Here is a 137,525-nt window from a genome sequence, read left to right as displayed (position 1 = left end):
GCTATTTCTAGTGTGTGTGTTATAGGATTAGGATTGCGGTCAGCAGAGTTCCCACTTCTCAGAGCTTGTCCTGTTTCTTAGTTTAACCATCAGGTCATTCCAGGTGCACCTAACCACCAGGTCCATAACAGGCAAGTGCCTGTGAGCATGTGCGGTAGGAAGCTCTGCTGCTGTGACCTGGAAACAACCTATACCTCATAGTGTCAAGCTATCTCCAAGTCTAATGCACTCCCCATAGTCCTCCATACACTATAATACACTGCTTATAGGCCACTATACAGTATGAAGGACTCCACATAGTCCTCCATACAGTATAATGCACTCCCCATTGGAATCCATATAGTATAAAGCACTCCCCATAGGAGGCCTCTATGTAGTAGAATGCATTCCCCATAGGCCTCCATATAGTATAATGCTCTCCTCATAGGCCTCTATATAGTAAAAAGTACTCCATATAGGCCTCTATACAGTGTAATGCACTCCCCATAGGCCTCTATATAATATAAAGCACACCATATATATGCCTCCATATAGTATAATGCACTCCCCATAGGCCTATATAGTATAAAGCACTCTATATAGGCCTCTCTATAGTGCAATGCACTCCCCATAGGCTTCTATATAGTATAAAACACTCCATATAGGCCTCTATATAGTGTAATGGACTCCCCATAGGCCTCTATATAGTATAAAGCACTCCATATAGTGTAATGCACTCCTCTTTGAAGAGGCCATTTGCATGGAATATTGGACTATCCACTGGGACTACATCTTCCCATAAATGAAGGAAACGTTTGGCGCTTCCTGCTGAACAATCTCATATGCACCTGTTCTGTTGACATTCTATGAAGGTTTCAATTTGCTCCAAGTTTATTCAATGTGAAGTGAATTTCACAGACAATTTCAAGGAAATCTAATGAACTCAAATTTAAATCAGCCATCAAGTGCAGAGAAAGATGTGGGCTCAGCTTCAGAGCCCACATCCAAAGCAGGGACACGGCTGATGAAGTAAATATACGTCATCAGTCGTGAAGGGGTTAATCACTACCATCTAGGGATTTTTTTCTACAGTTGTAGTTACATTTTGCATACTGTCAACTCCCTTTTTTGTTGCACTTGGTACCAGCACTACTCCCATTTGACCAAGGTGTTTTTACATTAACAGGAGTCTGCAAGAGTGTTAGATCACTATACGAGTTTCAGATGTACAGTCGATGAAAGGGATTTTATGTTTTTGTCTTTTTTAGTTGTAGCACACTGAAAATAAAATCTTCCAGCTGATGGAGCGCCAGCTGCCTCTGCTGATACTAGAGTGGATCACATGCTACTAGGATGCATTACGTTTTTTGAGTTGATTTCTGCTTGCACTGGAATGAAGAGCTTATGATAACGTGTGCAAACTGTAAAGCGCTGCGGAATATGTTAGCGCTATATAAAAATAAAGAGTATTATTATTATGGCTGCCAGCATTGGGTGCTGCATTAGTCAAACTCTGGCTCCACCTAGTGGTATAATGGAAGGAATGTGAACACTTTCGTCAGGTCAAAGCTGCACAAATATCATATTAAAATAAGCGCAAATTATTTAGCTGAAAATCAGTGTTTTTTATGTGCAGAAGCCGCAGTTTCGATACTTCACCTAAAATATCTAAAAAACATTGGACATTTGACCGGCCCCATAAACTATACTAGATACAAATTATCTTCATGAAAAACACAAATGGAACAAGAAAAACAAGAGTCTGAATGAGTCCTAATTAGTGATGAGCGAATATACTCGTTACTCAAGATTTCTCGAGCATGCTCGGGGGTCCTCCGCTTATTTTCTAGTGCTCAGAGATTTAGTTTTTCTTGCCGCAGCTGAATGATTTACATCTGTTAGCCAGCATAAGTACATGTGGGGGTTGCCTGGTTGCTAGGGAATCCCCACATGTACTTATGCTGGCTAACAGATGTAAATCATTCAGCTGTGGCAAGAAAAACTAAAACTCCGAGCACTAAAAAATACTCGGAGGACCCCCGAGCATGCTCGGGAAATCTCGAGTAATGAGTATATTCGCTCATCAATATGAATGGAAAGTGGAATGGAAACCACTTTAAAGCCAAACGGCAGTTGGGTAGAAAACCACACTTTTGTTAATCACTTGATTTTGTAGAGAAATAGCATTTTCATCAACATAATCTTCCAGCTGGTGTGATCTCAAGAGATTGACCTTTCCTCAGTTCTCTAGGTATAGTTCTGTGTACAGGGCAGCATGGCCTGCGAACATGGCTGGGGAGAAAGCAGTGCTGCGTGCATGAAGCTTTATGCTATGAGGTAAATCATCAAATGGTTTAAGTCAGGAAGCTGGTGTATAAGGCCGGCATCACACTCAGCGTATGAAAATATGGTCCGTTTTTTACGGCCGTAATACGCAGAAATGTTCCCAAAATAGTGATCCGTATGTCATCCGTAGGCAGGGTGTGGCAGCATATTTTGTGCATGGCATCCTCCGTATGTAATCCGTATGGCATCCGTACTGCGATATTTTCTCGCAGGCTTGCAAAACCGACATCTAATGGATTTATGTGCTCAAATGTTCGTTAAAACATATATACAGTTATATATATGTCATTGAGACACATATATACACTCACCGGCCACTTTATTAGGTACACCATGCTAGTAATGGGTTGGACCCCCTTTTGCCTTCAGAACTGCCTCAATTCTTCGTGGCATAGATTCAACAAGGTGCTGGAAGCATTCCTCAGAGATTTTGGTCCATATTGACATGATGGCATCACACAGTTGCCGCAGATTTGTCGGCTGCACATCCCAAAGATGCTCCATACAAGGCAGGATGGATCCATGCTTTCATGTTGTTTACGCCAAATTCTGACCCTACCATCCGAATGTCGCAGCAGAAATCGAGACTCATCAGACCAAGCAACGTTTTTCCAATCTTCTACTGTCCAATTTCGATGAGCTTGTACAAATTGTAGCCTCAGTTTCCTGTTCTTAGCTGAAAGGAGTGGTACCCGGTGTGGTCTTCTGCTGCTGTAGCCCATCTGCCTCAAAGTTCGACGCACTGTGCGTTCAGAGATGCTCTTAGGCCTACCTTGGTTGTAACGGGTGGCGATTTGAGTCACTGTTGCCTTTCTATCAGCTCGAACCAGTCTGCCCATTCTCCTCTGACCTCTGGCATCAACAAGGCATTTCCGCCCACAGAACTGCCGCTCACTGGATTTTTTTTCTTTTTCGGACCATTCTCTGTAAACCCTAGAGATGGTTGTGCGTGAAAATCCCAGTAGATCAGCAGTTTCTGAAATACTCAGACCAGCCCTTCTGGCACCAACAACCATGCCACGTTCAAAGGCACTCAAATCACCTTTCTTCCCCATACTGATGCTCGGTTTGAACTGCAGGAGATTGTCTTAACCATGTCTACATGCCTAAATGCACTGAGTTGCCGCCATGTGATTGGCTGATTAGAAATTAAGTGTTAACAAGAAGTTGGACAGGTGTACCTAATAAAGTGGCCGGTGAGTGTATATATATATATATATATATATATATATATATATATATATATATATATATATATATATATACACTGTATTTATATTTAATTCAGCGCGAGATATGTGAAAAGCCGGTAATTCAATTGCCAGCTTTTCATTTCTCCTTCACAAACACGACATGATATGAGACATGGTTTACATACAGTAAACCATCTCATATCCCTTTTTTTTTTGCATATTCCACACTACTAATATTAGTAGTGTGTATGTGCAAAATTTGGGTGCTGTATCTTGTAAAATAAAGGGTTAAATCGCGGAAAAAATTGGCGTGGGCTCCCGTGCAATTTTCTCCGCCAGAGTGGTAAAGCCAGTGACTGAGGGCAGATATTAATAGCCAGGAGAGGGTCCATGGTGAATGCCCTGTACCATACATAATGCTATGTATTTAGATATGTTGTATGCCTTTTACTGAGTACTTTCATTTTTTCTTATAGTTTTACACTATCCCATTAATAACAGTTGTAAAGGACCCCCTCGATAGGAAAGAGTTTAGCTGTCTGTCAACTCGCCTTAAGCACAAAGTTGAGGGTGCCAGAGCAACAAGACTAAATCTTTTAAGCCGGTAAGGACGTCATCATTATTGGCAGAACAGGGCACAGTGTAAAGAGGGATGTGCTGCAGATAACATGATATATGGAAACAGAACAATTGTATTAACGATCATCAGAAAACGAGAGCTGATCAACTCACATATAGTCAATCGATTCTTGGTTAAGGTTCATTGTTGGCTGAAACCAGAACGTCTAAATGCCCCATTATTCCCGAAAGGAAAGACAAAATCTCAATGAATCAGACCTTACAAGTCAAGAGCTATGGAAATACACAGAGTTTAAACAAACCACATTCACAAACAATGTAAAAAAAGTGGAGTGAAGCAGATTCTAAACAAAAGATCGAAATCAGATGTCAGAATGCAGGTGCAACGCGGATGTCATGCATGTGCATCCATTTGAAACAGCATTACAATTGGCGATTTTGTTCTTCAATTTGGACATGCTCCTTTTTTTCTTGCAGTCCATCGGTTCAGGGGGAAAAAAATGAACATGTGAAAAGGCACAAAGAATACAATGCATGTTAGAACATGTGCATGAAAATCATGTAGAATGTAAGGCCACATGGGCATCGCTCTCTCCCGTCTGTACCAGTCTGTCATTGTTAGGCTGCGTGTCCACGTTCAGGATGGCCGGCGGTATCGCCGGAGCGGCGAAGCCGCTCGGCGCTAAGCCCCGCCCCCTTTTTGGACGCGATGATGCCGGATGTGTTAACTGTACACATCCGGGATCATCGCCCCCCTCCCATAGGGCCCTGTGTTATTCCTTGCGGGGACGCTGCGTCCCCGCAAGGTGTACGGACATGCTGCGATCTGAAAAGACGCGCAGCATGTCCGGAGTCGCAGGCCCGCCGCGTGCGGGTTTCCACGCATAGTGGACACGGGATTTCAAAAAATCCCCTCCACTATGCTGGAACATCTGGACGCTGCGTGTTTGACGCTGCAGCGTCAAACACGCAGCGTTTACTGACCGTGGACACATACCCTTAGTTTGCCAACCATATATATTATATTTCTATCTTATATGAAAACCCTTCTCGTGTACAGCACCATGGAATCAATGGTGCACTAAAAGGGTCTCAGGCAGATACTGAAATAATTTCTAGGGAGGGATAAGGTAGAATAATAAACCACCGTAAAGCTTTCAAACAATTCCACATGGTTTTGTTTGGAGGACAGGTTATAGTTAGTGGGAGTAACTGGGACAAAAATTTGGAGAATGATCCATTACACCCCAAACCAGATTTGACACCCAGTCGCTAGTTTTTCTTTGGAGAGATGGCCTTGGCGACACATGCCTGTGTGCCAGGTTCTCTGGCTCCATGCACTAAATGTCATCACGTCACAACAGCATACATAGGTTTAGAAAAACCTGTCTGGGCAGAGTGAGTGGGAGGTAAAGGTCATGGGGGCATAGAGTAGTAGGTGTTGAGTACTCATAGGAAAAGTTACGTGAAATATGGATATACCAAAACATGGAACTACGATGTGAAGGTGACAATTTCAAATGTGATGTAGTCACTTGAGCTGCTTCAAAATCATGGCTTAGTGAAAAGAAATGTGGAGCAACCTTATAAGAAGGCTCCTTAAAATGATTATTTTTCAGTAGAAACAGTGAGGAAAATAAGTATTTGATACACTGCCGATTTTGCAAGTTTTCCCACCTACAAAGAATGGAGAGGTCTGTAATTTTTATTGTAGGTACACTTGAGAGACAATCTAAAAAAAAAAAACTAAACAGAAAATCACATTGATTTTTACATAATTGACATTTTCTTGTATGAAATTAGTATTTGATCACCCACCAACCAGCAAGAATTCGGTCTCTCACAGACCTCAGTTTTTGTTTAAGAAGCCCTCCTACTCTGCACTCATGGAAGAACGTCATAAGGTCAGAGGAGTCCAAAAATAGAACTTTTTGGTATAAACTCCATTCGCTGTGTTTGGAGGAAGAAGGATGAGTACACCTCCAAGAACACAGTGTCAACCGTTAAGCATGGTGGGGGAAACATCACAATTTGGGGGCACTTTTCTGCAGAGGGGACAGGTCGACTGCACCATATTCAAGGGATAATGGAAGGGGTCATGAATTGCGAGATTTTGGTAAAAAAAATCTCCTTCCTCCCTTCAGTAAGAGTATTGAAGATAGGCCGTGACTGGGTCTTCCAGCATGACAAAGAACCAAAAGAAGGTCCTGGAGTGTCCTAGTCAGTCTCCAGACCTGAACCCAATAGAAAAGCTTTGGAGGGAGCTGAAACTCAATGTTGCCCAGTGACACCGTGAAACTTCAAAGATCTGTATGGAGAAGTGGGCCAAAATCCCTACTGCAGTGTGTGCAAACTGGGTCAATAACTACAGGAAATGTCTGATCTCTGTAATTGCAGACAAAGGTTTCTGTTTTTATATTGTATCAAATACTAATTTCATGCAATAAAATGCTAATTAATGATGTAAAAATCATACAATGTGATTTTCTGGATTTAAAAAAAAAATTTTTTTTTAAGATTTTAGCTGTCACAGTTGAAGTGGGCCTCCAAGAAAAATTACACACCTCTCCATTCTTTATAGGTGGGAAAGCATTCAAATTTGGCAGCGTACCAAATACTTATTTTCCCCACTGTAACTAGACTTCATCCTGCAGATAATTAATCCAGATGTCAATTTCTTCTTAGCCTTATTAGAAGCAGACTAAAAATTCTTATGAACCTGTGTTTAGATGTCCTATCAGCTTTACTCAGACTTTGCACATGGACAAAGGGTGGGTTTTCCAGAAGATTTGCAGGTATAGTATGCGGTGTCAAAAGTAAGTTTGGATTTCACATAATTGCAAACATGTTGCTCCAGAACATAGTTGATACGGTTTGGCCATTACCTTGAGGATGATGGAGTGCTGAGAAGTAAAGAGAAATCTTCAGAACTTAATAAAACTCTCCAGAATTTATGGACGAACTGCACTCCATTGGGTAATTTGTGAAGGGCAGATCCTGTAGAACAGAAATAAGCAACCTTTGGCCTTTACCAATATACAATATGTAATATATATTAGAGTCTCCTCTTGCAGCTTTCCTCCAATGCTACACAGCTCTCCCATCCACAAAATGGCCCCTGAAGAAGTGGGATGTGTCTTACAGTAAGGTACATCTGGAAAATACTGTTTGTGCCACACATTATAGGTATAGCAGTGTGAGATTCTTCATCAAGATCACTTGATCATATTGTGTTCTTCGTATCTTTGACTTAAAATACTAAAACTGCGTGCAAGACTCACAAAAGGCAGAACTGTGGGCAGCCTGCTGTATCATGTCACTGCATGATCTTCACACTGTAATGAGATACTCTGATGCTTAGTACAGGCTACATCTAACCTTTGAAACAATCTTTATTTCTTGCAAATACTGTTTTAGTAAAATGTTACGGAACACCATTTACAAACTTTATTTTTCAATGTAGATCTATTAGGGAGAAAAAAAAAATTGTTGGAAAGTTTGAAACCATGTATTGATGTTTTAATTATAGCAATGGGACCATCCCGGTTTCCTTATTAATAAATTAATGATGGCACATCTAACTAGAGTAATCCATCATTTGGCAGCAATTACTAAAAAAAAAAAGGTCATTGAAATGGAGTAGTGCAAACTGTAAACCATAATGGATGGTGCAGAACACGCAAATTACTGCACAAAGGAGCAGAGGATGATTAAAAAGGTGGTTGGGGAAGATACCGTAAGTCTGCGTGAAGGAAATAAAGGTATTACAAGGGTGAGGTGATTTAGGTGTCACAAGAGGAACAATTTAATCAAAAACACTAAAGGCTGTACACAACTTTCGTAACTTTTTTCTTTTTTATATACAATATATGGACAACATTATTGGTATAGCTATATACCCTTTGCAGAAAAAAAAACAAAAAAAACCCAAAACACACTTCTGGGAAGGTTTTCCACAATAACGTTTGCCTATTGATCCAGAACAACATTTGTGAGGTCAAACACAGATGTTGGATGTGAAGTCTTGGGTCACAGTCTAGTTTTTTCCTAAAGTTGAAACATACAATTATCCAAAAGGTCTTGGTTTGCTAAAGCATTAAGATTTCCTTTCACTGAAACTAAGGTGCCTAGGCCAACAAAGTGTGATTCAGCTCACGCACGTTTATGTAGCCCACGAATCTTCAGCCTAGATGAATAACTACTCCTGCTCACTGATAGAAATAGGGATAGGATATCCAGTTGTTTGTGGATAATTTTTTTTTTGTAAAATTTAATCAAAACACAACTTTTTCAGGACTACAGAAAAATAATAAATGTGAGCTGTTCCTAGGTTTCGAACTGGCAGGGATAGCCCTACCTTTGTCTAGGCCAACCCCTGAAAAAACCAACCCACAGTATTATCCTTTTTTCATCAAATTTTAGATGGCACAATGCAGTCGGGTAGGCAATGTTCTACAGAATAAGCCAAACCCAAACTCATCCATCAGATTGCCAGACAGAGAAGCATGATTCATCACTCCACTACTCTAAGAGTCCAGTGGTGCCATCACCTCAGACCACTCCTCAAGCATGGCAATGTGACTGGCGATGTAAATGTGCCATGATGCTCCTGGCAAAGCAAGCCAGAGGAGATGTGGAGCTCTGTAGTTATTGAGTCTGAGTGTTGATCACTTATGCACACCCCAAAAAGCGAATACTGTCTAACTTTAAGTTGCTTGTCAAATAATGGTCAATTTGTGGTTCCTAAAATGCTGTCACTCTTCAGTAATACCACTCACAGTTGTTAGTGTACAAAGTGTTTTTTCTTTTTAGAAAACAAGATATCGCCGATTGTTTTTTTTATGATACAGTTGTAGCCAAAAGTATTGACACCCCTGCAATTCTGTCAGATAATACTTAGTTCCTTCCTGAAAATGATTGGAAACACAAATTCTTTGGTATTATCTTCATTTAATTTGTCTTAAATGAAGAAACACAAAAAGAATTGTCCTAAAGCCAGATTGGATATAATTCCACACCAAACATAAAAAAGGGGGTGGACAAAAGTATTGGCACTGTTCGAAAAATCATGTGATGCTTCTCTAATTTGTGTAATTAACAGCACCTGTAACTTACCTGTGGCACCTAACAGGTGTTGGCAATAACTAAATCACACTTGCAGCCAGCTGACATGGATTAAAGTTGAATCAACCTCTGTCCTGTGTCCTTGTGTGTCCCACATTGAGCATGGAGAAAAGAAAGAAGACCAAAGAACTGTCTGAGGACTTGAGAAACCAAATTGTGAGGAAGCATGAGCAATCTCAAGGCTACAAGTCCATCTCCAAAGACCTGAATGTTCCTGTGTCTACCGTGCGCAGTGTCATCAAGAAGTTTAACCCCTTCATGACCTTGGGATTTTCCGTTTTTCCGTGTTCATTTTTCGCTCCCCTCCTTCCCAGAGCCATAACTTTTTTATTTTTCTGTCAATTTGGCCATGTGAGGGCTTATTTTTTGCGGGACGAGTTGCATTTTTGAACGACATCATTGGTTTTACCATGTCGTGTACTAGAAAATGGGAAAAAAATTCCAAGTGCAGTGAAATTGCAAAAAAAGTGCAGTCCCACAATTGTTTTTTGGTTGGCTTTTTTGCTAGGTTCACTAAATGCTAAAACTGACCTGCCATTATGATTCTCCAGGTCAGTACGAGTTCATAGACACCTAACATGACTAGGTTATTTTTTATCTAAGTGGTGAAAAAAAATTCCAAACTTTGCTAGAAAAAATAAAATAAAATTGCGCCATTTTCCGAAATTCGTAGCGTCTCCATTTTTCATGATCTGGGGTCAGTTGATGGCTTATTTTTTGCGTGCAGAGCTGGCATTTTTAATGATTTCAATTCGGTGCAGATACGTTCTTTTGATCGCCCGTTATTGCATTTTAATGCAATGTCGCGGCGACCAAAAAAACGTATTTCTGGGGTTTCGAATTTTTTTCTCGTTATGCCGTTTAGCGATCAGGTTAATGCTTTTTTTTTTTATTGATAGATCGGGCGATTCTGAACGCGGCGATACCAAATATGTGTAGGTTTGATTTTTTTTTTACTTTTGCCATGCTTCAATAGCCTCCATGGGAGGCTAGAAGCTGGCATAACTCGATCGCCTCTGCTACATAGCAGCGATCTGCTGTTCGCTGCTATGTAGTAGAAAATCAGGTGTGCTGTGAGCGCCGACCACAGGGTGCTCACAGCTGCCGGGGATCAGTAACCATAGAGGTCTCAAGGACCTCTATGGTTACTATTCTGAAGCATCGCTAACCCCCGATCATGTGACGGGGGTCGGCGATGCGATCATATCCGGCCGCCCGGCCGGATGCGGTAGTTAAATGCCGCTGTCTGCGTTTGACAGCGGCATTTAACTAGTTAATAGGCGCGGACAGATCGCGATTCTGCCCGCGCCTATTGCGGGCACATGTCAGCTGTTCAAAACAGCTGACATGTCCCGGCTTTGATGCGGGCTCACCGCGGAGCCCTGCATCAAAGCAGGGGAGCTGACCTCGGACGTACTATCCCGTCCGAGGTCAGTAAGGGGTTAAAGCCCATGGCACGGTGGCTAACCTCCCTAGATGTGGACGGAAAAGAAAAATTGACAAGAGATTTCAACGCAAGATTGTGCGGATGTTGGATAAAGAACCTCGACTAACATCCAAACAAGTTCAAGCTGCCCTGCAGTCCGAGGGTACAACAGTGTCAACCCGTACTATCCGTCGGCATCTGAATGAAAAGGGACTGTATGGTAGGAGACCCAGGAAGACCCCACTTCTTACCCCGAGACATAAAAAAGCCAGGCTGGAGTTTGCCAAAACTTACCTGAAAAGCCTAAAACGTTTTGGAAGAATGTTCTCTGGTCAGATGAGACAAAAGTAGAGCTTTTGGGGCAAAGTCTTCAACATAGAGTTTACAGGAGAAAAAAAAAGAGGCATTCAAAGAAATGAACACGGTCCCTACAGTCAAACATAGCGGAGGTTCCCTGATGTTTTGGGGTTGTTTTGCTGCCTCTGGCACTGGACTGCTTGACCGTGTGCATGGCATTATGAAGTCTGAAGACTACCAACAAATGTTGCAGCATAATGTTGGGCCCAGCGTGAGAAAGCTGGGTCTCCCTCAGAGGTCATGGGTCTTCCAGCAGGACAATGACCCAAAACACACTTCAAAAAGCACTAGAAAATGGTTTGAGAGAAAGCACTGGAGACTTCTAAAGTGGCCAGCAATGAGTCCAGACCTGAATCCCATAGAACACCTGTGGAGAGATCTAAAAATGGCAGTTTGGAGAAGGCACCCTTCAAATATCAGGGACCTGGAGCAGTTTGCCAGAGAAGAATGGTCTAAAATTCCAGCAGAGCATTGTAAGAAACTCATTGATGGTTAGCGGAAGCGGTTGGTCGCAGTTATTTTGGCTAAAGGTTGTGCAACCAAGTATGAGGTTGAGGGTGCCAATACTTTTGTCTGGCCCATTTTTGGAGTTTTGTGTGAAATGATCAATGTTTTGCTTTTTGCTTCATTCTCTTTTGTGTTTTTTTCATTTAAGATAAATTAGATGAAGATAATAATACCAAATAATTTGTGATTGCAATCATTTTCAGGAAGAAACTGAGTATTATCTGACAGAATTGCAGGGGTGTCAATACTTTTGGCCACAACTGTAAATTGTGGAATCTTCCTCTGCAGCTTGCATATAACAGCTGACTGATCTCTCCACCCACGAACATGCACCTGTACAGAACTATGCGCATGTTCAAGGTCCAATTAAAGTTAGAACCAATGGACGTACCCAGATAAATCACAGCTTTCCCCTCTGATCCATGGCAGTGAATCTGCACATGAACCAGTCTGTATCACAGCTCCATCCTGGCACATTAACATAAGCACAGCGACTTCTGAGGACCATGCGTAGATTCCTGTTATGCCTCATTCGGACCTCCATGTTGCACATACATGTTCTAGGAGTATTTTTCACGTATCCATTGTAGTCTATGGGGCTATTCTGTCTTTTCATGCACCGTGTGTCCGTGCAAAACACACGGCAAAATGTCAGTTTGCTCCCAGCAGCACAGATGACAAGGGCCAATAAAAATCTATGGGTCCATGAAAACCACGTACAACACATGGAGGCATCAATGTAAGGCTACTTTCACACTAGCGTTTTTTGCAATATGTCGCAATGCGTCGTTTTGGCGAAAAAACGCATCCTGCAAAAGAGCTTGCAGGATGCGTTTTTTCACCATCGACTAACATTAGCGACGCATTTGCGACGCATTGCCACACGTCGCAACCGTCGTGTGACGGTTGCGCCGTGTTGTGGCGGACCGTCGGCTGCAAAAAACGTTCCATGTAACGTTTGCCGCCGACGGACTGCCATTTCCGACCGCGCATGCGCGGCCGGAACTCCGCCCCCACCTCCCCGCACCTCACAATGGGGCAGCGGATGCGTGGAAAAACAGCATCCGCTGCCCCCGTTGTGCGGCGCATTCACTGCTAGCGTCGGTACGTCGCTAGTGTGAAAGAAGCCTAAAGTACAGTAGAAGCGTTGTAATGGATTATTTTAGCCATACGTGAAAAATACTAATGGTAGAAACAGACACACAAATGACACTGAAAATGGACACAAGGATGACACACTGATGGTAAATACAGGCATACAGATGACCCACTGATGCAGAACACTGACACCGGTAACATTTTTTCATGTATGTGTTTAAATACAGACATGTGAATGAGGCCTTAGGCTGCTTTGCTTACTTTATAAGGCCTCATTCTGACATCACCATTTTATGGCATATTTGGACCGTGAGTCCGTGTTTACACACTGATGACTATCTGGCCAATCTGTTTTTCACATTTTTCAGCACATGGATGACGTCTGTGTGCTGTCCATGTTTTTCCACGAGCCCTAGGCTGGTTTCACATTACGTTTATAGCAGCCCGTTTAACACATACGGTAACAGACTGCTGTAAACGTAGGTGCCGGTATGGCAGCACGCTAGCGCAGATAGAGCATCTGCTAGCTCTATCTGCGCGAGTAGTGACGGACCCGGAAACGCTGCAGCCCGCGTCTCAGGGTCCGTCACTCAATGACGGCACATCCCTAGCACACGCCCATTGTGGGCGGGCGCTAGTGATGCGTCAGACATTGGAGTCAATGGCGGCGTTAGACTACGTTACACCGCTGTGTAACGTAGTCCGTCTAACGGACGCCGTGTGAACCCAGCCTTAGACTTGTATTAGTACTTTTCATCTGTGCAGTTGAGATATGTCTGAACATGCTACAGAGACAGTAGAAGTTCAATCTGATGAAAGCACTGGAAGTGACAGGATGGCAAGTGCAGTACAATGCTGCTCTACAGTGAGTATGAGGGAACTGGAGCTTCGTTCTGTGATTAAATGGCTTACAAAAAGAAGAAAAGAGGCTTGAAGAAATCCATAAAAGGACAATTGCTGTATATGGTGATGATGCACCTTCCTACTATCAAGAAAAGTTTTGTGCCAAGCAGTTTACAGGCAACCTGTCGAAGAATCTTCAGGGGAAATGCACCATATAGTGGAGGTCCTGATTTTGAAGGATAGTCGGGTCAAAGTCAGTGCTATTGCTCATGAATTAGGCATTTCAGATGGCACGTTTCCAGTACCATTCATGATGTTTGGATGAGGTCACAAGTGAGTTCCCAGTGGGTGCCTCGAATGAGTTCCGATACTTGAGCAAAAAACATGTCGCCAGCAATTTAGTAAAGATAATTTAGACATGCTTAGAGAAAAATCCTTCTATTCTCAAATTATCAGGGTGCAAAACATGGGTCCACCACCAAGATCCTGCGACCTAACAAAGGTCTATGCAGCGTAAGCACAAGGGGTCACAAACTCCAAAGAAGTTTTGGTCCAGCAGTCAGCTGGAAAGATCATGGCAAACGTTTTATGGGATACAAACAGGAGTTTTATTATGAAAATTCATTCCACACAAGACCACAATTATTGGAGATACCTATGCTTCAACCATGAAGGCATTACATGAGGCAACCAAAGAGAAACACTGTGGGAGTCCTTGGTCGGTGTATTGCTGCTTCACGACAATTCATCAGCTTACAATGTCTGTTATGAGGGAATGCAGCTTCATGGAGCTTAACCATTCACTTTACAGTCCAGACTTGGCTCCCCGTGATTAATTCCTATTTCACAACCTGAAGAAATCTGTGAAGGCAACGAATTCCTGATGACAGGGTATTCAAGAGGCAGTAATCAGGTTGCAGCAGCAAGAAGTCTCCTTCTATTCTGAGGGCATCCGATCAATGGAGGTGAAATGGAATATGTGTGCTGAAGTCAAGGGGAATTAGATTGAAAAGTAGAACGGTCTACATTGAAAAGTAGAAATATCTGAATTCCAGGGAGTACTCCAATTCATTAGTGCCATGCACAATACATGCGTTTGATGGCAATCCCCATATGTGCTGCGGTTGTCCAAGGCCATGTTCACACATTCAGTATGTGGTCAGTATGTTACATCATTATTTGCAAGACAAAACCAGGAGTGGGTGATAAATACAGAAGTGGTGATGTGTTTCTATTGTTCCTCTCCTGGTTTTGGCTTACAAATACTGAGGTAAAGTACTGACCAAATACTGAACGTGCGAACGTGGTTCAATAGGTGCAGTGACTCGAATATATTATTATTTGAGCACGCCCAAGATGCCTGGATAACACGTTATCTGAGCATGTTCGCTCATCACTAATTACAACCTTTGCTGCCCATGGAGGGGTCGTCTCTCCACATATGATGTCGCGACAGTACCGGCAATGCAGATGAGACCCCTTCAGGCCCCCGTATGCTATGCACACATCCTTGGCAGTTTACGGTCGGTACCCCAGGATCTAACCATTTCAATGCCACGGAGATTGACAGTGATATCTATGGGGTAATGCCACAGCAGTATAGCCGCTTACACTGGAGACAGATGCCGGCTCACCTCCAGGGCTCGCTCCACATATCGGCACTCAACATATATGCATGTTACATGTACGGAAATGGCTAAACAAAGATTATACTTTTTTTTTTTTAATTTAAACTAAGCTTAGTCATGTTAAAGCATACATTTCAGAAGTTGCGATGCGTAAGGGACTACTACCGATCGCCAAAACAAGGAGGCATGTAAAAGGGATGAATTGGGAAGGATCGCAATATTCACATCACATATGTGCATGACCAGAGAAAAAAAAGCGGCACTCACCATCCCATTAGATTGATCCTTTATTACTTCACATAAAAGATTTAAAAAAAAAAAAATGGCTGCAGGGGGAAGCGGGTAGCGTAGTGGACTAGTCGTTTCGTGCTATCCGAACACTTTTATGAGTCCAGTTTTATCACTAGAAGACTAGTAACCCTGCTGTCATGTAGTACAACCACACCTAAAACACAGATTGGCAGCATTGTGTACACTGTGCATAGACAGAAAGTAGCCAATCAGGGGTGTGGGTGGGGTTACACAGAGCTCAGCATTCAAAGAACTGGTAGATTTACAGCAGGTAAAACGGATTTTTAGCAAAACTGCAGCAAGTAGCCCAGTAAATACATTGCTGGAATCAGGGTCTCTGCCCCAACATTATACTGCTCTCAGACAAGGGGAATCTGTCACTTAGTGTTTTTAATCTGAAGACTTAGTTCAACTTAATCTGAGGGCAACATCCACAAGGAGTTTGGTTGAAACCCATGCAAACATAGGGAGAGCATACAGTTTCCGCCCCTTCTGTAAACCAATATTTACTGACAACCTAAGACATTGTGTGATGTCGGGTATTTAAACTGCAACCTGGGGGGATGACCATCTAATACCACACTGTGTGTTAGTGCTTCATAATAGGAAATAATTGCAAACGGTCTTTAACTGGAGAAAGAAAACACGCACATGGAAACAAAGCACTGAACACTCAGGGTTTCCAAATATTAAAATTGTTTAGTAAAACAACTTGATCATACAAAATTATAATTTTACAACAATTTCCAAAAAGATATTGCTTCCAAGAGAACAGTGAAAATCTGGAGATCACACAGAGCAGGAAAATTAAAATTTGCAGAACACACTAGAGCAAAGACGGAATTACAAAAATGTAACACAGCTTACCCCATAATCCCCCTTCAGTTACTCCAGACACACAGCCCATATAACAGCCCATCAGATGTGAACGCTGCAGATGGAGAACAGACTTTCATTTTTGCAAACCTCAGGATATTTCGCTACCGTTATGAGATGTTTGTAACAATGGGCTTTTGCCAACACCTAATTACGGCATTTTTATGAAAAATAAAAGGTTACCGTGGTCTTCTGAAAATTATTAGTCCATTTACTATGCACAGTATCTCCATTCATATGATTAGAATTTGAATAAAGGACTGCGCTAGCGCCACCAATGTCTTGGCTGGCACAGGCAAATAAGGAAGTCAAAGTATATTTAGACTTTTCCACCCTTAATGTTGGGGGAAAAAAATAAAAAATATTGTCTTTGAAAGATGCATCCGGTAAATCTATTTTCTTACCATAATTACCATGTAAGTTGCAGTATAAGGCCATGATTGGATGGATGTATCTGTGTAGCCCATACACACACACAAAAAAAAAAAAAGAAACCCCGTCATGTGACAGGGGCACCCTCATGAAAAAAGTTACCACCTAGCTACAGGATAGCTGATGACATTGATTGTTGAGTGTCTGACCGCTGGGACCAATCGGCAGAACGGGGCGCTTTTCCCGGTTAGAATGGAGAAGCACTGGTGCATTGCTAACTGCAGCTCCATTCACACCCTATGGGGCTGCTAAGCTCGGATTTCACCAGCAGGCCCATAGAGAATGGTAATAAAAGTGCTTAGTCAGGGATTAAAGTGCCCCACTAAACCGATCAGTGTTGATCCCAGCAGCTGGATGCCCACCGGTCAATAAGTTATCACTAGTGATGAGTGAACGTGCTCAAATAAGGTGTTATCTGAGCATGCTCGGGTGCTAACCAAGTGACTTCGGCATTCTTGAATAATATGTCCGAGTCCCCGAGGCTGCATGTCTCGCAGCTGTTCGACAGCCGCACACATGAAGTCGCGGGGACATCGAACGTCACTCGCAAGGGCAGATAACACCATATCTGAGCACATTCGCTCATCACCAGTTATCACCCATCCTCGTATAGAAAGGTGATAAGTTGCTTTCACTGGACAACCCCTTTAAGGTCTGTATATTGTTGCATTTAAGGCAATGTGATGAAGATACAGGCACTGAACACATAGCTAAAGCCGATAAACAAGGAAAACCCATTTGGTATTGAAAAAGACATACAGTGATTGTTTGGAAAATTAAAATTTGCTCCAACGCATTTACACACTTAAAACACACGATGGGGTGAGATTTCATGGCAAAGTCAAGTGATGCTGAGCACAAGAAAATAATATACCGTATATAGTCCTTTGTCACAGGTCAGAACAAGATGCAATCTACCTGGCAAATTGTAAAAAACGCTGCTAAATACGCACAGTGGCCAAGCAGCTCTGTCCGACACCTTTACTAAGCGACAGTACTCTGAAGCACTCCGCAGAGCTGCATATTCCCAGTACCACTGCCCACAGGGAAAAAAAAAATAAAATAATGAACATCACCTCTTAATAGGAGGCGCAAAGTACATATTACTTCTTAATGTTAAGGCCAAAAGACTCCTCCTCGTCTCCAAAAACAGTCGCCTAACACTTTTGCCATTGAAAAATACTTATATTTATATATATATAAAATATACTGTGAATATTCTCTAAAAACAGAAAAGGAGGAAAAAAAAAAAAAAATTAAAACAAAAATAAAACTTCCAGACTAAAAATGGAGTAGCAAGGCGGAAAACCGTGAGGTTTCCCATGCCGGGCGTCAATCCAGTAGACTTGCAGCCCTCTCCCCTATTATTACAGTGGCACTTATAAACCACATTTACAGCTAACACTGAGCTGGTGTAAGTGGCACCAACAGTTCTAGAGCAGAGTGAGGCAAGGCGTTCGCTCAATGAGTGGCAACATGAGGGGTGATCTTCTTCCGCCTCTTCTGGAGAAGTGGGTTGGAGGCATCTTCAATTTTCTTTATCTTAATCTGTTCATAATCGACCCTCATTGTGGCCAAGGCACTAGTCATCTCTTCCTGTAATGAAAATTGGTGGAACGTCATACCAGAACGAGACTAGAGAGCATATGTGAATGTGATACACAAAGGGATTTTTTTTCTTTTTTCTACTTAATTGCCAAAATAAAATTTTACATCAAAGGATCAGATTTTCAACCAGACATTGCTCATGGGACAATCTCTATGTAAAGTACCTTTAAATTTACAGATCTTGAAATAAATAATTGGATGTTAAAAAAAAAAGTTCCTGTGCCGAGATAATCTTAGTACATAGCAGGTGCATATTTATATCTTATTTGTGAGGTCTGACCATGTAGGAACTGCTCCATTTCATGGTAGGCACATACCATAGTTCCTCCTAAAGGTTGGGGGAAGCACAAGATAGCCTACTGACCACACAGCAGAGGCTCACAGATGCTTTCTTCAGGGAGGTACACATTTCCTGTGAAGTTTAATCAAAGGAGTGAGTTTCCGCTGCTTCATCAGTCCTGTGAGATCATCATAAAGCAAGTCAGTGGCATAGTAGCTACATCACCTATTTAATTTAGGAGGAGCTCAGAGGACTGAAGACATGGCATAAACACTCACTGTTGTGATAAAAACAGACAACAATATGTGTTACCTCACAGAAACAACTGTGAGCCTCTGCTGTGTGGTCAGGATACTCACATATGCTTCCTTCCCTGGCCAGAAGATATGGAATGGCACGACCATAAAGTTCAGGAGCTCTGCACGGTCGGACACAGCAGAGGCACATTTATAAGATTGGACCATAAAGTTCAGGAGCTCTGCACGGTCGGACACAGCAGAGGCACATTTATAAGATTCTCTCAGCACAGAAACATTTTATTTAGTTTTTTTTTCCTTTAACACATCCAACTGAGGAACTTCTTATTCTATCAACATCTATTAATTAAAATGTACAATTTTTCATTAGAAACGCCCCTTTCAAGAGGAAAATATACCCCATCCCTTCAGCCTTAAAACATATGTTCTCACCTTCACATCTTCCCACAAATCCTTTTCTTCCTTTAAGACACGGCTAGTGTGGAGAGGAGTTGGTGGTATCTGCATGGATTGCTGGGGGAAAAAAAAGGTAAATAAAACTAGACATTCAGGAAAGCAAAATAAATCAGAAAAACACAACCAAAAATCTAAGCTGCCAAGTACCACCGTATACTGATTATACCCATTCAGGGTGCTGTAAAAATGCACAAGATGACTGAAAGGAGCCCAAAACGGTTAGCAACATCCTGGGGAACAGAGGCCCCTTAAGGAGAACTTGTCACCACAAAAAACGCTATTAACCTGCACATATGGGGTTAACCTGCAGGTTAATAGTGTTACTAACCTGCCCGATGCCGACACTCAACCGAATGGCTGTAACTGCGCTCCCTGACTGAAAGCTTGTCCATAATGAAGAGCTGGTGTGTCAGTCAGGACTGGGGGTGCAGTTACAGCTGCCGCTCTGTATACTCAGAGCAATGACTGAAGCAGAGGTGCCCCCACCTCCATGACCAAAACCAGAACGCTGCTGGAGGGGGAGAATAAAAGTTAATTTTCTCCCTGCAGTGTTTTGCAGAGTGCAGGTGCCGGGCAGGTTAGTAACACAATTAACCTGCAGATTAACAGCGTTTTTTTTTTTTTTCGCGACAGGTTTCCTTTAAAAGGGAGCCCATCAGTATGTATATGCAGGCCAATCTATGGACTGCATTGTAGAGAATTAGAAGCTGAGCAGAATTATACATAGGTTGTCAGAAAAGATTCGGTATGACTTACAGTGGCTTCCAAAAGTATTTCCCCCTTTGATATTTTTAGTGTTTTGCTACCTACAAACCTTTTCTTTAGAGTTTGCATCAGTTCATGTAAAGAACATGCCTACAACTGTGAACATTTGATTTTCTTTTTATGGTGAAGCGAAAAACAAAATGCGACAAAATAGCTGAAATTTGCAGTGTGCAAAACTATCACCCCCCTAAAGTCAGTACTTTGTAGAGCCTCCTTTGACAGCAATTACAGCAGCAAGTAGCTTTGGATATGTCTTTATGAGCTTTCCAAATCTGGTCACGTGGGGCCCCACATGTTCCCGACGCTTACAGATTGGGGAGGCGCCGGGTGCCACGTGTGGTGATGGATGGTGCGGCGTACAGGTGAGCGTTTCATCGTTTTTTCATCTGGCGGTCTATAAATACACACACCTTTTGCATTGGCATCCATGTGCCCCCTGAGGAAGGAGTTCTTTTTACTCCGAAACGCGCGTCGGGGTGGGCTGCCAGCTCTGCACTCCTGCATGCAGTAGGTATGTATTATTGGGTTCTTTTTCCCTCTGCCATTAATACTAACTGATACTATTTGTATCATTGCACCATAGATATCGGCAATATTCTGGCCTATGGGTTATGCCATGTAGGAGTGTTGTAGCGTATCATCCCTTGTTTGTTACTCATGATGACCACTGAGGGTACTTATGTATTTATTGGATTTTAATAATGCTATTTAATAAAATGTATACACTTTGGGACTTTTTGACTGCTATTTTTGTGCGTTTGTTGTTTATACTAATTGCAGTTTGCCTTTACTGGTCTTTAACCCCTTAGTGACACAGCCAATTTGGTACTTAATGACCGAGCCAATTTTTACAATTTTAACGGATCCTGCTGATTCTGAGACTGTTTTTTCGTGACATATTGTACTTCATGTTAGTGGTAACATTTCTTCGATATTACTTGCGAATATTTATGAAAAAAATGGAATATCTGGCAAAAAAAATTTAAAATGTTGCAATTTTCAAACTTTGAATTTTTATGCTCTTATATCAGAGAGATATCTCACACAAAATAGTTAATAAACAACATTTCCCACATGTCTACTTTACATCAGCACAATTTTGGAAACAATTTTTTTTTTTTGTGTTCGGAAGTTATATGGGTTAAAAATTGACCAGCGATTTCTCATTTTTACAACTAAATTTACAAAACCATTTTTTTTTTAGGGACCATCTCACATTTAAAGTCACTTTGACAGGTGTACATGACAGAAAATACCCAAACTTGACACCATTCTAAAAACTGCACCCCTCAAAGTGCTCAAAACCACATTCAAGAAGTTTATTAACCCTTTACGTGCTTCACAGGAACTGAAACAATGTGGAAGGAAAAAATGAACATTTTACTTTTTTTTGCAAACATTTTACTTCAGTACCAATTATTTTTATTTTCACAAGTGAAAAAGAGAAAATGAACCACAAAATTTGTTGTGCAATTTCTCCTGAATGCGCAGATACCCCATATGTGGGGGTAAACCACTGTTTGGGCGCACGGCAGAGCTTGGAAGAGAAGGAGCACCGTTTGACTTTTTCAATGCAGAATTGGCTGGAATTGAGATTGGACGCCATGTCGCGTTTGGAGAGCCCCTGATGTGCCTAAACAGTGGAAACGCTCCACAAGTGACACCATTTTGGAAACTAGACCCCTTAAGGAACTTATCTAGATGTGTGGTGAGCACTTTGAACCCCCAGGTGCTTCACAGAAGTTTATAACGTAGAGTTGTGAAAATAAAAAAAAATTGCATTTTTTTCTACAAAAATGATGTTTTCGCCCCCAAATTTTTATTTTCACAAGGGTAACAGGAAAAATTAGACAACAAACGTTGTTGTGCAATTTGTCCTGAGTACGCCGGTACCCCACATGTGGGGGTAAACCACTGTTTGGGCGCACGGCAGGGCTTGGAAGAGAAGGAGCTCCGTTTGACTTTTTCAATGTAGAATTGGCTGGAATTGAGATTGGACGCCATGTCGCGTTTGGAGAGCCCCTGATGTGCCTAAACAGTAAAAAAAAAAACACAAGTGACCCCATTTTGGAAACTAGACCCATTAAGGAACTTATCTAGATGTTTGGTGAGCACTTTGAACCCCCAAGTGCTTCACAGAAATTTATAACGTAGAGCCGTGAAAATACAAAATCCTTTTTTTTCCCTCAAAAATGATTTTTTAGCTCACAATTTTTTATTTTCTCAAGGGTAACATGAGAAATTTGACCCCAAAATTTGTTGTCCAGTTTGTTCTGAGTACGCTGATACCCCATATATGAGGGGGTCTACTGTTTGGGCACACATCGGGGCTCGGAAGGGAAGAAGTGAGGTTTTAAAATGCAGACTTTGATGGAATGGTCTGCGGGCGTAATGTTGCATTTGCAGAGCTCCTGATGTACCTAAACAGTAGAAAACCCCCACAAGTGACCCCATTTTGGAAACTAGACCCCCAAAGAGCTTATCTAGATGTGTGGTGAGCACTATGAACCCCCAACTGCTTCACAGAAGTTTATAATGTAGAGCCATGAAAATAAAAAAAATCATATTTTTCCACAAAAATGATCTTTTCACCCCCAAATTTTTATTTTCACAAGGGTAACAGAAGAAATTGGACCCCAAAGTTTATTGTGCAATTTAAACTGAATATGCTGGTACCCCATGTGTGTGTGTGGGGGGGGGGGGGGGGGGAGACCACTGTTTGGGCGCATAGCAGATCTCAGAAGGGAAGGAGCGCAGTTTTGGAATGCAGACTTTGATAGAATAGTCTGCGGGCGTTATGTTGCGTTTGCAGAGCCCCTGATGTACCTAAACAGTAGAAACCCCCCACAAGCGACCCCATTTTGGAAACTAGACCCCCCAAGGAACTTATCTAGATGTGTGGTGAGAACTTTGAACCCCCCAAGTGCTTCACAGAAGTTTGTAATGCAGAGTCGTGAAAATAAAAAATATTTTTTTCCACAAAAATGATTTTTTTTAGCCCCCAATTTTTTATTTTCCCAAGGGTAACAGGAGAAATTGGACCCCAAAAGTTGTTGTCCAATTTGTCCTGAGTACGCTGATACCCCATGTGTGTGTGTGTGTGTGTGTGGGGGGGGGCACTGTTTGGGCACACATCGGGCTCGGAAGGGAAGGAGCGCCGTTTGAAATGCAGACTTAGATTGATTGGTCTGCAGGCATCACATTGCATTTGCAGAGCCCCTGATGTACCTAAACAGTAGAAACCCCCACAAGTGACCCCATATTGGAAACTAGACCCCCCAAGGAACTTATCTAGATGTTTTGAGAACTTTGAACCCAAGTGTTTCACTACAGTTTATAATGCAGAGCCGTGAAAATAAAAAATCATTTTCTTTCCACAAAAATGATTTTTTAGCCCCCAATTTTTTTAATTTTAGCAAGGGTAACAGAAGAAACTGGACCCCAAAAGTTGTTGTCCAACTAGTACTGAGTATGCTGATGCCCCATATGTGGGGGTAAACCACTGTTTGGGAGCACGGCAGAGCTCAGAAGGGAGGGAGCATAATTTGACTTTTTGAGCACAAAATTGGCTGTCTCTTTTGGAGACCCCCTGATGTACCTAAACAGTTGAAACCCCCCAATTCTAACGCCAACCCTAACCCCAACACACCCCTAACCCTAATCCCAACCCGATCCATAATCCTAATCACAACCCTAAACCCAACACACACCTAATCCTAATGTCAACCCTAACCTCAATACTCCCCTAACCCTAATCCCAACCCTAACCTTAACCCTAATCCCAAACCTAACCCTAATCCCAAACGTAACCTTAATGCCAACCCTAATCCAAACCCTAATCCCCACTCTAACCCTAACTTTAGCCCCAACCCTAACTTTAGCCCCAACCCTAACCAACTTTAGCCACAACCCTAACCCTAATCCTAGCTCTAACCCTAACCCTAGCTGTAACCCTAACCATAGCTAACCCTAACCCTAACTTTAGCCCCAACCCTAACCCTAACTTTAGCCCCAACCCTAATCCTAGCTCTAACCCTAACCCTAACCATAGCTCTAACCCTAGCCCTAATTGGAAAATAGAAATACAAACTTTTTTTTATTTAATTACTTTTTCCTAACTAAGGGGGTGATAAAGGGGAAGGGGGTATTTACTATTTTTTTTTATTTTGATCACTGTGAAAAGATCTCACAGTGACCAAAATAAAACAAGAGGAAGAATCTTCCTCTGCCGGCCAGCAGATCACGGCGGCCGCACTGCGCATGCGCTCACCATTTTCTTACCGGAGCAAGAAGCCGGCGGCCAGGAGAGGAAGCAGGAGGACCCAGGGACACGAGTAAGTATAACAGGGTCCCCGATCCCCCTATTTCTCTGTCCTCTGATGTGCGATCACATCAGAGGACAGAGAATGACATCGCTTTTTTTTTTGCGGCCGCCGGTAAATGGTTAATTACCGGCAATCGCAAAACAGGGGTCGGTAAAAACCGACCCCGATCATGTTCTTTGGGGTCTCAGCTACCCCCAGCAGCCGAGACCCCAAAGATCTTCCGGGTGCCGGCCGACGGGCGCACTGCGTATGTGCCCGCCATTTTTTTCCCGGAACAAGATGGCGGCGCCCATCGGGAGCCACGAGGAGCACCGGGGGAGACAGGTGAGTATTGGGGGGCGATCGGGGACCCCATTTCTCTGTCCTCTGATGTGCGATCACATCGGAGGACAGAGAAATTAAATGGCAAATTGCGGGGTTTTTTGTTGCGACCGCCGGTAAACTGTTTATTACCAGAGATAGCAACTCGGGGGTCGGAAAACCCCCCCGAATCATGTTCTCTGCGGTCTCGGCTACCCCCGGCAACCGAGACCCTGGAGAAAATTTGACTCTGGGGGGCGCTATTCACTTTTTCCTATGGTTTTAGTACCCTTAACTGCCGCCGTTAAAAGGCGTATCGGCGGTCGTTAAGGGGTTAAGTTACATGTAGACATTAATATATAATTAATATCTTTTCAATTAGCTTTATTTTGGGATGTGCTACGTGTAATATGCTTGCTACAATCCATTGGTAAAGTCATTACTTTGTAGAGCCTCCTTTGACAGCAATTACAGCTGCAAGTAGCTTTGGATATACCTCTATGAGCTTTCCACATCTTCCCACTGAGATTTTTGCCCATTTCCCAAGGCAAAACTGCTCCAGCTCCTTCAAGTTAGATGGTTTCCTCTGGTGAACAGCAATCTTCAAGTGTGACTACAGATTCTGAATTGGATTAAGGTCTGGGCTTTGACATTTTCACGTTTCCACTTAAACCACATGAGTGTTGCTTAAGATTGCACACAGGTGGACGTCCTTTCATTAAGCATATGACTTATGAAGGGAATTGCTTCCACCAGACATTTTTAGTGGCTTCATGGTAAAAGGAATGAATACATATGCGTTATTTGATAGCAAAAATGGTAATTTATGCCTATATTTTTCAAACTTCACTTTACCAAATTAGACTATTTAGTGCTGATTAGTGATGAGCGAATATACTCGTTACTCGAGATTTCTCGAGCATGCTCGGGGGTCCTCCGAGTATTTTTTAGTGCTCGGAGATTTCATTTTTCTTGCCGCAGCTGAATGATTTACATCTGTTAGCCAGCATAAGTACATGTAGGGGTTGCCTGGTTGCTAGGGAATCCCCACATGTACTTATGCTGGCTAACAGATGTAAATCATTCAGCTGCGGCAAGAAAAATGAAATCTCCGAGCACTAAAAAATACTCGGAGGACCCCCGAGCGTGCTCAAAAAATCTCGAGTAACAAGTATATTCGCTCATCACTAGTGCTGATGCATCACACAAATCAGATTCCAAAAATATATAAACACGGGTTATAATGTAATAAAATAGGTAAAAAGCCAAGGAGGGTGAATACTTCCGCAAGCCACCAAATAACAGTATTTTATTAACTGAACTCCCTGGTGTTTGCATGTGTACGAATACAGTGGGCTTTTGATTGACAGCGATCTCTGCATGCAGTCATAAAGGGAAGACTGTCCATTACTGAACAGGACCGACCACTGGACTTCTAGGCCTACAAACACAAGGGACTTTAATGAACAAAATACAAGTTTTCCTTGAAACATTTCCCACAAAAGGTCTATTAGTGTGATCAGCTCCTCCAGAGCATCCTGTCTGCCATCAGATGTCATTTTTAACATGACAGGTTCCCTTTAAAATGTCATGGTGAATAGTGACTGAGCACTTAATGACGGCCTCCTCTGGCCATCAGCTTCATTTAATAAGGTCTAAAAAGAATTAGTAAGCATTAGTAAGAACTGGTGGCCACAGATAGTCAGCTTGTCAGTTTAATGCCAAACATTCAATAATGTAGGTAGCTGTAATAGAAACTGGTAAAAAAAACGCATGTTCATTAATTTGCGGAATAGCGGGGATTCCGCACACATAGGAATGCATTGATTCGCTTACTTCCCGCATGGGGCTATGCCCACTATACAGGAAGTAAGCGGATCATGTGCGGATGATACCCAGGGTGGAGGAGAGGAGACTCTTCTCCACGGACTGGGCACCATATAATTGTTAAAAAAAAAAAAAAAAAAGAATTAAAATAAAAAATCGTTATATACTCACCTTCTGATGACCCCCGGAGTCCTCCCGCCTCTCAGCGGTACACACGGCAACTTCCGTTCCCAGGGATGCTGTGCGTGAAGGACTTGGGATGACGTCACGGTCACGTGACGTCATCCCAGGTCCTTCGCACACAGCATCCCAGCCGCCGTGTGCACCGCTGAGGAGATCGGGGGTCCTCGGAAGGTGGGAATAACTATTTTTTTTTTTTACTATTTTAAACATTAGATCTTTTTACTATTGATGCTATTACGCAATAGTAAAAAGTTGGTCACACTTGTCAAGCACTATGTTTGACAAGCGTGACCAACCTGTCAATCAGTTTTCCAAGCGATGCTACAGATCGCTTGGAAAACGCTAGCATTCTGCAAGCTAATTACGCTTGTAAAACGCTAGTGTTTAGCGGGAATATGCATGCCAATTCCGCATGCGATATACCCGCAACTCCTGCCGCGGAATTGCCTCGGAAATTTCCGCAGCAATTCCGCAACGTGTGCACTTAGCCTTAAGGGAAAAGTGTGGATCTTCCCACCCGCTGTCAGGCCAGGATTAGCAGCCATAACGAAGTGAAGATTTTGGGAGATTCTACAAATTACAAATCCGCAGTATGCCCTGCATGGTGAGGTTTTGCCTTACTACTTGCAGCAGACTGTGACCTGCACATACCATTATCCAAGGGTGATTCATGAATTCTGTAATGGTCATCCTCTGAGTGGGATCGGTCTTCAACAAGTTTCGGATCAGTTGTTTGACTGAAATGACAAGCTTCCATATTTAGAGTTTTCCCATAGTCAAGAAGTAGAAAATTAAATCATCCCATTTAACTATCATGTATGCAGCATAGGAATATTTCTCAAGAGATGCTGATCTTGCTGGGGTCACTTTATTTAGTCTGCCATAACCACAGTAGTGTTATAGGGAATGTCAGCAAATTCTTACAATGTAACCTGGGAGCAGCATGATGTAGAGGCTGAGAGCCTGATTCCAGTGATGTGTCACTTACTGGGCTGTGTGCTGTGTCAATAAAATCCATATTTTAGCAGCAGGAGATTAATCACTTCAGGACTAGGTTACTCATGTCTCCTAGTCCTCCTGCTCTGTGGAACCACACCCCCAGCACTGATGGTAGATGTCAATGCACAGTGTAAAAAGAAAGCTGTCAATCTGTGGGGGGAACACGGTGATAAAGCTCAGCATTTAAAAAGGACTGCTACATCTGAAGCAGAGAAAATGGATTTTTATAACTGCTGCACCCAGAAAAGTAAGTAACATCACTGAAATCAGGATCTCTGTCCCTACATCATGGTGCTCTCAGATAAGGTAGAAAAGGAAAAAAAAAACTTAGTGAAAGATTACTTTTTAACAATTCTTAATGGATACCAACAGGTTATATATCTAAAGAGAACCACATACATGCTGCCCAATCCATGGAGTCACGCACTGGCTGTATGGACTCAGCCAGGTATATTTGACTGCATTTCCAATAAACACATAGTTTAATAGCTGCTGTGGACCGAGAGCTGGAGACTAGTCAGACAGGCGGGTCCCCGACAGCTACCGAAGAAAGGATTGACTGCCAAGCCAGGATTGGACAGCAGGTGTCAGGTTCTCTTTAAGGCAAGTACAAATTCCTCCTACCATCCGGCGATACTTCAGACCACTCAGGATTAGGGAACTCATACTGTCCCATTCGGATTCTCTTCTTCATTCCCGGAGATATAGCTAGACCATGGTTGGAATAAAATGGAGGATATCCACACAATCTGTGAAAAATAAGAGCGAGAACAATGAATTCACCACTGCTTCTGTACAAACAACTCTCAGATGTGACACTTATAAGTTAATCAGAAGCTATAAAGAAAAAAGTAATTTATTGTTTAAATATGTTAAAAACAAAAAAATATATTGAGAAAAAAAAAAACATTTGTACTGAAAATAATAAAAAAAATCTTGGAATTTTCACAGTGGCACTGGGGATTTTTTATTTTTGACTAACTTCCTTTTGTTTCAGGAAATAACACGTGTACATAGCCACAGTGATTGGACCCCGACCCTCTTTTGTATTGAGGTTTCAAATTAGCCTGTGCATAGGGCATTTGTGAAGGGAAGGGGGCAGTAGTGACATTGCCTACTGTGACTTGTGCATCCTGTGTTATCAGTAGTGTTGAGCATTCCGATGCTGCAAGTATCGGGTATCTGCCGATACTTGCTGTATCGGAATTCCGATACCGGGATTCCGATACTCTTGTGGTATCGGATATCGGGTATCGCAACAACATTAATGTTAAAATGTGTAAAAGAGAGAATTAAAATAAAAAATATCGCTATACTCACCTCTCCGACGCAGCCGGGACTTCAGCGAGGGAACCGGCAGCGTTGTTTGTTTAAAATTCGCGCTATTACTTGGTTACGTGAATTCCCGGCTTGTGATTGGTCAGGTCGGCCATGTTGCCGGGACGCGGACCAATCACAGCAAGCCGTGACGAAATTACGTCACGGCTTGCTGTGATTGGTCGGGGCGGCCATATTGCCGGGACGCGGACCAATCACAAGCCGTGACGTCACGGGAGGCTGGACACGCGCCCATTTTAAAATGAGCGCGTCCAGCCTCCCGGCTTGTGATTGGTTGACCGCGGCGCAACCAATCACAAGCCGTGACGTCACGGGAGGCTGGACACGCGCCCATTTTAAAATGAGCGCGTCCAGCCTCCCGGCTTGTGATTGGTTGACCGCGGCGCAACCAATCACAAGCCGTGACGTCACGGGAGGCTGGACACGCGCCCATTTTAAAATGAGCGCGTGTCCAGCCTCCCGTGACGTCACGGCTTGTGATTGGTCAGGGCGGCCATATTGCCGGGACGCGGACCAATCACAGCAAGCCGTGACGTAATTTCGTCACGGCTTGCTGTGATTGGTCCGCGTCCCGGCAACATGGCCGACCTGACCAATCACAAGCCGGGAATTCACGTAACCAAGTAATAGCGCGAATTTTAAACAAACAACGCTGCCGGTTCCCTCGCTGAAGTCCCGGCTGCGTCGGACAGGTGAGTATAGCGATATTTTTTATTTTAATTCTTTCTTTTACACATTTATATGGTTCCCAGGGCCTGAAGGAGAGTTTCCTCTCCTTCAGACCCTGAGAACCATCAGGAATACCATCCGATACTTGAGTCCCATTGACTTGTATTGGTATCGGGTATCGGTATCGGATTAGATCCGATACTTTGCCGGTATCGGCCGATACTTTCCGATACCGATACTTTCAAGTATCGGACGGTATCGCTCAACACTAGTTATCAGATGTCATTGAAAGGCCGGGGTTACACGAAGGTATAGCACTCTACCACGCAGCAGAGCTACAGCGGAGTCTCATTAGCATCTCGCATCCGATGCTATACGCTCATCCGATTCTAGCCTAATCCGGCCTCTAATAAGAAACCTTGCAGGGAAAACGTTTCCTGAAAAGACAGGAGGTATGTGTATAGGAAAGCTCCAGTGACCAGTGTGAAAATTGCAAGATTGACATTATAATAATAATAATAATAAAAATAATACAAAAACCTGATTTTTAAACAATTGGGTATTTTCTGGTGATGGCTTCCCTTTAGGCTTTGTCCGGTCTTAAGATAAAATCTGAAGTCAGTGAATCTTGACAGCATGCAATGCGCATGCAGTCAGGATTCACCACTATTGCCGCTGCGAGAGGGCAGTCATGTAACCATAGATATGCAATTTGCAGTCACATCCCGACTAGACGCACTCATTCTCTCTCAATAGACGTGCACTGAGAAAAGATGAACACGTCTAGTCAGAATGTGAGTGAAAGTATGGAAATCACATACATGTGTGACCACTAGATATCACCGGCAAGACCTGGGAATCCTGAGAGTACGCACACTGCATGCTGTAAGGATTCAGAAGTCTGCAGTCACACATGCAAACTTTTGCAATCCGAGCAACTGTTAGGGTTCTGGAAAACTGGAACGGAGAAACCATGGGTTCTGAATGTAATCACTCAGAGAAGGTCTAAACTGATGGTTTTTAAATGGAAAACAGTAGATAAGATGGGGGGCAAGTCTTGTAGGAAATATAAGTATGTCCGCAAGAAATGGAGAAAGAGCAATGCACAAGCGACAGGTTTTATTGGTATTGAAACTAAGTCCCATTCATCTATGAAATCGTTTTTAGAAAAAAAAAACAGCCACAATTTACCTAATACTGTACAACCCCTTAAAGAATTGCAGTAACCCTCCCCTGTACTCTCCCCACACTGATCAAAATCCTATTTTGACCATAACAATCTGGGGAAAACTGGCTGACAGACTTGCTTAAAGGGGGAATCTGTCAGCAGGCTTTTACTATGTAATCTGAGAGCAGCATGAGGTAGGGCCTGAGACCCTGATTCCAGTGACGTGTTACTTACTAAATGTCTCACACGTCATAGTTAACAGTTTTGTATAACCCCACCTACACCACTGATAAGCAGCTTTCTGGCTATGCAGAGTGTACACAGAAAGCTGCGAATCTGTGGCATGGGCGGGGTTATGATGAGCTCAGCATTCAGAGAACTGCTAGATGTGCAGCAGACAAAACAGTGGATTGTATGAAAAGGACAGCATGCAGTCCAGCAAGTAATATCACTGGAATCAGTGTCTCAATCCCTAAATCATACTCCTCTGATTACATAAAAATCTGCTGACATATTTTCTTTAAAAAGTCAACTGCTCTTTTTTCTGTCTTCACAAATGGCATTACAGCTCACAGATCAACCACTAAAGCATCATAGGACATAACAAAATAGAAAAAAAAGGTTAATACTTACAAAATATACATGATGACCCCAAGTGACCACATATCACATGACTTGTCGTACTTTTCAGGGCCCAGGACCTCGGGTGCTTAAAGAGGACAAAGTAACATTAGAATGAAAGAAAAACACACAACATAAAAAACACAACATATCTTATGTAATTAAACCCTTGGAACCTTTTCTAGATAACACTAACGGGACATGAGGGAGCTTTATACTGAATCGTTTCTGTGACACCACCGCCAAGTAGGATCATCAATACACAACAACCCAGACCCACACACTGGCAACAAATACTCACCCACATAATACGGCGTGTAACAGGGAGTCGCCAGAGAGTTGTGAGTTGTTGTTTCTTTAGCGAAGCCGAAATCTGTGAGCTTCAGCACATAGTTTGGTCTTTTTGTTGTGTATAGGAGGTTCTCCGGCTGCATTGGAAGAGACAGACAATGAAGGTTACCAGCTAGGTACCAGATAATATAATCGCAGCACAAACTATACCATAAACCCAATGCTATGTAGAGCCAAAAATGCAACAAGTAGGAATCTCATACCAGCTTCCAAGGAACCAAGTGGATCAACAATATATAGAATTTAAATTACAGATCTAGATACAGTATGGAACTATGGAAATCACAGTATTGCTAAATGCGAATGATATGCAATACGAGGTTATTAATGGTTGTTTGAGAAATTATCTGCCACATTGAATGTTCTTGGGAAAAATAAAAGTCGCTGTTGGCAGCTCCCTTTGATCGCCTCTGAAATGTCAAAGGTTGGCAATTTCAATGAGTGGCAAGTCTGGAGATTTTGCAGGCCATGGTAGCACGTTTAGGCGACAGACTGCTTACAGAAGCACCAGTAGAATGTGGCCTGGCGCTGCAGTGTTGAAAAACAGCTGCAGGGACACTTTGGACTGTGCTTCCATGTTGAAGGTATAGCTTGTGAAATAGGTATAGTGGTTTCCTACTGGTTGCTGTAAGTGCACAATATCTTCAGATTTAAAAGAAAAGTAAGCATGATGTGTCCATCTGCTGAGCCAAGTTTTCTTGGCTGACCACTGTGTAGATGGTCTTCAAAACAGCTTGAACACCACAGATCTTGAAACCCCAGTCTGCTTTGAAATCTTTGCCGGGGAGAGACCTTACTGATGCAGTATAACTACCTTGTGTCTTGTTGCTGTGCTTAGTCTTGCCAACTATGGTGCATAACCTGTGGTGACATAAAACGTCTTCCACAACCTCACCCTCATAACAGAGTTTGGTTGCTCCTCACCCAGTGTTAAGCCTCCTACACAGCAGTATCCGTTACTAATGACTGTCTCAACAGCTGGCAAATCTCCCACGTGTCATAGAGGCCTCCAGAAACTATTTTGTCAGGTTTCCTGGGCATGGCTCCAGGACGCTCACATTCAGCGTACTGAAAAAGGAGGTGGCCTATAAAATTGGCCATGATTGTTTTAAAAACAGCACGGTAGTTATTTGGGCTTGTCCAAGATTAGATAAAACAGGCCTGCTTTCTTTCAGAGACAGCACTACCCCTGACCAGTCAATTATATGGGGCAGAATTAGAATACCAAATAACCCATAGTCAGGGGGATGTTATTTTGGAGAAAAAAAAAAAAAAGAAAAAAGCAGCTGTATTTTTCCACCCTTATGTGGGTGAAAATACAAAAATAAAGTCCCTGTATAGAGAAACTTTGGCTTTTGCAGTAGAATATTCTGTACATGAAGTTACACCGGGAAGCTGCAATCATTTGCGTTGTGTAGCCTTCAGATGGCATCACTAGACAACTGCAGGGAATGATCTTCACCTCTCAGGCAGATACATTTAGTAAGTGGATAGGCCGGCAAACACTCTAAAGGTTTCTTGCAATTATGAAAGCGATTCCCCATCTATAGGAAAGGGATAACGTACTTATCACTGGGGCCAGACCAATCCGGAGATCAGGGCACTAAAACGCCCATCTAAATGGGAACTCGAGCATACACATCTCCGCACCCTTCATTGTCTAAAGGGACTGGTGTACTCCGCCATCTCCAGCAGTCCCATAGCGAATGATGCGTATGCTCAACCTTCATTCCATTCAGACAGTGCTCCAATTCATGGCTTAGGAACAGTGGCGTAACTACAAAGTTATGGGCCCCGGTGCGAACTTCCAAATGGGGCCCCCCCCCCCCCCCTACCTCCGTGACGCCCCCCCACCCCCTTCCCCTAGATACGCCTCGGACTGTTGCAGGAATCTCCTGCACTGCAACATGGTGTTGGGTTCCAGCACAGCCCGCACAGTGGTATATCCAGCACAGCCCGCACAGTGGTATATCCAGCACAGCCCGCACAGTGGTATATCCAGCACAGCCCGCACAGTGGTATATCCAGCACAGCCCGCACAGTGGTATATCCAGCACAGCCCGCACAGGGGTATATACAGCACAGCCCGCACAGTGGTATATCCAGCACAGCCCGCACAGTGGTATATCCAGCACAGCCCGCACAGTGGTATGTACAGCACAGCCCGCACAGTGGTATGTACAGCACAGCCCGCACAGTGGTATATCCAGCACAGCCCGCACAGTGGTATGTACAGCACAGCCCGCACAGTGGTATATACAGCACAGCCCGCACAGTGGTATATACAGCACAGCCCGCACAGGGGTAAATACAGCACAGCCCGCACAGGGGTATATACAGCACAGCCCGCACAGGGGTATATACAGCACAGCCCGCACAGGGGTATATACAGCACAGCCCGCACAGGGGTATATACAGCACAGCCCGCACAGGGGTATATACAGCACAGCCCGCACAGGGGTATATACAGCACAGCCCGCACAGGGGTATATCCAGCACAGCCCACACAGGGGTATATCCAGCACAGCCCGCACAGGGGTATATACAGCACAGCCCGCACAGGGGTATATACAGCACAGCCCGCACAGGGGTATATACAGCAGAGCCCGCACAGGGGTATATCCAGCACAGCCCGCACAGGGGTATATCCAGCACAGCCCGCACAGGGGTATATACAGCACAGCCCGCACAGGGGTATATAGAGCACAGCCCACACAGGGGTATATACAGCACAGCCCGCACAGGGGTATATACAGCACAGCCCGCACAGGGGTATATACAGCACAGCCCGCACAGGGGTATATACAGCACAGCCCGCACAGGGGTATATACAGCACAGCCCGCACAGGGGTATATAGAGCACAGCCCGCACAGGGGTATATAGAGCACAGCCCACACAGGGGTATATACAGCAGAGCCCACACAGGGGTATATACAGCAGAGCCCACACAGGGGTATATACAGCAGAGCCCGCACAGGGGTATATGCAGCACAGCCAGCACAGGGGTATATAGAGCACAGCCAGCACAGGGGTATATAGAGCACAGCCAGCACAGGGGTATATAGAGCACAGCCCACATCTCATCTCCCCCCCCCCGATAATGGCCCCACAGTCCGGTGAAAAAGAAAAAAAAAAACTCTCCTCACCTTTCCTTTTGCCCGCGCTGCTCCTGGTGGCTGCAGTCTGCCCAGGACACTGCAGGTGCGCGATGATATGACATCATCGCGCACCCGCAGTGTACTGTCAGAGGCAGAGCGGGGAATGATGGGAGAGGGAGCGTCAGGTGACGCTCTCCTCCATCATTGCATTGAACTATACCGGTGTCATAGACGCCGGTATAGTTAAATGCGGCGGGGGGGGGGGGGGGGGGGGGAGGAGCAGTGCAGCGGCCTACTACTGGCATCGGCTCTTCTGGCATTTGCCAGAAGTGCCCGATGGCCAGCCCGGCCCTGCCCTGACCTGCCGGCCCGGGGCCCCTGACCTGCGGGGCCCGGTCGCAATGGCGACCGCTGCGACCGCGGTCGTTACGCCCCTGCTTAGGAAGCAATCAATCAGCTGACAGCTTCTCTTTAAAGATTTCCCAAACACATTTGAATGTAAAAAGAAATACCTATCTATATTGTTAACACTTCGCATACTTCAGTGGAAAAAGCTGCGGTGTTGGCATATGTGGAGCAAGCTACACTTTACAATCCATTGCACGCAGATTATGTCACAGATTTACTGCGTGTAACAAACTTTGTACCAAAAATAAATAAGCAAAATTCCACCACAGCTTGCAGTAAGGCTGCACTTCAAAGGAAAATTATGGCCGTTTACTTCATCACTGTCAATCAGATTTTATTAAACCACAGAAAAAAGAAAAAAAAGCCAGGTTATGGGCACTTAATTTTTAAATTAACCAATGTTCTACAGGTGGCAGAGTATGCGAAACAGTGATCATAATCCTGCCAATGGCATTGCCAAATAATGTCACCGCCATGAAGCGAGCAGTTACAGCAGATGGAAATTTGTGCTTTGTGTCTGTATAAAGTTTAACACCCAAGATATCTACATTATACTAAAATGACTAAGTAGAGAAGCATGCGGTGAGCTCTGGGAGCTGGAATTCCACATTACACCAAAGGGCAATTTACAATATTTTCAAAGAAAATATTTAATTCTGCGCATCAAATCTAGCCCAGGGCAAGCAAGAGAGCCCAGATAGAAATCAAGGGCAAGCAAGAGAGCCCAGATAGAAATCAAGGGCAAGCAAGCGAGCCCAGATAGAAATCAAGGGCAAGCAAGAGAGCCCAGATAGAAATCAAGGGCAAGCAAGAGAGCCCAGATAGAAATCAAGGGCAAGCAAGAGAGCCCAGATAGAAATCAAGGGCAAGCAAGCGAGCCCAGATAGAAATCAAGGGCAAGCAAGCGAGCTCAGATAGAAATCAAGGGCAAGCAAGAGAGCCCAGATAGAAATCAAGGGCAAGCAAGCGAGCCCAGATAGAAATCAAGGGCAAGCAAGCGAGCCCAGATAGAAATCAAGGGCAAGCAAGAGAGCCCAGATAGAAATCAAGAGCAAGCAAGAGAGCCCAGATAGAAATCAAGAGTAAGCAAGAGAGCCCAGATAGAAATCAAGAGCAAGCAAGAGAGCCCAGATAGAAATCAAGGGCAAGCAAGAGAGCCCAGATAGAAATCAAGGGCAAGCAAGAGAGCCCAAACAGAAATCAAGGGCAAGCAAGAGAGCCCAGATAGAAATCAAGGGCAAGCAAGAGAGCCCAAATAGAAATCAAGGGCAAGCAAGAGAGCCCAAATAGAAATCAAGGGCAAGCAAGAGAGCCCAAATAGAAATCAAGGGCAAGCAAGCGAGCCCAGATTAGATAAGACTGTAACGCTACAGCCCAGAACACAGAGTGTAAAATACCAAAGACACACACACTAGATGGCCTTGACCTGATAGATGTGGGCTCAACCACCAATCTCGGCCACCATGTTCTATATGAGAGAGCCAATGCCAGACTTTCATTTTTAGTTGAGAACAAAAGATCTAGCAGTCCGAAATCTGAAATGCTGGATCCTTACAGGGAATCCGTCACCAGTCTCTTGCTACCTCATCTGAGAGCAGCATAAGGCAGGAAAAGAGACCCTGAGTCCATCAACGTGTCACTTAGTTTACAGGATGCAGTGGTTCTGACAAAGATTTGAGATATAGCATAGAGTAGAGCTGAGAAAACTAATCCTGCCCACACTATGACCTTTCTGTGTACATTGTATATTGACAGTGAGCTGCCTATCAGAGGAGGGAGTGTGGTCAGAGTAGTAATAAAACATTTGTCATAAGTTAACGGCACAGAGCCTATTAAATGACACATAACTTAATTCAGTGTCTCAGCTGTTATCTGAGGACAGCATGAAGTAATATAGCAAAAATCTGCTGATAGATTCTCTAACTCCCCAAAAAATCAATTGTCCAGGGCTCCCATATACAAATTCAAAATACGAAAATATGGAAAAGGTGCCCTGTGAATCTGTAATAAATCAACATATATCAGGGTGAGAATAGCTCGGTTTACAGCAGTAGTCATGATGGTAGTGTGAAGAAATACAGCACATAACATGCACATACATGAAATCAGGGTGTACGAAAACCTTCACATATAATATATCATTGACTGAATCCCAAAGATCCCACAGCAATGAAAACCGTAGCAAAACTCCAATAGCACACATTACCGATACTAAACACTACACAGAACGGAGGCCCAACTGTGCCACACACCTTAACGTCCCTGTGGGCGATATTGATAGAGTGCAAGTACTGGATGGCCTCACCGATGCTTTTCATAATGTCTGAAGCCTCTGCAATAAAGAAGTAAGCGTTAGAAACATAGGCGACAAGTGTGCGACTGACCCAACCTGCTCGTTACAACCAGACCGTATGCCACAATAGGACCGTGGCACTGAAAGGGTAGTCCAACAAAGGGTGGGGAGGGAGAAAACACAGCCGGATCTTCCAGGGACCCCATGGAGTGGGTGCAGGCAAGTCTGTAGGTCTGAACTGGATCCAGAAACTGTGTCAGCCCCATTCGGAGGTCACAGCACTGGTGCAGAGGCCATGTGGCCAGAAGAGCTACTCATGTTTCTCTGATGACCAAGAGCTTCTAGTCACCTGACCGCTGGAGCGGTGCTGTACCTCCTCAAAAGAGCAGACCTCCGGGGCCAGCCTGCACTAGATTGATCCTCCGGGGAAGGGCCTCCACTAGATCCTCGGGGGGGGGGGGGGTTGAGGTTGCTGCCTGCACTAGATCCTCGAGGGGAGGGCAGCCTGCACTAGATCCTCGAGGGGAGGGCAGCCTGCACTAGATCCTCGAGGGGAGGGCAGCCTGCACTAGATCCTCGAGGGGAGGGCAGCCTGCACTATATCCTCGAGGGGAGGGCAGCCTACACTAGATCCTCGAGGGGAGGGCAGCCTACACTAGATCCTCCGGGGGGCTATAATGAGAGTATGCTTGTTTATTATTTTTAAATCAATACATGGCCAAGAAAGAAAAAAAATAATATTCATTATTAGTTGGACAACCCCTGTAGAATGGTAGGAGGCCTCTCTCTGGCTCCTACCAACTGTTAGATATCTACAATGTGTCCCCAATTTAGCCATTGAGGCAAACTGGGCCTACAATAAGCAACGTTGGACTTTATTTGGCCTGCCTTTGGTGGTGCCCATTTTATTACCATACAGACTAGTCTGAAGTTGCATGCTTCACACTCACATATTGGTCTTATATAAAGGACATCATGTAGATAGCAGACAGCTAGGCTCTGTGCCATAAGCTGGAGGCAAAGCAGTACTATAGCGTATACAGTCGATCTCATAGAGACTACACTATGTTACTGATTGTACCTAAAGATTCAGAAATGCGGGGAGGGTCTTATTTCAGGAGGAAGGCGCACATACCTTTCTCAGTAAAAGCTTGGTCACCTCGATCTTGGATTCGACTAAAGAGCTCACCACCATCCAAACTAAAAAAGACAGTTATTTCATGGTAAGGCAAAAGATAATGTATAGCAATAGACAAAGTCTGTAATCACAGGTCACAAATGAAATTACCAGTATACCACACAATTCTATATATATCAATAGCGACAAACGGTTCTCTTTCCCAAGGCAAGGGTGATGTCAAGGGTTTCCTGTAGCAAAAGGGGTAACCGCCATTAGGTCGCTATTACCAGTGATCTGCTATGTACAGATCTCCTTCCCTAAGCCCCAGTCACAACTCAGTAGTAAACGGATTAAAAATTACATTACAAAATTTAAAAAATTAAAATTTGAAAAAAGAAAAAAAAAAAACTTTAGAAGTGGTTTTTCATCTTTATACACTTATTCCTTTGGCTTGCTCTGTATAAAATTCATATCATTTACAACCTGCCGCTGTAGATCTAACAGCGGTCTTTGCTGCAGACAGTCATTAAGTCACAATTGCAGCCAATTCTCAAGAACGGAGGGATTTTTAATTAGTTTATAGCTGATTGTATAGGTCACCGGTCACCCTACAGTCAGTTACCAAGGCAAGGAGCATGGGTCACTTGCAGGCTCTAAAGCTCGCCAGATCAGACAAGGTTCAGTCCCCCATGCTATAGACACAAGTTTTCATTAGCAGCCTAGGAGAACACTGGTCTGAACTGTCAATCTTCAGGAATGCCCCTCCAGGAAGCCGGGAGGCAGGGAAACAAAAAAAAAAAAAACACTATTTTAAAAAGTTGTAAAAAGGTTAGAAAACGGATTCAAATATACAGATCTACTTCTTTACATATTGAGAGACACGGATTTGTGTAGACATTATGCAAAATAAGCAATATGCCCTGTGACCGTCACCGGCAAAGTACTGTAGGGGAGATATGTGTCACTGAGGTTATTAGCTTCAGTGATAAGAACCCAGGAAAATGCTCCAGCACACTAAGTGCCGAGCGAGGTTAATCGGCCATGTTAAGGGCTAGGTTTACTGAACATCTGAAGAGTTGTTGGGAGGCTGTTCACCATATATCTACCCCAGGGTGGAGTCCAGACGATAAATACACAGCCTTGTGGCCCATTCAGTGTTGGTTATGCCTGGACATCAGAGCTCCAGAGCGGTGTTTCATAAGGAAAGTTGAACCTTTTTGTTCCTGAGCATGCAGATCCCCACAGCAACTCTGCACTGGTTTATGCAGTACATGTAATAAACCAGTACAGGATTTAAAGAGACAGAGTTCCTATGTCTACCTCAATGTGCAGTCGGGTGAGACGATCTAAAACAGCCCTCCGAAGGATTTTTTTTATAGTAATCCCTTATAGTCAACGCTCTTAACTTTTGAGCCTTGAGAACAGAGCATATTTCTTCAACACCATGTTCCTTGTTGAGGAAGCAGCACAAGAGCATTTTTTCGCTAGACAAGCTGCAGTTTTTAGGGATACCATTTTCTGGGTGTAAACGTTTTAATCACTTTTTATTCTGCTTTTGGGTACATGAAATAAAAAAACAAAAAACTGCATTCACTCGATGGTTTTGCCATCTATGCTGACTAGTCATTTATAAAACAGCTTGATCCTATAGATGCCAACCTACAGATTACCTTACAGAACACATCCATATGGATCAGATTGCCTTTAGTATGGGAAAAGAGGTTATGTAATACTATATTCTCAGTTGAGAAAATAAATTATTAATTTTCTTTAAATACCAAACTAACTTTCGATTGAGTGAGATGGCCAGCCCTATAATACTCTTCGAAGAAGCACGGCTTGGAAAAACCTTCATAACTATACCACAATCCTTTAGCACATAAATATAAATGGCAGTCTCAAAACCCATCCCAACCTCTAATGGAGGAAGACCGTGATGTCCCTAATCCCCCTTTGCTAGGCATTAGAGATTATGAAGAAGTATTCCCTTGAAATGCTCATTTTACGATACTTTAGTACTAGTGATGAACAAATGTGCTCTGATAAGGTGTTATCCGAGCATGCTCGGGTGCTAAACAAGTGTCTTCAGCGAGAGTCCCCGCGCCTCCATGTCTTGCGGCTGTTAGACAGCTGCAACACAAGCATGGATTGCCTAACAGCCGCGGGAACTCAAACATATTTTTCGAGCACGCAGAAGAAACTCCGTTAGCATACGAGACATGTTCATATAACACTTTATCAGAGCACATTCGTTCATCACTATTTAGCAGTGTAAACAGGCTTCTGTGAAAAAAATTTTAAGCAAACTTATTCAGCAGCACATTATCTTGTGTAAACAGGACTTGTGCTGCCGAGAACGTCAGCCTATATGCACTGAACGATTTCTTACAGACTGATCATTAGGGTCACTTCTGAAGAGCAGTTATTAAAGGACGCCAATCAAAGATCTACCGGTAGTCATATAGTCCCGTCGGTCAGTTCGTGTAAATGGACCACCAGTAACCATTCATAAGAAATAACCACCCACATTGATGTTAGACCTAAAGATAGAGGGAATTTGCCTCCCTGGCTGCAAGTATACTATTGGGCTGCCGCCCCGGCTCCTAGCACTATACAGCTTTTCTGCTTTGCCTCTTTAAAGCATGCCCTGATGTGTGGGTAGAGGAGGAGGGTCGCCCCTTCAGTCTTTTTTGCATACATTTGTGTGTAATATGTTGCCCCAAGAAAAAATAATGTCAAATAATATGTAGAAAGAAAAATATATAAATAAAATAACCAAGCCACACTCACCACTCCATTATAATAAGTAGGCATTTTCGGGACTGGTAGAGGTTCTCATACACGTCTATAATTCTGACAATGTGGGCGCACTGAGACGCCCTCCAGTGCAGATCCACTTCTCTCCGGGCCTTGGGACAGTCCTGCAGCATCTATGGGGAGAGAGGAAAGGGATTCCAGGAATGTGTGACAATTGGGAGTAAAAGATCAACCAGTCACATCAATAAGGTACAGAAATACAGAATCCATTGCATTGGAAACATGAGACGAACATGAGAAGCATTTAATCACCGCGATTAGTGGAAAAGAAGAGTCCAGCCATGGAAATTGGATGTCAGTAGCAATGCCATTTAGCTGCACTCAGCATTACTACATCGGAAAAGCAAACTCAAGACATTTCAAGGACTAACACAAAGTCATACATTTACAAAGAAGATACATTTGTTCTAATAACTTAAAATTAATGGCAACTTCTGACCAGCAGAAACGTACGTGAATATAGGAGAAATTTTGATGAAATTTCTACTTATTACATAGGACCCCCCTCCCCCCAAAAAAGAATTTTAGGCCTTTGAAAGATAATCCGCCACCAGGTATAGTACATTAACTAGTGGTTGTAAATACCAGTTAGTGAGCTCACTTACCACCGCTAGTTTAGAGCTTTTCCTGGTGGCAGATTTTTTTTTATTTTTTTTTTTAAAGACTTCAGACTTCTGTAACGTACAATCTAAGAGCATCAATGGGCTGAGAGAGGAAGCCCCCATGCTCTATGGAACTTCTTAAGGCCCCCATACACAGACAAATGTCAGCTAAACCCCTGAAATCGATGGGTTTGGCCGTCAGTCTAATGAGTATTGGGGCGCCGGTGATCTGATGGTTGGAAGTCGATCATGCAGGTCAGATTTCGGACTGATTGCACGGTTCTCCCTGAGATACGCTGACGACCATCTAAAGTGTATGGCCGGCCTTCGCAACTAATGTGGATACTGACCCAAATAAAAACCTCTGCCTTGTATGACACACTTGTATGGATGCTTTGATCAAAGAAGAGGTCATTGCACAGGAGGGGGATGGGTGCAGTGACATCTACTGTATGATCCTGCGCTATTTCTATATAGATAACACGATCATACTCCTGTCTCTGACGATAAAGCGCTGAAAAGTGGTCTCTCCAGAACAGGACGCTTTAGCCTATTGCAAGGTTCAGTGCTCGAGTGAAAGACTACATTTCAGGATTAGACTACATTTCAGGATTTTGTTTAAATTAAAGGAGGAAGAGGTGGGGAACCTTTAGGCTGTGTGCACACGTTTAGGAATTTTCGCGTTTTTTTCGCTATAAAAACGCAATAAAACCGCAAAAAAAAAACGCCATACATTAAGCATCCTATTTTCAGAATGCATTCCGCATTTTTTTGTGCACATGCTGCGTTTTATTTCCGCGGTGGAATTGCATTCCAGAAAAAAATCGCAGCATGTTCATTAAAGTGTGGAAACGTTGCGATTCCGCACACATAGGAATGCACTGATCCGTTTACGTCCTGCATGGGGCTAAGATCATGTGCGGATGGTACCCAGGGTGGAGGAGAGGAGACTCTCCTACAGGCCCTGTGTACCATATAAATTGTTGAAAAAAAAAAAAAAAATCATGATATTCTCACCTTCCGGCGTCCCGCTCGGCTTTCCCGCTCCTCTTGACGCTCCGGTCCCAGTAATGCATTGCGAAAATAACCTAGCGGTCTCGCAAGCATTACTGGGACCGGAGCATCGCGAGGAGCGGGAAAGCCGAGCGGGACGCCGGAAGGTGAGAATATCATGATTTTTTATTATTATTTTTAACACTATCTTTTACTATTGATGCATAGGAAATTTCCGCGGCAATTCTGCAACGTGTGCACTTAGCCTTATTCTGCCGGGGGCTATTTGGATATTTATACCATCATTTGAGGGCTATAAAAACTATCAATTTGAAATGTATCATGTGATGATGTTTGGTCAGACGATAAACTCACCCCTAATTTGATGGATGGAGCGGCTTCTCTTTGGCGAGATGTGTGATGTAAGGAGGTACTGACGAGGTTACTACTCGCAACTACTTTTCAAGTTGGTCTGAAGTCAACTCTGATGAATTTTGAAAAGATCTTGCAGCAGAAAGTTATGAACACGGGAGGCGCTGGGGGCATACAGACGACCCCCCAGGAGATGGGGGAATACAGATGCCCCCCAGAAGCAGATGGGAGCATACACAGCCCCCCGGGAGGGGTTGAGGGCATACAGACTGCGCCCGCCCCAGAAGGAGATGGGGGCATACAGATGACCCCCGGGGAAGAGATTGGGGCATACAGATATACCCCAGGAGAAGATGGGGGCATAGACAGCCCCCCCACTGTGAGGGGCTGGGGGCATATAGATGGCGCCCGCCCCCAGGAGGGACTGAGGGCATACAGACGCCCCCCGGGAGGGACTGGTGTCATTGCTGCTGTTGTTGGTGGGACCGGAGAACGGAGCTGACTCCAAAAGTACCGTACGTCAGTGTCTTCACTGCATGCGCCCCAGCATTCTGTATTTGCAGTCTTAAGAGCAATTAATGGCCCGTGGCCGGCAAAACATGGCCGCCGGCCCTAGCACTCAAGTCTCTGAGAATCTGCATGGGGTAGAGGAAAAGGACACCACAGGCTGTAAACAGCGAGCGGGCCGGAGGCTGTCTACCCCTGAATTAAAGGTTTAAGCTCCAGTACCAAGCTCAGGTTGGGCAAATTCTCGGGGTGAGATGTGGTACCCATGTAAACCATACTGGCTCATCCGTATTCTGGCAGGTTGGACTCCCTTAGTCCTGGGAGCCACATCCCCTTAGTAAATACCAGAATTACTAGCACTAAATAAAAATGACCGTATGTCAAACCGTCTCACAGATAAAGAAAAAAAAAAATCAAATCAAAACGAAAACACAACAGCAACACGGTACTCAAGGGAGCAGCAGAAAGAAAATAAGAGCCAGAATTGGCCACTCTTGACCTGGTGGCAGGCCCTCTAAATCACATTATTTAAAGCAGATATTAATCTCTTTAGCTTTCTGTGTATGTTCCTTTTGGCATGAATTGCAAATGTTTCAAAGCCAATTATTCCTGTTAGGCAAACAAAGTTTAATGGTTATTGCTACTGAATAATAAACATAAATCTGCCGACAAAATTGACAGGGTTTTTATTTTTACAATTTTAGGAGAGGGAAAAGAAAATAGAGAAAGGAAACATTTCATCAACAGTCAGGTCATGGAAAATGTAGAGTGACGTATTAAAAAGAAATGTTCAAGCGGGACTAGAGTAAACACCGGCAATTAGTCATCCATGGATAAGGATTCGAAAAAAATTAGCACAACGGAAAACGTTAAAATAAGAAAAGCTGTAATTTCGTAAATGAGAACGAACACGAGCGGAAGATCAGCTAGAAGATATGACCAGTAGTGATAAGCGAGAGTGCTCGAAAGTCAGGAAAAGGCCGTCCATGTGCATGATACATGAGGAGCAGCTTGGTTTCCAGCAGCGTAAAGACTATCCTTTCTCCCACTCCCTAATAAGTGTAAATGGTAACTTAATTAGAGACTATCACAATGTAGCTCTTTTCGCTTGCTTGGGCAGGACACTATTATGTCAGATCTCACAGCATGTTTTAACCTATCCTGCAAATTCTCATTGGTTCAGGTGAAAGAAGAAAAAAAAAAAGAAAAAAAAAAAAAGTGTAATTGAAAGCCAACCTCGACATGGCATAAAATGAATGTCTCCAGTATAAAATGCATTGCCCAGTGTTTGCTTTTGTTTTTTTAAAACTCGCGAAAACCGTGACCCTATTATGTTAGGCTATGTTCACATAACCAGTAATCACTCAGAAGAAGGGATCCAGCAACTATCTGTTGGCAAAAAAATAGCTATGCAAATAATTTGATTTCTCGTCCTAAGTCATTCACACGGTGTCCCCGGCATAGCGCTCCTGCGCAGACGTACTTCTCAGCCCAGACCAGGGCAGAATAAAGTACTGCAGGGCCTTTTGACCTTTCCCATCGCCTGTGCACTGCAGTACTTTGCTCTGCCCTCGTCATGGCAGAGAAAGGTATGTCTGTGCAGGAGCGCGATGTCGGGGAGCCTGTGTGGATGACATAGGACGCGTCATAGAAAGAAGACTGCATCGCAAGAGGAGGCGACGGACTGAGACACCCATCAGCCCGAACGGCGAGTATAATAAACGGTCTCTTACTTGTCTTGCAGGCCCGATTGAGGGCATATACACAGCATATTAGAATGCGGTATATCAGGGCTGAAAGGTGGTGGCCTTACCTCATATGGGACAAACCTGGTGTCTGGTTCCCTTTTAGGAACGGTCGTGGGTCTGGTGCTCAAAACTCAACAGTCCCATATGTCCATGAAAAAAAAAAGAAAAACTATACCTGGACATTCCCTGCAATCAGCTGATAATATATATACACAGAAACCGAATGATCCTGGACCTGGGAAATAACCTGCTTAGGAAAGAGGAATCAGAAGAATAGAAAATATTACTAACGTATTCCAAACAGCTAAAATTCCCAAGGAAGTAACTTCCTACAGCACAGGCTTACCATTAATGATAAGCCTCAGAGCTTTTAATGTACAATGGATAGAAAAAAAAAGTTGAGATGCCAAGTTTGTCACCATATGAAGAAACAGATCAGTTTTTCCACTTTTTTTTTTTAGGGCTGGTTTAAAAAACTAAAGTAATGTGCCTGCATAAGTGTGAATACCCTCATATCATTGAGAATGTGTCTGTGATCAGAATTAGCCATAATTTATAGTGATTCTATATAGTATTGTAGTGATTAACCCCCCAAATAACTCATTGTAGACGTCCCTCAAAAACTGATGAAAAGACCAGAACAAAACTGGTCTGGAAAGCTGCCAACATAAAATTGCTGCAGGAATTTGTGGAAACTACTGGATGTGACATTTTCTTAAATTCTTCATATGTCTTACATGTTGGGTACGGTGGCAAGATGTAAGTCTTTGCTTACCAACAAAAACATCCAGCCCGGCTATGTTTTTCCAAAACCTACATCAAGTCTGCCAAAGGCATGTGAGAAAACGTTTTATGGTCAGATGATACCAAGAACCTTTTGGCCACAATTATAAAAAAGGTATGTGTTTTGTTTTAAGGCCACACTGGGCATCACAAAAATACCACGATACCCACAGTGAAGCATGGCAGAGGCAGCATTATTATTTGGAGTAGTTTTTCTGCATGTCAAACAGTGGGTCTGGTCAAGGTGGAGGGAATTATAAACAGTTCCAAATATTAGTCAATTTTGCTAAAATATCTGATGAAGAGGAATTTCACCTATCAGCATGACAACACTAAGCATATCTCCAAATCAAAAAAAGAATGGCTTTGCCAGAAGATCAGAGTTTTGGAATAGCCCATCCAGAACCCAAACTGGAGTTCAATTGAAAATCTGTGGGTGACCTTAAGAGGGCGCTATACAAAGGAGATTTGGAGCGCAACTGCAAGGGAGAGTGAACAAAGATTACCAATTCTAGATGCGCCATACTGAGACTTACAGTTATATGAAAAAGTTTGGGCACCCCTATTAATCTTAAGCTTAATGTTTTTTAAAAATTGTTTTTTTTTTTTTGCAACAGCTATTTCAGTTTCATATATCTAATAACTGTTGGACACAGTAATGTTTCTGCCTTGAAATGAGGTTTATTGTACTAACAGAAAATGTGCAATCTGCATTCAAACAAAATTTGACAGGTGCATAAGTATGGGCACCCTTATCATTTTCTTGTTTTAAATACTCCTACCTACTTTTTACTGACTTACTAAAGCACTTTTTTTGGTTTTGTAACCTCATTGAACTTCATAGCTAGGTGTATGCAATCATGAGAAAAGCTACTTAAAGTGGCCACTTGCAAGTTGTTCTCCTGTTTGAATCTGCTCTGAAGAGTGGCATCATGGGCTCCTCAAAACAACTGTCAAATGATCTGAAAACAAAGATTTGTCAACATAGTTGTTCAGGGGAAGGATACAAAAAGCTGTCTCAGAGATTTAACCTGTCAATTTCCACTGTGAGGAACATAGTAAGGAACATAGTAAGGAAATGGAAGAACACAGGTACAGTTCTTGTTAAGGCCAGAAGTGGCAGGCCAAGAAAAAGATCAGAAAGGCAGAGAAGAAGAATGGTGAGATCAGTCAAGGACAATCCTCAGACCACCTCCAGAGAGCTGCAGCATCAACTTGCTGCAGATGGTGTCACTGTGCATCAGTCAACTATACAACGCACTTTGCACAAGGAGAAGCTGTATGGGACAGTGATGCGAAAGAAGCCATTTCTGCAAGCATGCCACAGTCGGCTGAGGTATGCAAAAGCACATTTTGGAGCAGCCAATTTCTTTTTGGAAGAAGGTCCCGTGGACTGATGAAACCAAGATTGAGTTGTTTGGTCATACAAAAAGGAGTTATGCGTGGCGGCAAAAAAACACAGCATTCCAAGAAAAACACTTGCTACCCACAGTAAAATTTGGTGGAGGTTCCATCATGCTTTGGGCCTGTGTGGCCAATGCCGGCACCGGGAATCTTGTTAAAGTTGAGGGACGCATGGATTCCTCTCAGTATCAGCAGATTCTTGACAATAATGTTCATGAATCAGTGACAAAGTTGAAGTTACGCAGGGGATGGATCTTTCAGCAAGACAATGATCCAAAACGCCGCTCCAAATCTACTCAGGCATTCATGCAGAGGAACAATTACACTGTTCTGGAATGGCCATCCCAGTCCCCAGACCTGAATATCATTGAACATCTGTGGGATCATTTGAAGAGGGCTGTCCATGCTCGGCGACCATCAAACTTAACTGAACTGGAATTGTTTTGTAAAGAGGAATGGTCAAAAATACCTTCATCCAGGATCTCATTAAAAGCTACAGGAAGCGACTAGAGGCTGTTATTTTTTCAAAAGAAGGATCTACTGAATATTAATGTCACTTTTCTGGGGAGGTGCCCATACTTATGCACCTGTCAAATTTTGTTTGAATGAAGATTGCACATTTTCTGTTAGTACAATAAACCTCATTTCAAGGCAGAAACATTACTGTGTCCAACAGTTATTAGATATATGAAACTGAAATATAGCTGTTGCAAAAAAAACAATTTTTAAAAAACATTAAGCTTAAGATTAATAGGGGTGCCCAAACTTTTTCATATAACTGTATATCCAAAAAGAAGGGTACTTCAATAAAGTATCAGGTTAAAAGTGTGCATATTTATGCAACCACATTTCACTTATATTTCTTTCTATACAAAAATATTTCAGTTTAGTTTTTTAATTGAAGTGTACAGATTATACGTGACATTAAAAGGTGGGGAAAGGTCTGAAATTATTATTCTTGGTAGGTTTTTTTTTTTAAGATGACAAAAACCTGGCACTTCAACAGGGATGTGTGGACTTATATCCACTGTATATACTAAGCATGGGGTCATTTTTTAACATTTGAATAAACTAGGAAAAAAACAAATGTTTTTCATCAAAGTTAAACTCCCGGGATCATTTGCACTAATAAGAACCCTTAGGCTATGTGCCCACGTTGCGGAGTCGAGTGCGGATTTTTCCGCACGGTTTTTGAAAAATCCGCATGTTAAACGCACTGTGTTTTACCTGTGGATTAACTGTGGATTTCACCTGCGGATTCCTATTGAGGTGTAAAACGCAGCATTTCCGCAAGGTATTTTCCGCACCATGGGCACTGCATATTTGGTTTTCCATATGTTTACATGGTACTGTAAACCGCATGGAAAACTGCTGCCAATCCGCTGCGGATCCGCAAAGTGTGCACATACCCTTACATCACTGCTATCAGTATGGATACATAAACCCATTTACAAGCAATGCTACATCATATCGTATTAGCTCTCTACCAGAAGAAAGAAAAGGTATCTAATGACACATGAAATAAAGGTTTTTAGGTTGCTTGTTTTGGAGAATAATGTGGCTTGGCAACCTTCCCATATACTTTTTTAAAATTTCTCATTTTAAAGGGAATCTGTTGACTCATCACAGTCACATAGACCAAGATTTCAGCAATGTATCACTTACTGGGCTGCTTGCTAAAGTTTTTTTTTTTTCTTCTCCTTTACCAAAAAAAACACTATCCGCTTCATATTAATCACTAGAGGACTAGTAAACTTTGCTACCACGCAGTCCTCCATATTCATAACTTTTGTATATCCCGCCCCCACCACTGACAGCTGTGCACACTGTGCATAGGCAGAAAGCTGCCAATCAATGGTGTGGGCGGAGTTAGACAAGGCTGAGATCTGCAGCAGATAAAACAAAGATTTTATCAAAACTGCAGCAAGCAGCCCAGTGAGTGATACATCACTGGAATCAGTTCTCTCCTTAACATCATGTTGCTCTGGAACGTGGTAGCAGAAACCCTTTAATATCACTTTGCGATTTACTTAGACCTAAGGGCTTAAAACGGCTGTGTTGATCAGTTCACATGAAGATCACAAGGTGCATGACTTGTCATAGTAGTGATCAGAAAAATTAAGAAACCCAGAACAAGTGACAGGTTCTCTAACAGCAGATCTCTCCCTCTCCACATGGACACAATTTACGCTTTCAAATTACTTTTTTCTATGCATGTTCTGGAAGATGAACAACACCACCTTTGTCCAAAGATATAGGTCAGCCTGACCTCACAGGCAGAAGGTAAAAGCTTCCATGACTAACAATAGCATACCTTAAACTGTGCCGGTTCAATCCAGCTTGCAAAGAATGGCCAAAGAAAAAAAAAAAAAATCTATAAAAATGGATCTATGCTAACAATTTCGGGTACAGATTTATCTCGAGTAAAGGTGGGTTCACAATACCCAACTTGTAGCCTTAAGTGAACAGTCTGGCAAATATTTACCGGTTGGCATAATAGCCTGTTAACACAGGCAGACCGTTCTTACCGATGCCCACCTAACCAGCTGTAATAGATCAGTTTGCATATGTTGCCAAGAATGATGATCCCTTGTGCAACACAAGATCGCTACATCAAACGAAAAAGCGTTTTTGCTCATTTATCGGTAGCCTGTTTTCACAATACTCTTGCAGTGTAATGAGCGTTCCAAAGAAATGCAAATGCACCTTAATCCAACAACCATGCTCAGGCAGCTGGTGAAAACATTCAGTAAGTCAGTGAGATTTCTCAAGGACATCATTCATGGGTCATTGCCTGAATACTATGGAAATTTGGCTGCATTTAATTGCTGTACTATAGATAACCACAGACTGTTGGTGGTACTGCAACTCCACCCCACTCCTCCCCAATTCAATAGACCTGAGCAATACCAGGCACAAGCCATGGACAATACTGACCACAGAATCCATGAAGTTTATCCCCTTTGCAACCAATGTAAAATATACGTCATATGGGCAACAGTGATGGTGGAAAAGGGTGACATCTTATGCAGGACTCGGGGGCGATAACAAAAACGTTGTACTGTCCCAACTATAAAGATGAGATGCCCAGTGCAGTCCTATTATCTTTATAACCGCTGTAATTCATTGTGACAGGAGCTGCTCCTCACTGCTCCCCCAACCCTCTCATTTGTGACAATACCTCACACAGCAGTGTGAAGCTCCCCACTCTAACATGCAGGGGTATGCCTGCCCCTGGCTTTTACTAGCAGCAGCCAGCCCCCTGATAGTCTCCTTCACTGAACAGGAGATGAGGAGGGCGGTGGCATGGCCTGTTCCACCCACCTGTCTGGCTTCTAGTAGCAGCCAGCCCGCTGGTAGCAGACCATGCCCCCTCTTCTCAGGCTGGCTGTCACTCACAGCAGGGAGGTTCACACTGCTGTATAGGACATATTGTCTCAGACAGGAGGGGGGGGGGGAAGAGCAGTGAGGAGCAGCTCCTGTCACCCTGAATTACAAGTGTTCTAAAGATAATAGAACTGCATTGGGCATCTCATCTTTATACTTTATGAGGACAGGGGCAGAATCAGGAATGTGGAGTCGTAGTCTGTCTATTTTGGTTTAGTTGGAGTAGGTATAAAATGGACTGATTCCTTAAAATATATAATAAATTGGGTACAGTAGTACAGTGCAATACATGCTGTAAATGTTTTTATAATTTGGGAAAGTTATGAAATTACCTATAAATGTCTGTTCTGTCCTGATCTAAGGATCTTGGCTTTTAGTTGAGATGAATCTGTGCTGCACTTTACGTACATGCTCAGTAGTGAGGAAGTGCTGTGGAGTCGAAGTCAGAGGTGTGGTTTAACCATCTCTGCAGTGTTGCGGTAACAGGGTGAAGACATAGGAGAAAATCAATTTCATTATATACCGCAATGTAGTAGTATTGCAGTGTACAGAGCAGGTGATCAAACTATCACAGGTGCAGGTCCTTTAAATATATACAAAAAGTATTAAAAATGTAAATCTCTATTTTTTTTGTAAAAAAAAAATGTATTTTTTTTTTATCATGGCTCTTAGAGGAAGGGGCAAAAAAAAAAAAAAAATTAGCTTGGTCAGGAAGGCAGGAAGGGACGTGTGACTATTGCTTGGTCAAGATAACCACAATGGGCAGTAAGGGCCAACAACAGCACTCATGTCCTCGGACAACACTGCAGTCCTGTTTTGTAGTGTAATATACAAATCGACTGCATGATGCACCAATACTAAAATAAAAATAAAAAAAAAAAAAAAAAAACACGTTGGCTTACTATACACAAAATCACCTAACCTCCCATTAATAACAAATTGAGATAAATCAGAGAAGCCACCATTCGGACAGCACAGGATACAGGCATAAACAACATCACACTAAACCATTCACATGAAAATGGCTGGAGGAGTCCCCTTACAGGAAGGCAGCTGAAACATCCCTGTCATGCATGAGATGATGTGGAAGGAATCCTTTGCCTCAGTGCTGATGTAACACCATAGGAGGACCTTACTTGGCCACCAGCAATGAACAAATTTGTTGTTTAGAGAAGTGCTGTGGAGCCAGCATCGTGGAGCCAGCGTTTGAATAAAATGGACTGACTCCGGAAATACATAATAAATTGGGTACAGTAGTACAATGCAGGAAGTGCTGTAAGTGTTTTCATAAAAATTTGGGAAAGTTATGAAATGTCCTATAAATGTCTGTCCTGTTCCTGATCTCAGCATCTCGGCTTTTAGTTGAGATGAATCTGTGCTGCACTTTATGTACATGCTCAGTAGTGAGGCATTTATGAGGGAGTCGGAGTCAGGGAAATTGAGGAGTCAGAGTGGTAGGTTTGGCTTACCAACTCCACTGCCCTTGTATAGAGCTACTGAGGCAGTGATGGCGAACCTATGACACGCGTGTCAGTGCTGACACGCGTAGTCATTTTCAGTGACACGCCGGCCGCGGCCCCATAGAAATTGCTTCTTTCCCAGGGTCTGAAGGAGAGGAAACTCTCCTTCAGGCCCTGGGAACCATATTAATGTGTAAAATAAAGAATTAAAATAAAAAATATTGCTATACTCACCTGTCCGACGCAGCCTGGACTTCAGCGAGGGAACCGGCTGCGTTGTTTGCTTAAAAATCGCGGTTTTCCTTCCTTACTTGAAGCCCCGGCTTGTGATTGGTCGCGCGCCGCCCATGTGACCGCAACGCGACCAATCACAGCAAGCCGTGACGTAATTTTAGGTCCTTCAGGATTTTAAAATTACGTTCCGGCGTTGTGATTGGTTGCGTCGTGGTCACATGGGCGACGTGACCAATCACAAGCCGGGACGTCACGGGAGGCAGGACACGCGCGCATTTTAAAATGTCTGCAGGCCCTGTGATAGCTGTCTGCAGGCCCTGTGATTGCTGTCTGGAGGCCCTGTGATTGCTGTCTGGAGGCCCTGTGATTGCTGTCTGGAGGCCCTGTGATTGCTGTCTGGAGGCCCTGTGATTGCTGTCTGGAGGCCCTGTGATTGCTGTCTGGAGGCCCTGTGATTGCTGTCTGGAGGCCCTGTGATTGCTGTCTGGAGGCCCTGTGATTGCTGTCTGGAGGCCCTGTGATAGCTGTCTGGAGGCCCTGTGATAGCTGTCTGCAGGCCCTGTGATTGCTGTCTGGAGGCCCTGTGACTACTACAGCAACCATCATCCAGTGAACTGTGGGGTGTCATTGGCCATTACTGAGATAAGTGAGAGGGAGGCATCAGTGATGGCGAACCTGTGGCAGTCCAGCTGTTGCAAAACTACAATTCCCATCATGGCTGGCCATTCAAAGCAAAGGCTTTGGCTGTGAAGACATGATGGGAATTGTAGTTTTGCAACAGCTGGAGTGCCACAGGTTCGCCATCACTGGAAGAATTCCCCCTCCCCCTCACTTATCTTAGTTCACGGCACCCCACACAAGTTAAATAATAGCAAGACCAACAAAAGAAACCAACTGACAGATGAACAAAGAAGTCACTAAGCAGGTAAGTTAATTCTAATTATACATATTTGTTATTTAAACTATACATGTCACAAAATTATGTTTTTTTATCAAGGTGACACACCACCCAAGTTATGCTCGGTTTTTTGGCGAATTTTGACACACCAAGCTCAAAAGGTTGCCCATCACTGTACTGAGGTAAACCTTTAGGCCAAATTCAAACGTCAATGAAACAGGGTCCATGTATGGACCGATTTATATAGACTGGCCACGGTTCTCCAAAACTGAACTCGACACCCTCATATGTGCCTATCCTATAAGGCTGTTCTTGGCTGAACTTCATGGACATTTGTCTCTTTTCAACCATACCAACTACCGTATGTAACCGAGAGCTCAGGTCGGGAGACACGCAGCCAGGATGTACACAGTCCATATTTCACAGACATCTGAATTCAGCCTAGCATGAGGGAAAGGTTTATGTTGCAGTTCCATACGTTTACTAGGGCCTGATTTACTGAGTCATTTTGTCTGCCGTATGCCATAAGTAAGATGGAGGAGGATTTCAGGACTCCTTGACTCAGCACTCAGGAGATTACAACACAACTGCTGTACAAGTGCCGGTCAGAGGGCAATAACAGGAAACCGAAGGAGGGAGGCAGGAAAGTTAATTTGTTCATTACATCCGAGGCCTCGGGAATATTGCTTAATGGAATATGCCATACATTGGGCTCACCGGTGTGATACACATTATATCAACAAATTTATTCAGAGCCCTGGATAACGGAATGAATATACGAACAAGCTTTCAAATCCTGTCAGTTCTGATGAGGGCACATTGCAATGAGTATGATGGATTTACACGTGACTGTCATTTAGAGAGGCCATTCACAATCCTATGTGCATAGAACGATTGTTAACCTCCTGATCGTGCTGTCTGTATTGAATATCATGTTATCAGCAGCAATAATAGCGCAATGTGCTGCCGGTAATAAGGAATTCTAAGTAAAAAAAATAACTAAATAATCACACCCTCAATGGTTGGGAGTTAGTCGGCCTGTTTGCAAAGATAATAGATGGAAAACTAGCGCTCCTTCATGGATCATCAGCCCATTTAAATTGGCGCCATCAATCAGGATGGAGGAAAAACAAGTTGCATCAAGACCATTACTACCTACAAGATTAAACCAATACCGATCTACCATTTATCACCTATATAGTAAGGCTTTTTGGACTAGAATACCACTTGGTTCCTTAATCAGCGAAAAATCCGAAAATAAGGTTCAAAGGACCTACTGAAGATCTTAAGACTCCCTAACATACCAGATTGTGTTTCCTAAAGAGATGATGAGGTGTTGAGTTTCAATGTGAAATTAAACCTACAAGGTCAGGTAGTCAGAACTAGCCAATAGCTAGAAGATTTTAGCTAACAGTTGCCTTACATGTATGGACTCCTTTCTTAATAGGGGCATTCTTGAGCAGCAAGTCATGAATGGACCACGCAGCTCCATTTAAGTGTATGGCACTGACAAAGATCTGAAAGAAGTGGATTGGAGAAAACCTGCTTATATCAGAATATCGGAGCCCCACAGCGGTTTCATGCTGTCCAAATCAGAGGCCATGTGAATCAGACACTCCGATATTGCAGCCGTGAACTTTTCACTCAGACACTACAGTATTTTTGAGAGAACATCCGTATAAAATGCCCTCTATACATGATGCAACTAGGAGGACTAGTGGAAGGGGCTGGTACCCGGCAGCTTCGACAAGCCCCGCTCCCCTTAACTGACAGGTCCCTCTCTAAAATATATATTAGATATGCACATACAAGCGTGCGTCAACCATGAGAAGCAAGCCAGGAAGATGCCACCATGGACCTGCCTCTTTGATTCAGTAGTCAGGTTTCCTTGAACCAAATTGTAAGATTCTCTTTACAAAATTGTTGCACTGAAGCCCAACAGAAGTTTCTGTAATAACCCTTCAAACAGTACATTGTTTTTTGAAGCAGGTCTCCTAGAATCTCCCTCAGCTCAGATACTCTCTGGAAGGTCAGAAGTAAAGGCCCCGTCTCACATAGCGAGATCGCTAGCGAGATCGCTGCGGAGTCACAAGTTTTGTGACGCAACAGCGACCTCAGTAGCGATCTCGCTATGTGTGACACGTACCAGCGATCAGGCCCCTGCTGCGAGATCGCTGGTCGTGTCGGAATGGCCTAGACCTTTTTTTGGTCGTTGAGGTCCCGCTGACATCGCTGAATCGGTGTGTGTGACACCGATCCAGCGATGTCTTCACTGGTAACCAGGGTAAACATCGGGTTACTAAGCGCAGGGCCGCGCTTAGTAACCCTATGTTTACCCTGGTTACCAGCGTAAAAGTAAAAAAAAAAAAACAGTACATACTCACCATCTGTTGCCCGTCAGGTCCCTTGGCGTCTGCTTCCTGCTCTGACTGCCGCCGTAAAGTGAGAGCACAGCAGTGACGTCACCGCTGCGCTCTGCTCTCACTGTACGGCGGCACACAGAGCGGGAAGCAGACGCCAAGGGACCTGACGGGCAACAGATGGTGAGTATGTAGTGGTTTTTTTTTTGGTAACCAGGGTAAACATCGGGTTACTAAGCGCGGCCCTGCGCTTAGTAACCCGATGTTTACCCTGGTTACCCGGGTGCTGCAGGGGGACTTCGGCATCGTTGAAGACAGTTTCAACGATGCCGAAGTCGTTCCCCTGATCGTTGGTCGCTGGAGAGAGCTGTCTGTGTGACAGCTCCCCAGCGACCACACAACGACAAAACAGCGACGCTGCAGCGATCAGCATCGTTGTCTGTATCGCTGCAGCGTCGCTGTGTGAGACGGGGCCTTTAGAGGACAAAGGGACGTCCTTCAGCTATTCTTAGAATCCAGTAGCCAAGATAAGTTCCACCAGAATCAGATATTAATCCCTCCCAGCCCACCCTGGAAACACAAGAGATCCGAAATAGCATCCTAATAAAAGGAAGACATTCCTTATGAAAAGCAGACGTTCGTGACCCCTAGATAGTGATGGCACAACGCGTGATAGGATTTTTCTAAATTACCATTAAAGGAAACAATATTTATTACAGTACTTTAAAGTCTAGTCCAGTCTCTTCTCTGGTGGAGATACTGTAGCATTTTATAGGTGGCCATTGAAGTTTTCACTCCCAAACATTTAATAGTTAAAAGGCCATTAATGTGCGATCACACCTTCACCAATACTAAGAAAAATATAGTTCTTACTGATAACGGTATTTCTCTGAGCCCATGACGGCACCACGGAGAGTGAGGGGATCCGCCCACCAAGGACAGGAAACCTACAGATAAAAAGGCGGTACCACTCTCCCGCATCAGTTGTTTACTAGAGAACGATGGGAGACTATGGACAGCTTATTAGTTTTAACATTACTTAACTTAATTGAGATACCGCGTGACCTAACATAAAATAACCTATGGCACTATATTAGCGTGCACACCCATAAGTGAAGGGAGAGAATGTACGGGTGCTGTCATGGGTACAGAGAAATACCGCTATCGGTAAGAACTATATTTTTCTCTGCCGCCCATGATGGCACCACGGAGAGATTTCATAGATTGTACATTCAGGGAGGGACCACCGCTTCCAGAACCCTTTTACCGAAGGTAAGGTCCGAAGAGGAGATAAGGTCCAATCTATAGTGCCTATAGAATGTAGAAGGTGATGACCAGGTGGCAGCTCTACATATCTGGTCAATTGAAGCTCCGGCCTTCTCCACCCAAGAAGCTGCCACTGCTCTTGTTGAGTGAGCCTTGACCTCCCCTGGAACAGACATTCCACTTGATGAGTATGACAGGCTGATAGCATTTGTGATCCATCTCGCCAGAGTGGCTTTGGAGGCTTTTTTCCCCCTCCGGGGACCCTGAAAGCACACAAAAAGAGAGGCATCCTCCCTACTCTCTCTAGTGGCTTCTATGTACTGCATGAGGCATCTCCTGACATCTAGTGTATGTAATGATTCCTCCTCATTTTTAGGGTTAGGACAAAAGGAGGGTAGGGATATCTCTTGAGTTCTGTGGAACCGGGATGCCACCTTCGGGAGGTATGCTGGGTCTATTTTGAGAATAACTATCCTCTAAAAACTGTGTGTAAGGAGGGTTAGCAGATAGTGCCTGTATGTCGCTAACTCTTCGAGCAGATGTGAGGGCGACGAGCAGGGATGTTTTGAGGGATAGGAGTTTTAATGGTATATCCTCTAAGGGTTCGAAGGGTGGTTTAGTCAGGGCTTAAAGGCCCAAATTTAAATCCCATTGAGGGGCAGTTTTTATTGGAAGTGGCCTCGATCTACCTGCTGCCCTGATGAACCTGGAAACCCACCGATTACCTACTACCTGCCAAATCAATTAAACAGGGCTCCCAATGCTGCCACATGGACTTTTAGGGTACTCATGGCTAAACCGATCTCCAATTCGTTTTGTAAAAATTCTAATATGGCTTTAAGGGGGACCTCTTCCCCTATTTTAGTGCCGGATGATGACGACAGGAATTTTTTCCCTATCTTCCCATATTGTTTTGTAGTTACCAGTTTCCTACTTTGTAAAAGAGTGGATACCAGCCCTGCTTTCTAGTAGCTTCCTCTCAAATGCCAGGCTGTCAAGTGTAAGCTCGTAACTTGTGGATGGTGGACCGGGCCTTGGGAGAGTAAGTCTGGAAGGTCTGGGAGTACCCATGGGTCGGATATTGACATTCTCCTCATCCAAGAGAACCAAGGTCTCTTCGGCCAGAACGGGGCTATTAAGACCACATGAGCCCCGTCCTCCCGAATTTTCTTCAGCACTGCCGGAATCAGAGCAAATGGGGGAAATGCGTAAGCCAGCTGATGTAGCCATGGGATCAGGAACGCATCCAGAGCTACTGGATTCCCCCGAGGACTTATGGAGCAGAAAGAGGTTACTTTTTTGTTTGTGTTGTTGACAAAGAGGTCTATGTTGGGAACCCCCCATTTTTTCCGTGATCCGGGTGAATACTGCCTGATTTAGCTCCCATTCTCCTTGTTTTAGACTGGAGCGGCTCACAAAGTCCGCTTTGTAATTGTCCACTCCCCTTATATGCATACTTGTCAGGGATAGAAGGTTGCCCTCGGCTATTTGAAAGATTGCCTCGGTTACTTCCATCAGATTTTTGGAGCGAGTACCCCCTTGGCGATTTAGGTATGCCACTACAACCCTGTTGTCTGACATGACTGACGTGGTGAGAGTGAAGGGCCCCCAAGAATTACAGCAGGGAGAACTTGACCGCTAGAAGTTCTTTCATATTGGAAGATTCTTTTTCCAGAGACGTCGACCAGGTGCCTTGAGCTACTAGGTCGCCCAAATGAGCCCCCCACCCGCTGGGGCTTGCATCTGTTGTCAGTATTTTTGAGATTGGAATTACCCACGGGACTCCCTGGGAAAGATTCTTTTGCGATGCCCACCAGATTAGTGACCGAGTTGTGTTTGGAGATAATCTCAACCGACTTTCTAAACGCCCTCCCAGAGAGATCTCCTCTGACAAAATCTGCCATTGAAGGTGTCTCGAATGGAGCTGAGCCCATTGGATTGCAGGTATGCATGAAGTCATGGATCCCAAGAGGGACATAGCCTGACGTAGAGGGGAGAGCTTGTATTTTGGACACTAGCCTTATTATTCTCTGTATTTTTCCCCCGGGAAGCCGGCATTCTTCCTTTATAGAGTCTAGAGTGAGACCTAGGTATTCCTGGACCTGGGCAGGCACCAATCTGGACTTTAAGTTTATTAGCCAGCCCAGTTCCTCTAGAGACCTCGTTACTGTTTCCACCTGATTGCTGCAGTGTTGGGGAGAGGAGCCTATCACCAAAAAGTCGTCCAGATATGGTACAATCAATGTGTCTTGCTCTCTGAGATGAGCCATCACCTCCGCAATTAGTTTTGTGAATATTCTCGGGACTATTGCTAGTCCGAAAGGTAGGGCTGAAAATTGAAAGTGGCATAATATCCCCCTGATATGAACTGCTATCCTGAGAAACCTCTGGTGATCTATGTGGATAGGGACGTGATAGTAGGCATCCTTCAGGTCCAGGACTACCATGAAACACCGAGGAAACAGCATTTTTATAGATGACTTTATTGTCTCCATTTTAACGGTTGAACCTCTAGGTATTTGTTTAGGCTTTTCAAGTTTATGATAGTCCTGTACGACCCATCCGGTTTTTTTTCTCAGAAATAGAGGGGAATAGTAACCTTGCCCTCTTTCTTGTGGGGGAACTTCCAGAAGAACTCCCTTGTCCACTAGTCCCAGGACCTCGTTTTCAAATGCCAATTGCTCTTCCACTGAAGACCTTGGAGATGTTATCGAAAAGGAGGGGCGAGGGGCTTTTAGAAATGTTAGTTTCAGCCCTGATTTTATTATGCCCAGGATCCATTGGCTGCAGGTAATCTTTTCCCAGGCCAGGAGAAAGAGTGACAATCTCCCCCCCACCTGGGGCCAAGCTTCATTGGGAAGGTTTCATGTTGTCACTGGGGTTTTTGTTAAACAAGAATCCTTTATTTCTGTTTTTCTTATCCTCCCATTTTCCCTGGTTTCTCCCTGGCTTTTTACGGAAAAACCTCTTGCTCCGAAAGGGCCGTCTATAAGCGGGGAAGCCCAGGGAGGGAAAAGATTTCTTTTTATCTCCCGCCTTCTCCAGGATGTCATCCAGGGTGGGACCAAACAAAAACTCCCCCTCACAAGGAATGGTACATAATTTAGATTTTGTCTGTAAGTCCCCTGGCCAGCACTTAAGCCAGAGGGCGCGCCTAGCCGCGTTAGAGAAGACTGCTAATCTAGCCGCTAATCTAATAGAATCAGCAGAAGCATCTGCTAAAAATGCGGCCGCCCCCCCTTAATACAGGCAAGGTGCTTAGTATGGAGTCACGGGACGTTTTCCCTTTTAGCTGGCCCTCCAGTTGGTCTAACCAAATTAGCGAACGGGACGTGCATGCGGCGGCGACTGCCGGTTTTAGACCTCCCCCAGCTGCTTCCCAGGAACTTTTGAGAAAGGCATCCGCCTTTTTGTCCATAGGGTCCTTCAAGACCCCCATGTCCTCAATAGGGAGGGCAAATTTCTTAGATGCCTTAGATATGGCGACTTCTAGTTTGGGGGCTTTTTCCCAAAAGGAGCAGGATTCATCCTCAAAAGGGTACTTTCTCTTTTGGTGTTAACGCCTTCCTTACGGGTTTTTTCCACTCTTTTTTGATTAGTGCGGAAATTGTCTCATTAAGCGGAAAAGCCCTCTTCTTCTTTTGCTCAAGACCCCCGAACATAATGTCTTGAACTGACCTTTTGGGGTGAGAGTCTACTAAACCCCAAAGTGCTCCTGACTGCTTTTATGAGGCCGTTGGTGTCTTCCAAGGGAAAACAGCTGTGACCCCCAGAGGAAGAAGATGATCAAGAAGAAGAGGAGGAATTAGACGAATCTGAGTACGCTTCATCACTGTCTGTATTAGACACCGGAGATGGGGACCTGTGTCTAGTCTTCCTCCATTTTTTCCCACTCTTAAGAGATCTAAAGGTGTCTTCTACCTTATTTTTAATCAGGGTTTTAAGATCGGCTGCAAACCCGGGAAGCCCTTCGGATACTGTTTGCTGTATACATATATTACAAAGTCTCTTCTCCCAGGTAATTGGAAGGTCTTCTCTACAAAGGGCACAAATCTTATGCTTAGTTTTCCCTAAGCTTTTCTTCCCCTAGTGTAAAAAACGGTAATTAGTTCTTACCGGTAATTGTATTTCCAGTAATCCACCTGACAGCACCATTGGAGGACGTCCTTCTTATCCGTAGTGGGACAGGAACCACAAGTTAAAAGGACCCTCCCCACTCCACCCATCAGTGATTTTCTAAGTACCACATCTGGATGGATGCAAAAAAGAGAGTTTATTTACAATTACACACCAATGTTACATCACATTAGTCAGTAGTAAAAGTTTGCAGTGGGAGGGAACTAGTAGTGCTGTCAGGTGGATTCCTGGAAATACAATTACCGGTAAGAACTAATTACCGTTTTCCAGTCCACCACCTGACAGCACCATTGGAGAATACCAAAGGATGTTAACTAGGGTGGGACTACTGCATGTAAGACTTTCCTACCAAAGGCTAATTGGTCTGATACGACATCTATTTTATAATGTCTAGCAAAGGTAGAAAGACTAGTCCAAGTCGCCGCCCTACAGATTTGCTCAGCTGAGGCTCCCCCCTTCTCTGCCCATGATGTAGAGATAGCTCGTGTTGAGTGGGCCCTAAGAGTATCCGGGGGATCTTTCCCTTGGTTTGTATATGCTAGGCTAATCATGTTTTTAATCCACCTAGCAATGGTTGATTTTGCTGCCTTGCAACCCCTATTTGGACCACCGTATTGAATAAATAAGTTAGTGTCCCGTCTCCAGCTTTCTGTCGCCCCCAGGTATTTTAGAACAGTCTCCCTAACGTCAAGGTTATGGTAGACCCCTTCTTTTGCGTTTTTAGGGTGTTGGCAGAAAGAAGGAAGGATTATTTCCTGATTTATATTGGTAGATGATACTACTTTGGGGAGGAAAGCTGGGTTATGTTTGAAGACTATTCTGTCGTCAAAGATTTGAAGATATGGGTTCTGGATAGAAAGAGCCTGCATCTCCCCTAGCCTTTTAGCCGATGTGATGGCAATTAGGAAGGCGGTTTTAAAGGAGAGATTGGCTATGTCCATATCTTCTGACAGTAAGTAAGGGGTTTTACACAAAGTGTTAAGGACCAGGTTTAGGTCCCAAGGAGGAGTTGATTTCCTCACAAGTGGCCTCATTCTCTGTGTGGCCCTGGAAAATCTTGCTATCCAGGGATGGGAGGCTAGTGATGTATCAAAAAATACACTAAGTGCTGCAATCTGTACTTTTAGAGTACTAGGCCGAAGGCCCTTGTCAAATCCGAGTTGCAGGAAATCGAGGATCTTGGGGATATCTGGTTTTGAAGAATCCACATGACCTTCTCCCAGAAAGGAACAATACCGCTTCCAGATCTTGTTGTAAATCGCCGAAGTCACCGGCTTTCTGCTTGCCTGGAGAGTGGTAATGACCTCTTCTGACAGGCCTCTGGATCTTAAGGTTTGCCGTTCAGGATCCAAGCAGATAGGTGCAGAGAGTCTGGATTCTTGTGGAACACCGGACCCTGAAGCAGAAGGTCCTGCCTGTTCGGTAGAAAGACTGGTTCTTCTGTTGACATCCTGGACAGTAGAGAAAACCAGCTTCTTTTTGGCCAGAAGGGAACCACCAGGATTACAGTTGCTCTCTCGTCTCGTATCTTCCTGAGTGTCTTCGATATCAGAGGAAGAGGCGGAAAGGCGTACAGGAGGCCTTCTCCCCAATACTGAGACAAGGCGTCTACTGCTGTGGCTCCATCTAGAGGATTCAGAGAAAAAAATGCTCTGATCTTTGCGTTTGACCTGGCGGCAAAGAGGTCCACCTGAGGAGTGCCCCATTTCTGGCATAGACAGCCGAATACTTCCGGGTTCAGTTCCCACTCTCCGGGATGTACCGACTTTCGGCTCAAGAAATCTGCTAGTTGATTCTTGGTACCTTCCAGGTGAACTGCCGAGATGGATTTGACAGATCTTTCTGCCCACCTGAAAATCTGGTCTGCTAAGTGTTGCAGTGGTGGATGTCTCGGACCTCCCTGGTGTCTCAGAAATGCCACTGCTGTGACATTGTCGGACAGTATTCTCACGTGTCTGTCTCGGACCAATGACTGGGCTTGGCTCAACACTTTCCAGATCGCATACAGCTCTCGGAAATTCGATGATCTTGCCGCAATCTGAGGAGTCCATTCTCCCTGGTAATATGTTCTTCCTATATGACCGCCCCATCCGTATTGACTGGCGTCTGTGGTAACCGTAACACAGGGATCGAGTACCCACGGTACTCCCTCTCTCAGGTTCCTCGGTCTGGTCCACCAGGTTAGGGATCTCTTCACTGACGGAGACACAAACATCTTCCTGTCTAGGGAGCTCTGTTTCCTGTTCCAGGATCCTAGGACTTCTCTTTGCAACTCCCGTGAGTGGAATTGGCTCCATTTCACACAGGGTATGCATGCTGTCATGAAGCCAAGTATCCTCATTGCATCTCTTATGGAGGGGGTACTTCTTCTGAATTGATGGATGTGTCTGATCAAGGCCTCTTGTCTGTCTTCTGGTAAGAAAGATGTTCTTAGGTTGGAATCCAAGATCACCCCCAAAAATTTTATTCTGGAATTTGGGACCAGGCAGGACTTTTTCCAGTTCACAATCCACCCCAGCTCTTGTAGGATGGAAAGGGTGAAAGTGCAGTCTATCTTGAGGAGTTTCTGTGATTTCGCCATTATCAGGAAGTCGTCCAGGTATGGGACTATGGTCACATTCTGATTCCTCAGATAGGCCACCACTTCCGACATCAGCTTGGTAAAGATCCTGGGCGCTGAAGCAAGCCCGAAGGGGAGACATCTGAACTGAGAGTGATGTACAATCCCCCTGTTCATTATGGCAAACCTCAGGAATTTTTGGTAGGAGAGGTGTATCGGGACATGATAGTATGCATTGCTCAGATCTAGGGTACACATTACCATGTCTTTGTCTATTAGAGGCGTCGTGGATCTTATGGATTCCATCCGGAATCTTTTGTACCGTACCCATTTGTTTAATGGTTTTAAGTTTATAATCGTCCGGGAGTCCCCGGACGGTCTCTTTATTGAAAATAAATGAGAATAATGGCCTTCGCCTCTTTCTGAGATGGGAACTGGCACAATCGCTTCTAATTCTAACAGCTCCTGGATGTTTGTCCACATGGAGGAGTCGGAGAGCGGGCAAGGTCGGGTTACTACAAATCTTTCTGGGGGACTGCCGGAGAATTCAAATTTGTATCCCTGTGCAATTACTTGTAGAATCCAAGGATTCTGGGACACCTTCTGCCAACCCCCTAGAAATTTCTGTAATCGACCTCCCACCTTTATGTCATTTATTTGACTTTGGTGTACCTGTACTAGGGAAGATGGAATCTCTACCTTTTCCACCCTTGGGATAAGACCACCTCCCAGTCTTCCCTTTCCCCTTGTAGTCTGTCCTCTGACCAGGTCGGGACCTACGAAAGGGCTGATATTTTTTGGTATTCTCCTCAGGGAAACCTTTCTTTTTATCTGAGGCCTTTTCTAGAATATCGTCTAGAATTGGCCCAAATACTTTATTTCCCGAGAATGGGATTCCACACAATTTATTTTTTGACTGGAGATCCCCCGACCAGGTTTTAAGCCATATGGCTCTTCTGGCCGCATTAGACAGGGATTCGCTTCTAGCCGCGAACCTTACAGATTCGGCAGAAGCGTCTGCCATAAAGCCTGTTGCGAGTTTGAGCAATGGCAATGATTTAAGGATAACCTCTCTGGAAGTTTTGGCTTTGAGGTGATCCTCTAAATCGTCAATCCATAAGTGCATTGACCGGGCTACGGAGGTTGCCGCTATATTGGCCCGTATTATTGCCGCGGAGGACTCCCAAGTTCTCCTTAGCAAACCGTCTGCTTTACGATCCATAGGATCTTTTAATGCGGAAGAGTCCTCAAATGGGATTGAGGTCTTCTTCGCCACCTTTGCTAGTGGGACATCGATCTTGGGTACTTCATCCCACACTTTAATGTCCTCAGGGTTGTAAGGCAGACGAAGTCTAAAGTCCCTGGGAATCACTAGCTTCTTCTCCGCTTCCTGCCACTCTTCCAGGATCATGGAACGAATGTGGTTGTTGACGGGGAAGACTTTTGTCACTTGGGCATGTAATCCGCCAAACATCTCGTCCTGGATCGAGGTCTCCTCTGGTGTATCTTGTAGCTGCATGGTGTTACGCACAGCATAAAGAAGCTCATCCGTGTCTGTTGCGGAGAAGAGATATCTCTTCCCTCTGCCCACAGATCCGTCTCTTTCATCCTGGTCGGAATCCCCCGAAACCTCACCCTCGGAAGAGGGGCTAGATTCCCTCGGCCTCTTCCGTGAAGTCTGCGGTTCTGACTGAGTAGCCTGGGGAAACTTCAAGCTTGAGATAGAAGCCTGAACCTCCTGTCGTATCATGGTCCTCATACTGGATAGCAGCGCTGTCTGCTCATCACCCACAATTTTGGATGTGCACGATTTGCACAATGGTTTCCGCCAGTTTTCCGGAAACTTAGTGGAACATATCGGGCATTTATTTTTCCCCGATTTTTTTCTTTCGGCTGTGGGGATGGAAGGCTCAGCCTAGGGTAAAATAGAGACACGTGGCACCGTAAGTAGGAAGCAGGGGGAGGGGTGAGCTTTGTGGTATGGCTTTGCATAGCCCACTCACGTGCCCCTGAAGCTGGTCAGTCCCCTCAGGTCTGGCAGTCTCCTCCATTAGTGACAATTCTACGTATAGCCGAGTGCTCCCTGTCAGGATGGCCGGCGGTATACAGACCCCCCTGGTGAGATTATATAGGTTTTACCTGGTTGATCCTGCTCTCCTTACCGCCGCTGCGGTGACCGCGCTGAGCCCCTCACCGAGGCCGGCGCTGCTGCCGGCGTCATCCTCCATGCTGGTCGCACCGGAAGTGACGCGGTCGTCGCGACCGGAAGTGACGCGGCCGCTGGACCCGGAAACCGCGGCCGCACGCTGGAGCCGGCCGCTGCTGGAAGCGGTCGCCGCATACACCTCCCGGCATGCAGGCACCCGGGCCGAGAGCCCCCCGAGGAGGAAGCGGACCGGACCCCAGGAGCAGCGCTACACTGGGGAGGCTGAGGGACCCCCCATGGCAGGTATCAGCCGCAGATATCTTGCGGCGGGGAAGGGAAAGGCTGGGCCCCTCGATCCCCACCATCTGCATAGCACCGTCGGAGGGCGTCTTGCAGTTCCTATCCGCAGTGGGACAGGAAAAACACTGATGGGTGGAGTGGGGAGGGTCCTTTTAACTTGTGGTTCCTGTCCCACTACGGATAAGAAGGACGTCCTCCAATGGTGCTGTCAGGTGGTGGACTGGAAAGACAAAATAATACCCTTACTGTTTCTAACTTTCACGAAGATCACTTACCACCTCAAGGACCCATAAATATCGGTTGGGGATGCTCTGCATCTCTTTTCCCCCCCCCCCCCGACGCCGTACTTGACTCCTTGCTATGCTGGGACCTTTGGCGTTCTTTACCGGTGGTATCCTGGTGTCCTTTTTGTTATCGCCGTTTTTGCTGCTGCTGCGGCCATGCTGCTGGTGATTCTGGTAAGGGTGATGCCAGGTCGCTCATAGCTGTGACTGTAGGCTGTGGCTCGTACTGCGGCTGGCTAGTGCTGCGATTGGTGCTGCGGCTCCTTTTGCCCACGGTTAACTGAAGCAGCTCCCTTTTTATGCGGCGGTGATTCTAGCCGCTTCATTTGAATATGCGCCTGCACAGATGCACCTTTTCCAGCACCTGCGCAGAAGCGCCTCTTCCGGCGCCTGCACAGAAGCGCCTCTTGCCGTCGCCCGCGCAGAAGCGCAGCCTACCGGCGCCTGCGCAGTGGGCCGCTATCACGTGTCTCCCAAATCTCGCGCACGCGCAGTTGGCCCGCGATGGGCCACGCACGAGATGCTGCCCACCGGAGCTCCCGGTCTCTTTGCAGCCTGCCTCCTTAACGCGCGGTTCCCTGCACGCCGGCCGGCTATGCAGTGTGCAGGCTGACGCTTCCAAAAGGAGAGCCGCGCCGCTCCTCCCGCAACCACAGAGGGACCCCCCTGGATGTTGCGCTGCTGCATCTTAGCTGAGGAGGTGACCGCGAACTCCATGTCACCTCCCCCGCACACCCTAGAGGCTCACTAGCCCCAGCGGTGGCGCCTCGGGTCACCACACCAGCCGAGGCAGGGGGACCCCCGCTGCCTGAGTTGGACTGATTGGCCCCAGAATCCCACGACGATCTTTCTTCTGGTAAGTCTGTAGGTCTCCCATCAAGGACAGGAAACCAACTGATGCGGGAGAGTGGTACCGCCTTTTTATCTGTAGGTTTCCTGTCCTTGGTGGGCGGATCCCCTCTCTCCGTGGTGCAGTCATGGGCGACAGAGAAATTAAAGTACTACTCTACCGGCGATATGACATTTGTAGGAAATCGATTGAGTTTTAGAAGCAAGAAATATGAATGATCCGTAACGCCTGTGTACCCAAGACACAAGGAACAAATCTGCACATGCAATCATGTATTGTATATTGGTAGCTCAGCCACACAACTTCTAGACATGTAGGAAGGTAGAAAGGTGTGTTCAGACGTTTGTCCTGTTCTTACCACAGGACGTCTTCATTACTTACAAACTGTGCCAAGACATAATACAATACCCATAGAAACCTATAGGGAAAACACATTGTCCAATTAGCGATAACCGCACCAGACGGCAAGGACACATAAGAATAGTAGCAGAGATGCAGATCTCGACAACGGCCACTAAATTATGCAGCAAACTCTCCTGTACTGCTACATACACTGGTCACATCAGCTGATCGGTGGGTTAATGAACCATCCAGAAATATTAAAGTAGGGGACAACCCTTTAATGTCATGTCTGCTGTATCACCATGCTGCTGCCATCATTGCACTTTATCAAATAATGTCTATGTAAATGGGAATGTACCGAACATCCATACCTCCCAACCGTCCCGATTTCAGCGTGACAGTCCCGCTTTGGCACCGGGGTCCCGCTGTCCCGCTTCGGGCATTTAAAATCCCGAGTTTGCGGCCGCCGGTGAAGCCCCGCCCACTTCCGGGACGTAGAGAGAGCCCGATTAGGTTTGTGGCTGTTTTTTTTTTCTTATACATGCTGGGTCTCCTCCCGACCGATCCCAATCCCGCCCCCGCCCCCTGTGTGTGCGGCGCTGCCACGCTGAGGAAGAGAGCCAGCAGCGATCAAGATGAGAGGTCAGCGACTCACTACCTGAGGTGTGTGCACAGAGCTCTGGCGTCTCCTGCTCTTAGCTGCTATCCCGGCAGAGAAGGAGAGACGGGGGAGGTGCCGGGACAGTGCAGAGCTGTGAGCAGCCGGAGAAACTGAAGAGCTGCACATGGACAGATCACCCGCCCCTGCACCACAGAGGAGATTGTGTGTGTGTGTGATGTGTGTGTGTGTGTGAGATGTGTGATGCTGCATTTGTGTGTGTGTCATGTGTGTATGAGGTATCTGGTGTGTGTGATGGCTGGGTGTGTGTGTGTGATGGCTGGGTGTGTGTGTGTGATGGCTGGGTGTGTGTGTGTGATGGCTGGGTGTGTGTGTGTGATGGCTGAGTGTGTGTGTGTGATGGCTGGGTGTGTGTGTGTGTGTGATGGCTGGGTGTGTGTGTGTGTGATGGCTGGGTGTGTGTGATGGCTGGGTGTGTGTGATGGCTGGGTGTGTGTGATGGCTGGGTGTGTGTGATGGCTGGGTGTGTGTGATGGCTGGGTGTGTGTGATGGCTGGGTGTGTGTGTGTGTGATGGCTGGGTGTGTGTGATGGCTGGGTGTGTGTGATGGCTGGGTGTGTGTGATGGCTGGGTGTGTGTGATGGCTGGGTGTGTGTGATGGCTGGGTGTGTGTGATGGCTGGGTGTGTGTGATGGCTGCATGTGTGTGATGGCTGCGTGTGTGTGTGTGTGTGATGGCTGCGTGTGTGTGTGTGATGGCTGCGTGTGTGTGTGTGTGTGTGTGATGGCTGCGTGTGTGTGTGATGGCTGCGTGTGTGTGTGATGGCTGCGTGTGTGTGTGTGATGGCTGCGTGTGTGTGTGTGATGGCTGCGTGTGTGTGTGTGATGGCTGCGTGTGTGTGATGGCTGTGTGTGTGTGTGATGGCTGCATGTGTGATGCATTTGTGTCAAAGCTGCATGTGTTTGTGAGCTGCGTTTGTGATGCTGCGTGTGTATGTGTGATACTGTGTGTGTGTGATGCTGCATGTGTGTGAGCTGCGTGCCTGTATGTCATTATACAGTATGGAGAACTGTGGCCATTATACAGTATGGAGCATCATGTGGGGTCATTATACAGTATGGAGCATCATGTGCAGTCATTATACAGTATGGAGCATCATGTGCGGTCATTATACAATATGGAGCATCATGTGCAGCCAGTATACAGTATGGAGCATCATGTGTGGTCATTATACAATATGGAGCATCATGTGCAGTCATTATACAGTAAGGAGCATCATGTGCAGCCAGTATACAGTATGGAGCATCATGTGCGGTCATTATACAGTATGGAGCATCATGTGCGGTCATTATACAGTATGGAGCATCATGTGCGGTCATTATACAGTATGGAGCATCATGTGCGGTCATTATACAATATGGAGCATCATGTGCGGTCATTATACAGTATGGAGCATCATGTGCGGTCATTATACAGTATGGGGCATCATGTGTGGTCATTATACAGTATGGGGCATCATGTGTGGTCATTATACAGTATGGAGCATCATGTGTGGTCATTATACAGTATGGAGCATCATGTGCGGTCATTATACAATATGGAGCATCATGTGCGGTCATTATACAGTATGGAGCATCATGTGCGGTCATTATACAGTATGGAGCATCATGTGCGGTCATTATACAGTATGGGGCATCATGTGTGGTCATTATACAGTATGGGGCATCATGTGTGGTCATTATACAGTATGGAGCATCATGTGTGGTCATTATACAGTATGGAGCATCATGTGCGGTCATTATACAATATGGAGCATCATGTGTGGTCATTATACAGTATGGAGCATCATGTGTGGTCATTATACAATATGGAGCATCATGTGCGGTCATTATACAATATGGAGCATCATGTGCAGCCAGTATACAGTATGGAGCATCATGTGCGGTCATTATACAGTATGGAGCATCATGTGCGGTCATTATACAGTATGGAGCATCATGTGCGGTCATTATACAGTAAGGAGCATCATGTGCGGTCATTATACAATATGGAGCATCATGTGCGGTCATTATACAGTATGGAGCATCATGTGCGGTCATTATACAGTATGGAGCATCATGTGTGGTCATTATACAGTATGGAGCATCATGTGTGGCCATTATACAGTATGGAGCATCATGTGTGGTCATTATACAGTATGGAGCATCATGTGTGGCCATTATACAGTATGGAGCATCATGTGCAGCCAGCAAACTTTGTCCCTCTTTCCCATCTTCAAAAGTTGGGAGGTATGGGTGTGTGTGATGGCTGGGTGTGTGTGATGGCTGGGTGTGTGTGTGTGATGGCTGGGTGTGTGTGTGTGATGGCTGAGTGTGTGTGTGTGATGGCTGGGTGTGTGTGTGATGGCTGGGTGTGTGTGTGATGGCTGGGTGTGTGTGTGATGGCTGGGTGTGTGTGTGATGGCTGGGTGTGTGTGTGTGTGATGGCTGGGTGTGTGTGATGGCTGGGTGTGTGTGATGGCTGCATGTGTGTGATGGCTGCGTGTGTGTGTGATGGCTGCGTGTGTGTGTGTGTGTGATGGCTGCGTGTGTGTGATGGCTGCGTGTGTGTGTGTGATGGCTGCGTGTGTGTGTGTGATGGCTGCGTGTGTGTGTGTGATGGCTGCGTGTGTGTGTGATGACTGCGTGTGTGTGTGATGACTGCGTGTGTGTGTGATGGCTGCGTGTGTGTGTGATGACTGCGTGTGTGTGTGATGGCTGTGTGTGTGTGTGATGGCTGCATGTGTGATGCATTTGTGTCAAAGCTGCATGTGTTTGTGAGCTGCGTTTGTGATGCTGCGTGTGTATGTGTGATACTGTGTGTGTGTGATGCTGCATGTGTGTGAGCTGCGTGCTTGTATGTCATTATACAGTATGGAGAACTGTGGCCATAATACAGTATGGAGCATCATGTGGGGTCATTATACAGTATGGAGCATCATGTGCAGTCATTATACAGTATGGAGCATCATGTGCGGTCATTATACAATATGGAGCATCATGTGCAGCCAGTATACAGTATGGAGCATCATGTGTGGTCATTATACAATATGGAGCATCATGTGCAGTCATTATACAGTAAGGAGCATCATGTGCAGCCAGTATACAGTATGGAGCATCATGTGCGGTCATTATACAATATGGAGCATCATGTGTGGTCATTATACAGTATGGAGCATCATGTGCGGTCATTATACAGTATGGAGCATCATGTGCGGCCATTATACAGTATGGAGCATCATGTGCAGTCATTATACAGTATGGAGCATCATGTGCGGTCATTATACAGTATGGAGCATCATGTGCAGCCAGTATACAGTATGGAGCATCATGTGCGGTCATTATACAATATGGAGCATCATGTGTGGCCATTATACAGTATGGAGCATCATGTGTGTTCATTATACAGTATGGAGCATCATGTGCAGCCAGTATACAGTATGGAGCATCATGTGCGGTCATTATACAATATGGGGCATCATGTGCGGTCATTATACAGTATGGAGCATCATGTGCGGTCATTATACAGTATGGAGCATCATGTGCGTTCATTATACAGTATGGAGCATCATGTGCGGCCATTATACAGTATGCATGCGGTCATTATACAGTATGGAGCATCATGTGCGGCCATTATACAGTATGGAGCATCATGTGCGGTCATTATACAGTATGGAGCATCATGTGCGGTCATTATACAGTATGGAGCATCATGTGCGGCCATTATACAGTATGCATGCGGTCATTATACAGTATGGAGCGTCATGTGTGTTCATTATACAGTATGGAGCGTCATGTGCGGCCATTATACAGTATGCATGCGGTCATTATACAGTATGGAGCGTCATGTGTGTTCATTATACAGTATGGAGCGTCATGTGTGGCCATTATACAGTATGGGGCATCATGTGTGGTCATTATACAGTATGGAGCACTGTGTGGCCATATTTTTTTGTTTATAACTATTGTATATGAAACAGTGTGATCAGCAGTGCTAAATGGGTGTGCTTGGGACGTGGATATGGGTGTGACTAATTATGAATGGGTGTGGTCAGAGGCGTGGCCTAAAATTTGCCGCGGCGCGCGAAGCGCGCCGCAAACTTTGTCCCTCTTTCCCATCTTCAAAAGTTGGGAGGTATGCGAACATCATGTATGAATACATCATTTATTGATCAATTTGCCATCAATTGTGTTTTGACTATGCGGTGCATACACTTATTCTCTGACTTTTTTTGTGCTTTTTCAGGAGGAATTTGCCCGAAAGACGATGTGTGCAAATATCCTTAATGAGTTAATCCTGGTAGACATGTCTGGCATATCACACTGCCCTGTATGCACAATTCTGGACACACTGAAAAATCAGACTTCGCAACTCGCTCCTTACACCGGTGTCACATTTACAAGGAAAACAGCTCAAAAAAGAAAAATCCACTTGTGGAAGAGCAAAACTGCAAGCTACTGATCTAACAATACTTCATTTTGTGGCCACAAATATGTCAGTAATCCTTTGTTGGCAACCGCTTTCAATACCTCATACATCATTGAGATCGGACCGACAGTCTTTAGAATTTTTGCGGTATTCATTCCTTGCCATATATGCGATAGCAGAGGAGCTTGGACGGAGATGGATGCGGAGGCACTGCTAGGTTCTGTGTGAGGCAAAGCTGCAGGGAAGGTGTGACGGAACATATGGGATCAGTCAGAAGCTGCGGCTCACACCCCATCTTCCTATAACGGAGAAACGGTGAGGCCACGTTCAGTATTTTACCTCAGTATTTGTAAACCAAAACCAGGAGAGGGTGATAAATACAGAAAGGGCGACATGTTTCTATTATACTTCTCCTCTGATTGTTCCCCTCCTGGTTTCACATTAAAAACACTGAGGTAAAAAACTGACCAAATACTGAAAGTGTGAATGTGGCCTAATCTTGGCTGTTCACTACCTGCCCTTCAAGCAATGATTGGACTCCAGTTATTGCTGGATGATGACTGAACTCATGCAGTGTTCAGGTGGCCATATTGAAAAACGGGCCTGTCATTGCACAAAATTGCAGAAGTGACTAGCTACATGTGCTTGTCCGTATTGCAGACGGGTGTCGAAGCTATCATTACATTGCTTGTATTATTCTGGTAAGAAGAGCGCTGCACCCCAGGGTAGCAGGGCTAGAAGCGAGCGCTGCCCCCCCAGGTAGCAGGGCCAGAAGAGCGCTGGCCCCGAATAGCAGGGATTTTAAATGACAGGAATTTAACACACACTAGCCGGAAGTGTCACAAGACCCCACTTTTGCAGACCCTGGCTTTCCTGATAACTAGTGATGAGCGAGTATACTCATTGCTCGGGTGGTCTCCGAGTATTTGTAACTGCTCGGAGATTTAGTTTTCCTTGCCTCAGCTGCATGATTTACAGCTGATAGAAAGCTTGAATACATGTGGGGATTCCCTAGTAACCCCCACATGTACTCAGGCTGGCTAGCAGCCGTAAATCATGCAGCTGTATCAACAAAAACTAAATCTCTGAGCAGTTACAAATACTCGGAGACCACCCGAGCGAGCTCGGGAAAACCCAAGCAACCAGTATACTCATTCATCACTAACGATAACCCATTGATGCCTCGCGATCCAGTGACAAGGGTGTCGATGGGCGCGTCTTGTAACAGTGCGTGTTAAATGCCACTGTCAGACTGACAGCAGCATTTACCTTAAAAGCCACAGGTGAATCGCCAATCCACCCATGGCTGTTAGCTGATCTGACCAGCCGTCATGTGCATCTGTCACATGTAGGGAAAGATGAGGACACAGCACCGGAGCCCGCATCAAAGGCAGGGACACAACCGATTACGTACTTATAAGTCATCGGTCGTGAAGGGGGTCAATACTTGCATGTTATTTTTTCCAAATGAATGCGGAGGAAAAAAAATAAAAAGTCGCCTGGTTTACAGGATCTTTAATATGGTTGAACAAGACAAACTATACAAAACACATATCACCAATAATGTGAAGGGACTACATTTAGCTTAAAAAGAAAAAATATGCGAAATATTCCATCACGTTCCCAGGCACGGAATAGCTGAGAGGGGTGGAGCGCATGAGGTGCAAGAATCCTGATATTACAGTCCTTACCAAGAAACTTCCTCTAGAAAAACCCTTAGCTGCTTTTCTAACATTCATTGAGAGGAAACTCCTCGGCTTCACCACATGACAGCAAGGTGAAGACAGACAACGCTGGTTATTGTGCAAGAACTATAAAAATACCAGAGAATCGGAGAGGGGAAATGAGGAAACGGGGAGACAAAAATAAGACCTAACCTTGTGATGGAGACCGAACAAATGAGATCAGCAAAAGTGAGATGAAATGAATATCCAGTAATACGATCTCATGTGTCCCATCAACATAGTGACAGAAAGAGCAGCACAGGCCATTGATGTCATTGAAACGCACACAGTGCTGGCAAACAAGGCTGTCACCTGACCCCGGGTCTCTCCAGCTCCCACAGAATATTCGTCAATGAAGGCTTACCCTCAGCCACTCGTATCACAACTTCCTATCCAAAAGAAAGAGGACACGGACAATGAGGTTCACATACAGGCCTGATCGGGTAATAAAGCAGCTGGAGGCGCCCATTTCTTCAGTAGAAGTCATCTACACAACTCTTCGTCTCGGACCCCCTACTCAAATGCACGCTTTCCTCAGCCCAATCTAACTTCCTATATCATCAGACCCCTGCTATCAAGACACATCCGAGTCCAGTCCACCCCATACACAAGATGAAAGTATACGGGCATTATAAAGGGAATTTCTTGACTCACATTTATGACATATTTACGAGTACCGATGCTCTAAATGTAGTGGTGGCCAGTCAAATGCATAGCCCAGCCACTCCATCAGAGATGACCAGACGAACTCAGTGTTATGCCATCGTAGCTCCCAGAAGAAGGAATGTTGTGGCAGTGCGCATGACTGACCACCACTCCATTCAGAGCCCAGGTCCTTGGGATCAGCGAGGGTTCCAGCAGTTAGGAAGCCATCTCCTAGCGCAGTGTTCCCCAATTCCAGTCCTCAAGAGCCACCACCGGGTCATGTTTTCAGGATTTCCTTAGTATTGCCCAGGTGATGGAATTCCTGCTTGTGCAGATACTGCAATTATCCCCTGGGCAATACTAATGAAATCCTGAAAACATGACTCGGTGGTGGCTCTTGAGGACTGGAATTGGGGAACACTGTTCTAGTCCATTGATAATTTCCAAACTAAAACCCCTTTAAATGTGTAGTAGCTGGTGAATTTCCAGAGGTGGAATTGCACTAGTGCAGCCACAACATGAAGAAGAATCAAGAGATGATGTGAGTATACCCAGTTACATGGACACGTCCAGCCGAAGGTCATGGTACGGAGCTGTAGAGACATCTCATAGGCCATGTCTACTCTATGCCGCTGCTACATTGCTGCCCACATTCATTTACATTATGCCTATGAAAAACAGATGTGGGCATGTACCCAATGACTGGCAGGTCATCTACTATGGTATGGCTGTGGATTAGGATGGTAAAATGACCTGACAGGTTCCCTTTAATGCCTCACGTGGCAGCATTAATCTAAGCTGCATGTTCCTGGCAACAATTAATCACAAGTTGCCCTGAGCTGGTCTCACAGAACAGAGGCACAATTTGGGCTCTGAACCAACACTGCAGACAGTGTAATACCCTGGCAACTAGACAGCATTAGAACGGTTAACCCTCTCGTCTCCGGCTCATCTCTGCAAGGTAGACTGCTGTAGATTATGTAACCGACCATTCCCTGCAAATACTTTCCATAGAAGCAGGGCGGGCCTCTACAACCTGCCCCGTCTGGTATGTCCACAAGATCATGCACCTTGTATTTAAGGGATCATAATTAGATGCTTCATCCAGTATACACACAGCCAAGCACATGCTACTTGTCACAGCACAGCCAGCATTTAAAGTGAAAGTCCACAGTTAGACCAGGACTATAATATTTCAGATACATACAAACATCATGTGAAATAAGTATTGAGCATGTCACCAATTTTTTTAAATAAATATATTTCTAAAGATGCTATTGACATGAAATTCTCACCAGATGTCGATAACAACCCATCCAATCCACCCAGGCTAAGACAGCAAACCATAGATGTTCATAAACTAACTTATGTGCCATAAAGAGAACGGACACAGGGAAAAAAAAGTATTGAACACATTTACTGAAATTCAATTACCGGTAATACTTCGTACAAAAGCCTTTATTGGTGGTGACAGCTTCAAGATGCCTCCTGTATGGAGAAACTAGTCGCAGGCATTGCTCAGGTGTGATCTTGGCTCATTCTTCCGCACTCTTCAAATTCTGAACTTTCCTTGGGCTCTATGAACTCTGAGCTTTAGTTTCTTCCATACATTTTCTATTGCATCCAGGTCACATGATTGTCTGGGCCACTCTAGCAGCTTTATTTTCTTTCTCCGAAACCAACGGAGAGTTTCCTTGGCTGTGTAACATCTTCATTCGCTTATAAAGGCAATATTGTCTGCTATGGAATAGTACATTTAGTATCTAATGGGGACAGGGAGTATAACGATGTTACACACGGGTCACAGGTATGTTTTAATATTTAATTTTTGGTATTTCGTAATATCGATATCTACTACATTGTTGCCTGCATATAACTTCAGGTAATTGTCTTTTTCCTATATAGCTCAATAGTCTTCATATACATCACCAGCTTTCTCATACACATCACTATCTGCCCAGCTGTCCTATCTCGTCGCTGGTGGATTACAGTAAGTTTGATCCAAGTACTTGAATAAGCCTAGATTATTGCTGGCTATATCATGTGGCACCACACATACCTGACCCTAATAAATGGAAATTACATTTTATAGCCTTTGATGGATTTGATGAAATGTGGCTCCATGTTCTCATATAGAAATGCTGATGTTTCCTGTAGGTTATACCCCTATGGATTCTTTTTTATCTTTTCTGCAAAACATGTTTGTATATATGGACATATTTCTTTTTAAAAAGTGATTTATTTGCTACACTAGATGGTTCCTGTGGCTACTGGGACGGGCCGAGGAGGTGGTGGGGCCCATTAATCCTGTAGGATATAAAGCTGTGTGTAGGTCTGTGTACTGTGACTGTATTTTAGACTTCAGAAAGGCCATTTGGCCGAAACATGGCTCAGCTTTTGTTTCCTCACTGCTGGGAAGTTTTAAATATTCTAGAATAAATTGGATTTCTATAAGGATCTCTATGCTGCCTCGGATATCTTTGGATTCAACGCCATCAGTATGATTTGCAACAATAAGGTCATGAGATCCATTATCCAGCGCGATTCTGGGCGGTGACATGTGGTGAAACTCCGCCCACAGCAAGGTCATTTGGGAGGTGCACAACTGGGTCACACCTGGGTGAAGCAAGGCATTATGGTACTTGATGTGACTTTAGCAGCCGCTGCAGCCAGGGTCACGTGATCCTGAGTGAGCGGTCAGTGATATAAAGGAAATGTGCCATCTTTAGGCCTTTTAGAGATCATTAATCTTCAACTTAATGGTTCACAATAACAGTCATTTTGACTAGGGGTGCCCAAACTTTCATGGCGCTGTAATTTCACCCGCTTTACGTATATAAAGCGTAACCAATGTGAGTTGGTGCAACGCATATGACATTACAAAGAGCAACTTTGCAAATAACATTAGTTAAAAATCTTCTGGTTTAAAGTGTACAGGCCCTATGCAGGCCTATATGTCACCATGGTAACAGAACTCGGCAGCTGTACAGCATGATCCAGCATTCATATTGCAACCCAGCTCCATCCCTCATCCCCACACTGCTTTACCAATCTATAAAGTGCATGTTAGTAAGCAGAGAGCAGATTGAAGCTGTAGAGGGCTGCTGTGATGTTACCATGTACACATAAGTCCTTGTAGAGTGGAGAACCAGATAATGATGTGGCAGTAAAGATTCATTCTAAAAAGGGTTTTCTGAAACAATATTTAGGACACTTAAGTTTGCCTTCGATGAAATAGATAAGTGATTGTCAAAAAATTATATACCAATTAAAAAGAAAAAAACTAAGTTATTCCTTGCATGTTACGGCTATACTGCACCTCCTGCTGTAGGGCAGAAAGAACACGCGGTTTATGTTATGTGCAGATGACTTTTTGCAGGTGGACTCTACTTTGGAAAAAAAAAAAAAAAAACACACACACACTACCGAAGAAGCACTTTAAGCAATAAATTAAAGAGAAAGCCACCAGGCTTTTGCTACAAATTCTGTGTGCAGCATAGTGTAGAGGCAGAGACCCTGATTCCAGCTATGTCACTTACAGAGTCCAGGCATATTTTTGAGCATTTTGCCAGTGTCTTTTGCTCAAGAGACAGCTAGTTTTCTTCATTGTTGAATGGAGTTAAGAAAAACAAAAAAAAAAAAAAAGAAAAGAAAGGTCAGAGAGGCACGGCGCCTGCGCACTGCAACACTTTGCTCTGCCCTCAACAGGGCAAAGTACGTCTGCGCCGGAGCCGCAGCCTGAAGACAAGAAGAGGAAGTCATCTGATGAAGATGGGAGGGACCGGACCAGCAGCAGGACCGTCCCTGGGTGAGTATAATCTAACCTCTTTTTCTCATCTTTTAGGATACATCAGGGGCTTATCTACAGCATTCCAGAATGCTGTAGATAAGCCCCTGATGCCGGTGGGTTTACCTCACCCTCGATTCTGGGGGGTGACAGATTCCCTTTAAAGGGTTGATTGTGACTTGTAGGATTGCTACTTCCAATAGGTGGCGCTATAGAGTTCAAGTCCTCTTTTTCTCTGAAGAGGCAATTTGACATACCGTAAATGCGGCCAAGTACAGAGATATCCTGGATGAAAACCTCTTCCAGAGTGCTCTGGACCACAGACCTGGCCAAAGGTTCACCTTCCAACAAGACAATGACCCTAAGCACACAGCTAAAATAAAGGAGTGGCTTCAGAACAACTCTGTGACCATTCTTGACTGGCCCAGCCAGAGCCCTGACCTAAACCCAATTGAGCATCTCTGGAGAGACCTGAAAATCACTGTCCACCAACGTCCACCATCCAACCTGACGGAACTGGAGAGGATCTGCAAGGAAGAATGGCAGAGGATCCCCAAATCCAGGTGTGAAAAACTTGTTGCATCTTTCCCAAGAAGACTCATGGCTGTATGGCTCAAAAGGGGGCTTACACTCAATACTGAGCAAAGGGTCTGAATACTTATGACCATGTGATATTTCAGTTTTTATTTTTTATTAAATTTGCAAAAAAATTTACATTTCTGTTTTTATGGCTGGCATCACACTAGCAGTATTTGGTCAGGATTTTACATCAGTATTTGTAAGCCAAAACCAGGAGTGGGTGATAAATACAGAATGGTGCATATGTTTATTATACTTTTCCTCTAATTGTTCCACTCCTGGTTTTGGCTTACACATACTGATGTAAAATACTGACCAAATACTGCTAGTGTGACGGCAGCCTATCAGTCAAGATGGGGCGCAGAGTGTACATTAATGAGAAAAAAAAAAAATGAACTTTTTGAATTTACCAAATGGCTGCAATGACACAGAGTGAAGAATTTAAAGGGGTCTGAATACTTTATTGTACTGTATATATTCCTGTAATACCCTCAGAAATAAAAAGCACGATTACTGGAGACTAAGCCGAATATGCAGGTCCACGCCACCACAAATACAGAATATCTGGCAACTCCATTAAAACGCAACATTTTCCTGGACTCAATGATACAAGCCATTCTTGAAGTGAAAAGCAAACGATGCAGGAAACAGTAGATCATTACTAGATTACAACAAGAAAACTGAACTGGGAATTTTCTACTTTTTTTTTTATTTTATTTTCATCATTTTGCACTTCAGACACAACAAAATGAAAGAAAATGAGAGGAAGTTACGAGAAGTCAGCCAAGACTATGACATCACACGCAAAAGGAAAAAAAAGATCATATGTTCACAGTAAATTTAATAAAACTATGAATGACAGGCAATTAGAAGGTGACATTAGTTACAGCAATGTATCATTATGATCATACACTGCATGATGACGCAGTCAGCAAAGAGCGGCTGATCAGGAGGAACACCATACTAAATCCACAGGTATTATTAAGGAGTTGGTCTCCCCTATAACAGCCCCTATTCTTTTGGGAAGGCTCTCTAGAAGATTTTGGAGAGGTCTGAGAATTTTTGCCCATTCATCCAGAAAAGAATTTGTGATGTTAGAAGAGAACCTGCCTCACCATCTCCATTCAAGTTACCCACAAAGCAGCTTTCTAGGTCTAGGGTCAGAGAATTTTTCCTCACCAAGCCCACCCATCCATGCCTTTAATCGATCTTGCTTTGAAAAAAGATCTAGGTTACCACGGACCCTTGATGCATCATTTTGGTCGGTCTCAACGAATTACACAAATTTATATTAAAGATTTTCAACTTGTAGCACTTATTCATCGAGATCTGATGTGCGATTTCAGCATCCTTCGAATATATATACGGTAATTAATTTTATTTTTTTTTTTTTTTAAGTTGGGGGACAAGAGCCCAAACAGCCATACCACTGCTTCCATGTGGGAAAAAAAAAAAAAAGGTGACAGCAGATTCCCTTTCAAAACATTTTTTATTTTAGGGTTAGCTAATGTTTGAGAATGACAACTGTACACCATCTATAAGCTATAGACTTAAGATCTTCAAACGTTCCCCATCGGGACAACTCCATTTCTGAAAGAAGACTCAGTGGGGACCAGACTACAGGAAAGCTGTGGGCAGCCAAACACGTTTCCTCCAACAGCCGTCCTTGGTGTCCATTCCAAAGCTTTGGTCCATACATAGTAGACCTGGGCAGGAGGACCTCCCTACTGAAATATTAGTCCATCTTTTCCTATACCATTGAGCTGTCCCGCTTAGAAGCGTATGAATGAATTAAAAATGGGGTGTATGTGCCTACACAATGATCTTAGCCCATCAGTCGCCCTCTGCAGGGACTAATAGTAACACCCAAATGTCAATACATTTATAGGAGGAATACCGTAACACAGAGGTCACAGAAGATTCCGCAGAATTGTTTAATGGAGAATTCACCAAAACAAGTCAGGAGCAAATCATCCATGGAGTCAGAAGTGCACTACAATCAGTCTACACACAGTCTGCATGTTCATGACGTCACTTCATGGCAGGGGGAACTCAGCATTTTGCCTACAGCAAATATCTGCGATTGGTCCTACCTCTCTGAACTGCAGCAATAACAAAATGCTACCTGGTTGATGGCTAACCACAGATACAGGAAAATCAGATACTGGAAAAAAAAGAAAAAACACCCAAGTCACAAGACAAGGCGATCACTCATATTATACAGGTCCTTCTCAAAAAATTAGCATATAGTGTTAAATTTCATTATTTACCATAATGTAATGATTACAATTAAACTTTCATATATTATAGATTCATTATCCACCAACTGAAATTTGTCAGGTCTTTTATTGTTTTAATACTGATGATTTTGGCATACAACTCCTGAAAACCCAAAAAACCTGTCTCAATAAATTAGCATATTTCACCCGTCCAATCAAATAAAAGTGTTTTTTAATAACAAACAAAAAAACCATCAAATAATAATGTTCAGTTATGCACTCAATACTTGGTCGGGAATCCTTTGGCAGAAATGACTGCTTCAATGCGGCGTGGCATGGAGGCAATCAGCCTGTGACACTGCTGAGATGTTATGGAGGCCCAGGATGCTTCAATAGCGGCCTTAAGCTCATCCAGAGTGTTGGGTCTTGCGTCTCTCAACTTTCTCTTCACAATATCCCACAGATTCTCTATGGGGTTCAGGTCAGGAGAGTTGGCAGGCCAATTGAGCACAGTAATACCATGGTCAGTAAACCATTTACCAGTGGTTTTGGCACTGTGAGCAGGTGCCAGGTCGTGCTGGAAAATGAAATCTTCATCTCCATAAAGCATTTCAGCCGATGGAAGCATGAAGTGCTCCAAAATCTCCTGATAGCTAGCTGCATTGACCCTGCCCTTGATGAAACACAGTGGACCAACACCAGCAGCTGACATGGCACCCCACACCATCACTGACTGTGGGCACTTGACACTGGACTTCAGGCATTTTGGCATTTCCTTCTCCCCAGTCTTCCTCCAGACTCTGGCACCTTGATTTCCGAATGACATGCAAAATTTGCTTTCATCAGAAAAAAGTACTTGGGACCACTTAGCAACAGTCCAGTGCTGCTTCTCTGTAGCCCATTTCCTGCACACGCCTGTGCACGGTGGCTCTGGATGTTTCCACACCAGACTCAGTCCACTGCTTCCTCAGGTTCCCCAAGGTCTGGAATCGGTCCTTCTCCACAATCTTCCTCAGGGTCCGGTCACCTCTTCTCGTTGTACAGCGTTTTCTGCCACATTGTTTCCTTCCAACAGACTTACCATTGAGGTGCCTTGATACAGCACTCTGGGAACAGCCTATTTGTTGAGAAATTTCTTTCTGGGTCTTACCCTCTTGCTTGAGGGTGTCAATGATGGCCTTCTTGACATCTGTCAGGTCGCTAGTCTTACCCATGATGGGGGTTTTGAGTAATGAACCAGGCAGGGAATTTTTAAAAGCCTCAGGTATCTTTTGCATGTGTTTAGAGTTAATTAGTTGATTCAGAAGATTAGGGTAATAGGTCGTTTAGAGAACCTTTTCTTGATATGCTAATTTATTGAGACAGGTTTTTTGGGTTATCAGGAGTTGTATGCCAAAATCATCAGTATTAAAACAATAAAAGACCTGACAAATTTCAGTTGGTGGATAATGAATCTATAATATATGAAAGTTTAATTGTAATCATTACATTATGGTAAATAATGAAATTTAACACTATATGCTAATTTTTTGAGAAGGACCTGTAGAGGTCCGGCCCCGTGTAGTCAGTATAAGAAGAAACAACCCCCGACTCAATCACTTTCTACATGCAGTGCTGCAGTCCTCTACACACATACATAATGACGTGCCGGATTCATAGTCATCGCCGGCAGCACATTACTAGAGGCAGCGCTCCGTCTCATCTTACTATTACAGGCTAAATAAGGAAACAGCCAGGGGAAGCGCTCAGCGCTTCACGTGCTCCAATATCCCTGACAGGTGTCCCTGGCGCTGCCTCTGTCCACACACAGCACTGATTGGGCCAAGCAGCTGTCAAGCATTCTCTGCACTTGTCAGTCAAACACTTGAGAAGTTCTGCTAAAGCAAAGCCACATCTGCCACCATATCAGCCCATCCTAAAGAGGTTATTAAAGAAAGCAGCAACCCCCTGGTGTACGTCTCCAGAGTCTCAGCCCTGTGCAAGAACTTCCTTCTCCTTACGACATTGCAACGGACAGATTTTCTATAAAGAGGAAACTTCATAATTTATGAACGGTGCATAGACCGCCTCCACACCAAGCTCCTGCCAGCAGCTCACGTTAGCCAAGGCCATGAGCCAGGAACTCCTGTGACCAGCAGCTGGAGCTTGTTACCATCAGGTCAGGGCCATTGTCAGGGTCTCCAGCAACCACCAAAGATGCTGGACCAGTAGGATCCCCTACGTAAACTAGAGGTTCTCACCTTATTAAATACCTGCTCACAAGAGACCTGGGCCGACACAGAAAGGAGAGTCTGCTAATATTAGGGGCCCAAGAAGACATCTGTGAAACTCGTTCCAAGCACTGTCCGCAACGCACAGTCCCGATCCAACCCAAACTCCTGTGGGTTCAGAGACCAAAGTAGAGTCCGCGCTTGGGTCGAGATTTTTAGACATCTGCATATGTTTGTACAGGACATGTCCAAATCCACTGCCACTCTGGAGCTGCTACTCCCAAGACTGATCACAGACCATGGACCAAGTAAATCAGTAATGTCCTCAGAACCCTGGAGCTTTCATAACACCAAAGACACAGACCCTGGCTCACCACGAATCGGGATCTTACCCTGCTGCCACATCCACAGACTCTGGCTCACCACGAATCTGGATCTCACCTGTCCCCACATCTATCAACCCTGGCTCACCACAAATCTGGATCTCACCCTGCCACCACATCCACCGACCCTGGCTCACCACAAATCTGGATCTCACCCTGCCGCCACATCCACAGACCCTGGCTCACCACGAATCTGGATCTCACCCTGCGGCCACATCCACAGACCCTGGCTCACCACAAATCTGGATCTCACCCTGCCACCACATACACCGACCCTGGATCACCATGAATCTGGATCTCACCCTGCCGCCACATATGACCCTGGGTCACCAAAAATCTGGATCTCACCCTGCTGCCACATCCACCAACCCTGGCTCACCATGAATCTGGATCTCACCCTGCCGCCACATCCACCGTCATTGTCTCACCACGAATCTGGATCTTACCCTGCCACCACATCCACGGACCCTGGCTCACCATAAGTCTGGATCTTACCCTGTCCCCACATCCACAGACCCTGGCTCAACACGAATCTGGATCTCACCGTGCCAACTCATCCACCGACCGTGGCTCACCACAAATCTGGATCTCACCCTGCCGCCACATCCAGTGACCCTGGCTCACCGCAAATCTGAATCTCACCCTGCTGCCACATATGACCCTGGGTCACCGCAAATCTGAATCTCACCCTGCTGCCACATATGACCCTGGGTCACCACAAATCTGGATCTCACCCTGCTGCCACATATGACCCTGGGTCACCACAAATCTGGATCTCACCCTGCCGCCATATATGACCCTGGGTCACCACAAATCTGGATCTCACCCTGCCGCCACATATGACCCTGGGTCACCACAAATCTGGATCTCACCCTGCCGCCACATATGACCCTGGGTCACCACAAATCTGGATCTCACCCTGCCGCCACATATGACCCTGGGTCACCACAAATCTGGATCTCACCCTGCCGCCACATATGACCCTGGGTCACCACAAATCTGGATCTCACCCTGCCGCCACATCCACCGACCCTGGATCACCACAAATCTGGATCTCACCCTGCCACATCCACCGACATTGTCTCACCACGAATCTGGATCTCACCCTGCTGCCACCTCTGTGGACATTAGCTCACCATAAATGACATGTTGGCCCTGGTTGATCATTATTCTGGATCCCACACCACCACCGATACACGTCTTGCTCCACCATGGATCTAGAGGTCACACGAGGCATAGGTAAGGCTACGTTCACATTTGCGGTCAGCGCCGCAGCGGCGCCGCATGCGTCATGCGCCCCTATATTTAACATGGGGGCGCATGGACATGCGTCGCACTTGCGTTTTGCGCCGCATGCGTCGCTGCGGCGCCCGCGTCCGGGCGCAGAGGACGCAGCAAGTTGCATTTTTGCTGCGTCCAAAATCAATTAAAAAAAGGACGCATGCGGCGCAAAACGCAGCGTTGTGCATGCGTTTTGCTGCGTTTTTGTTTGCGTTGTGCGCTGCGGCGCCGACGCTGCGGCGCACAACGCAAATGTGAACGTAGCCTAACAATACACTGTGCACCACCAGAGCAGTTCTCCTGACATCCCAGAACCAGGGAGATGACATGAATGACCACATGCCATCTGCTCCCTATTGTCACCAGGACCTGCCCCACCTCCACATTTACCTTCAAGGCAAACTTCTCCCCAGTCTTCTTGCTGAAGATCTCCAGGACTTTGCCGTTGATGCCCAGTCCCAGCACCTGGTTGGTGACCTTGTAGTCATCAGTGATGGCGTTCTTCTTTATGGGTAGCGCAGACTTGTACTGTGGCGCCGGCTGCGGCGGCTGCTGTGGCGGGGGGTTGAGGAAGGGGTGCCCGGGGTTCATCATCTTGGATCCGTGCGCTCTTCCACCACAGAACACGGTATGGCTGCACCTGATGTAACCTTCCACCAGTACTGCCGGGGAAAGCACGTCCCACACACCGGCCCGTATCTAGCGACCGCCTAGCACAACGATCGGTACATGTAGATCGTACGAGAAGATCAAGCGAGGGCCCCGACAATAAGCTGGGCCCCTAGAGACGAGTGGGGGAAGGGCCCCCTGATCCTTCTCACTACAGACGGAGCCGAGAGCACTGGAGTCCGACTTCTCTAGTTCCGATGCCGGATCACTTCCACTGTGACGTCACAGCCTCGTATTCGACTTCGGCGGCCGCTCTTAAAAGGGCGACTGCTATTCTTAAAGCGGCCACGTTGGAGGCCGGGTCCGCAGCTGTAAAACACATAGAAACCCATGATACACAATACTTACCTGACACAAGGAATGTCTCATGTGTGTCAGTAAAAATCCCTGTGTGTAAGTGGATGGGGGCGAAACAAGTATTACATGTTCCATAAACCGCCATCATTGCCCCCTCCAAAAGTAATAAAGCCACTTTCCACACAAAAAATAAACTTTACACTTCATCGCCCTTTTCTGCATATAGAGCAATGTAGTGACGTCATGTCGCCTGGACGTTGACGTCTCATAGGCCTACACAGCAGCCTGCGGACTAGAGAACAGAGCGCGGAGTGGATGTATCTGTTTTGGCACTATGTGGTGGCCATCATCGTGGTGCTCACCCGGAGACTCAGGGCTTCGCACATGCCCTGGCTCCTGGCCGGGTGTCCCAGGCCCCCTGCCACTAACCATGACACTGTAACTTTCTTTTATTTTTTTCTTTTGAAATGTGCCCCCCAAGGGAAACTGCACCTGTAGCCACCCCACACTCTGGCTGCTGTTCACGGACCACCCCAAGGCATTACAGTGTCACAGACCATCCTGAGGCATTACAGCGTCACGGACCACCACGAGGCATTACAGCGTCACAGTCCACCCCGAGGCATTACAGCATAACAAGTCCTACACAGCTGCCCGGTCTTAGATTACAAGTATGCAGTCATTCTATGTGACTGTAACAAGGTGGCACGGGGTGGCAGCAATGGGCGAGTCCACTAAGCAACAGTCAGTGAGCAACCTGGCACCTTACTCATGAAAAGTTAAAGTTCCTTGTAAAGCATGTGTAACATGCACTACAGCACACTCTCAAGCTCTGTCAAATTATTTTCAGCTGCTATCATGTAGGCTCTGCAAATCACTTCAGAGAAGAGGTCTTTTTTCAACAGTTGAACTTTAATAAACAGTAAAGCATCCATCAAAACAGTTCACACACACTGGCACTGGAGCGCCCGCTAGGACCGAGGGGTACTCGGTACTGTGCCGCTTCTGTTCTTAAATGGGTGGTCATGGTGGCAGTGACCCGGTCCGTGGCCCTGGGCGTCCAGTAAAAGGAGGTTAATGAAAATGGGAATAAAGTCTAATGTAGTAGTGTTCGTGACGCCACCTGTGGTACTCTGCCAGGGATGGCCGACGCTGCTTAAACTGGTCCTCTCGGGATGATGGTATTGCAGCAGAGGTGGTATAGCTCCCCACAGGTAGAGCTTAGTTCCCAGGGCTCCCTGTGCAGTTGGTAAGGATGATAGATGGTGAAGTGCAGGAAAGAATTGGAGGACACAAGGTTGCAGTCTCTTTACCTTTTACTGATGCAGTTCAGGTACATGTTACAGGTGGTCTTTGGAATCCGGGCAGCCTGGTAGCGATTCAGAATCCCCCTAGCCAGGTGGGGTTGGAAGCCTTCCTTACTGCGCTGTATTCTCAGTCCCTTGCTGCCTGAGGCTTCACACAAGGTCATCTCTCAATCTGTCCTCTTAGATGAACACTACCCGCATTGTAGGCAACTCGAGCCTTTTTACAGGTGTCCCTTCTCATGGTGACTGCAGGCTCTAACCTGCTGCTGTGCCCTTCGGAGGAATTGTGGCCAGGAGACTTGGAGTCTCCTGCCCGCCGATTTCTGCTGTGGAGCATACAGTTTTCCCCACAACCTCGGGCTTCCGGCCTCCGGTTTCTGTGCTTGATCCTGGGAGTGAGCTCACTCGCAGCTCCACTCCCAGTTTCTCTCTCCTCCTGTGCTACTTCTCCCCTCACTGTCTCCTACAGACTGACTGACTGCTAACTCCTCCTCCAGCCAGAATATATAGTGAAGCTACCCTCAAACCGGGTTCAGAGCTCCCCCTTCTGGCCTAGAGTCAGAACAGTGTTGTATGTACGTGTTACCTGTTAAAGGGATCCTTGTCGCATGGCAGCACTCTCCCTGTGAGGAAGGCAATACTACTGTGACAACCAGCTTCCTGGGGTGTCACAGCATCTCCTCACTCTTCCTGTCGTTCGGACATACCTGATTCTTCCTGACAAATTCTTCTCCTGCACTTTGTTCCACACGTGCTCTGGCCCACCAGTTCTACTCATGTCCCAGGTCCGGCTTCCTTAGGAAGAGGTGCTAGGATAGCTCTCTCAGCTCCACCTGCCCCTGTCATAAACCCCGAATCCTCCTTGAGTTGACCTCTGGTCACTAGTGGCCGTCCACACTGGTCCCTATCCTGGGACTCCCTCCAGCCATAGCAGCTTCATTGGCCCAGCTATATAAATCTTGTATTCAACATCAGGGCCGGCTCGAGAGATTGCCCTGGGCAAAACTATTTTGTTGCGCCCCTACTACTTTTAACATACCTCCCAACTTTTGAAGATGGGAAAGAGGGCCAAAGTTTGCAGCGCGCTTCGCGCGTCGCGGCAAATTTTAGGCCACGCCTCTGACCACACCCATTCATAACTAGCCACACCCATATCCACGTCCAACCACACCCATTTAGCACTGCTGATCACACTGTTTCATAAAGTATAATTATAAACAAAAAAATATGGCCACACAGTGCTCCATACTGTATAATGGCCACACATGATGCTCCATACTGTATAATGGCCACACATGATGCTCCATACTGTATAATGGCCACACATGATGCTCCATACTGTATAATGACCACACATGATGCTCCATACTGTATATTGGCCGCACATGATACTTCGTACCGTATAATGGCCACACATAGCTACTCCTACACACGCGGCTGCGCTCCGTACACACGCACTCCGCTCCATATACCTCGTACACACGCGGCTCCGCTCCGTACACCTCGTACACATTTAGCTCCGCTCCATACACCTCATACACACACGACTCCGCTCCGTACACCTCATACACACACGGCTCCGCTCCATACACCTCATACACATTTAGCTCCGCTCCATACACCTTTTGCCTTTTGAAAAGATTTTTTATAATTTTTTCTATTTTTTCTCTGTCGCCCCCTTAGGGTCGGCGCCCTAGGCGGCCGCCTAGTTCACCTATACGTTCGGGTCGGCCCTGTTCAACATGCATCTTGCCTACGAGCAACTCTCTCTTAACCAGGAAGTCTTTCTCCTACATGCCCCTGCTGGCTGCTGCTCTGCTCTGTCCCCCTCCCATCTACTTAACTCCTTTGCTGCATGTATCTAACACTCTTATCTATCCTGTGCTGTATTTCTACTGTGATCCCCTCTATTCTAATTCCCTTATACTAATCTATCCCTAAACTAAAGCACAATACAACACAATACAGCATGGTGGCTCAGTGGATAGCACTGCAGCACTGGGGTCCTGGGTTCAAATCCCACCAAGGACGACATCTGCAAGGAGTTTGTATGTTCTCCCCGTGTTTGCGTGGGTTTCCTCCGGTTTCCTCCCACATTCCAAAGACATACTGATAGGGAATTTAGATTGTGAGCCCCATCGGGAACAGCAATGATGTGTGCAAACTGTAAAGCGCTGTGGAATATGTTTGTGCTATATAAAAATAAAGATTATTATATACAGTATGTTATATATTACAATACAGTACATGACAAATACATTAAAGTGCACATTAATAAACTGCACGAAGCCACACATTACATTAGCATTGCTAAAACATCAGTGTGCCGCACTAGACACATGTATCCAAAGGCGGGGGGGGGGTACGTGACGTCACCCCCTTAAATTCCTGTAATGACCAGAGGTCCTAATAGGATCCAATGGGTCACAAATCGAAACTGAGGCAGAAATCCCAATATTGTCTTTACTAAATTAACAGTAGGAGTGAGACTTAGTATTTGAAAGAAACAGACTGAAATCCCCTTATTGAATATACTCACTCAGCCGGAGCTGCAATCAATATGACAATCCCAAGGTTCCCTGTTTGAGTGTGTTACACTGGGATATAGAATAAATTTACCTGTCCTAAAGGTCAAATCAGGTACTAAGAAAAAAGGTGTAAATCGGCTGAGGTAGTATTATTGGACCCCCTGGGATGGCACACGAAGTATAAATAGATCAAAACCCACAATACAATACCTATAGATGTAACAGGAGCTCTAAAACACTTAATCTGAGGATACCCAGGTATCTATTATTATGGCACCATTAACCTGAGGGAAGTCTCTACTCAGGCATATAACTTGCATCGGCTGCAGCCAGTTCCAAGATCTTCAGCGCCAAAACAACTATAGAAAAACAAAGCTCAGCATCTTGTTGGCCGATACAGTTCTGTAGCCTCAGGATACAGTACGGGATAGTACTTCAACGGGACTTGTCCCGGTCCCTCTCAACACAGAATGTACAGGATACCATCTCTCCCCCAGCAGTCAGTCATGAATTCTGCTGAGAGCAAACCGCCTTAACCTGCACAGGGTGTTTGCTATTGCTTCTCAGCTCACCACAAAAGCGACTCCATAGAGTTCCACAGTCAGTCAGCTCTCAAGAATGCTCTGTCCTTGTTTCACAGCAGAACCACAGGTTCCCAAGATTAAGGGGTTAACACCTTCACAAACACGCTGGCAGAAAACAGTGTTTACAGAGTCCAGTCTCCTTGCTTTTTCTCAGCTGCTTCTCACACAGCATCTATCATAGCAGTCTCTCCTTCATGAAGCTTCACTTCACAGCATTCCTAAACAGCAGACACAAGACCCCTTCCCCCTGCACACACTCTTTCCCAGGCTTTTTCTCTTAGCTCAGACGTGCAGCAGTAGAGTCCTAATGCTCTCCTGATGTTATCACAGTTCATCCTCTTACATGGCTACAGACCTGTGAATCCTCACATTGTACACACTGCTTGCTGTTAGGATGTTTCAGTACCAAGAACAGCGGTCATGTCACCACAAACATGCAATATACAAGCTGTCGGCCACATACCTACTAGACTGTTTCTGACCTCGCTCAATACACCTGCACTGAGTGAGGCCGAGCCCACCTAGTCGGCATGTGGCCGTGAGTGTGCATATCACAAACTTGAGGTGAGATGACCGCCCACTGCCGACACCGGGGAATCCTCACAACTCACCGTGCGTACAATTTGAGGATTCACAGGTCTGTAGTCAGATAGAGTGTAGTTTAAGCCTGGACAACCCCTTTAATCATTACCATTTCAAGGGGCCAATAAAAAAAACCTGTTGAAGGAGTTTTTTAATTTCAGATTTTCTGCTGCATTTCTGCACCTATAAGGCAACATGCGTTTTTGAGTGTGTCTTGTTAAATGCGTTTTTATCACTTTTTTACTCTGTGGTTTGTCTCTTTTTGGTGTGTCATGCTTTTAATAAAGCTGCACTGTTTTAGAATTTTCCTGTTCCTTCACGTTGATAAAACTTTATTGACACAGTCACAGATTACATATGTTTTTGTGCATTTCCAGTACAGGAAAGCACTAAAAACACATATGTGTTTTTTACCTGCAGATTTTCCTAAGTTCATTAATGTATATGGGGAAAATCCACAATTAAAATGCTTATTTACCCTAGGCGGAATTGATATGTTGCGGACTCCAATCACTCACCGCAGATCAGTTTACGTTTGCGATTTCTATAAGTCCCATCCACTTTCCTGGAACTAGAAGACCCTTCGTTTTTTTGCCCAGCCAAAATAAGCAGCAACCAAACGTACTAAATACTCATAGTTGAAATTTAGTCTAAAAGCTTTTTCTAAGCCATCATTTATAATAAATACATCTGACAGAGGCTAACATAAAGATACAACATACTCAATCCACCACGGATGATTTTCTAGAGCTGCCTAATTCTCAGACTGACATCTGTGGTTCCTCTTCATGGCATTGTAAGGAGATGGACAAACTGCCCACGTTCCCCTTTGAAGTATAAGTGTAATGGTGTATTGTGTAATGTGAATTGTGACACGCCTTAATATTGTGTATTGTGCATTTCCTAATGGCAGGAGGAGTTAGAGTTAAGTTTGGGACTAGCCCAGGGTGGGAAGTGCTAAGCTGAAGGGACAGAGACAGTTTCCAGTCAAGATATCAGATAGGGCCAGGTGTGCGTAAAAAGCAGACCTAACGTCTACACAGAAAGCAGTGCCGCATGACGTGGGGGTCCCGAGGTTTGGAGAGACCGAGATGGTGGTTAGCGTAAACCAGAGTAGAGGGAAAAGGTAAAGTGAACGAAAGACAGAGTGATCGATCAGAGAGGGGTCCTGGACGTCTAGCAGTACGGCCCAACGTTTATAATTTCGAGAAGTACAAGGCCAAGACGGGACACAGTACGTGAGACAAAGAGAATGCCCTTGGTGGGAATTCCAGAGTGTCAGATACAGAGAAGATAAGTACCGGCCATACTGGCAGTACCCACAACAGCCGTTGACCCACCACAGCCATGGACTGACTGCAGCAGTCACGTCCTTACGATTAGAACAGAATTTACATAGAGACATATATTATCTGTACATCCTGTTCCTGTTTAATAGTTGTAGTGATCTATTGGTTATACAGTGAAAGGTTATTATGATTTACCATTATTTCTTGTTGTTGGATTCTGCAATGTTGTACACAGGATGTGTCACTCAGATCGGACTCTGCTCTAATGTGAAACCACTATGTTTTTACACTGCCTACAGTGTCCAAATGTGCCCAACATGGGGTCCTAGAACAGTAAGGACTGCAGACCACTGCCTGGATATTACTGTCCCTCTGTAACTGTTTACTCGAGTCTCTGTGGAGACTGGCTCCAAAGTAGAACAAGCAGCAAAGTGCCAGGACCCAAATATAGAAAGGGAGAATGCTGCTGCAAAGTTACAATCAGCGGTATGCATCAGACTAAGGCCATGTTCAGACGCCCGTTTATCGCATACGTGTTCTATCAGTTGTTTTCACAGATAAAACATGTACCCATTATACTCTATGGGGCTGTTCACATGGCCATTTTTTTGTGGACCATGTGTCTGACAAAAAAATCACAGCGACATGTCCGTTTATGATTTACTTCACGGAACAAAATTACCAATAGAAGTCTATGTACGGGCAGTACACAGATGGTATCAGTGTGCAGTCTTTGCGCTGTCTGTGATTAATACCGCAATGAATAGGAAAAACTTTGCAAATGTTTTTCATATGTGAAAATTGTTGATGAAACACTAGTGAAAACTGACCAAAGACTGCTGAAAAATTTAGTCAAAAGCAATGATGAAATTTGGATCAAAAGCAATGATGAACAATGGTCCAGGGTCTTACGTACGAGAAAAGTTACATATGTCTGAAAAAGACCTAAAGGAAAAAGTGAAGAAGACTTCCAATCATGATCAGTGCTCCTCTCTGAATACGGGACGCGTACACACGGCTTCAGAAGATCAATGCAACGGTGCTGTACATATACATTGCATGTTGGGAAGGGGTTAAGGGAAAGCTATCATCAGAAAATGACTTACTGATTAAATCAGGTTTTTATGTTATGTCACATTTGTGGATCGTTGATCCGCTGTGTCACGGATGGGGAGATCCTGGAGGGGCATTACTAAATGACCGCCTGAGTTTTCACTAGATTTTAGTGTGAAACTTGAGCCCAAGTGGATGCCAGGTGCTACTCCAGGACAGATCCCGGTACCGAGGCAGCTGGCCCTAAGGGTCAGGACTAGAGATGGGCGAACCTAAACTGTAGAGTTTGGGATCCTTACCGTACACTTAGTGCCCGTACACGGCCCCCGAACATGAACGTCTCCCTGAAGTCTGTGTTATTGTTTGGGTTCAGCAGCCTGAACAAAGCTTGTTGAAAGGTTGAAGCGCAGCCAATCAACAAGCTTTATTGTGTAGGTACTTCCAACTGAATCACAGCCATGTCAAGTACTGTGATTGGCCGGCGCACACTGTGTAGAAAAAAACAAAAACGTGTGGGGCCCCTCTAGTTTTGATAACCGACACAAGGAAAACCGACAGCTGCGGGCTACAGCCACCAGCTGTCAGCTTTATCTTAGATGATTATAAAAAACTAGATGGTAGCCTGATTCTAAGGCATCGGGTATTCTAGAATATGTATGTAGTTTATTTATGAAGATTTTAGAATAATGCATTGAATACACAGGATTTGGCCGGCCGCGACCAATTATCGAAGCGAGGTTCAAATCCCGCGCAAATTCGCGGCCGGTCTGCGCCTGTCACTGATTGTTCGCGGCTGGCCTAATAGTATATAGCACAGCCACGTAGTATATAACAGCCCACATAGTAAATAGCACAGCCACATAGTATATTGCACAGCCACGTAGTATATAGCACAGCCACGTAGTATATAGCACAGCCACAGAGTATATAGCACAGCCCACGGTGTATATAGCACAGCCCATGGAGTATATAACACAGCCCATGGAGTATATAGCACAGCCACGTAGTATATAGCACAGCCCACAGAGTGTATAACAGCCCACATAGCATATAACACAGCCATGTAGTATATAACAGCCCATGCACGCAGTATATAACACAGGCCACGTAGTGTATAACACAGACCACGTAGTGTATAACACAGCCCACGTAGTATATAGCAGAGCCATGTAGTATATTGCACAGCCCACGTAGTATATTGCACAGGCCACATAGTATATTGCACAGGCCACATAGTATATTGCACAGGCCATGTAGTATATTGCACAGGCCACGCAGTATATAGCATAGACAGCATCAATAGTAAAAAGTTGGTCACACAGGGTTAATAGCAGCGTTAACGGAGTACATTACACCGCGGAATAACGCGGTCCGTTAGCGCTGCCATTAACCCTGTGTGAGCGCTGACTGGAGGGGAGTATGGAGCGGGCACTGACTGCGGGGAGTAAGAAGCTGCTATTTTGCCGCCAGACTGTGCCCATCGCTGATTGATCGTGGCTGTTTTGCCGCAACCAATCAGTGACTTAGGATTTCCGTGACAGACAGACAGAAAGACAGACAGACAGACAGAAGTGACCCTTGGACAATTATATAGTAGATAGAAGGGTAAGTAATTTTAATAAAAGGCGTTGGGTTCCCTCATTTTTGATAACCAGCCAAGCTAAAGCAGACAGCTGGAGGCTGGTATTCTCTGACTGGGAAAGGACCATGGATATTGGCCCTCCCCAGCTCAAAAATAGCAGCTGCCCCAGAATTGGTGCATCCATTAAATGTACCAATTCTGGCGCTTTGCCCGGCTCCACCCACTTAATGGTGCAGTAGCAAGTGGGGTAATAGTTGTGGGGTTGATGTCAGCTGTTTTATGTTCGCTGACATCAAACCCATGGTTAGTAATGGAGAGGCGTCTATCAGACACCCCCATTATTATTCCATAGTCAAATTTAATAAAGACAGAGACAGAGTAAAGTCCTTTAATTGAAATAAACACACAAAGTCCTTTATTTGAAAAAAAAAAGCTCCCCGACATTCTTTTACCCACATATTCAACAAAAATAAAAAAAGCAAAGTTGCACTCACCTTTTGACCTTTCGTAAACCATTAATAGCCATGTACCTCGACAATCCGGATAGTTTGTGGAGCGGTTCCATTAGTGATTGGACTGCTCTTCATGCCAGCCAGAAACCATTGAGCAGAGTGTGAGAATGCTCACAGGCAGCGACAGACAGAACTTCTTACCGCCATTCAGAGCCAGTGTTTCTCACGCTGTCACACAGCTGACAGCGTGGGAAACATCGGATGTTCAAGCCCACCATTTATTTAAATGGGGTTAGGGTTCAAGTTTGGGTACCGTTCTGGTAGCGAAACCAAACTTTTTTTTAATGTTTGGCCTAACCTGATGGACACGAATTTCCACGAGTCTGCTCATCACTAGTCAGGACATCAGCAACGGATTGGGAGTCCAAAGCAGGATTGTATACAGATAGTACAGATGTTGGTTGGATGTTGGCTGGTTAAGATACTGGAACTGGCAATGTGGGTTTCAGGCTCAGGTGCTCTGGAGAGGTTAAAGGGTTCAGGAATCGTGGGTGCAGTCATAGGCACAGGTACTGCCAGGACAGTTTTCAGGATTTAGGAATCGCAGGTGTGTTTACAGATTCAGCTAACACTTGAGCGGTTTGGGGTTTAAGTACCGCCAAAGCGGTTTAAGGTTCAGGTATTGCCTCAGACAAGACGGGAACAGGAAAGCAGAACTGATATTGGTACAAGCTTAACTGGCCTGGTATAGGGACCTGATCACTAGCTAGCAGTTTGTAGACTGACCAACTACAATTGTTGTTCAGGCACCTCCCTTCAAGTGTCTCCCAGCTATTTCCTGAGGACACATAGGATTAGGCTGGCTGTCTTTTTAGGAGACAGGAAGTAGGCATGCACTCCGCCAGGGGAGCAGGAGCAGTGCAGCGCATGCCACAGCTGAGACGCAGGAGCCAGAGTAGGGAACACTAAATGATGGCCAGGGTGGGGAGTAAGTCGGCATCCCTGTCGGGAGAGATGAGCGGAAGCATGCAGGGACACCAGTGTTACATGTATCTTTAACAAATTATTGTCAATGTTTTATTTAGGACTTTTTTTACATATCACAATCTCTATTAAAAATGAAAAATAGAAATTTTAATGGCTACTGGGGCTTTTTTAAACTAATACTCCTTTTTGTTTCAGGAAATAACACATGTCCATAGCCTCAATGGTCAGACTTTGACTCTGTCTTTTGTATTGAAGCATCTATAGAGCCTGTGCAAAGTTGAAGGGAGGGGGAGCAAAGTCAGTTGCCACATCGCCTATTGTGATTGGTGCATCCTGTATTATCATCTGTGTATAGAGGTGTTACCTGTCATTGTAATCCTGCCTCTGATGGTGAGGATGAAGTAAAAATGGACCGGTGATATAGAGCGCAAGCGACACAGTTCAGCTGGTATTAAAAAGTCTTCATTTAATATTTCCACAACGCGTTTCAACGGAATAGTTCTGTCTTCTTCAGGTGGCAGTGAGAGTATAACTGCCACCTGAAGAAGACGGAACCATTCCATTGAAACGCATTGTGGAAATGTTAAATGAAGACTTTTTAATACCAGCTGAACTGTGTCGCTTGCGCTCTATATCACCGGTCCATTTTTACTTTATCCTGTCTTATCCTCTTCTGAGGCATCCGGCCGGAGGTGCAGCATGCTACCTGCACTAAAAAAAACTCCCATCGCCAGCTTGGCGCTCCTGTGATTCCGCCTATTCTGGCTCTATTCACAATCTGATGGTAAGGAGACAGCTGAAAACTATTCCTAAAAAAATCAGGACGTATGAGTCTTTAAAAGCACCAACAGCTAGTGTAAATAAATGCAAATTACTCATTTTATTTTTTCTACGGTTATAAAGATTGTGATATAGAAATTTTTTAAAAAATAAATAAATGTACCACTAAAACCTAATTAAAACAATATGTTATTTTCTGATGATAGCTTCCATTTTAGTTACTTACAACTTATGAGAACTTATGGAACTTAACGAACAAACCTGATGTCCTATACGAAGAATTATTAATACGTAATGTTCTTGTTGACCATAGCCAAGTTCATTTGAGTCATCAAATTACAGCTGGCATCTGTCACATTCATATCACCATTAAAATGTTATACCTGGGACAGAGAAACATGGCAGGTGTTCCAAAAATTCCTAATTGATATCCCTGGAATTTTTTCCTCTTGATAAAATACAGCTAGTATTACATCTGACATATCTGTACTCAAGATGGTAAGCGATGTCTTGGTAATTGAACCGGTGAGGCTTCACGCAGTTAATGTTATGTGCCTGATATGCCTGTATTACCTTTTACTCAGGAACCACTTACAGATCTTTGCTCATTTCATTCTTCCAGATGAGTGTGATGAGTACTAATGATTCAGGCATTCACCTTGTTTATATCCATTGTTTTAAATCTTCTTACATTGCTTAGAAATCGCTCATCTAGACAATGAGTAATATGTTATGATCTTTTCTCCATAACATTCAGTAAAACACAATGTTTTTCACACTGAGCAGTTTCTACATGTGATCGTCTAGTATAGTTGTTTTTTTTGTGTGTCATCACTTTAATATTATATTACATCTTGTCCCGTCCTAAGGGCAAAACACAAATCTGAGTGCAAATAGTCACTAATAGTCAGTGATCTGTGGAAATGTTTTTGATCATCAATATTTTGGTCACTCACCAAGTCACCATTAATTTTGGAAGTGATACTTATATTGAAAAATGTCAACTATTTTGCTGAATAACATGTACTCGACCTGCAGACAACCTTGACAAACTAACTTTAGGTAGGGACTCTTGGGTGTGGCATTGATGAAACTGTTTTTACACTGGCAGATATCTGACCATAACAGTACATATAAGATATGGCCAGCATTATCTATATTATTAAATGAAAAAGAAGGTGAAAGTTTGCTTTAGCTGCAATACAGACACTTACATGTAAATATTATGCCACAGCAATGCAAACATTACATACATAAATTCCACTATTGCTACATGTGTTAAAAGATTATTTGCACACAATTGATCAAGGACAAGGCAGGTACTTTTTAGATTGGATCCCAAGCAAAATGACTTACCGTATGTCTAACTGTGCCTGGGCCACAGAGGAACTGGGTAAGCATGGGAATGACCTTGCTCAATTTAAAGGGACACATCAAAAATGCTATTTACCTGCATATATAGGGTTAATCTGCAGTGAAGTAGCATTAAAATGTTGCCTGGCCGCCAGCAACCAGGGTCAGACTAGCCTGGCAGGGTATCAGTGAAAAGCCCGGTGGGCCGCAGAGAGAGAAGAAGGGAAAAAAATGTTTAAAAGCACAGGAGGCAGGGGCGCTCACACTCAGATCTGATCCACTGTGACGACCAGGGCCGGCATCAATACCCAGCGAATGCAGGCAAGCGCTGGGAACCTGGACGAATGGGGGGACCCACTCACTGTCTGATACACCAGTACACCATGGGGCTCAAGAGTCAGGGGAACCCGGGCCCCCTCAAATACTCATACTCATGTCTTCTTGTTCCCTGCAGCTCCAGTGTCTTCAGCATCTTTTGACTCCGTCTGACATCTAAGGGTAGAGGGGGCGATGACGTCACTACAGTGAGCCTTATGTACTGAGCACTGCAGAGAGTCAAAAGGTGCTGGATATACCAGATCTGCAACGGGAACGGGAGAGGTGAGTATTTGATTTTATACTATATGGAGCAATATATGGGATCCATTATAAACTGTATGGAGCAATGTATGGGGCCAATTATACTGTATGGAGAATAATACGGGGCCCATTATATACTGTATGTACCAAAATATGGGGTCCATTATATTGTACAGAGCAATGTATGAGGCCCATTATATACTGTATGGAGCAATACATGGCGTCCATTATACTCTATGGAGCAAAATATGGGGCCATTATACTGCATGAAGCAATATGTGGGGCCATGTACTGTATGGAGCAATATATGAGATCCATTATACTAAATGTTGCATTATATGGGGCCCTATTATTCTGCATGGAGCAATATAAGGGGCCACTATACTGCATGGAGCACTGTATGGGGCCATTATACTGTTTGGAGCATTATATGGGGCCCATTATACTGTATGGAGAATTATATGGGGTCTATTATATTGTATGGAACAATATATGGGTCCCATTATGCTGTATGCAGCAATATATGGTGCACGGTATACTGTATGGAGCACTATGTGGAGCCATTATTCTGCATGGAGCAATATATGGACCATTATACTGTATGGAGCATTATATTGGGCCAATTATACTGTATTGAGCATTATATGGGGCCTATTATACTGTATGGAGCAATATATGGGGCCCGTTGTAGTGTATGGAGCACTATGTGGGGCCATTATACTGTATGAAGCAATTTATGGGGACATTATACTGTATCCATCCTACAAAAAACAGAGAAGTAGCCTGCAAAAAGAATAATATAAACTGAGGCTACATACATAAATAAAGTGCAAAAAATCTTTATTAATCCAATAACCTCACATGAATAATATGGGCATAAAAGCCCCAATGCATAACAAGACAAAGTTACAATAACACGACAAAAAGCTTAATAAAGGGAAAGGAACCGTCCCCCTGGTGGTTGTTCCGTATTGCACGACAATTATACTGTATGTAGCATTATATGGGGACATTATACTGCATGGAGCATTATATGGGGCCAATTATACTGTATGGAGCGTTATATGGAGCCAATTATATTGTATTGAGCAATATATTGGGGCCCTTATACTGTATGGAGCATTATATGGGGCCCATAATACTGTATGGAGCACTTTTATGGGGCCCATTATACTGTATGGAGCATTATACGGGGCCAATTATACTGTATGGAGCTATATATCTGACCCAGTATACTGTATGGAGCAATATATTGGGCCATTATTCTGCATGAAGCAATATATGGGGCCATTATACTCTATGGAGCACTATGTTTTGCCATTATTCTGCATGGAGCAATATATGGGGCTCATTATTCTGTATGGAGTATTATATTGGGCCAATATACGTGATGGAACATTATATGGGGACCATTATACTGTTTGGAGCAATATATGGGGCCCATAATACTGTATGGAGCAATATCTGAGGCCCATAATACTATATGGAGCCCTATGTGGGGCCCATAATACTGTATGGAGTACTATATGTGGCCCATGATTATGTATGGAGCATTAAATGGAGACAATATACTGTTTGGAGCAGTATATGGGGCCCATAATACTGTATTGCACAATATATGGGGTGCAAAATACTGTATGGAGCAATATATGGGGCCCATAATAAGATATGGAGCAATACAGGTCCTTCTCAAAAAATTAGCATATAGTGTTAAATTTCATTATTTACCATAATGTAATGATTACAATTAAACTTTCATATATTATAGATTCATTATCCACCAACTGAAATTTGTCAGGTCTTTTATTGTTTTAATACTGATGATTTTGGCATACAACTCCTGATAACCCAAAAAACCTGTCTCAATAAATTAGCATATTTCACCCGTCCAATCAAATAAAAGTGTTTTTTAATAACAAACAAAAAAACCATCAAATAATAATGTTCAGTTATGCACTCAATACTTGGTCGGGAATCCTTTGGCAGAAATGACTGCTTCAGTGCGGCGTGGCATGGAGGCAATCAGCCTGTGACACTGCTGAGATGTTATGGAGGCCCAGGATGCTTCAATAGCGGCCTTAAGCTCATCCAGAGTGTTGGGTCTTGCGTCTCTCAACTTTCTCTTCACAATATCCCACAGATTCTTTATGGGGTTCAGGTCAGGAGAGTTGGCAGGCCAATTGAGCACAGTAATACCATGGTCAGTAAATCATTTACCAGTGGTTTTGGCACTGTGAGCAGGTGCCAGGTCGTGCTGAAAAATGAAATCTTCATCTCCATAAAGCATTTCAGCCGATGGAAGCATGAAGTGCTCCAAAATCTCCTGATAGCTAGCTGCATTGACCCTGCCCTTGATGAAACACAGTGGACCAACACCAGCAGCTGACATGGCACCCCACACCATCACTGACTGTGGGTACTTGACACTGGACTTCAGGCATTTTGGCATTTCCTTCTCCCCAGTCTTCCTCCAGACTCTGGCACCTTGATTTCCGAATGACATGCAAAATTTGCTTTCATCAGAAAAAAGTACTTGGGATCACTTAGCAACAGTCCAGTGCTGCTTCTCTGTAGCCCAGGTCAGGCGCTTCTGCCGCTGTTTATGGTTCAAAAGTGGCTTTACCTGGGGAATGCGGCACCTGTAGCCCATTTCCTGCACAAGTCCACTGCTTCCTCAGGTTCCCCAAGGTCTGGAATCGGTCCTTCTCCACAATCTTCCTCAGGGTCCGGTCACCTCTTCTCGTTGTACAGCGTTTTCTGCCACATTGTTTCCTTCCAACAGACTTACCATTGAGGTGCCTTGATACAGCACTCTGGGAACAGCCTATTTGTTGAGAAATTTCTTTCTGGGTCTTACCCTCTTGCTTGAGGGTGTCAATGATGGCCTTCTTGACATCTGTCAGGTCGCTAGTCTTACCCATGATGGGGGTTTTGAGTAATGAACCAGGCAGGGAGCTTTTAAAAGCCTCAGGTATCTTTTGCATGTGTTTAGAGTTAATTAGTTGATTCAGAAGATTAGGGTAATAGGTCGTTTAGAGAACCTTTTCTTGATATGCTAATTTATTGAGACAGGTTTTTTGGGTTATCAGGAGTTGTATGCCAAAATCATCAGTATTAAAACAATAAAAGACCTGACAAATTTCAGTTGGTGGATAATGAATCTATAATATATGAAAGTTTAATTGTAATCATTACATTATGGTAAATAATGAAATTTAACACTATATGCTAATTTTTTGAGAAGGACCTGTATATGGGGCCCATAATACGCCCTGTCACAGCTGCAGTCGGTGGCCATTTTAACGACCATGACGAATATGAAGCCACAAGAAGACACCAGGGGAACGCAGGATGGTAAAAATAATATTTTGTCCCCCTCTGTGATAAGGCAGGGTAGTAGACATCAGAGCTGACATAGGGGCCCAGGATGAGGACATTATTAAAGTGGACATAGGATCCCAGGACAGGGCAACATAGGGGCCTAGGATGGGGACATTAAAGAAAGGGGCAAAGAGTGAGGAAATTATTACTGGAAGCGGCCCAGGATGCTGACATTATTACTGGAAGGGGTCCACCATAGGGACAGTATTACTGGAAGGGGCCTGAGGTGGGGGCATTATTGCTGAAAGTGGCCCAGGATGGGGGCATTATTACTGGAAGGGGCCCAGGATGGGGATATTATTACTGAAAGCGACCAAGATGGGGAGATTATTACTGGAAAGGGCCCAGGATGGGAACATTGTAACTGGAAGAAGCCCAGGATGAGGACATTATTACTGGAAGGAGCCCAGGATGTGGATATTGGGGTCCAGGATGGGGGCAACATAGGGGCCATGGTGACATTAAATATAAGGGCCCAGGATGGGGACATTAAATAATGGGGTCCAGGATCTGGGACTGTTTTAAATGAAGGGATGACATAATAACTGTATGGAGGTCAGGATGAGGAACATATATTATTGGTTTATGGTGGCAAGTAGGGATATAATTACTGTAGGGGCCAATCAGGTGACATTATTACTGCTGTAATTTAATTTACTTTTGAGGATACTGTCTTCCATGGGGGGGCAACAAAATTGGGGTCCTGTTACAACACAGGGCTGCACTAGGTCACTTTTTTTCTTCATCTGATGTAGTGTAGAAGTCAAGGAAAATGAGGGGAATGTGCACTGGAAGCGATTAGCTTCTAATTGTGTCTTATTTTCTGCTGAGACGAGTCCTGGCTGGAAGAAGTGATGGTGGTCTGCAATGGATGAAGAAGAAAAGTGAAGATGAAAGACTTCAACTACAGACAACACTGGTGAGTCAGTGAGTTATCTGTACACTGACACTATACACTGTATACTATGTACAGAACTCCTGTGTATATTGTCACCAGTGGTCACTGAATTACCTGTATACTATATAGAGAGCTCCTGTGTATAATGTCACCGGAGGTCACTTTATTGCTTGTACACTATATACAGAACTCTGTTGTGAATTTACCTTTTTGGCTCCCTCTAGTGGTTACTAGTGATTTGACTCTGGGAATGTCTGCCATCCCTTGTATGCTCACCTGGGTCGTTAGGTCAGGGGTGTTGCTATATAAGCTCCCTGGACCTTCAGTTCAATGCCTGGCAACGTTGTAATCAGAGCTAATCTGTTGTGCTCTTGTCTACTATCCTGGTTCCTGCTAGATTAAGCTAAGTCTGCTTTCTTGCTTTTTGCTGTTTGTTTTTGTTTGCATTTTTGTCCAGCTTGTACATTAGCTGTATCCTAACCTTGCTGGAAGCTCTAGGGAGGCTGGAGTTCTCCCCCCGGGCCGTTAGACGGTTCGGGGGTTCTTGAATTTCCAGTGTGGATTTTTGATAGGGTTTTTGTTGACCATATAAGTTATCTTACTACATTCTGCTATTAGTAAGTGGGCCTCTCTTTGCTAAACCTAGTTCATCTCTGTGTTTGTCATTTCCTCTTACCTCACCGTTATTATTTGTGGGGGGCTTGTATCCAACTTTTGGGGTCTATTCTCTGGAGGCAAGAGAGGTCTTGGTTTTCCTCTTCTAGGGGTAGTTAGTCCTCCGGCTGGCGCGAGACATCTAGCGACCAACGTAGGCATGTTCCCCGGCTACTTCTAGTGTTGGCGTTAGGAGTAGATATATGGTCAACCCAGTTACCACTGCCCTATGAGCTGGATTTTTGTACTTTGCAGACTTACTTGTTCCTCTGAGACCCTCGCCATTGGGGTCATAACAGTTTGCCAGGCCAGTATTAAATGTTATATGCATTGCAGAAGCGGGATTATAAGAAAGAAAATTCTGAGTTTTTTTTTCTCTTTCTCATTTTTTTTTCTTTTCCCCTTTACCTCTGAGTGGCTTGTGTTCAGGGGCTGACTGGCCCAGGTGGCAAAGAGGCAAATGCCCCCCGGGCCGCTCCCCCAGCAGCTGTTCAGGGCCGGCTGCCTGGTGGTGGCTACAGCCACACAGCAAATTGTGTGCAGCCATGTCTGCTGTACTGTGACGTGGCTGGCAGCAGACACAGCCGCATCACAGTTAGCACACACGTCTGCGCTGGGGCCAGGAGCTATGCTTGGCTGTCACCTTGACGGCTGCGCAGCTACTGCTCCCTTCATGTTCTCTTATACTTCCAGGTTAGCTGTTGGACATGCGCGATGGCGTCCTCACGCACACGCCGACATGACCCGGATGCTAGGAGCAGAGAGGCACTGCATGGGAGCGACTGGTGAGGTAAGTATGAAGAACTTTTTTGTTTTCTTTATAAAATAAATTTAATGGTGGGTAACTGCAAGTTATGAAGTGGGGGGTGTAAGGAGGCTGCACATGATAGAATTTGTGGGTTAAAGGAGACTGCACATGATGGAGTGAGGGGGTAAGTGGGGCTGCACATGAAGGTTGAGTGGGGCTGTACATGGAGTGGGGCTGCACATGATGAAGGGGAGTGGGGCTGCACATGATAGTTTAGTGGATAAAGGAGACTGCACATGATGAAGTGGGGAGAGTGGGGCTGTACATGATGGAATGGGGCAGCACATGAAGGGGGATTGTGCATGATGAAGGGGGAGTGGGGCTGTACATGAAGTGGGGGGTAAGGGGGACTGCACATGATGAAGTGGGGGGTAAGGGGGACTGCACATGAAGTGGGGGTAATGGGGACTGCACATGATAAAGTGGAGTGTAAGATGGACTGCACATGAAGTGGGGGGTAAGGGTGACTGCACATAATGAAGTGGGGGGTAAGGGGACTGCACATGATGAAGTGGGGGGTAAGGGGACTGCACATGATGAAGTGGGAGAAGGGGACTGCAGGACTGCACATGATGAAGTGTGTCTGATGTGGGACTGCTCATGATGAAATGGAAGGGGGATAGGGGGTTGCAAATGATGAAGGGTCACTGCAGATGAAGTGAGGGGGTAATCGGGGACTGCAATGAATGAAGTAAGGGGACTTCAAATTAAAGTGGGGGGACTGCAAAATTATAAATTCAGTGTGAGGGACAGGGGACAGCAATTTAATTGAAGGTGGGGAGAGCAAATGATCAATTGAAGAGGGTGGGGAGAGCAAATGATGATCTAGGGGAAGAACAAATAATGAATTTTAAGGGTGGGGAAGTAAATGATGTATTGAATGTGGGGTAGAGCAGTTGATAATGAATAGAGAGTGAGAGAGAAAGACATGACAATGAATTGGGGTGGGAGGGGCATGTAACTATAATGAATCGGGGTTAGGGTTAGAGTGGTACATAGTGCAGGGCGTTGAGGATGAAGTGACTGGTAATGCATTGGGGGAAAGAGTACAGGTGCTAATTAATTTATATATTAAATGGGGAAAGTGGCTATTTATAGTTAGTGGGTCCACAGTGGTGGATTATAATTTATATTTCGAATGGTCAGTTAATAATAATAATTATAATAATTTTATTTCTATAGTGCCAACACTTTACATTTTAGAGGGGACTTGTACAGACAATGGACATTAAGCATAACAATAAACACATAGATCAACAGATACCAAAAGGAATGAGGGCCCTGCTCGCAAGCTTACAATCTATGAGGTTGCATAATAACCAATTATATATTTTGTGGGTGCACAGATGTCTAGTGTACACCATGTTCAAAATTATTATGCAAATTGGATTTAAGTGTCATAAAGATTTAATTGTTTTGTTTTTCAAATAAACTCGTGGATGGTATTGTGTCTCAGGGCTCAATGGATCACTGAAATCAATCTTAAACACATGTGATCATTAGTTTTCCAGGTGATTCTAATTAAAGAAAAACTACTTAAAAATTATGTTCCACATTATAAAGCAGACCACAGGTTTCAAGCAAAATGGGAAATAAAAAGGATCTCTCTGCTGCTGAAAAGCATTAAATAGTGCAATGCCTTGGTCAAAGTATGAAAACTGTTGTGAAATTGGATTTTGGGCTCCCCCGGTGGCCACTGGTGGAATTGAACTGGTGTGCATCATCCCCTCTGTTCACCTGTTTCCATCAGGATGTGGGAGTCGCTATTTAGCCTTGCTCCTCTGTCACTTCCATGCCGGTCAACATTGTAATCAGAAGCCTTTCTGTGCATGTTCCTGCTGCTAGACAACTCCCAGCTAAGTTGGACTTTAGTCCTCGTTTGTTTTTGCATTTTGTTCCAGTTCACAGCTGTAGTTTCGTTTCTGTGTCTGGAAAGCTCTTGTGATCTGAAATTGCCACTCTGATGTTATGAGTTAATACTAGAGTCTTAAAGTAATTTCAGGATGGTGTTTTGATAGGGTTTTTCAGCTGACCATGAAAGTGCCCTTTCTGTCTTCCTGCTATCTAGCAAGCGGACCTCAATTTTGCTAAACCTATTTTCATACTACGTTTGTCATTTTCATCTTAAATCACCGCCAATATATGTGGGGGCCTCTGTCTGCCTTTCGGGGAAATTTCTCTAGAGGTGAGCCAGGACTATATTTTCCTCTGCCAGAATTAGTTAGTCCTCCGGCCGGCGCTGGGCGTCTAGGGATAAAACGTAAGGCAACGCTACCCGGCTACTGTTAGTTGTGCGACAGGTTTAGTTCATGGTCAGTTTAGTTTCCATCCTTCCAAGAGCTAGTTCTTATGTTTGCTGGGCTATGTTCTCTTGCCATTGAGAACCATAACAGTTTGACCGGCCCCAAAAAAGGGTTAAATTAATTGACAGAGAAAGGAGAGAAAAGAGAAGTCTGCTGAAGATTTTTTTTTTTTTTTTTTTTCCCTTCAGTTCTGAGTGTGCTTGTAATTGAATCTCTTGCAAGTCTGCCTATATTGCAGCCTTTCTCTCTCTCTCTCTCCTTCTAATCCTGGAATGGCTCTGTGTTCACCTGTTTAAAATGGATATTCAGAGTTTAGCTGCAGGTTTGAATAATCTCACCACGAAAGTTCAAAATTTACAAGATTTTGTTGTTCATGTTCCTATATCTGAACCTAGAATTCCTTTGCCTGAATTTTTCTCGGGGAATAGATCTTGCTTTCAAAATTTCAAAAATAATTGCAAGTTGTTTTTGTCCCTGAAATCTCGCCCTGCTGGAGATCCTGCTCAGCAGGTCAGGATTGTGATTTCCTTGCTCCGGGGCGACCCTCAGGATTGGGCTTTTGCATTGGCTCCAGGGGATCCTGCGTTGCTCAATGTGGATGCGTTTTTTCTGGCCTTGGGGTTGCTTTATGAGGAACCTCAGTTAGAGCTTCAGGCGGAAAAAGCCTTGATGTCCCTATCTCAGGGGCAAGACGAAGCTGAAATATACTGCCAGAAATTCCGTAAATGGGCTGTGCTTACTCAGTGGAATGAGTGCGCCCTGGCGGCGAATTTCAGAGAGGGTCTCTCTGATGCCATTAAGGATGTTATGGTGGGGTTCCCTGTGCCTGCGAGTCTGAATGAGTCCATGACAATGGCTATCCAGATCGATAGGCGTCTGCGGGAGCGCAAACCTGTGCACCATTTGGCGGTGTCTACTGAGAAGACGCCAGAGAATATGCAATGTGATAGAATTCTGTCCAGAAGTGAACGGCAGAATTTTAGACGAAAAAATGGGTTGTGCTTCTATTGCGGCGATTCAACTCATGTTATATCAGCATGCTCTAAGCGTACTAAGAAGCTTGATAAGTCTGTTTCAATTGGCACTTTACAGTCTAAGTTTATTCTATCTGTGACCCTGATTTGTTCGTTATCATCTATTACCGCGGATGCCTATGTCGACTCTGGCGCCGCTTTGAGTCTTATGGATTGGTCCTTTGCCAAACGCTGTGGGTATGATTTGGAGCCTCTTGAAACTCCTATACCCCTGAAGGGGATTGACTCCACCCCATTGGCTAGCAATAAACCACAATACTGGACACAAGTAACTATGCGGATTAATCCGGATCACCAGGAGATTATTCGCTTTCTTGTGCTGTATAACCTACATGATGTGTTGGTGCTTGGATTGCCATGGCTGCAATCTCATAACCCAGTCCTTGACTGGAAAGCTATGTCTGTGTTAAGCTGGGGATGTAAGGGGACGCATGGGGACGTACCTGTGGTTTCCATTTCATCATCTATTCCCTCTGAGATTCCTGAATTCTTGACTGAATATCGTGACGTTTTTGAAGAACCTAAGCTTGGTTCATTACCTCCGCACCGGGAGTGCGATTGTGCCATAGATTTGATTCCGGGTAGTAAATACCCTAAGGGTCGTTTATTTAATCTGTCTGTGCCTGAACATGCTGCTATGCGAGAATATATAAAGGAGTCCTTGGAAAAGGGACATATTCGTCCTTCGTCATCTCCCTTAGGAGCCGGTTTTTTCTTTGTGGCTAAGAAAGATGGTTCTTTGAGGCCGTGTATTGATTATCGGCTTTTGAATAAAATCACGGTTAAATATCAATATCCGTTGCCACTGCTGACTGATTTGTTTGCTCGCATAAAGGGGGCCAAGTGGTTCTCTAAGATAGATCTCTGTGGGGCGTATAATTTGGTGCGAATTAAGCAGGGGGATGAGTGGAAAACCGCATTTAATACGCCCGAGGGCCACTTTGAGTATTTGGTGATGCCTTTTGGTCTTTCAAATGCCCCTTCAGTCTTTCAGTACTTTATGCATGACATTTTCCGTGATTATTTGGATAAATTTATGATTGTGTATCTGGATGATATTTTGATTTTTTCGGATGACTGGGACTCTCATGTCCAGCAGGTCAGGAGGGTTTTTCAGGTTTTGCGGTCTAATTCCTTGTGTGTGAAGGGTTCTAAGTGCGTTTTTGGGGTTCAAAAGATTTCCTTTTTGGGATATATTTTTTCCCCCTCTTCCATCGAGATGGATCCTGTCAAGGTTCAGGCTATTTGTGATTGGACGCAACCCTCTTCTCTTAAGAGTCTTCAGAAATTTTTGGGCTTTGCTAACTTTTATCGTCGATTTATTGCTGGTTTTTCTGATGTTGTTAAACCATTGACTGATTTGACTAAGAAGGGTGCTGATGTTGCTGATTGGTCCCCTGCTGCTGTGGAGGCCTTTCGGGAGCTTAAGCGCTGCTTTTCTTCCGCCCCTGTGTTGCGTCAGCCTGATGTTGCTCTTCCTTTTCAGGTTGAGGTCGACGCTTCTGAAATCGGAGCTGGGGCGGTTTTGTCGCAGAGAAGTTCCGATTGCTCCGTGATGAGACCTTGTGCTTTTTTCTCGCGTAAATTTTCGCCCGCCGAGCGGAATTATGATGTTGGGAATCGGGAGCTTTTGGCCATGAAGTGGGCTTTTGAGGAGTGGCGTCATTGGCTTGAGGGGGCTAGACATCAGGTGGTGGTATTGACTGACCACAAAAATCTAATTTATCTTGAGTCCGCCAGACGCCTGAATCCTAGACAGGCGCGCTGGTCGTTGTTTTTCTCTCGGTTTAATTTTGTGGTGTCCTACCTGCCGGGTTCTAAGAATGTTAAGGCGGATGCCCTTTCTAGGAGTTTTGAGCCTGACTCCCCTGGTAATTCTGAACCTACAGGTATCCTTAAGGATGGAGTGATATTGTCTGCCGTTTCTCCAGACCTGCGGCGGGCCTTGCAGGAGTTTCAGGCGGATAGACCTGATCGTTGCCCACCTGGTAGACTGTTTGTTCCTGATGATTGGACCAGTAAAGTCATTTCTGAGGTTCATTCTTCTGCGTTGGCAGGTCATCCTGGAATCTTTGGTACCAGGGATTTGGTGGCAAGGTCCTTCTGGTGGCCTTCCCTGTCTCGAGATGTGCGAGGCTTCGTGCAGTCTTGTGACGTTTGTGCTCGGGCCAAGCCTTGTTGTTCTCGGGCTAGTGGATTGTTGTTGCCCTTGCCTATCCCGAAGAGGCCCTGGACGCACATCTCGATGGATTTTATTTCGGATCTTCCTGTTTCTCAGAAGATGTCTGTCATCTGGGTGGTGTGTGACCGTTTCTCTAAGATGGTCCATTTGGTTCCCCTGCCTAAGTTGCCTTCTTCTTCCGAGTTGGTTCCTCTGTTTTTTCAAAATGTGGTCCGTTTGCATGGTATTCCGGAGAATATCGTTTCTGACAGAGGAACCCAATTCGTGTCTAGATTTTGGCGAGCATTCTGTGCTAGGATGGGCATAGATTTGTCTTTCTCGTCTGCTTTCCATCCTCAGACTAATGGCCAGACCGAGCGGACGAATCAGACCTTGGAGACATATTTGAGGTGTTTTGTGTCTGCAGATCAGGATGATTGGGTTGCTTTTTTGCCTTTAGCGGAGTTTGCCCTCAATAATCGGGCCAGCTCTGCCACCTTGGTGTCTCCTTTTTTCTGTAATTCGGGGTTTCATCCTCGATTTTCTTCTGGTCAGGTGGAATCTTCGGATTGTCCTGGAGTGGATGCTGTGGTGGAGAGGTTGCATCAGATTTGGGGGCAGGTAGTGGACAATTTGAAGTTGTCCCAGGAGAAGACTCAGCTTTTTGCCAACCGCCGGCGTCGGGTTGGTCCTCGACTTTGTGTTGGGGACTTGGTGTGGTTGTCTTCTCGTTTTGTCCCTATGAGGGTTTCTTCTCCTAAGTTTAAGCCTCGGTTCATCGGCCCGTACAAGATATTGGAGATTCTTAACCCTGTGTCCTTCCGTTTGGACCTCCCTGCATCTTTTTCTATTCATAATGTTTTTCATCGGTCATTATTGCGCAGGTATGAGGTACCGGTTGTGCCTTCCGTTGAGCCTCCTGCTCCGGTGTTGGTTGAGGGCGAGTTGGAGTACGTTGTGGAAAAAATCTTGGACTCCCGTGTTTCCAGACGGAAACTCCAGTATCTGGTCAAATGGAAGGGATACGGTCAGGAGGATAATTCTTGGGTGACTGCCTCTGATGTTCATGCCTCCGATCTGGTCCGTGCCTTTCATAGGGCTCATCCTGATCGCCCTGGTGGTTCTGGTGAGGGTCCGGTGCCCCCTCCTTGAGGGGGGGGTACTGTTGTGAAATTGGATTTTGGGCTCCCCCGGTGGCCACTGGTGGAATTGAACTGGTGTGCATCATCCCGTCTGTTCACCTGTTTCCATCAGGATGTGGGAGTCGCTATTTAGCCTTGCTCCTCTGTCACTTCCATGCCGGTCAACATTGTAATCAGAAGCCTTTCTGTGCATGTTCCTGCTGCTAGACAACTCCCAGCTAAGTTGGACTTTAGTCCTCGTTTGTTTTTGCATTTTGTTCCAGTTCACAGCTGTAGTTTCGTTTCTGTGTCTGGAAAGCTCTTGTGATCTGAAATTGCCACTCTGATGTTATGAGTTAATACTAGAGTCTTAAAGTAATTTCAGGATGGTGTTTTGATAGGGTTTTTCAGCTGACCATGAAAGTGCCCTTTCTGTCTTCCTGCTATTTAGCAAGCGGACCTCAATTTTGCTAAACCTATTTTCATACTACGTTTGTCATTTTCATCTTAAATCACCGCCAATATATGTGGGGGCCTCTGTCTGCCTTTCGGGGAAATTTCTCTAGAGGTGAGCCAGGACTATATTTTCCTCTGCCAGGATTAGTTAGTCCTCCGGCCGGCGCTGGGCGTCTAGGGATAAAACGTAAGGCAACGCTACCCGGCTACTGTTAGTTGTGCGACAGGTTTAGTTCATGGTCAGTTTAGTTTCCATCCTTCCAAGAGCTAGTTCTTATGTTTGCTGGGCTATGTTCTCTTGCCATTGAGAACCATAACAGAAAACATTAGATATTTCACGAAAACTTAAGAGTGATCATCATACTGTGAAGAGATTTGTGACTGAAACAGAGCACAGACAGAGTTCATGCAGATAAAGGCATAATGAGGAAGGTTTCTGCCAGACAAATTCATTGGATAAAGAGAGCAGCTGCCAAAATACCATTACAAAGCAGCAAACAGTTATTTGAAGCTGCTGGTGCCTCTGGAGTCCTTCGAACCTCAAGGTGTAGGATCCTTCAAAGGCTTGCTGTGGTGCATAAACCTACTATTCGGCCACCCCTAAACAGTGTTCACAGGCCGAAACGGTTGCAGTGGGCCCAGACACACATGAAGACTGATTTCCAAACAGTCTTGTTTACTGATGAGTGTCGAGCAACCCTGGGTGGTCCAAATGGATGGAGTAGTGGATGGTTGGTGGATGGCCACCATGTCCCAACAAGGCTGCAACGTCAGCAAGGAGATGGAGGAGTAATGTTTTGGGCTGGAATCATGGGGAAACAGCTGGAAGGGCCCTTTAAGGTACCTGAAGGTTTGAAAATGACCTCGGCAAAGTATATAGAGTTTCTGACTGACAACTTTCTTCCATGGTATAAAAATCATCTTCATGCATGTCAATGCACCATCTCATGCTGAAAAGAATAAATCTGAGTCATTGGCTGCTATGGGCATAAAAGGAGATAAACTCATGGTATTGCCACCATCTTCCCCTGACCTCAACCCTATACAGAACCTTTGGAGTATCATCAAGCAAAAGATCTATGAGGGTGAGAGGCAGTTCACATCAAAACAGCAGCTCTGGGAGGCGATTCTGACTTCATGCAAAGAAATACAAGCAGAAACTCTCCAAATACTCACAAGTTCAATGGAGGCGAGAATTGTGAAGGTGATAACAAAGAAGGGTTCCTATGGTAACATGTGACTTGGCCTGTTAGGATGTTTTGGAGTTAAATAGCTTTTTTGTTCAGTGAATGTGACCTCCTAATGCTGCATATTCCACAAATTATAATTTTCAGTTCTTTAAAACAGATCAAATGTTTAGAAATTCTACTGTGCCTAATAATTTGGAACCGTGCATTTTGAGTTTTTATTCATTTTGGAGATTATACTGTTATCATTGGGAGGTTTCTCCAATAAAATTCGATGTATACTCTAACGGGTGATGACTTTTATTAGACTGACTGTCATTTGCACCGACCATTTAGGAAAATCTGAGAAAAATATAATTTGCATAATAATTTGGAACATGGTGTAGAAGAAAGGGAAAAAGTGGGGAATGTGGTCTGGAAGCCGTGCTCTAGGTAACTGTGTTATTTTATGCAGAGACGAGTCCTGGCTGGAAGAAGTGATGGCAGTCTGTGCTGGATGAAAATGAAAAGCAAAGATCAAGGACTTCAGCTAGAGACGTCACTAGTGAGTCAGTGTATTACCTGTACACTGACACTATACACTGTATACTATATACAAAGCTCCTATGTATAATGTCACTGGCAGTGGTGATCACTGTATTACCTGTACACCTTATACAGATCTCCTGTGTATAATGTCACCAGTGATCACTGTAATATCTTTACACTGACCGTAAATACAGAGTTCCTGTATACAATGGCACTTAGTGTTGTGCTTTTTTAAAATTAATGATCAGTATTGTAGTATACAAGTAGTAAAAGTTGTACACTCCCTGACAGAAGTAATGTCGCTTATCCATGTTATGTAAATAAAAGCTTATAACCAGAAGTTAAATTCATCCATTGGTTGCATAAATTATTCTTTTGAAAGCTGAAACCTTCCAAAATGTGGTTTAGGTTAAGAAAATAAATTGACATCAATGCAGAAATATTGATCAGTTAATGGACACAGAATGGTCAGATTTCAGCAAGACAAAAGTTTTGTCGCCTGGTCATATAATGCACCCAATCCTAGATTACATCCTCACCTGTGCTCAGTAAATGATCGGTTATTTAGTGTGTGTGTATAAAAAGAAACCCAGCACCCCAGACCTTCATTTGCACTGCAACTTGAGCTCTTGACAACATGCCAAAAATAAACCCTGCGACCAAAGCCTGGATTATCAAGAGGCTGAAGACCAGATCCACTGCAGAGGTGGCGGGCACCTTTAATGTGTCTCAGCGTCAAGTACAAAGAATTAAAAAAAAGATTTGAAGAGACTGGATGTCACGGGGGTACTGGGTAGACTACAGCTGATTACCCGGACCCCGCAAGACAACTGCTCACGAGGAATGTTTGTTGGTTAGAAAATCCAAAGCAAGCCCCTCTTCCACAGCAGTAGAGCTCCAACAGGTCTGGTCACCTCAAGTCCCTGTGTCAACTAGTTAAATTCACCGCACGTGACACACCGATCATTAGCAAGGTGCGGGAGCGCCGCTTGTCATAACAGACACTGCAGGTCCACACTACTGGGACAGGATCTTCCATAGGCGGACATTTAGATTACAATAGAGCTTATATTGCACCGCTGGGACTTTCCGCCTTCTCTGTGTATCACTATCTTAGCTGGAACAAGCGATTACGTGACAAAGGCTCTGGTTGAGCTGAAATGTTGTATATAAAAAATCGCAGATGCTGTAATATTCTGTTACACTCCCAGTTTATGTATAATAAATTTATACCAGACTTTGCATAAGAAACCTAGAGAGAGTGCAGTGAATTTAACTTTTACTGTTATTCTGGGCCATTGGTCCGTTACACCAGCACCTCACCATATTAAGGCTGAGTGCACACCTAAACCTTTACCTGTGTCAACTAGAACAGTTTGTAGGATTCTGTCTCAAAATGGCCTCCATGGTCGAATCAGTGCCCAGAAGCCAGCACTAACAAAAGGCAAATAAAAAACCGTGTGGCATTTGCAAACTCCCACAGCCTGCTAAATAGATGGACGCTGGAAAAGTGGCAGAAGATGGATTTCTCTTCAGTAGAATTACACCACAGCTGCCACAAACACTGCAGGAGACCTACTGGAGCCCGTATGGATCCAAAATACACCCAGAAGACAGTTAAATTTGGTGGTTGAAAGATCATGGTCTGGGGTTACATTCAGTATGGGGGTGTGCGAAACATTTGCAAGGTGGAAGGCAATATCAATAGCCTAAAATATCAAGAAGTATTAGCTACCGCTTATATTCCAAATCATAAAAGAGGTCAAATTCTGCAGCAGGATGGTGCTCCATCTCATACATCCATCTCTACAACAAAGTTCCTCCAGGCAAAAAAGATCAAGGTGCTCAAGGACTGGCCAGCCCAGTAACCAGACATGAACATCATTGAGCATGTTTGGGGAAGGATGAAAGAGGAAGCTTGGAAGACAAAACCAAAGAATGTAGATGAGCACCACAACTTCATTCATCAATGTTATGCAACATATATTTGTATTTTAAGTTAATTATTTGTCTGTGGGCAACAAAAATGTTGTCTTGCCAAAATCTGTCCATTCTGTGTCCATTAACTGATCAATATTTCTGCTTTGATAACAATTTATTTTCTTAACCTAAATCACATTTTGGAGGGTTTCAGCTTTCAAAAGAATAACTTATACAACCAATGGATGAATTTAACATCAAGTTATAAGCTTTTATTTACATAACATGGATAAGCGACATAACTTCTGTCAGGGAGTGTATGGTGGCATCATTGGTCTTTGTATAGAATGTAGTTTCATGTAGAGGTAATGGTGATATTATAATATTATGAATTCTCTGTGTAGTGGTGATAGTACTAGGCACTGTGTAGCTGTATTGTTGTATGTTTGTAAGTAAGCTCCGTTATGGCACCATATCTAAGCAATAAGCTTGGTTCTGGTACTCTATCAATGTAGTAATCTAGATTATGGTACTGTATGTATGTCGTAATCTCAGTTCTGCTCCAGTTTCTATGTAGCAGACTTGTTTCCATGTAGTAGACTTATTAAGCTCGGTTCAGCTCCTTTATCTCTGTAGTAAGCTCGGTTCTGCTCCCATATCTCTGCAGTAAGCTCGGTTCTGCTCCCATATCTCTGTAGTAAGCTTGGTTCTGCTCCCTTCTCTCTCTAGTAAGCTTGGTTCTGATCCCTTATCTCTGTAGTATGCTAGGTTCTGCTCCCTTATCTCTGTAGTAAGTTTGGTTCTGCTCCCATATCTCTGTAGTAAGGTCGATTCTGTTCCCATATCTCTGCAGTAAGCTCGGTTCTGCTCCCATTTCTCTGCACTAAGCTCGGTTCTGCTCCCATATCTCTGTAGTAAACTTGGTTCTGCTCCCATATCTTTGCACTAAGCTCGGTTCTGCGTCCATATCTCTGTAGTAAGCTCGGTTCTGTTCCCATATCTCTGTAGTAAGCTCGTTTCTGCTTCCTTATATCTGTAGTAAGCTCGTTTCTGCTGCCATATCTCTGTAGTAAGCTCGGTTCTGTTCCCCTATCTCTGTAGTAAGCTTGGTTCTGCTCCCATATCCTTGTTGTTAGCTCGGTTCTGCTCCCATATCTCTGTAGTAAGCTCGGTTCTGCGCCCATATCTTTGCAGTAAGCTCGGTTCGGCTCCCATATCTCTGAATCTAGTAAGTTCAGTTCTGCTCCCATATCTCTATAATAAGCTCTGTTCTGCTCCCATATCTCGGTAGTAAGCTCTGTTCTGCTCACATATCTCTGTAGTAAGCTCCGTTCTGTTCCCATATCTCTGGAGTAAGCTCGATTCTGCTCCCATATCTATGCAGCAAGCTCCGTTCAGTTCCCATATCTGTGTACCAGCCTGTTTTTAAAGCCTGTTATCTCTGCTACTTTAATGCAGTGGCCAGATATAAGCAGGGAAAAGGAGGGCCACCGCAACACGAGGGCCACTGCCTTGTGATTGCCCCCCAGGCTGAAAATTGCCAGCCAGCCCCTGCTTGTGTTTGCTGCAGACATGAATGTCCAGACCTTGATTACAGGTGCGGACCAGCTTACTGCTCGTGTGCAGGGCATACAAGATTATGTTATCAGAAATCCTATGTCAGAACCTAAGATACCGATTCCTGAACTGTTTTCCGGAGACCGATTTAAATTTAGAAATTTCAGGAATAATTGTAAATTGTTTTTGTCCCTGAGACCCTGTTCATCTGGAGACTCCGCTCAGCAAGTGAAAATTGCTATTTCTTTTTTACGGGGCGACCCTCAGGATTGGGCCTTCTCGCTGGCGCCAGGAGATCCGGCATTGGCTGATATTGATGCGTTTTTTCTGGCGCTCGGTTTGCTTTATGAGGAACCCAATCTTGAGATTCAGGCAGAAAAAGCCTTGCTGGCTATGTCTCAGGGCCAGGACGAGGCTGAAGTGTATTGCCAAAAATTTCGGAAATGGTCCGTGCTGACCCAGTGGAACGAGTGTGCATTGGCTGCAAATTTCAGAAATGGCCTTTCTGAAGCCATTAAGAATGTGATGGTGGGTTTTCCCATTCCCACAGGTCTGAATGATTCCATGGCCCTGGCAATTCAAATCGATCGGCGGTTGCGGGAGCGCAAAACCGCAAATTCCCTCATGGTGTTGTCTGAACAGGCACCTGATTTAATGCAATGTGATAGAATCCTGACTAGAAATGAGCGGAAAATTCATAGACGCCAGAATGGCTTGTGTTACTACTGTGGTGATTCTACACATGTTATCTCAGCATGCTCTAAACGTCTTACTAGGGTTGTTAGTCCTGTCGCCATTGGTAATTTGCAACCTAAATTTATTCTATCTGTAACTTTGATTTGCTCACTGTCATCGTATCCTGTCATGGTGTTTGTAGACTCAGGTGCTGCCCTGAGTCTGATGGATCTGTCATTTGCCAAGCGCTGCGGTTTTGTTCTGGAGCCATTAGAAAATCCTATCCCTCTTAGGGGTATTGATGCTACGCCTTTGGCAAAAAATAAACCGCAGTTTTGGACACAGGTTACCATGTGCATGACTCCCGAACATCGGGAGGTGATACGTTTTCTTGTTCTGCATAAGATGCATGATTTGGTTGTTTTGGGTTTGCCATGGTTACAGACCCATAATCCAGTCTTGGACTGGAAGGCAATGTCGGTGTCAAGTTGGGGCTGCCATGGAATTCATGAAGATTCCCTGCCCTTGTCTATTGCTTCTTCTACGCCTTCGGAAGTTCCGGCGTATTTGTCTGATTATCAGGATGTCTTCAGTGAGTCTAAGTCCAGTGCACTGCCTCCTCATAGGGAATGTGACTGTGCAATAGATTTGATTCCTGGCAGTAAGTTTCCTAAGGGGAGACTGTTTAATTTGTCGGTACCTGAACATACCGCGATGCGTTCATATATCAAGGAGTCTCTTGAGAAGGGGCATATCCGTCCTTCTTCTTCCCCTCTTGGTGCGGGATTCTTTTTTGTGGCCAAAAAGGACGGATCTTTGAGGCCTTGTATTGACTATCGGCTTTTAAACAAGATCACTGTCAAATTTCAGTATCCTTTGCCGCTGTTGTCAGACTTGTTTGCCCGGATTAAAGGTGCCAAGTGGTTCACCAAGATAGACCTTCGTGGTGCGTACAACCTTGTGCGCATTAAGCAAGGCGATGAATGGAAAACCGCATTCAATACGCCCGAAGGTCATTTTGAGTACTTGGTGATGCCATTTGGGCTCTCTAATGCACCTTCAGTTTTTCAGTCCTTCATGCATGACATTTTCCGGAAGTATCTGGATAAATTTTTGATTGTTTATCTGGATGATATTCTGTTTTTTTCTGATGATTGGGACTCGCATGTGGAGCAGGTCAGGATGGTTTTTAAGATTTTGCGTGAAAATTCTTTGTTTGTTAAAGGCTCAAAGTGTCTCTTTGGTGTACAGAGGGTTCCCTTTTTGGGGTTCATTTTTTCCCCTTCTGCTGTGGAGATGGACCCAGTCAAGGTCTGAGCTATTCATGATTGGACTCAACCCTCATCAGTTAAGAGTCTTCAGAAGTTCTTGGGTTTTGCTAACTTCTACTGTCGTTTTATCGCAAATTTTTCTAGCGTTGTTAAACCATTGACGGATATGACCAAGAAAGGCTCTGATGTAGCTAACTGGGCTCCTGCTGCCGTGGAGGCTTTCCAGGAGTTGAAACGCCGGTTTACTTCGGCGCCTGTTTTGTGCCAACCTGACACCTCACTTCCCTTTCAGGTGGAGGTGGATGCTTCGGAGATTGGGGCAGGGGCCGTTTTGTCGCAGAGAGGCCCTGGTTGCTCTACTATGAGACCTTGTGCCTTTTTCTCTAGGAAGTTTTCGCCGGCAGAGCGAAATTATGATGTGGGCAATCGGGAGTTGTTGGCCATGAAGTGGGCATTTGAGGAGTGGCGTCATTGGCTCGAGGGTGCTAAGCATCGTGTGGTGGTCTTGACTGATCACAAAAATCTGATGTATCTCGAGTCTGCTAAACGCCTGAATCCTAGACAGGCCCGCTGGTCATTGTTTTTCTCCCATTTTGACTTTGTGGTCTCGTATTTACCAGGCTCTAAGAATGTGAAGGCCGATGCTCTGTCTAGGAGCTTTGTGCCTGATGCTCCTGGAGTCGCTGAACCTGTGGGTATTCTTAAGGAAGGAGTTATCTTGTCAGCTATTTCTCCTGATCTGCGGCGTGTGTTGCAGAGATTTCAGGCTGGTAGGCCTGACTCTTGTCCATCTGACAGATTGTTTGTGCCTGCTAAATGGACCAGCAGAGTCATTTCCGAGGTTCATTCCTCAGTGTTGGCAGGGCACCCGGGAATTTTTGGCACCAGAGATCTGGTGGCCAGGTCCTTTTGGTGGCCTTCCTTGTCAAGGGATGTGCGGTCAGTTGTGCAGTCCTGTGGAACTTGTGCTCGAGCTAAGCCTTGCTGTTCTCATGCCAGCGGGTTGCTCTTGCCCTTGCCTGTCCCGAAGAGACCTTGGACACACATCTCTATGGATTTCATTTCTGATCTTCCGGTGTCTCAGGGCATGTCTGTCATCTGGGTGATATGTGATCGTTTCTCCAAGATGGTCCATTTGGTTCCTTTGCCTAAGCTGCCCTCCTCTTCTGATCTGGTTCCTGTGTTCTTCCAGAACGTGGTTCGTTTGCACGGCATTCCTGAGAATATTGTGTTGGACAGAGGATCCCAGTTTGTTTCCAGGTTCTGGCGATCCTTTTGTGGTAGGATGGGCATTGATTTGTCGTTTTCGTCCGCTTTTCATCCCCAGACTAACGGACAAACGGAGCGAACTAATCAGACCCTGGAGGCTTATTTGAGGTGTTTTGTCTCTTCTGATCAGGATGATTGGGTGACCTTCTTGCCGTTGGCTGAATTTGCCCTTAATAATCGGGCTAGTTCCGCCACCTTGGTTTCGCCATTTTTCTGCAACTTTGGTTTCCATCCTCGTTTTTCCTCGGGACATGTGGAGCCTTCTGACTGTCCTGGGGTGGATTCTGTGGTGGATAGGTTGCAGCGGATCTGGAGTCATGTGGTGGACAACTTGAAGTTGTCACAGGAGAAGGCTCAGCGTTTTGCCAACCGCCGCCGCGGTGTGGGTCCCCGACTTCGCGTTGGGGATTTGGTATGGCTGTCTTCTCGATTTGTTCCTATGAAGGTCTCCTCTCCCAAATTTAAGCCTCGCTTCATTGGTCCTTACAAGATATTGGAAATCCTTAATCCTGTATCCTTTCGCCTGGATCTTCCGGTGTCGTTTGCCATTCACAACGTATTTCATAGGTCCTTGTTGCGGCGGTACGTTGTGCCTGTGGTCCCTTCTGCTGAGCCTCCTGCTCCGGTGTTGGTTGAGGGCGAGTTGGAGTATGTGGTGGAGAAGATCTTAGATTCTCGTCTCTCCAGGCGGAGGCTTCAGTACCTGGTCAAGTGGAAGGGCTATGGTCAGGAGGATAATTCCTGGGTGGTCGCCTCTGATGTGCATGCGGCCGATTTGGTTCGTGCCTTTCACACCGCTCATCCTGATCGCCCTGGTGGTCTTGGTGAGGGTTCGGTGACCCCTCACTAAGGGGGGGGTACTGTTGTGAATTTACCTTTTTGGCTCCCTCTAGTGGTTACTAGTGATTTGACTCTGGGAATGTCTGCCATCCCTTGTATGCTCACCTGGGTCGATAGGTCAGGGGTGTTGCTATATAAGCTCCCTGGACCTTCAGTTCAATGCCTGGCAACGTTGTAATCAGAGCTAATCTGTTGTGCTCTTGTCTACTATCCTGGTTCCTGCTAGATTAAGCTAAGTCTGCTTTCTTGCTTTTTGCTGTTTGTTTTTGTTTGCATTTTTGTCCAGCTTGTACATAATCTGTATCCTAACCTTGCTGGAAGCTCTAGGGAGGCTGGAGTTCTCCCCCCGGGCCGTTAGACGGTTCGGGGGTTCTTGAATTTCCAGTGTGGATTTTTGATAGGGTTTTTGTTGACCATATAAGTTATCTTACTACATTCTGCTATTAGTAAGTGGGCCTCTCTTTGCTAAACCTAGTTCATCTCTGTGTTTGTCATTTCCTCTTACCTCACCGTTATTATTTGTGGGGGGCTTGTATCCAACTTTTGGGGTCTATTCTCTGGAGGCAAGAGAGGTCTTGGTTTTCCTCTTCTAGGGGTAGTTAGTCCTCCGGCTGGCGCGAGACATCTAGCAACCAACGTAGGCATGTTCCCCGGCTACTTCTAGTGTTGGCGTTAGGAGTAGATATATGGTCAACCCAGTTACCACTGCCCTATGAGCTGGATTTTTGTACTTTGCAGACTTACTTGTTCCTCTGAGACCCTCGCCATTGGGGTCATAACAGAACTCCTCTCTATAATGGTACTGATGATCACTGTATTACCTTTATACTAACGTATATTGACAGGAGCTCTGTATATACTGTAATTTCACTGGTGATCACTGTATTACCTGTACACTGACACTATATATAGAGCTCCTGTGTATAATGTCACTGGTGATCTCTGCATTACCTGTCTCACACTAAATACAGAGCTCCTGTGTATAATGTCACTGGTGATCACTTCATTACCTATACGCTGACACTATACACTGTATACTATCTATATACAGAGCTTCTGTGTATAATGTCACTGGTGATTTACTGTATTACCTGTACACTGACGCTATATACTGTATACTATGAAGAGAGCTCCAGTCTATAATGTCACTGATGATCACTGCACTACATGCACACTGATATTATATACAGAGCTCCTGTGTATAATGTCATCAATAGTAATATTCATGTTATTAGTATTGTCTTTTTTTATTAAAATTGGTCTGGTTATAGTGTGGTGGTATTTCACTCTAGTATGTGGTATTATTTGGTCACTATGTGGTTGTAATATGTGGTCTGGTCATGGTGTACCAGTATTTGTTCCTTGTATGTGGTATTATTCAGACACTATGTGGTGGTAATATATGGTCTGGCCATGGTGTGGTGTTATTTGTCCCCTGTATATGGTATTATATGGTTACTATGTGGTGGTAATAAGTGATCTGGTCACAATGTGATGGTATTTGTTTCTTGTATGTGGAATTATTTGGTCACTATGTGGTGGTAATATGTGGTCTGGTCATGGTGTGACCAAATTAATCCCCTGTATGTAGTATTATTCAGTCACTATATGGTGATAATATGTGGTCTGGCCATGGTATGGTGGTACTTGTCCCCTCGTGGTATTATTCGATCATGATGAGGTGGTACTAAGTGGTATGGTCATGGTGTGGTGGTATTTGTTCCTTGTATGTGTTATTATTTGGTCACTATGTGGTGGTAATATGTGGTCTAGTTATGGTGTGGTGGTATTTGTCCCCTGTATGTGGTATTTTTCGGTCACTATGTGGTGGCAATAAGTAGTTTATATGTATATGCTATTATTGGTTTTGTTGTAGTGGATTGTGTTCTGTATGAAGTTCACTTGTTTTCTCTGATATCAATAAGGGAAAGATTCTTGATTTCCAATAGAGATTAAGTACTTGGATGTTTATCCCCTTCCTGTCCTGTGGCTATTACACAGTAGCAAAAATGTACTTACAGGTGTTCTATGGTGAAAACAAGTAATCACGTATCCTGAGGCTATGTTCACACATTCAAGTATTTGGTCAGTATTTTGCCTAAGTATTTGTAAGCCAAAACCGGTAGTGGATGATAAATACAGAAACGGTGACGTGTTTATTATTATTATTTATTATTAGTGTTTATTTATTATTATTAGTGTTTCTGTAATACTTTTCCTCTGATTGTTCTACTCCTGGTTTTGCCTTACAAATACTGATGTAAAGTACTGACCAAATACTGAAGGTGTTAACGTGGCCAAAGGATAAGTGATAAGTTATTGATTGGTGGGGGTCCGACTGCTGGAACCTGCACTGATCTGCAGAATGTGCAACTTTTATCCCCATTAGTATGGAGAGTCATGTACAACTTGAACACTGATCCATTTAATCACAAAGGGGCTGAACTTGGCCCTTTCTGGAAGCCCCCAAAGAGGATGAATGGAACTGCGATCAGGCATTCCAGCTTCCACTACATTTTAAAAATCATACACCAAACCCAACCAACTTCAGTAAAGTAAAAATGGGGATAATAATGAGTATTTTAGTCCAAAAGTTATTTTATTGTAGACACATAAACAGTATATAAATTTATAAACAGAACATTCAGGCCAAAACAGGTAGAATGGGTCCAAGTTATAATTCTATACTACCATCACCATAAGTCACATTGATTCCATTGTAAGAAGATCTAATTAAAATTAAGTTAAATATATATATCTAAATAACTACCAAAACCAATGCATTCCCTGATCATGGGATTTACTAATGAAATAATCCAACAGTAATTTATATGTATAAATAGGAATAATTCATAGTAACAAAAGACTCTGATCATGTCCTAATTAGGAAGCAGCTTTATGTGTGCGCAGTAGTAAAGTGCTAGTGCTAAAGTGCCAAAATGCAGCTGTAAGTTGATTGGGGTTGAAGTTGGATGGGGTTTGGTGTATGATACTGCTTGTTGAGTTTGTGCTCTTTTATATTCCTATCTAGGGTTTTTTGGTGTTTTACATTTTAAAAATGTAGATAAAATGGGGATAAAAGTTCCCTGTCAGAGATAAAAGTTCGGAGCAGTTTCCAATGGTTGGATTCCAGCGATCAATAAGTTATCACCTACCTAACCTGTGGATCGGTGATAACATGTTTTCATCAAACAACCCTTTAATGCAAACTACCGTAATTGTACATCCCAGTTATGGTATGCACACAGTAGATGTGCAGGAGCCGCCTGTGCTTTACAGTCAAGGCTCCACTATAACGGGGAAAATGGCTATCAGGTATTTGCATATAGCGGTAGGATGGTCCCTAGAGTCCATTCCCACTGTGGGCCCCAGACACCCCAATCTGACCCTACCAGCAATGCCCATTGGACCAGACCATTCTGTAGGTGAGTATAATAAAGCCTATATTTTGCTCTATGCACAGCGCATTGGGGACATTAAATGCTGTATATGAGGGTTTACAGGTGCTGATCCTACTATATATGGGAAAAAACCTTGTGCCAGGTTCCTTTAAAGGCACAACTGACCAGATAATAATCTAGGTAATCCACCATTCTAACACTGATTACAGCATAAGGTCAAAGTGCCTCTTAAATTACTGATGTAATATAATGATGTAGTAGCTGACATGACTCATACAGAGAAAGTGCATTGATCACATAAGTATCTGACTGCTAGAATAAGCAATCAAACAATATTGAATATCGGCAACAAGGCAACTATTAGGGAGTGTCTAACAAAATGCCTTTACACAATATTAATGCCTAAAAATGTCCACTAAATGTCATTTTCTGAGAAAATGTCACAACCATGTGTCACAGGCATAAAAATGCCTTGAAATATATGAGGAATAGACTTCTTATTGGTCAGGCACCGGTATTTGCTGTCATACATTCCCAGCTATTGTACTGTGTGCAGAAAAATGTTTCATGTACGTATCACCCAAAAATAGACACATCTATAACTAGGGGTTGTAATTGGAAATCATAGACCATAAAACATTTTATTTCAGTGGTCCCTAATCTTTCTTACCATTAGAGCCACATTCAGAGAGCCTGGACTCAAGCCACATTTTTATGAAAATAACTAATAATATAACCATATAACTATATGAAAAGCCATAAAATTAGTCATGGTTAACACTCGCCCCACAATAATGGCATTTAGGCCCCTGATATAGTAGTATCTTTAGCCCCCCGTCACGGTGGCGACATTCACCCAAAGAACCACAATAGTTACACCCAGTGCCCCCCTATCAACATTTGTGACATCCAGCAAATACTCAACCCACAGTAGTAACATTCAAAGCCCCATTTCCCTTTATAATGATAACCAAAGCTCCCCCACACATTTGTGATATCCAGCCCCCCTATAAGCAGAAGAATGCAACTCCCCATTCCCTGTACAATGATAGCCAAAGCTCCAACTGGGCATTAATATATTGTAGTGGGTCACTTTTACCTTTTAGAGGGCACAAAAAGGCATTTTACTTTGTAACAGGGACACAGTGGTGGACACTATTATGTGGGGCAGTAAGAGGAACCTAATTTTTGTACCACACAGCAGGTCCAGTAATAAGGTAATGTACGGCAGCAGCAGCTCAGCATTGGGATATCAGCAGGATGTGGGGTTTGTGCAGGTTGTGAATAAATGGGGACAATGCTGGATATATGAGAAGTCAAATGTGTCTTTGCTGTAAACTCTGTAGATGAAGCATGGCTGGAGAAGTTGTCATGCGGTCTGGGCCAGATGGAAAAGACAGGATAAATCAATGACAAAAACTGAGGAATTGAAAAGTAACAAGATTCATCCTTTACCCCAAACATCATCTTTCAGGGGATAACCATGAGGTCTCCATAGACATTAGATGATCATCCAGGCCCTGAAAAATAAACACACTTTGCTGACTCCTCTGTGTCTGGAGGCCCTAACAGGATTAGCTCTTAGGTAACTTTAATGAAATAAAGTTTATTTTATTTCCAAGCCCCTGATGCACTACCACTTACATAATGTTTGATCCAGAAATAACAAGTAGTGAATAGCACTCCTACTATTACATTATGATAGGGTGCATGCTACCTGATGGATTCGGTCCCAGACGTAGATCTAATAGAAAGAAAAGCAGTAGCATCGCTCCCCAAGATGTTTCAATAAATGTAAATCTAAATATAGTTAAGGCTAGTTTCACACTAGCGTTTACCTGATCTGCGGCGGGCTGCGGACTTCCTCTGTGAAGCCCCGCCCCCCGCCGCACCTCCGCCGCTAGCTCCGCCTACTTCTGAATGCGGCCTGTGTACCTATATTTAACATTAGGTACGCAGATCGTGCCGCAGTATGCGGATGGTGCCGCATGCGTCGTTTTGACGATGCGGAAAAAAAAAATGCTACATGGCTGCGTCTACGATGGTCGCCGCATCGTCAAAACGACGCATGCGGCACCATCCGCATACTGCGGCACGTCCTGCGTACCTAATGTTAAATATAGGTACACAGGCTGCATGCAGAAGTAGGCGGAGCTAGCAGCGGAGGTGCGGCGGGGGCGGGGCTTCACGGAGGAAGTCCGCAGCACGCCGCAGATCAGGTAAACACTAGTGTGAAACTAGCCTAAGTGAAACATCTTTTGGAGTTATGCTTCTGTGGCTACCCAGGATCCGGGTCGTCACAGTGGTATTGCTTTCCTCCCGGGGAGAGTGATGCTACGTTCAGAGGCAAGGAAGGATAACTGCATCCAGGTATCACAAACATGCAACACATTTCATACTCCAGGCCACCAGGGGGAGCTTCTGCTCCTATTTATTAGGTGACTCCCCATATATATATAACTGGTAGTCTGTAGGGAAAGTTGGTTAGTTCCAGAGATCTGTCTGAAGAGGACAGAGGGTCCACGGAGCTGTGCATGCCCTCAGAGCTGCAGCTCCCAGAAAGAGACATTTTGAAGGCATAACTGTATTGCAGCGAGCGTGAAGGAAAGCAAAGCAAAGGAGAGGATACCAGAAGGGGACCAGCCCCGAACAGCCTGCTTCCTTCTGAGGCGCAGAACACCAGTAGCTGGAACACCGAGGTAGTAAGGACCTCTATGCCTTACTTCAGAGACCGGCAGGACAGCTAATTGCACGTTACCTGTCGCACCTACACCCAGGAGGCACGGTGACACCCCACGGAGCCGGGTTATCTAAGAGACCCTATAAACAGGCTCAAGTCACCAGTCATACGGGTTTTGTCCTATCCTATACGGGGGACAGAGAGAGAGACACTACATCTGTGAGGACCTTACTTGAAGCTTACGCAGTAAGGGACTACACCACTACAGCGCAAGGGAAGGCTATTGATTTCCACCTGGTCAAGGGGACTCTGGACTTGCCTCTGAACCGGCCGGACTCTGCCTGCCCTGTGGTCTGGTGCCCTGGTCTGTGGATGCTGAAGTCTTCAGTAAAGGTAAAGAGACTGCAACCTTGTGTCCTCGTTCTTCACTGCGCCATTCACCATTCACCATCTACGTACTGGGAAGCCCTGGGGATACACTTCACCTGTGGGAAGGTTTTCCATCTAGCTGCCATAACATCACCCCAGCGGACCCCTTAAAGCAGTGTCGGTCACCCTGACTGAATACCACAGGTGGCGTCACAAACATAGACTTTTCCCCTTTAAAGACCTTTCCCTTTTATACGGATATCGGACGGACCGGGTCAGCCACCGTGACATCCCCCTGGGAACCGCAGGACCCGGTACCGAGTACCCCACGACCCTGACGGGGCGCTCCACTTCCACTTTTTTTTTTCTTTGATAGTGTATAATCCATCCTGTTTGTATCAGGCATTTCAGTAATATCTTTCCTTTTTGAGAATATTACTGACCAGAATATTAAGTTATGTAAGATGTTCTGAAAGTGGTAAAATGCCACCCAGCCCTAATATTTCTTTCTAAAAAAGGAAAATCTTGCATGAAACCACCCATTTAATTTCACTTAGCAAATTACATTTATTTAAAGACAACACCAATTATAAAATTAGTCATAAACATTCCAGCCCTAATGTCCTGACTCGATTTTATATTAGCTTATGTAATACATGCCAAAATTTAGTAGCACCACATAAGAGCAAAATTATTTTGTGCAAACTCTATTGTAATAATAAAAAGGTACCGTAACTGTAGTCAAAATTAAAATCTCTAGCTACCCAGGTTAGCTAGAATTTCATTATCCTAGGGCAGAGATTCAATTCACTGTCCTTCACTGCAAAGTGGCCTGCTGCCAACACTAATGGCACATGACCTGACAAGTCCTTGTGTAACCCCATTTAACTATTACACTGGATGGCTTTCACTGAGAAACTAGAATTATCAAGACAATAAACAATAAATCTTAAACAGGCTATGTAAAAAAACTCCAAAAATTAATTTGGAACAGTGATTGCGAAATAAAAAGAGAACTGTATAAATGTAATAGTAAATGTAGTGTTAGATAAAAATAACCGTAATTTTATATATACAGTATATTTGGAGGCGTTGACTCACTCAGCGGCTTTCAGAGGTAGACACAGGAACGCTTCTTGAATACGTCACCAGCTCGTTTATTATACAACCCTGAAAAAAACACAACCTTGAGGTAGAGATATGGTGAGTAGGTGTCTCTTCCATCATTCACCTATACACTAAAAACCCGACCCTTGTAATGGCTGGTTCACCCCCTTCAGCACATACAGTGGGGGAAATAAGAATGTGATCCCTTGCTGATTTTGTAAGTTTGCCCACTCATAAAGACATGAACAGTCTACAATTTTAAGGGTAGGTTAATTTTAACATTGAGAGATAGGCTATCAAAAATAAAATCAAGAAAATCACATTGCTCGTATAACTTTTATGGAAGAAAACTTTAAACTTTATGGAAGAAATACAAAATGACTGTCAATCGACATCGATCTGGGGACCATGCAAAATCTCATCTCGTGGGGTATCCTTGATCATGAAAAAGGTGAGAGATCAGCCTAAAACTACACGGGGGGACTTGCTAATGATCTCACGGTAGCTGGGACCACAGTCACCAAGAAAGCCATTGGTAACATATTACGCAGTAAAGGTTTAAAATCCTTCAGTGCCCGCAAGGTCCACTTGCTCAAGTAGGCACTTTGCAGGCCCATCTGAAGTTTGTCAATGAACACCTGGATGATTCTGTGAGTGACTGGGAGACGTTGCTTTGGTCAGATGAGACAAAAATTGAGGTCTTTGACATTAACTCAGCTTACCATGTTTGGAGGAAGAGAAATGCTGCATATGACCCAAAGAACACATCCCCACTGTCAAGCATGGAGGTGGAAACATGTTTTGGGGGTGTTTCTCTGCTAAGGGCACAGGACTACTTCACCCCATCAATGGGAGAATAGATGGAGCTATGTACCATAAAATCCTGAGTGACAACCTCCTTCCCTCTACCAGGATATTAAAAATGGGTCATGGCTGGGCCTTCCAGCAAGACAATGACCAAAAACATACAGCCAAAGCAACAAAGGAGTGGCTCAAAAAGAAGAACATTATGGTCATGGAGTTGCCTAGCCAGTCTTCAGACTTTAATCCCATAGAAAACTTATGGAGGGAGTTGAAGCTCCGAGTTGCCAAGCGACAGCCTCAAAATCTTAATGATTTAGAGATAATCTGCAAAGATGAGTGAACCACAATTCCTCCTGACATGTGCGCAAACCTCATCATCAACTACAAAAAACGTCTGACTGCTGTTCTTGCCAATAAGGGTTTTGCCACCAAGTATTAAGGCTTGTTTGCCAGAGGGATCAAATACTTATTTCTCACTGCAAAATGCAAATAAATGTACCGTATATACTCGAGTATAAGCCGACCCGAGTATAAGCCGACCCCCCTAATTTTGCCACAAAAAACTGGGAAAACTTATTGACTCGAGTATAAGCCTAGGGTGGAAAATGCAGCAGGTACCGGTGAATTTCAAAATTAAAAATAGATACTCCATACCATTCATTATGGCCCCATAGATGCTCCACATAAAGCTGTGCCACATATAATGCTCTGCACCGTTCATTATGGCCCCATAGATGCTCCACATAAAGCTGTGCCATATATACAATGCTCTGCACCATTGCCCCATAGATACTCCACATAAAGCTGTGCCATATATACAATGCTCTGCACCGTTGCCCCATAACTGTGCCATATAGTGCTCTGCACTGTTGCCCCATAGCTGTGCCATATATATAATGCTCTGCACCGTTGCCCCATAGCTGTGCCATATAGTGCTCTGCACCATTGCCCCATAGCTGTGCCATATAGTGCTCTGCACCGTTGCCCCATAGCTGTGCCATATAGTGCTCTGCACCATTGCCCCATAGCTGTGCCATATAGTGCTCTGCACCGTTGCCCCATAGCTGTGCCATATAGTGCTCTGCACCATTGCCCCACAGCTGTGCCATATAGTGCTCTGCACCGTTGCCCCATAGCTGTGCCATATATATAATGCTCTGCACCATTGCCCCATAGCTGTGCCATATAGTGCTCTGCACCGTTGCCCCATAGCTGTGCCATATAGTGCTCTGCACCATTGTCCCATAGCTGTGCCATATAGTGCTCTGCACCGTTGCCCCATAGCTGTGCCATATAGTGCTCTGCACCATTGCCCCACAGCTGTGCCATATAGTGCTCTGCACCGTTGCCCCATAGCTGTGCCATATATATAATGCTCTGCACCATTGCCCCATAGCTGTGCCATATAGTGCTCTGCACCGTTGCCCCATAGCTGTGCCATATAGTGCTCTGCACCATTGTCCCATAGCTGTGCCATATAGTGCTCTGCACCGTTGCCCCATAGCTGTGCCATATAGTGCTCTGCACCATTGCCGCATAGCTGTGCCATATAGTGCTCTGCACCGTTGCCCCATAGCTGTGCCATATAGTGCTCTGCACCGTCCATTATTGCCCCATAGCTGCTGCTGCTGCTGCTGCAATAAAAAAAAACAAAAAACATACTCGCCTGTCTTGCTTGCAGCTCCTCGGCGCCATCTTCCCGGCGTCTCTCTGCACTGACTGATCAGGCAGAGGGCGGCGCGCACACTATATGCGTCATCGCGCCCTCTGCCTGCACAGTCAGAGCGGAGAGACGCCGGGAAGATGGCGCGACGCCCGGCGTGTGGAACGAGGACAGGTGACTATGTAATACTTACCTGCTCCCGGCGTCCCGCTCCTTCCCCCGGACAGCTGGTCTTCGGTGCCGCAGCCTCTTCCTCTATCAGCGGTCACCGGCACCGCTGATTAGAGAAATGAATTATGCGGCTCCGCCCCTATGGGAGGTGGAGCCGCCTATTCATTTCTCTAATGAGCGGTCCCATGTGACCGCTCAGGGGAAGAGCTGCAGCACCCGGAGACCGTGGGACTGGCAGGGGGAGCCCCAGGAGCGCCGGGACTAGGTGAGTATATGACAGTGCTCACCCGCCGACCCCACCACCGATCATGACTCGAGTATAAGCCGAGAGGGGCACTTTCAGCCCAAAAATTTGGGCTGAAAATCTCGGCTTATACTCGAGTATATACGGTATATAATTTATGCAATGTGATTTTCTGGATTTTATTTTTTATATTCTATCTCTCAATGCTAAAATTAACCTACCCTTAAAATTATAGACTGTTCATGTCTTTGTCAATGGGCAAACTTACAAAATCAGCAAGGGATCAAATAATTTTTTCCCCCACTGTAGCATGCTGGGGAGAAATGTATGGGTTTCATATCACGGAAGAAAGCAATCTTCGAGACACATATCTCCCCTCACATTCGGTGCCAGTGACCCTGTCACAATATACTGTATATGCACAGTCATGGCCAAGAGTGTTGGCACCCTTGAAATTGTTCCAAAAAAGATGTATTTCTCCCAGTAAATGTATTTTCTTTGTGTTGGAACACAAAAAAACAGTAAAAAGGTAAATTGGACATCATTTCTCACAAAACCCCAAAAATGGGTCGCACCAAAATTTTGACGCTTAATATTTGGCTGCACACCCTTTGGGATAAATAACTGCAATCAACCGCTTCCTAACCATCAACAAGCTTCTTATACCTCTCAACTGGAATTTTAAACCACTCTTCTGTTGCAAACTGCTCCAGGTCTCTCATATTTGAAGGGTGCCTTCTGACAACAGAAATTTTAACATCTCTCCACAGGTATTCACATGGGATTTAGATCCGGACAATTGCTGGCCATTTCAGAACTCTCCAGCGCTTTGCTTCCATCCATTTCTGGGTGCTTCTTGAGGTATGTTTGGGGTCATTGTCCTGCTGAAAGACCCATGATCTAAGATGTAAACCCAGTTTTCTGCACTAGGCACTTCATTGCGACCCAAAATCCTTTGGTAGTGTTTAGATTTCATGTTGCCTTGCTAGTCAAGTCACCCAGTGCTGGAGGCAGCAAAACAACCCCAAAACATATTCAAACCTCCATCATATTTGACTGAGGGTGCTGTTTTCTTTTCTTTGTTGGCCTCATTCCATTTTTGGTAGACAGTAGAATGATGTGCTTTACCAAAAAGCTCTATCTTGTACTTACCTTATCTTCTAATTTTCTGTCCAGAAGAACCTTTCCCATAAGGATTTTGGAATACTCATGTACACTTCTGTTTCACTATTTGGTGTCTCTGTGTTAGCAGTGGGAGTGGGGTCCTTCTTGGTCTCCTGCCAAAGCATTTCATTTCATTCAAATGTTGATGGATAGTTTGTGCTTAAACTGATGCACTCTAAGGCTGGTTTCACATTAGCGTTTTGAGGAGCTGCGGAGGGCTGCGGACTTCCTCCGTGAAGCCCCGCCCTCGGCCGCACCTCCGCCTCTAGCTCTGCCTACTTCTGCATGCGGCCTGCATACCTATCTTTAACATTAGGTACGCAGGTCGTGCGGCTGTATGCGGATGCTTCCGCATGCGTCGTTTTGACGATGCGACGACCAGCGTAGGACGCAGCTTGTAGCAATTTATTTTTTTCTCTGCATTGTCAAAACGACGCATGCGGAAGCATCCACATACAGCGGCATGACCTGCGTACCTAATGTTAAAGATAGGTACGCAGGCCGCATGCAGGCCGCATGCAGAAGTAGGCGGAGCTAGTTGCAGAGGTGCGGACGAGGGCGGGGCTTCACGGAGGAAGTCCGCAGCTCCTCAAAACGCTAGTGTGAAATTAGCCTAAGCCTGCAGGACTGCTTGAATTTCTTTGCAACTTGATTTGGGCTGTATATTCACCATTCGGACTACCCTGCGCTGCAACCATTCTTCAATTTTTCTCTGTCATCCACATCCAGGGAGATTAACTGAATTGTCATGGGTTGTAAACTTCTTGATTATGTTGTGCGTCCTGGTCAAAGGAACAACAAGATCTCTGGAGATGGAGTTGAGATTGCTGACATTTTTCGACAACTTTGGTTCTCAAGTCCTCAGACAGTTCTCTTCTCTTTCTGTTCTGCGTGCTTGGTGTGGCACACAATGCAAATACTGAGTCAACTGCTCCCTTTTTTATCGAGTTTCAAGTGCGATTTTCAGATTGTCCACACCTATTACTTGCCACAGGTGAGTTTGAACAACATCACAGGCTTGGAACAAAGTTGTTTACACATAATTTTGGAACGGTGCAAACTATTTTGGCCACCAATTTTAGGGGTTTTCTGTGAAATGATATCCAATTTGCCTTTTTTTCTCATTTTTTTGTATTCCAATATACAGAATGGAAATAAACATGAGTATAAACATGTGTAAACATGTGCATAGCAAAACATGTGTAGATGCAATAATTTTCTGGGAGAAATACTTCATTTTCTGGAACAAGTTCAAGATAGATGACAGTTGGTGCTCAGAAATTTCTATAGAACTAGCTGAAGAATGTCTGTGTTCACCTTTAGTTCCATCCTCCTTCATATAATTGCAAAAGCACCAACTGCCATCTTCTAGCTCAGTAATGTGAACTTTTGTCTTCTCTGAATACAAATTTTACCGATAAATTAAGAATAAAAGATCAATCCAGGAGGGGAAAGGATCACATTTCTCTGATATGATATTGGTTTTCCTATAGGATAGGATATTCTTATTTTTCATGTGTACTATTGATCTATGAAATAATTAAAACAACAGTTACTCTTTAAGTTATTTTGCATGACTGTAGTATGTAACATTAACATGTTTTCAAGCACGTGACCAAAGTGGTGTTTAGATATAATGCAGAACATTTATGACAATAGTTTATGCAAAGTTATGTACTTGTTATGCGGATGTTTTACATAGCACTTTAGTAGTGTGTAGCCATAATGTGTAACCAAATAAATTTGTTTATGGACACAATGCTTCATTCCAGGCATTACATTAACAATTACGCATGTAAGCTACAGGTTCACCTTTGGTCAACTCATCACTAAATAAATACAAAATCCCTAATACACTGTGACCTTCATCAGATACTTAAGATTAAAAGGGACTTTGAATTCCTAGTCAGCCCCTATTCAAAGAGATCAATACCTTAGGACCAATGATGCTCTGTCCTGTTTCTTTTGTTTGTGGTATGCTACCTTAAAGGGTCCAAACAGCCATATGGTACAGCCATATGGTACAGTGCCTAGATTTAACCCCTTAATGACTACCAATACGTCTTTTAACTGACCTGAGATATAGATTGTAGATTGTAAGTGTAGCGCCCCCACTGCCGCAGGGCCGAGGGGTACCCGGTACCGGGCCTCTGAGTCTCTGCTCTGGGGTTGTCACGGTGGCTAGGCCCGGTCCGTGACCCTGCTGAGGGGCGTACAGTGATAGATATGATGGATGATGGTAGTGGTGGTGCTGTAGTGGTAAATAATGAGGACACCAGGTTGCAGTCTCTTTACCTCTTTACTGAAGGTTTTAGAGTCCTCAGTCCAGAGCGCTGTCAACAGGGCTGTCTGAGACCGGCCGGTCCAAAGGCACATCTGGAGTTCTCTTTACAGGTGGGAATCAGTGTCTACCTTCTAGCGCTGTGTGTTGTAGTCCTTCCCTGCTGAGCTCCCGGGATAGTCCTCACAACTGCTGTGTCTGTCTCTGATGTTCGTTCTCTCCGTCCCCCAGATGATATGGTAGGACGCACCCGTATGACGGGGTAGGCCTGGAGTTCTTCCGGGACCCTAGAGTCGCCCCTCTCCCACAGCTGCCTCCGTTGTCTGCTTAGGTGTTAAGTGAGACAGCCAACCTTTAATTGGCTGTCCTGCCGTGGTTTGCAGTAGTACTTAAAGTCTCTTACTTGCTCGGCGTTCCGGCCACCGACTGTTTGCGCCTCAGAAGGATGTTGCCTCGGTCTAACAGCACGACTCCTTCTGGTCCTAATTCCTCTTTACTGTATTCCCGTTGTTCACTGGTTAGTTCTGCTCTGAGGAGTCTGCCAGGATCCCATCCCTGACAGGTCCTCTCACTATCTCTTCCCAGCTACTTCTCCCTGTCTTCCTGTCCAACCCCCAGTTTTACCAGAGTGTGAGGAGTGGCCTACTAGATAGGACCACCCCCCCTCGTGGCCGGAGTGTGAAGTGTAGTGAGGTGTTACCTGGTCAGAGAAACTCCTTTAGTGCAATCAGACGTACCATAGCTCCCCATAGTGGCGGAGCCACAGTACTGCAACGACCAGGACTCTGGGGCGCTGCACTCCCCCCCGGTTAAATCCAGTACTCCCGGACTGGGAAAACAAGAACAACAATACATGTTAACAGGAAACACACAAAATTTTGAAATAGCATAACAATTAAACATAACAGTGCTTCCCTTTATGGGAGGTGAGAACTCTTGAACGTTGCGAAAGTTAGGTCATGCACAGTTTATGACTCTCAGTTCAGTGGTTGAAACAGCGGGGACCCCGGGTAAACAAAGGGGTCCCCCTTTTTGAAAGTTTTTGAGCAATTCACCGTCCATTACTCTATTGTCCATTTTAAAACCTGTAACAAAAGATATACACACAAACATTCTCAACTAAATAGCAGCCCTTATTAATACCTCCAAGTTTTGTAGCGGAGGGGGGTTTGATTTTGAGTGCTGCGTGTGGACCTTCGCAGCGCAGGGGTTGCTATTGACCTAACAGGGCCCGCTATGCTTGCTACCGCTGGTGTAGTGCACTGTCTTCTAGCTACACTTCTAGTGAGTCTGGGTAGCACTGGCAGGTTGGGGCTCTCAGAGCTGCTGCTATCAACAGTGGGTACAGCAGACTCACCGATAGCAGAGGGAGGATTTGCCGGTTCAACGGTTTGCATGGCATCTTCAGGTAAGGCTTGTTGAGGTT

The 137,525-nt window shown here is 44.6% G+C and overlaps 1 protein-coding gene across 1 annotated transcript; it reads right to left on the bottom strand.

Moving 5' to 3' along the window:
* Positions 1–16,050: 16,050 nt before the first annotated feature.
* On the bottom strand, positions 16,051–87,030 carry MAPKAPK2 (MAPK activated protein kinase 2). The gene is made up of 10 exons (XM_077295168.1): positions 86,501–87,030; positions 41,537–41,676; positions 38,762–38,826; positions 37,586–37,665; positions 31,777–31,903; positions 31,488–31,563; positions 28,304–28,428; positions 27,332–27,417; positions 19,257–19,337; positions 16,051–18,275 (listed from the first exon to the last, which is right to left on the bottom strand). Exons 1-10 carry the CDS (start codon positions 86,702–86,704, stop codon positions 18,141–18,143), a joined length of 1,119 nt encoding a protein of 372 aa, XP_077151283.1. The 5' UTR covers positions 86,705–87,030; the 3' UTR covers positions 16,051–18,140.
* Positions 87,031–137,525: the final 50,495 nt, after the last annotated feature.

Source organism: Ranitomeya variabilis, chromosome 3 (assembly GCF_051348905.1).
Source record: "Ranitomeya variabilis isolate aRanVar5 chromosome 3, aRanVar5.hap1, whole genome shotgun sequence".
NCBI classification, from domain to species: Eukaryota; Metazoa; Chordata; class Amphibia; order Anura; family Dendrobatidae; genus Ranitomeya; species Ranitomeya variabilis.
The sequence above is the reverse complement of the archived record's forward strand: the minus strand, read 5'-3'. Positions and strand labels throughout refer to the sequence as shown.

Excerpts from the sequence above, each read along its gene's own strand:
- MAPKAPK2 (XM_077295168.1), bottom strand. The coding sequence starts at position 86,704 with ATGATGAACCCCGGGCACCCCTTCCTCAACCCCCCGCCACAGCAGCCG. Across the intron at positions 31,904-37,585 it reads TCGCCCACAGGGACGTTAAG|CCGGAGAACCTCCTATACAC; the intron begins GTGTGTGGCACA and ends CTTCCAATGCAG. Across the intron at positions 28,429-31,487 it reads GGGGTCATCATGTATATTTT|ATTGTGTGGATATCCTCCAT; the intron begins GTAAGTATTAAC and ends TATTTTTCACAG.